Below are 118,594 nucleotides of genomic sequence, written 5' to 3'. Positions count from 1 at the left end.
ATTACAAATTTAATGATCCAAACTCGACTTAACCCACACCCTATCCAAATTACTTAAACACTATTTTTAACCAAATCTCAAAATACTTGTTTCTTATAATTTGATTAAAAAAAAAGGAATGGTATTGCGAAAACACTTTCATGCAATACAAATTTAGTTAAGATATTTTTTTTATTGTTATTTTTTTTTTCCTTAGGCGACTAGCAGCGAATGGCGGACGGCGACAACATTCCCCCTCTTGAATATTTTTTACATTTTTATTTTTTTTGTTTCCTTTTTTTACTTTTAAAAAATAAAAAATAAAAATATAAACTAATATACTCGAGGCCCATTGACCAAAGCCAAGTCCAACCCACTTAATTTTTTTAATTTTTAAGATGGATAAAAAATGGATCCAACCGTGTAACTCTTTTCTGAACAATCTGGTATTTTTATTTTTTTGGTCAGACAAAGGTTTACCGTTTATTTCGTTAACTAGCCAGGACATAAAAGTCCCCAATAAGGGAGCGTCCAAACAAAAGCAAAGCAGAGCCTAAAGGGCTTGGGGGTAGGAACAAAGCCAATTATGTGTAACACAATTAAGCCTCTGAGATTTTGCAACTCAGTCGAGGCCCTGAGACAACGGGCCAGACTGATTTTCGTATGGGTTAATAAGAGCTTCAGGCAACCCATGACAAGCAGTCTATCTTCCCAATTGAATTTATCTATCTTTCCACTTATCAAGCTTGCACCAAATCACTTCTATCAGACTGATAAACGAGTTAAACTGGAAAGTACATTTGGCGCCAAAGAGAATGGCTCCATGCCCTGCAAGGGCTTCCATCTGTGCTGAGGACGAGGCCATCGCCTATCTAGTTCAATTATAACTTTTTAGACCCATTTTCACTCGATCTTTTAAAAACTTACAACCCATGTACAACCTAATTGGCCTATTTGTACAAAATAGGAGTTAAAAAATGAATCATGAACCCATATTGATAGCTCTAATTAAAGGTCATTTGCCAAAATATGGATCATTGCTGTAAAATTAGGCATAAATAACCACACCAATTGAAGACTACACAACATCAACATTTCCATTATACAGCGAAGAAGAATGCTTTCTTTCTAAACCAGACACTGCTCAGAAGCCAACATCAATGTCCTCCAAGAAAGCCAACATCATATGATATTTCTTCAAACTCAAAAGGACGTGGTAAGATGACCTAATGACCAAAGAAACACCACAGATCTGACCCAGTTCTAGTTTTCCCTATAATACCATTTTCATTTCTTGTCGTTGGCATTACCACCACCGCCTGCATTAATTCCACCAGCGGACGCCTGTGCTGCTTTCCTTGCCGCCTTCTCTTTTAAAGCCTTCGCATCTCTGAACACGTCCAATTAGCAACCAAAAAGAAAAGGAAAGTAATATTGTCAGTAGCTCAAAACCAAAGCACTGAATCCAAAGAATCAGCCCAAAATTGAATTGTCATGGATCTGCTCCTTTTTCCTATTGTGGAATTAGAAAGCCAGAAACATGCATTCAACCAACTGAGCAATTCCACTCTAGGCATGCCATTTCTAGGCGCAAGCCATGGAACCATCTTCAACCAATTGAAAGTAAAAAAATCAGTACGATAGTTGAAATAGCCACAAACTCACAATTTGATCCTAGTCAGTCCAAGGGCATTTACTGTGATCTGAGATGATTGGAATGCTTTCCTCCTCATCTGGAATTACTGAGTAGCAAATAGCAACCACATTACAGATTAACAAACATTGGGGTTCCGAATGCATCCTTTCCATTGTCCCCCTCGAATAATTACCACAATAAACATTTTGCAATGGCATTCTCCATCCTTGCCAACTCAAGCACAAGACATAATCACTTCAGCTCCTCACACCTCTGTCAGAACAGCACGAATGTAGCTTTCACCCATAACACATTTCATATATTTATGAAAATGCAGCAGCATCAAGATTTCAAGTCAAACATTCCACAATTCAACACCATTTGCAGATAACCAAAGAGTTGATCCTTTTCGCCCCCCACCCGCTATAGAAAACACAACAGAAAAAGATCATCCTATTCGACTCATAGGCGCAACGTGCAAGAAGAACTGTGAAAAAGAAAATTTTGGTCACTTCAAAGCCGGTGGTCCAGCAACACGAGTAATCAAGCAGATAAATATGCAACCACCCCTAAATTCTTCACAACAGTAGAGCAAACGGATACGAAACAACTTAGTGAGGAGGAGTCGACCCAAAAAAAAAAAAAATTAGGTAAGGAGGACGAGAGCGATACCTCTCGCGCCGTTGCTCGGGAGTCAAACCGTCGCCTTTGGGCTGCTTGCCCTTGTTGCCGCTCCTGGCTTGAGCCCTCTCGCGATCTCGCTCTCTCTGGTTACCGCGTTCGCTTCAAGTTAAGTCAAACGTACGCACTCGAGAAAAGAAACAGAATTATCGAATCCAAAACCATCGATCTTCCTAGTTGCATTCCGACAACGCCATTCGGCGGAAATTAGGAAGCTCGTAACGATCTTCCGACAGATTAAACCGGCAACCAGTCCCAAAAAAAAGAAAAATCCAGAGAAAGAATTCACAATAAGAAACGGAAAGAAGAAGATGAAAAAGATCCTCATTGGTCAAGCGGAAAGAAGATTCCCATCGAAGGATATGAGTCATCCTCAGCCGATCTCGGTAAGACAAATCGTCCCGAACAAAAATTTCCCTGAGGGCCACAAAATCCACGGATCAATTCACATGATCGAAAACGATGGCGTCGAGCGGGGGATTGGAAGGAGAATCAGAGAGAGAGAGAGAGAGAGCGCTGACCTGATCGAAGGCTCGAAGCTCCACCGAGAGAAGGAGAGAGAGATCGTTGCTTGAGTCTACTCTGCGACGAGACGTCCAATGAATGAACGAAGCAGAAGCAGAAGCAGCGAGCGCGGATGAACAAGGAGGAATGGAAGACTCGAGAAGCCGCGCGAGAATCTTCTCTCCCCCCGCGATTAAAGAACTAATTTTTACTGACTTCGTGGCCGTATCTCAGCCCTCCGATGAATGGCGATCAGCGGCTGAGAAAATCGTCGTGGCTACGCTGGGCCGAATCGGTGGCATCTATCTGAACTTTGGACATGACGATGTTTTCGTGACGTCTTGTCCAATGATGAGCCCATCAAATCCAGAACGTTAATTTTGGAGACTCCACTTGATCCGACGGTGTAGTTAGATAAAATGTAATTTGAGACTCTGTGTCTCAAAAATTAATAATTTGAAATACAATTTACAGAAATTGATTAATTATATAACTTACAAAATTAACGATAAAAAATTATGTTCATTGTCTATGCAAATGTTCAAAAAAAAAAAAAAAGTCTACACAAATGTTGTTGTCGATAATAAATATTTTTATAGATTAGTCGGTTCAAGCGACTTATGCGGTCATTTTTAAGAAAATATTTTTCAAATTACTTTTTTTTTGCGAAACAAACAAAGCCTTATGACAATATGATTTTTCTTAAGACCTTCGAGCTTCGCGTGAACTTTTTGTGCATAATTATTTGCCCGGTGCATATCGAGAGAATCAAGTTATTTTCCAATCACAGTAGACTTACATCAAGATTCTACTTTGAGTCCTTATTTTTTTGCTCTAGTTATGGATGAGCTAACAAAAGATATCCAAGATGAGGTGCAGTGGTGTATGTTATTTGCAAATGATATTGTGCTTATTGATGAGATCGGGACTAGAATTGGCGCTAAATTAAAATTATGGAGAAACACGTTGGAGTCTAAAGGATTTACGTTAAGTCAAAATAAGACCGAATACGTGAAATGTGAGTTTGATATGACAAGAGGAGGAGATCAAGAATCCGTGAATATGCTCGGACAGGAGTTACTCAAAAAAGATACTTTTAGATATCCGGGGTCAATATTGCAAAAGGGATGAGAGATTAATGAGGATGTAAGTTATAGAATCAAAGCATGTTGGATGAAAGGGCGCAATGCATCAGGATTTTTATGTGATCGCAAAATCCCTCTTAGGTTGAAAATTTTATAAAACAGCAATAAGGCCTGGAATGCTATACAGAGCTGAATGTTGGCCAACAGACAGGCAACACGAACATAAAACGGGAGTAACGAAAATGAGGATGTTAAGGTGGGTGTATTATCATGCAATGATGGATAAGATAAGAAATGAAAATATTTGATGAAAAGTTGGAGTAGCATCGGTAGCAGAAAAAATGAAAGAACATAGATTGAGATGGTTTGAGCATAATCTTCGAAGATCTCTAGATGCTCCGGTAAGAACATAAGTTTGTTACCGAGAGCATGACATGAAGAAAGGAAGAGATCGGCCGAAACTTACTTGGGAAAAAGGAGTCAAATAAAATTTAATGAAGTTGGAAATAAATTGGTGTACGGCATGTCTTAGGACGGAGTGGAGGAAAGCTATTAGCATTGTACAAGAGCAGAATTCCTATGTTCTAGACTGAAATTTGTTACCAAGAGCATGACATGAAGAAACGAAGAAGTCGGCCGAAATTTACCCGAGGTAAAATAGTAAAATAAAATTTAATGAAATGAGAAATAAATTGGCATACAATATGTCTTAGGACGGAGTGGATGAAAGTTATTAGCATTGTGGAAATGCAGAATTCTTATGTTCTAGACCGTCATTTTTAGTCATTTTTCCATATATATATATATATATATATATTTTTATGTATTTATATTTATATAATTATTTCTTCTCCCCCAATCGGTCTTACTTTTATTTTATTTCTTTTTAGATTCATCGACCGCTCGACTCCAACTAATTTGGAATAAAGTTGATATTGATGTTGATATCGAGAAAATCCAAGAATATCTTATTTTTTTCCCATTACATTTTCTCGAAAAAAAAATTGGAAAATTGCATTTCTACGTTATTGAACAACTCGGAATGGATAAAAATTCTTCAAGGGCACTTGGGTTTTCCCTCCTTCGTCTTCCAATTGTTGTAGCACGGGCACTCCTCCTTGTGTCCGTACTTGCCGGAGGGGACGCACAGGCACTTGGCGCAACACTTGTTGCAGAAGAACAGGCACGGCTTCTTGTGAGACGTCTCCGAGCACCGGTAGTCGCACGCGGCGGCGCATTCTGCAATATGCAAAAACACGATTGTTCATACCATACCTTCTCGAAAAGAATCGAACGGACACATGCAATTTCACGTATGTTATCTCTTCGAATTCTCTCGGACTTTTGACAGAAGAAAACAAGCAATTAACGGAACGGAACGGAAGGGCGTGAGTACGTACGCTCCGGACGAAGCGATCCTTCTCCACCAGCCTGAAAATTGTCCAAAAACACACGGTCAGCAAAACATGTGAAATTACATTATTCTCTTAGCCTCGTTTCGAAAAACGAAGTAAAAAAAAAAAGGGGCCCAGATGGCGCGATCCCTGCCATCACCGGGCGAGACGGAAGGGCGATCTCGCAGTTCTTGGTCGGCGACGCAACTCACCAGCGAAACTTCAACGAAGCACATCGAAGCGACGAGAAAGAAGAGCAGACAAGACCGGAGCAACGAGAAACGAGCCATAGCGACGACCAGACCACCCTCGCCGACGGCTATCTTAATCTTACTAGAAGTATGGAGAGGCTTGAAATTACGGATGTTGGCCACCACCGGACGACGGGCTCCTCCTTATATAGGAGAGTACGCTCGGCCCTTACCATCTCCGGCCCCCATTGAATCTGCACTCCCCGTTTGTGGAGATTGCCGAGTATCCTGACGGGGACCAACCGGAAAATTGCTGGTTTCTTTCCATGAGTACAGCCAGAGGACCCGGACTGATTGATCCTGTCAATTTGGGAGAGTGCGAAATTGGTAAATTTGATTAACGTCACTGAAAATCCCAATTTCGCACGTAATGAAAAAGGAAAAAAATCATAAATGCAGCTAAGATGCTTTCTTTGTCACTCGAAATTTCAAAACATTAACTTCCCCGTTTATTACATGTCGTACTCCAAACTACACACCATTGTGACTCGCAATTAATTCCTAAACTTTTTAATTGAACTAATTTAATCCAATATTTTTTTTTTTACATCGGTACCAATTGAGTCATTTCTATTAGCGGTCTGCCCTAGGAACTAATCAAGGTTGATACTCTAACATTAGTTGCGGATTAGGTTGTGTCGAAAAATGACTTTCACTATACTAGGTAGTCATAATGTGTTGCTAGAGACCACTTATGACTTGTGGATCAAAAAAGGTTTTGAGCACACTGCTAATATTTAGTGAACCTACAAGGTCGCACACAATAGCGAACTAAGTTTATATTTTTTCTACGCCTTGATCTACTTAAGAAGTAGATTTTAATTTATTCTCATATTCTAAATATTTACGTGATCGTGCATGTTATAAGATAACAATTAAACGCACGATTAGAGATAGACGGTTTGGCACGCCCAAATCACCCGGGCCTCACTTCTTTTGTTACGCGTAAATATTGAGACTATATATAGACATGGAAAAACCCTAGAGACGTTTGATAGAGAAAAAAGAAAGTCTTGTTCCGAAGGAGAAAACAAAAGAGAGAACAAAGAATCGTTCTCTGTCCTTGGATTTTTGAGAAAGTCTCAAAGAGCAAAGGCAATCAAGCAAGGGGAACTCCAATATCCGTAAGCTAGCACTTGGATTGTTGGAGACTTCGGTTCATGTGTGTGGATATCGGTAGAGGTGCAACAATTGGGGTACTAATCCCGACACAACCGATTATCAATTTATCTTCGATTTGGAAAAGGTATGTCTTGAACACCTATTAATTTTAATATACGCATGGATCCTGTTTAGGGTTTTGATTTATAAATATATTCCGTTGCATTTACCAATCCCGAAACCCCATCAATTCCGACTAATTTTGACAAAAAATTGATGACGTGGATAAATTTTTTTTGTACTTTTTTTCGACATATATCGATCCTATATTTGTGTGACACACAGTATCATCGATCCCAATTTCATCCAAAATCGCCGTTAGAAATTCTATGCGGATAGCGGAAGACAAATGGAGATAACGTGATGGCCACATGGTTTAATTGAAAATAAAAAGGCTGCGTTTGGTCGTCCGGATTTCTAGTCGAGACAAGACCGGATAAGATAGAATAAGAAATTCAAGGATTTTCTCATATCCTATTTATTGTTTGGTAAACTACTGATTTAAAGTCGTATAAGCAGAGGTAAGGCATGGTTGAGATAGACTCTATTTTGCTGAAATATCAAGATGTTTTAGAAATTATTCAATGATAAAGTTCTAATAAGTGAGTTATTCTAGAGCAAAGATTGTGTCACCCGAATTCGGGCACAACATCGACCGAGCGGACCCCGTAGAATTGAGGGTCTCGATTTGGAGTCAAATCCTTTGAGGATGATCCATTGACCTTATTTGTTGTCTTGTCGAATGAGTGAATAAATTTTGAACAATCTAATTATTAGGTCTCTTTTCGCAAGTTGAATATGCACTATGCAAGTAGAGAGCCGTTTTGAATGTTGAGACCCCTTTCGATTGTTGGAAAGGTTCGAGCAGTTAAAGAATGAGGAACGTGACGATCGATTAAATAACAAGTTTGTGGAAATATCCAGCTTTGCGGCCAAAGACCCCAGCCTAGCGTCTCCTAAGAGGCGACCCACTTGACGATCGTCGCCGCAGGCGAGGCGGCCCCCCAGCTAGAGAGGCAACTCGACATGGCGAAGAGGCAACCCAAAGAGAAGGAGAGGTAGTGGTTGTGAGAAAAATATGGTTCTCCTTGTGCCTGCCCTTTTGAGAAATCATATTTTGATCTATCCCACCTCCTCTTCTAAGATTATTTTATCATGACTATATCCTCTTTGTCATATCCTAAACAACTGCCAAATACAGGATAAGATAAAACATATCATGTTCTGACTTATATCCTGACGATCAAAGGACAGCCAAAATGGATAGCCAAAATAAGGTCATTTTGAAGCTTGAAGTACAGGTTGAAGAGGAGGTTGACTTTTGTCGGTGCTTTAAACCTCGAACAAGTCGTTTGTCTCCATCTTGTTGAAGGTTGATTTGCCCCAATTTTTGGCCCAAATCGATCTCGTCACAATGGCTCTCATCGTCGAAGGTCATGGTACTAGTGCCGATTGGGGAAAATTACAAAATTTTTTTTTTGAGCTTATTGTAATTATACCAATTCATTCTTAATTTTTTTTTTTGCCAATTGAGTTTTAACCGAAATTGCCGACATGAATATGGTCATTCTATGTAGCATGATCAGTATCGACATGAACAATTTTTTAAATATTTTTACGATTTTTTTTTAATCCTTCTTTTCCTTCATTCTTTTCTTTTTTTGTTACCCATTATGGTCGGTGAGGGTCGCCGGAGCTCGCCAACCACCGGACGAGGCTACCGGCGAAGGTGACTATGCGATTCGAAATTTTTTCGAGAAACAAATGGAGCCCGAAACTTAAAGCGCAGACTGCCATTAGGATGTAAAGGACTCGAGTAGAAGTCCAAAGACAAGAAGTTCGGGACACGCGTAGCAGCACTTTTGTCTTAAAAATCAATTTCTTTTCAAAAGTAAATTCACTTTTTTTTTTTTTTACTCTTTCAAGTTGCTCCAAAACAACTTCTGGAGAAAAAAAAAAACTCCGAAAGTAAAAAGGTGGAGTGTAATTAAACGAATTTTTACTCTAGCAAGTATTGTCATGCGCTCCGTCCTTAGGGATGCCGTCCTCTGATTTTGTTATCGAATATTTTCAGATCACACGTGTATTAAGATCGTATATTCGCTTCTTTCGAAAAATACTAATACCCATTATCTCTCTGATTAATTACCGACATCATTATTCACCAATCGGGGTTTTGCTAAAAGCAGCAATTAGGTAAAAAAAAAAAACCAAAAAATACGGCGCAAAACAAGGAATAGCCCAAGTCCCGCCCATAAGACTCGCTCTTCTCCCTCCCAACCATTTCCCTCTCCTTCCTTTCTCTCTCTCTCTTTCTTTCTCTCTGCAACTGCTCACGCGCCAACGCCGAAAGCCCGATCCAGAGGAAAGAGAGGAGCGAGCGCCGGTGAACGGAAAGGAGCTCGAACCCAACCGAGCAAGTCGAGAGCGGAGAAGTCAGGAGGCGGCTCCCCGACGGTACGTCCCTCCACCGCATCTTAGCGCGTGTTGAAACTTTTGTCCGTTCGTCGTTTCTCGTGTTGATCTCTCGCGGATGGTGGCGACGGGCAAGGTCGTTTCGTCTCTGCTCGCTGATTCAAGCGTATCCCGTCGTCGTCGTTGGCGCAGGGCTGACATGAGGTGCTTCGCGCGCTTGAATGAATGATTTCTTTCGACGTTGGGATGCTTGCTTGACTTCCGATTGCTATCTCGATCGTCTGAGGTGCTCGTAAAAGGATAAAATCCCGTCGTTTTGTTGTTTTCTTCCCCTTCATTTGGTGATTTTTCCTGAAATCTATCTGTTCCCGACTTGATGGATAGAAGATTTTCGCGGGAAAAAAAGGGAATGCGAGGCTTGGTAGAGGAAACCCAAGGATTTCTGAACATTTGAAGCGCGATTTCGTTGAAGTGGATAAGTTGCAAGGCATTTCTGGTTATCTCTGCTTCAATTTCGCGTTCGCGATCGCATTTTCCCGAGAAAAATCCTCCGTTCTTCTCCTCCGGAGAGTTTTCTGAACAAATAGGGTTATCACTGGTTAAGAATCTTTTGCGTCATATTATTCAGTCTTGCTTTGAAGTTGCGATTGTGAAATGCATGCGCCATCATGTGTGGTTTGCCCTTTCAGGTGATCGCCAAATGTCATTGATCGACGGCTCATTGAACCGTCGAAATTCTATCAGAGGAAAGGAAGAAGGTGGCGGCAGCTTCCTTGGAAGCGGACGGCGAGACCTAGCTGGATTGACTCTAGACGACGTTCTAGGCACGGACAGGAAATTGGGTCCTACGGCCTCGGTGGCTCAGATCACCCGCACTCTCCTTGAGGTAATCCGCGACGACCCTGAGGGAGGCTCCTTCCCGGACCTCATTAGCCAAAAGGACAAGAAGAGCTGGAGATCTTTCAAGGAAAGGCTACGACGCAGGCGTGAAAGCCAGGCTTGGACCTCAACCGTCCACACTCCTACATCAGACATACCGATTAAGAGTTCAAGGTCACAGATGTCAAAGCAAAGTTTAACTAGGTTCCACTCTACGAAGATTGTGGCAAACTCGGATGACGAGCCACTTCACTGTGAATCCCCAACAGCAGAGGAGATGCACCGCAGTGATCAAGAAGTGGTTTGTGATTCCTCGAGCCAGAGTAGCTCTCGGTCGATGATGATGCGCCGGACCTCTAGTCGATTCGGCTCATTGGGCCCGGACTCGAATGAGCCAGAGGATCTGGCAGGTAAGGCTCTCCGGCCACAGATCTCACGCCACAATTCCACAAGGCTCGGGTCATCACCATGGTCAAGGTCCGACTCGACTCGATTGCTGACTCGGTCCGAGAGCTCAATGGTCAGGAGAGAGGACACCAACGGTGAAGACAGCTCAGCAATTTATGGGGACGAACTGGCTTGCCGATCGCGGCGAGTCTCCGTGATGTCACCGCAGGAGGTTCGGCAGCTATCCGCGAGAGAGGCCGCGGCCTCCCAGGAGGCGGCGGAGGCTGCCGCTGCCGCCGTGGCGGACAGAGAGGAGGAAGGCAGTGACGGGGAGGAGACAGAGAGTTTCGAGGCTGCACAGCCGAAGATGATGTCACTGATGGACCTGCTGGAGGAGACAGACAGGGAGATGGGGTTGGAGGGATCAAGGTATGTGGTGGGTGATGAGGAAGATGAAGAAGAGGAGGAGGAGTTGGAAGAAGAGGATGATGGAGAGGAAGGTGGAGAGTTCAGTTGCTGCGTGTGCATGGTGAGGCACAAGGGGTCTGCATTCATACCCTGTGGGCACACATTTTGCAGGATGTGCTCAAGAGAGCTGATGGTCTCCCGGGGGAACTGCCCTCTCTGCAACAAGTTCATCTTGGAGATTCTCGACATCTTCTAAGCATAAGTGAAGAGTGAAGAGCTTTTTGGCTATTTTGGTCATTTTGTTCAATCGCCATACCTTAAAGATTGAGAAGGATATAGTCATTTTTGCGTTACTTGAGAATAAGCTGTCATTTTCTGCCTCTTGTCCTATAGTTTTCTATCTTCTCCTTTTGGATTTACAGGATCCGAACAGGTTAATGCGATGTAAGTTTGTGAGCCTATCAAAGTTTTGATTGTGTTGGAAACTAGCGGACTAGGATCGAATCCGATTCCAGTGAGCAGGGATTCATTTTGCATGCTATTGGCTTACAAAATTAGTATATATAGTGACGTAATGGTCTTTATCTCGAACATGACCCACATGTTTAACATTTTAGATGCGCGCTCATACTTTGCCACGTCGATTAGTTTATCAATTTCATAGATAACTTTTTCTTATAATGTGTATTACTCGGGTTTTAGTGCTTGATTGCTCTACCTTTGCCTGGTTCACTTTAGTGTTATAAACGAGTCGACGCCATTCGGTACTCGAACTCGACTCACCCTACAATATTGGAGACTTGAATAATTGACTCAAACCTCTAATCGGATAGTATTGAACGGCTTGACCATCAACTCCATTAAGTCTGCAAAGCTTGAGCTCAACTCCATGGTCTATAAGTTTTCATGCAAAAGCATGAATTGAACTGGAACTCAACTGCGTGCTCGAGCTCTGAATATTGAAAATATAGTTTAGTTAAAAGTTAATAATTTCATGTATTTGTAGATTTATATATAACTGAAAGACATAGATATAATCACACAATTAGGCTCAAAAGCTGCTCAACATTTCCAAGCTCAAGGCGAAATTTGATTGGGTACTCAAGCTCCTCAGACTTGACCCTAACTTGTATTAAAACGAGGAAATGCCTTTTGTCCCAGAAGAAGCACGAAGTGAAAGGAAGATCCTTTGCTTGGGCAACGAACAGACGTCAACTACCCTACAAAGAATCCATGAGACCATAACACATTGCAAAAAGGGTAGAGAATCGATCTTTGAATATAAGTCTAGCATTCCCAAGGATTAGACTAGAATTCGTAAACGAATCTTGGAATGACGCTCCTTCCAACTGCTGAATAGCTTCACCATTGGGGCATTCTCTCGAGCTTCTCCGGGCAACGCCTTATAAATACTTGGTTTTGCAGGTTCGGGGAGTCCCTACACATATCAACTCTTCAACTTGCTGTTGCAGTATTCAAAGAGTCAACGACAAGCGTAAATTTCTTATTTCTTGTTCTTTTATTTGTGTCGCGATTCAGGAATGCTTCTTGTTAATTTGTTGACCCGCAAGGATGATGCCCCGAGTGGTCCTGCAGTCTGTCTGTCTACTAAGGTGCCAAAAGATGAACAAAATTCCACTTTTAGAAACAGGGGTTAAAGTTGATGTCAGTTTCATTCTTTTGTTGTTGTTCAATTAGTATTTAAGAAGGAATTCTGTTAAGATTTCGATGGTTTGGTAATTTGAATTAGAAACTTTGCGCCTCTCATGAGACGTGAGGCTCCAGTATCGTTTTGATCTCAGTGTAACTCTTTTGGGTCAGGTGGAGATAAAGTACATCCTTTCAAGTCCCCTAGGCATGGCATGCACGGTATGCCTTTAATTGGACTATGGAGGTGGAATTAGTAGGATACCCGAAAACCGATCTGAAAGAACAAGTCGGTGAAAAACTCAGAAAACGGAAGAAAGCCCATTTTCTTTATAGTTGATTGGAGTATACAGATTGTTCTAGCTTATGTACTAGAGAATCAAGTAGCTGCATCAGGGTATGCATCGTTTAGTTTGTTTCCTTTTTGGTTGATGTACGTATTGTTCAAGATCATGGCGAAGTTGAGAGATGATTACTAGACAGACTAGATGGAAGCCAATCTCTAGGTACTGGGTTTTGTGGATCTGTTCTTTACATCACAAGTTGCTTTTTTTTTTTTTTTTTTGAAGTGTGGCAATGGCTGTTCCAGTAGTAAACCGGAAACTGCTCGAGGAACTTGAAGCTATGGGATTCTCTCCGGAGCAAGCAACTAGGGCACTTCATTTTTCAGGTGGTTCTGCGCATACCGTGCATGCAAATGTGAAGTCTTGTGAACTTTTAGTTGAATGTTTTATGAAATGTACATATTAAGATTGAAGGAAAGTAATTCCCTGGATTGGCGCCATCGGTTTGAGGCGTTAGGATATTTCCAGCTCAGGAACTGGAGATCACCGGTTCAAGTCCCATAAACTGTGTGTAAATTGTTCTTAGGGCCACTTACACCGACCAAAGGTCTAAATTTGACCGGTTCATCGGGCTGCAGGGTATTCCATGGCCTACCATCAGACGAGCATCTGTACTCATGCCCCTGGAATTTGAGAGATAACAGTCCTATAGAAAGTATTAAGCCAATTGAAGGAAGGAGATTACATATATATAAGGCCATTATAAACCATCCTTACATTTTTTTAATATAATTTTCAGGTAATTCCAGCACCGAGGCTGCTATAGATTGGATTGTCGACCATCAAAACGACCCAGATCTCGATCAGATGCCGAGGGTACTGTTCTCTGTTGAAGCATAGCAACATATATGGAGCTATATTATCTCATTTTCGGTGCTCCACATGCTGGGAAGCAACATGAGAATTTTGAACAGAGAGCCATGGTGTTGCTTCTTCGTTTTCTCTTTGAGAGTATACAACACGAGGTTTCCTTGGAAGAGAACTTCTTTACCTGCTTCATCATCGTTAACCACAAGATAAGGCAAATATGTGCGAGACTATATGAATTGCAGTCAACATGTTTTATCGTTGTGTGCATAGTGGATTTTGATCATTTTTACCTTGCTTCTGTAGCGGGTTTCTGATGTCAAAGCGGTGTCAACTTTGGTTGATGTTCAATGTACTATGGAGTTCTCAACTGTTTTTCGGCTTTAAAGTAGCCGTGTCAGATATCGTAGAGCGCTGCTTATGGACAGGCCCTTGAGTGCCAAAATATAAAAATAACTGTGAACTTTATTAAGGCCGTCTTGCGTTTTCATTCATCTGATGTTTATGCAACATTTGGTGTCTTCAAATGTAGGTATCAATTGACATTGACATTGAAGCTCCCGAACCAACTTTTGTGACTGAAGAAATGATAATGGGAGCACAAGAATTACGGTACGACTTAAGGCCTCCACCATTTTACTTTCTACAGTTCAAAGTATAGAATTTTCCTCTCTTTTCTGTCCTCTGGCCCACTGATGAAGTAATTCTTGCTTAAAACTCCAATTTTTTCCCTCTTTCCCTGATGATGGGGTTTTGCTTGCTGTCAGGGATCGAGCAGAGGAGAAGAAGAAGGAAAAGAAGAACTCTCAGCGAGAAACAGAAAAGGTACTGCAACACAAGCGTGGCTTGTTTGTACTTACAAATGGTGACAATTTGATGACATTGAAGATACACATATATGCAAGAGTTGTCTTTTAGGAGATATGATTGACTGTGTTTAGTTGTCTTCTGATTCTATCCTGATCAAGTAGAGATTATTTTCATGCCCATATAAGAGATACTGAAATTTCCATCACCTTCTTTGCTCATTCACATTATGAAATGATGAGTTTGACATCCCTTGTTGGTTTAATGATAGCTCAACTGAAGTTCTTTAAAGAGCTTTAAGGCTATGTTTGGGAAAGCAAGGAAAATGGGAGGAATGAAAATTTGGGTGGAAAGTTGAGAAGAATTCAAAATTGTGGTGAGAAGATTGTGGAAGGAAAATTTGTGGCATTTTCAACCCATTTTCTCTTTCCCTAGAGTTCCCAAACATAGCCTAAAAGGTCAGCAACAAATCTGCTCACTGGTAACGTTCATGGCCAGGGTGCATAATAATGTCTGCATCTCTTAGAATCGGTAGGTACGTTATGCTTTTCTGCAAGATGATTTAGAGGAAATGACACATCTTTTTTTTTTTGGAGCAGATCGCTGGCAAGTCTGCTTTGATGTTTGGGGCGAATTACATTAGTTGCATCAGATTGATTTTACTATGACAGTTCAATCTACATTTTTTTATCCAGTTGTAACTTTGTTGCAGGAGAGGATTCGAGCAGGTAAGGAACTTCTTGAAGCAAAAACAATAGCAGAAGAAAATGAAAGAAAGCGGTTTGATCCACTCGTCATCACAAGTTGTAATCCTTTTGGCCTAAGTCAATGTCATTTTCAAACAATGTGTTCGACATTGTTGTTTCAGTTATGTGGCGGTGAAAAAAGCAGAAAAAGAAGAAGCGCGAAGAGCTAAGGAGAGAATTCTTCGGAAACTGCAGAATGATATGGTACTTGTCTCTCATTGCCTTTAAGAATTACAACTTGTTTGCTCTTGGAATGTCAATGAACGATTTGATTGAAATGCTTCCCAGATATGTTCTAGATAAAAATGCATACTTCCGAAAGGTTTTGTCAATGTCGAATCATAGAGGAACAGCTGATTTTCTCTATCATTACTTGCATTCTGAACCATTTTCCTTAATCACATTGAAAACATGGAGATTTTGTCAGGTAAAGTACATTTCAATCAGGGGTTGAGTTAAAACTGATGACCTTTCCGTACATAGACAACACAAGCCTGTGTTGAGGAACTGGAAGACTTGTAGGCAGCATCTAATGTGGAATTTGATTCTGCACTTCTACAGAGATTGCCCTTATCACTCCCTCTGTTTAGTGACTCTATGCATGTGTGGATTTGATCCAGTGATGACTGAGACCTGTCGACTTTGTCTTTTACATTGGAGGGATTAATTTTTACATCTTACCAGATATGAAGGCTTTATTTTGAATTTCTTCATAGGTAGAAAGAAGGCGGAAGCTGGGATTGCCACCAGAAACCCCCGCTGCTGTAAAACCTTCGCTGCCTTTTGAAGACAATAGAAGGGCATGTACTCTTTCTTGAAGAACTTTAACACTGCCAATCACATTTCCAGCTGCACGGGGCCATATCCCAAAAAAAAAAAAAAAAAAAAACAAAACAAAAACATGTCGGAGCATATCTTGTGTACTGTGATTGGTCTTGTCGACCGCATTGGATGTGGAATGAGTCTGTTCAACAATTTCCCAAGAATACATAAGTTGAGCTGATGCCTGTTTCTCTATTGTTAATATGCAGACCTCAGGTGTTTCTTATGTTACCAAGGCTGATCAGATGAGAGAGTGTTTGAGGTCTTTGAAGCGCAATCACAAGGTAGATTCTTCGGTCAATCATCGACACTGGTGATAAAAAGATCCAATACTAGTTGAGCGTTCACCATTTAACACAGCTTGCAGGCAAAATCAAATTAGATTACGTTGAGGATGCTTTCCAAATCATCTTTCTGTCCTGCTGATTAGTGACGACATTTGTTCAATCTGAAATTTATAGATTTTACCTCTTCGCTAAGAAGCACGTGGTTAGATCAGATAATCGAGAGCCCATCTTTTTTTTTATCAGTAATGAAAGTACTCATATAATCGAACAGAATACATTAGATTGTTTTCCCGATGCTCATATCAAAGAATTGGTGTTAAGCACTTCATAGGTCATTGGCTTGTAGTATTTTCAAATCAAGGAAAATTTGATGGAGAGCGAGCTCGATTCTGCTTCTTTAGGTACATATATTGTCCAAGTAACTTAATTGCTGCTTTTGTTGGTTCGAGTTCATCCTCTCTTTGCTTTTGTACTTCATGCATCCCAACTCCCTTAAAGGATTGTCAAGTGATTGATTACATTCATGTAAATGCTATTCCCAGTAGTTTATAGCCTGAGACAACTCCAAGATTTCATCTATTGATCCTGGAAAAGATAGCCCCTACTCTTTCATTTTCCCAACTTTCTTAGTTATGTTTCTGGGGGGTTGTCTAGGATGAAGATGCCAGAGTGAAAAGGGCCTTTCAAACACTCCTGATATATGTGGGCAATGTTGTGAAGAACCCTGACAATGAAAAGTTCAGGAGGATCCGCCTAAGTAATCCCGTGTTCCAGGTAACATCTTTATAGACTTGGTTAACATATTCTTGATTTATAGATGGAATGTGGATGCAACGGATTCATCATCTCGTGTCCTGGATATTGAACAGAGTAGAGTTGGGAGCCTTGAAGGAGGCGTTGAGTTTCTCGAGCTTTGCGGATTCGAGAAAATCGAGGGCGCCAGGTTCTTGTTTCTTCTGCGCGACAAGGTCGACTTGGCGGTGCTTAATCTAGCTGGGACTCAGTTGAAGTCAGCATTAACCAATCCCTTCTTTGGACTTCTCGAGAAGTGAATGAACTCAATAGTATTAGATCTGTTGGCTGGAGAAGCTGTCTTGTGTATGTGAAGATTGTGTGAATAGATTGAGAATGTTAGGCCTTTGTCCAAGTACTTCTTCCCTGGTGATAAAAACAGTTATTTATGCAGAATCCTGTTGAGTTCATAAGTCGGCAATCTCAACGAGCAATATAATTCAGTGTATATTCTTCTCTCTGTCTCCTCTGAATGTGAAACAATCAAACAAAGATGGAAAGAACAGGAGTCCCAATGCATGGCCCAGCATTGAGAGCTCAGCCAACAGAAGCAAATTTGATATTTTTTTCTGGTGATGGGAACCGAAATACCGGTTTTTGAATCCGTTCTCGCAGTTAGATTGTCATCATTTCCGTTCATGTTCGCGTGTTGAGGATTATGAGAGGCAGCTAAGTAAGCGCGATTCGATAGACCTCGACCGGGACCGGGCGTTGCCGAGTTCTCGAGCCACCTAGCAGAATTCTGGCAACTTTGTCGTCACAGAGTAGGACTCTGAAGGCACTGTTGAGACAACAATACTCACTTAAAAGAACACACTTGTTTGACCAAAAAATGGAACACACTCGGGGAGAACCTCACACGTACACTGCCAATACTCGCTTAATAAGAGCTTGACTATTCGAAGGCAGGCTTAGCGAGGAGGTGTTCTACCTCCTAGATATTTAGAGAATATCTTCTTTCTAAGATGAGTACTCTAGATATCTCTAGAGAAGCATCTTCCGCGGGGTTTTCTCGCATCGGTACGACGTCATCGAGCCTAGATTCGGGAGGTCGCCCAGCCTAGGTCCGGCTTTGCCGACGACGAGACGCAATCTGCGGCGGTTGCGAGCCTGGAGGAGAGAGACAAGGAGACAAATCGCGTGGCTGGCCGATGGGCGATGCCCGGTCAGTAGCGACGGGGAGAGGGACACAAGTTGACAGAGATGGCACCGGTGACTGAAGACGGAGGAGACAGAGAGGAAAAAATGGATTTAAAGAATTTACGCTCGGTACGTTAACATAGAACAAACAACCTCGTTCTGGTGTTCATTGCCGTCCTCACCTTTAGCGGAACCCCAGCCACCTGTTCTTCTTTAAACGTGATCCTATGCAAACTGAAAAATAAAAATAAATGATGTCTTAAGCCCAATGTGGAATTTAAGTAAGTCAGGTCCCGCTGTTTATTTTGAAAGGTTAATATCACGTAAAATCTCAAATTAATACATTAGTGATAAATTTATCCCAACCTAAATTTTTAATCACAAAAAATCCCAAATTTGTAGCACACCCATCCATCAACTGACACCTATTAACCAACTCTTCAATTTAACGGTTAAATTTAATGAAAAGTAACGGATGGTAAATTTGTCACAAGTATACCGATTTGATATTTTTGGTGGTCAAAAAATTAGTATGTGACAAATTTATCACGGGTGTATCAAGTTGAGTTTTTTCGACGTATTAATCCTTTTTTAATATATTCTCACATCATATTTTTCAGCCACTCAAATCGGCATTTAAAATGTGTTTTAACTAAAAATGGCACTAAAGTGATTACTATAAAAGATTTGGCTTTGAAACAATGTCGTATGAAAATTATGGTATTACTAGTGTCATTTTTTCAAGTTAAAATAAATGATGACATGGACGTGTACATTATTATATTTCATACTTCTTTTTCTTATATTGAAAGTGTCGGTATTTTCTTATCCGATTATGAAATTTAAGAAAACTAAAATTACCTAAATTAATAGCACAAGTAAATTTTAAGGTAGGGCAAATATTCAATCCATCATATTAGGAATGAGCAAAAAGAATCGTTTGGACCGGAAACCACGCAGACCGGACTAATCCAACTTGTTTGGTCCGAATTCCCAGAGACATTGGTTTAGTTTATAATTCCATAAAATTAGAACCGATAATCATCATCCCGATTCTCGAGTATTGGGATGGAACCGCCCACTTGAACCGTGCGAACTAAATCATTATTTTTTTAATTTTTATTTTTATTTTTTACAAATATTTAAAGAAGTTGATTAAGCTCTTAATTATTATGTGTATATCTAAACATTTAAAATGTAAATACGTACTTCAAGCACATGCAATCGGTTCTATTGGATCTCCCGAGAACCAAACAGAACAAGTCCCCGATTCCAAAAATTGAGAACCGGTCTCTCCCGTCCGATTTTCAATTTTGGGGTGAGACGGGACCGGGTTGGGAACCGATCACCCTTGAATCCTACGACTTACGCATAAGGTATTAGGAAAAAGAAGGAAAATGGCATAAATAGTCCTTGAACTTTGACTAAATGTGTAATGTGATTTCCGAATTTTTAATTTGATCAATATGGTTGTTGAGCTTTAGCCCAATGTGCAATGTGGTCCTTGAACTTTCAATTTATTAAATGTGATCATCAAACTTTTGAAATATGTTTAACTTAGTCCCCGAATTATAAGAAAAAATTCAAAATTATCCCCGAACTTGAATTAATGGAAGAACTACATTGAATATCTTCATATATTTCACGAACTAAGTTGAACATGTTCTAAAAGTTTGAAGGCCATAGTTTAGAGATCACATTGCATATTGGGCTAAAGCGTAAGAATCACTATATTGGTCAAATTAAAAGTTCATGGACTACATTATATATTAAATTAAAGTTTCACGCTCATATCACGTCAAGGTACTGCAGGAGAAAAACCTGCAAAATCTAATCCAATTTATCGTAATCGATTAGTTAACATGTTGGTTAATCGAATTCCGAAATACGGAAAAAAAGAATGAAAGCCTTAAATAGCGTTCTTTAGTGGCGTGCAAAGCTAAGTAGTGGTAATTCGAAAAATTTCTCGAGGGGAATTCATACTATTGGGATCTCTAATTCTAAGTATTTTAGGGACTATTTGCGTGGTTATCTCAAAAAAGAAGTTTCATATTAATTCTATCGTTTTAATTTCCTTTTTTTTTTCTGCTAATCGGAAAAGCCTCATAATAATGAAATCATTATCTATCACCTATTACTCAAAACCAAAACCCCAAGTCTCTCTTACTTCGTCGGAATCGAAAAAGCAAATCAAAAGACCAAAACCATGTCAACTACAACGTAATAAAAGCTCGCGAGCATTTTCCATCTTCCTCGCACTCCCTCTGTTCGAGTTCCGGTCGAAGCGAATTGCCTTCCGGTCTAGGGTTAGGGTTAGGGTTAGGGTTGGTGTTGGTGCCGTAGCATCGAGTCCAGAGTAGCTTGCTCGGCAGAGGATAATGTACGCCGATCGGGTGGAGGTCGAGGGCAAAAGGTCCGTCAAGGAGCGGCTCAACGCCAACTCCTACGCCGACTCCTCCAGGGGGCGTCAGATCACCGGCAAAAGGTTCTCCATCTCGTACATCCTACTGCGTATTGTGCTGGGCGGACGGTTTGTCTTCTGCGTTTGTCCTGTTTGTCTGGCGAATCCTTGAGAAAATAGCGTCTCTGCCTGCGATCTCCTAATTTACAAAGGCGATGCCCGTGATTACTGTTGCAGTTGATAGATGTTGGGCAGCGTCGATACTGTCTTTTGCTCATTAGATGACTGTAATTGTGCCGGATTCGTGCGTGGGTGCCATTTCGGCTCTGTAAATTTTTGCTCATTAGTTTATGTGCTATTAAAATCCAGTTGATAATCGAATGCTTCCAAAGAAAAAAAAAATTGCATATGGAGAAAAATATGTCATTTGTATATAGTTCATAATACAAAAGATAGGAACTTTACATGATTAAGCTGGAGAAATAATGGGAATTCGTTGAGCTTAGGAATCGAATCTACTAACCATGTTTTCTAGCTGTTCCTTAGTTTGGAGTGGCAGAGCCTCAGCTTCAAAGTGATATCGAGAGTGGCTGTGCTCATCAGAGAAAGAAAAGGGCCTTTTCAGCTTCGAGCTTTGAGTGCTAGAGTAGCCCGGATTGCACTTCTATATAGGCTGAGATAAATTTTCATTTGTGCAGAGTTCATGAATGGACAGTTAAAATAACATGACCACGAGGTCTTTTTTTCTTGCTGCACGTGGTTAAAGCTATTTTTGCTACTACGTGTGTTTTCTTATCATACGGCTATAGTTCTGGGAACAATGTACGCGTATCACTTGATAAGGTGCAAATGCTATTACATGGTAGTGGCCCCTTGGTGCCCTTTTGCAATAAAAGCTCCTGTACCTACTGAAGAAGAAAAGACACAAATTGGGTCGGAAGTTTCCATATTGTGGAACTGCTAAAGGAGCATATTGCCCATTTATCAATGCTATTGGCGTCTTTCTCTAGTTATAGGCCTTTGTAAGTTGATTTTGAGAGTAGTAATTTTTTTGGTATTGACTTCTGAGCACAATTATAGTTGCTTAGGGTACTCTTTTGACTGTTCGTTTTTTGCCTTGTTCAAATGTCGTAATATGTTGGAACATCTCCAGATTGAATTGCTGCCTTGTTTCTGCAGGCAGAGGCAAGACGATAAGTGGGAACATGATCTTTACGTGAATGATGAACCTCAGATTTCAAGTATGGTAGAAGATTTTATATGTCTTTCTATTATTATTCTATCAAAAAAGGCTTCTCCTGTGATTTTGAGTTTGTGGTACTTGTGTCTGAAGATCGCAGGGTCGAGGGCCGTGATCTGCGTTTGAAGCTCCAAAGGAAGGGTCTGCAGCCAGCATCTCAAGGTGCAAAGGGGACTTTCCCTGGTGTGCGAGATCTTCGCGAAAAGCTTTCCGGTGTAATAAGTTCCCAACCGTCTATTAATAACACCACCAAACCAAAGTCGGCATCAGAGGCACCTAAACCTACCAGGAGAAGTGTTGCAGTTGAAGCTTCTATGCCAGAGACCAAAAAAGTTGTTAACCCAGCTCCGACCAAAAAACAGAGGGTATCTTTTATTGTTTCTTTTAGTATCTCATGGTCAATATCAAATGGGCTGTAAGGAGCAACCCCATTGCCTTATGTGTCGGAGCAAATAAATCTGATTATCACACTGCATGATCATGAGTTGTTTTTTTTTGGTTTTGTTTTGGGGGGGGGGTGGTTGACTGTGCCTATTCTTAAACTCTTAGAATGTGAAATTGCAGAGATGTTGCTACATATAGCATCCTTGTTACTTTTCTGCTCTATCTTTTTGGTCTGTTTTAATTTGGACTGAGTTAGACACGATCATCATTTGTATTGTTATTGAATGGAATACTTATCTTTCCTTATTGTTGTCATCATTGGAAAATGGACATTCATTTTTCTTGACATGTAATTGATTGTCATGGTGATGAAGAAATTATGGAAGCATTGTTGTATGCTCTCTTGTTTTAGTTGCAGTTACATAGAGATTTTTCTTTCTTCTGATTGCAGGCTGGCGTGGATGGTTTTTTGCGGTCTTTGGGTCTTGAAAAATATTCAATTACATTTCAAGCTGAAGAAGTATGTTAATACTGTATCTATTGTGTTTGTTACAGTTGATCTTAAATTTGACATTCTGCTATATGAGAGTTCTATCTGCGTCTTCAGGTGGATATGACAGCTCTTTTACACATGAGTGATGAGGATCTAAAAGCTTTGGGAATTCCGATGGTGCGTAACTATTGGATTCTTAGTTAACTAGTGATAATTGTGTGGCATCATTGTCTCAGTTGTATTTGCATCTCTTGAGTTGACTTTCAAATTTCTCTGCAATTAGCTTCAGTACATCCTGAATAGAGGACTGAATGGCAAATTCGAGTCTCTTTTTAGGCAGAGTGGAAAAGTTTGTTTACTCGAGGAACTTAAAACGTTTTTTCCTTTCAGTTTTAGCAGGACCAAAATCACAACAGTTAGTAATATCTAGCCAATAACGTATCTAAGGGATTCGAAGTCCTCGAGTAAGACAATTTTCCGTACCTTGAACTTGATGAGTATAGATGTCACTCCTCTTCTAAACTCTTTCAGAGAGCCTCTCTCATGTCCGCCAGCAGCATCAAGTTTATCTTTTCTGACTAGAGACTAAATTTGATATATGTTTTTCTGAATCCTTTACACTTGGCCCTGATGCAGTAGAACGATCTGTCAAGAGCGGTTCTGATTTGCACTCGGGAATTATGGCATAGAAGTATTAGGCTAGTTTTTTGAAAGAAGCAAGCCATTTCTCTAATAAATTTGACAGCAAATGTTTCTTCCCTCTTAGATGCATTCTGAAATAATGACCAGTATTTCTTACCTGGAAAAGTCTATGTTCTGGTTACTCTGCTTTATAAATTCTTGGTTAAAGGTTCTAAATTATTTCTACCTTCGTTTTTGTATCTCGCTGTAGTGATCCTAACCGGGACCTACTTGTGTTAGGGTATCATGTAACTCACCCTATGTATTATTGTCGGATGGTTATTTGGTCGCAGCATCTCTACATAAGCAGTTTCCTGTCTGCTGCAATTTTGAGTCTATGGCTATATATTCCAGTTTGGCATGGGAATTGCAATATTCAGCTTTTATGGATGTAGTTCCTGTCGCTACCTTTCAGTGCTGTCCAAATAAATAACATAAAAAGCGATGAGAATGGCATCAGAAAAGCTATTCTTCAAGAGAACATTCCCATATAGATGGATATGGTGGATTTTTTGGATTATGGTCTTTGTTTGTAGTCTTTTGATCTTGGTTAGACTCAATAATTACTTTGATTTTTTTTCTGCTTCTCTTTATAATTCAGTTGGTTTTTGGACCTTTTGATTTTTCAGGGTCCAAGGAAAAAGATACTTTTGGCATTGGAGTCTAAAGATTAATTCTCATGGATGAGAAGGTGAGAGTATTGTTTGCAGGATCCCATTGGCAACTTCATCTTTGTGATGGTTGGTTTGTCCTCCTGCTGTTGTGGGGTAATCTATAAGGTTTTCAATAAGTTATCTATTTTTCATTTCTCTCTTTGGTGGGCTCCATTTGGTTAGGGATCCTTCCCTCATTCAAGAGAGGATAAAGGGCAGAGATGCATACTTATGTTCCTAATTTCTTATTAGTTGCAAAGAGCTGGATAGCACTGTTAAGTTTTCTGATTTAATGTAATGATGATTTGTCATTGCAGGTGTAAACGTTATTGTGCTCGTTAATTAAGGAAAGGTGGTTGCAGTCATCGGGAGTTTGAAATGTTGCTCCACAATTGGAGATGGGCAAGGATTTTGTTCAAGGAAAGGTGGAAAACTGGGAAACTATCCGACTTGGGGAGGCATTGGATGTATATTTCGAGTGCCGTGGTGTTTCAGATTTATCAACTATGGGGTGATTTTTTTTTTTTTCCTGCTTAGGAGCTAACTGCAGCCATGATCTGTTTTGTTTCTATCTTGTTTTATTCTTGGACAGGAGATGTAAATCCTTTGTAGCAACTTTGGTCCGTCGATGTTTTATTGCTAAAAGCTGTCTGTTGAACATGATTTTTCCGACTGTCCAGCGGGATTTTACAGTGCATCTGTCACAAGAAGAGATTTTATTGGGGATATTTGCATGTGGGAGAGTGCGCGGCGCGGTCATCTTTGGCGATCCAGATCAGTTGTAACTTAGAATAGGATGAGCCCACTTTTAAGCGATTCTTCCGTGATTGCTAGAATCTCGAAGTCAGTGATTCGAGTTGATTACCCTGAGTATGCAATTTCTGAATCTGAATACTCGACCGTTTGTGCTTCTTTTGACATTTACACTCCACCAGTACATACTCGTCTTCTGAGAAAGTTTGATACTCGGTCAGTAGCGGTTTCACTCTCTGCGCCACCATCGACAATCCTACCAGGCAATCGACGTATTGTCACAGTAGACTCCTCTTTTGACTTGAAAGATACCGCTGGGTTTACACACTAACTTACTGAACTTGAAAAGTTACTTCGATGGCCTTCGAATCACTATCGTCCCATAAGCCTCACTTAAGATTTCCGGTCCGAAATAAAATTCCTAAAACCATTACAAGACAAAAGTATGATAACATAAACGACAATATCTATATGGTTTTGAAGACTTAGTATAAAGTCTATATCGTGAAAGCTACGAATGGAAGGGGTCAAACGAGCACAATTGCAACCACTATCAACTAAATCACGTCACACGAGACAGCTTGATTTCCTCTAAATTTCATGCATATCAAAGATGCATTTGAAAGGGTTAAATTAAGGGTACAGAACAAGCTTACAATCTAACATTCAAAAACACCTCATGTGTCCGGCCAAAAGAAGAAAACACCTCATGTGAAGAAGTAAACGTAAGCTCCAATGACCAGTAAGATTAGTTGCCGCAGGCCAAGCCGTAGACCAAAGCCTTCTGTGCCGTGCTCCTAAAAGTCCTATAAAACTTGGTTTCACCACAATGTTCTCACCTCTGAACTGCCGATTGTTGAGGAATTTCGAGCGTAAGGCTCGCAGAAGCTATTTCTTTGAACAACAACCCAGAATCCCGATGCTAAACCTTCAGGATGTGCACTGGGTGCTCCATCAAAGGTGATTTTCCTTGGTCTGAGAAACTGCCACTAAGAAGATGCATCCACTCGGGCTTTCCATGTCAAGTACTTCTTCTTTTCTTGTCGGTATCTCTTCCATTCTCTCAAAGCCGCAAGGACCACGTGCAGGGACACTGGTAGGAAGAAAGGCTGCATCGCAAGTATAAATGAAAGAAATTAACTTCAAAGACATTAATTACAGCAATGTAATATGGTGATGGATTATTTTGAAGGTGGCTTCAAAAAAGACTCCTCTCAAGCCCTGCTCAGACCCCGTAATAGTTCAACACATAGTTTGTTGATGTTCAGAAATGCGTCCTATGAAATTTGATCCTAAGGGAAAATATGTAGGGCTCTGTTCCAAGAATCTCAGCTTGATGCATTCTCTACTTTAAAACCGCTAGACAATAACACTATGGTGAGGCTATAAAATGTCAAGAAACAGATTTCTGAGATGAAGATGACCAACCGAGTAGACAGCAAAGCAGTGCTCGAACGAGTAATAGCTGACAGACATGATAGATGGATGAAAAAAGGCATCCTCAGCTAGGGCTCTCGATTGCCTCGCAGAAACTGCAAGCAGGGAGAGCAAGCAGTAGCATGAGGAATGCAAACAGAAACAACCTATGAGCTACGCATCCTATCTTAAATAATAAAGAGTACCAGCAGCAGCAGCATAAATCCCATGGGAGGCATCACTCTCAGCCTGTTTTGCAGCTTCCATAGAAAGCTTAACCTGCTCAGAGTCATAGGTATGGATTGGGAATTGAAACAGAAGATAAACGGAAACCATTCAAGCATGGAGAAGAGAGAGAGAGAGAGAGAGAACCAACAAAGGAAGCAAGCACGAAATTGAAAGAGGGGAAAAAGAAAAGAAGAAAGGACGCAAAAACTCTCTTATGTTAAAAATTACTTCTCAAGTAAAATCCTTTCACCATTTTTCTGCGGACACACGAATACTATAACAGAAATCTACCAGCAATGGAATACCGAATAATAGCTATTGTAAGAGTTAACCATTTAGGAAAATAATAGCCCACAGATGAATAAAGCCCATCACGCAAGCCTCTTTTTGACAACTGACCTGCTTCCCTATCTCATCCATTATGATCATTCGAGGAAGGGATTGAACCTGCATTAACCCTTTTGTCAAGCTTGAAGCAATTATACTGAACATTGAAATCCCAAATCAAAGGTTCTAATCAAACTGAGGACAAACCAGTCTGGAGAGAGAGCTAAGGGTTGTAGCACATGACCATAGATTAAAACAGGTATGCTGCCTAGTCAAAGCATCCAGTTCCCTGCAGAAAAACAATAAATGAGTCAATAAGTATTGCACGGACTAACATTGGAACCATTTTATCATTTGTTCTGACCTCAAGGATATCCCAGTACTACCCTTAGAATTTAAAGTAACTTATCAGATAACTGTGTATTTTTCCAAGTCGAGGCATTGTGTGTTACGTCTCAGGTTAGCTTTTTATATAGTACAAGCTTCTTAGTTGGTACAAGAATCTTATTTGACTTTCCCTAAACTCGTGACCTGAAGATACATTCATCAGTCTCAATAATCAAGAGTGAGTCATGTGCTTACCATTCTGTGAATCCTTTCTCACTAGCTAACATGATAGACCTGACTGATGTTCCAATAAAGAGGTTATCAGATTTTAGACCAACAAGTTGACGTATCTGAGCCACAAAAACTTCAAAAATCTTCTGAAGATCCTGTAAAAAGGCAAAGTTCATCAAGAATGAGAAAACCTAAGAGAAGCAAATGTATATAAAACAATCTATTTAACAATATAAAACTAGAAATTTACGAGAGCTTCGCTGCGGTGTTTCCAATTACGAGACTCCATTGCAATTAAATTATGGGTTACCATATCACAATAACGAATAAGAAAAACTAGAGCACTCACAGCCAGCACAATTAGTAATTACTAAACAAATAATTCCTCAACATCAACATGGCAATTTTTTTATAGTTGCATTTAAAAAAATTTGCAAGTCAATTTAGACGGAAACTTCTTTAATATGACTAAAATAATTTTCCTAAAAATTGCAAACATGATATTTGCTATTAAATTTTTTTTAGAAAACAAAACAGAAAATGATAAAGGTAAAGAAAATAAATAAATATCCTATTGAGACCCCTTTTCCTTGAAAAGAACCCATTATATCATGTGCTCAAAGACCTTTTGTCAAAGTAAGAGTTTAATCTATTTTATAGCAAAACTTTTTTCAAAAAGAAAGTACTCAATCTGTCTTATTGTAAAGTAGTTTACCAAAATGAGAATGGTAGTAATTTTATAATCAATGTTATCAATATGCATGATATTAAGTTGAAATCATCCACTTTATAAACAGAATCTAGGTAATAAGACTCTGTTTGAAATCTTTATAGATTTAAACATTCCCATACTCTTAACATGAATGTTTAAAAAAAAGGACAATGAACACCTAAAAGCAATTTCAATTGAACTTCCCGAACCCTCTTGTGTCAGAACCAGATTTCATATCTTTTTGAATACCAACAAAAAAGGAAGGAATTATACCTTCAAGATAAAACTCTATACCTGAGGAGAAATTTTGTGCCATGCAGGGTACTTTTCTGGATCCTGAAAACAATTCATAGGATTCCAAACAACTACACCTCCCCACATCTGCAAGATTAATGTATGCAAGACATCGGACAAAGCCATTAAGAAAAAGACACAAGGACAGAAAGTACAAAAAGTTCAAAGGCTTCACAACTGACAGGCGATATGTATCCATTGGCCTTGGAGATCTCCCCATTCGGAAGCTGTAAGTTTAGAGGGCACTCCTTTGCAGATGGTATGTATCTACAAGCAAGGAGAGAAGGCTTGACTACTGTAACATTTAAAAGGTGCTTCACTAGCCGCAATATCTTCAATAGAGATAGAGAAACTTACAGCACAAGCTGCAATACCTTTGACCGTCCGCCAGCTGCAGTTGAAGTGTCCAGATGCCACTCATTTGAATTCACCTGTCGATTCGTTAAGTCAATGAGACTAGAAAAGAATACTCAGAAATAATGCTATCAAGAGAGAAGTAAAACTTTCAAATGAAAGATATACATCTATCATGACAGTCAATGTAGTTTTTGTTCTGTTATATCCTCTACTTTCCTTTTCCTTAATAGCTTTAAAGCATCAATTTAGGCGTTTGCAGTGCAGTGACGCTAGTCTGCAATAAAACCAATTCAGATATGGTACATTCTACATAGCACAACATGCATAGAAATGAACTATTGTAATTATTTTCGAGGCATCTTTGATAATGAAGAAAATATGAAATGGAAGCTCATTCTTGTTTAGGCAACAGAGCTCTTAAAAGGGAATGTGGAATCTGGGGTTTCTCTACAAGTTGATATGATATCATCGGAGGATAATGAAGAAAATTGCATGAACTTACAAAGAATGGAAGATCACCGGTGTTTAAGATGAAGCTTTTCAACTCTTCATCCCAATAAGCATAACTGGATTTTGGAGTATAATATAGAACCTGGAAATCAGAGGCAAAATGTTAGTCACTGCAATTCTTATGATGCAAAAATTGGCAAAGCACAAGATTTCAGTGGCACACAACACTCGTTCAGACCCACAGGCTGCCTCCATTTTGTTAGAGAATGGCACTCTGTATATACACATATACAAAAGAGCTAGATCTAGCACCTGACTTTCCACAGTTATGTTTGCAACAGGTCCCAAAGTATCAACTACTGGGGACAACATATGCTCCTCTATCATATTAAAATCCCTGCATGTAATCAGGATGAATAATAGTCATAACAGTGAACAGTGAGTCCTACAATGTACAAGTTCCGTTGTTCAGATGCACCAATACGAAGGAAGAGCTTGGGATCAAAATGATTCAGTTTCTGAAGAGGATTCCAAGAATTTGAGAAAAAGGAAGTGATGATCCAAAAGCACTGCTGGGTACCGTATGAATATCCATTTTTGCTTCAATCATTTGTTTAGACACACAAAAAAAAAAAAAAAAATTTGTATCAGTGAAAATGTTGAAATATTTAGGACCAATGTCCAAGCACTGGATCCCTGGAATTCACTGATGAGGCCTCATGAAAAATAAGGAGCCATCTGCAAAACTTGTCTCCTATTTATAAGGTAACTTTAACAACAGAGGGTAGACAGCTCTGAGAACTGCTGATTCACAACATAGATACATGGCACAGAGATATCATAAGAATGTCCTTGCAAACCAGGACAATCATGGTCTTCTCTTCCGAATCATAATTCACTGATTTCAGGATGAAATATGACACAAAGGAGACCCAACACAAAAATGACACGCATCAATAATAGCATGACAAAATATGTGGGTAATACAGAGATGGGAGTTAAATCCCTGTACCAATCATAAATCCAATCCTGTGGATCGGAATTGAGCAAATTGAAAGAAAGCACGATCCTTCCATCCGCTCCAACAGGCATAAATTCCCCATGAATCAATCCTTCCTCTTTGCCACCGTTTGAGAACACTTTAACAAAAATCTCTGCAATTTTTTCCACAGCTTCCTCTTCCTGCACCCTACCAACAATCCAAGCATGTCTGTACTTTCCTATTATGGCTTTATCCTCCGCGTCCTTATTCACTATCACTACGGTGTATACCTTCCCAGCTAACCCTGAACACTCTCCTCCCAATACACGCTCCAATGAATCGTCAACACTCTCATCATCACCACGAAAATCTATTGAACTAATTGCACCACACTGATACGAACACGAATGTCTCCCACTTTGGCTCTGGATGCAACGAGAGTTTGATTCCATTGTCACCGAGACAGAATAATTGCTACTGCAGGTTCCACATGGCGAAGTTCCCGACACAAATTTGTCCATCCGATTGGAAATTGACGATTGCAGATCATCGGCACGGTCGAAATCAGCTGATCCAAAATCAAACCCTACGAACACCGCGCGAAAATTACACGGAAACCGTAGAGGCTCCGATTCCATCCGCTTGGACAGTAAATCGATATCGTCGAACAGAAGCGGGGCGCGGTAGATTTCGACCGATTTCCACAAGAAAGGAAAACCTACGGACGAGAGAAACTGTTTCAACAGAACTGCGAAACTGCGTGATGCAACGAGATGGCAGCCGAGACTGAAATTGAAGAAAAGACGCATAGGAGGAAGAACAGAGGTAGCTTGGAGCGAGCGAGATATACCGATTACGAAAGAAATGAGGACGGAGAAGGTGAGGACGAGGCGCTTCACTCCGGGTTTGGTTCTTCGCATGGTTTCGGGATCGAACTCCTCCCGTTGTTCGGATTTTGTCTCGGGTGGGTCCGGCGAGCTTTCTGGCGATTCGGTGATCTCCGCCATTGTTGGCGCAGGAGAGAGAAAGACGAAGAAGCTGAAGCTGCGTCTTCAGCTCTTCTTCAAGCTCAGTGTAGAGCTGCTGTTTTCCGTTTAATGGCACGATTGGTGCTGAACTATAACATGATTTTTAAATTTTAAGGCTCGAACTTTAATCCAATTTAGAATATAATTTGTAAAATTTTTAATTTATGTACATATTTAATTTAGTCTTTAGAATATAAAAAATGAACAATATTATCCCTTAATATGAATTAATGGAACGATAATATTAAGCATGTTCATACAATCTAACGTAGAGGTGGAAAAATGAGTATAGAACACATATTTGCCCATTTTTTATGGTGGTGGATTATAAATAGGTTCCTTAAGTTTTAAGAGTGGATCATAAATAAGTTACTTAAAAATTTAATGGGTCATAAGTGGATTTTAAATAGGTCATAAATAGATTAGCTAAGAAAATTATAAAAAAAATTAGCAAAATATATATTTAAAATATATGGGAAATAATTTTCTCTAACCTAGATTTTAATATTAAAGTGTTTTACCAATACAAGTCGAGTCGATGTGGGTCACTAGATTTATATAAAATGAAAATATATCAAAATGGGTTAAATGGGTCAATATATGTCGGATTATATTCGGCCCGACTCAATCCACCCATTTTACACATCTATTTACAAGTTTAGGGATCATATAAAACAAATTAAAAGTTCAAGCACGTTTAGTGATCGATTTAGGAATATATATTCGGGCGAAACACGTGGTGATGCCTTTTCCGCCACATTACCCACAATTAATAATAAATTTTAACTAATCGATTTGACGTTTACCAATTTTGATCTCACGCGTCCAACTTTCAAAAATTTAAACACAAATATCTTGAAATAGATTTTTAAGAAACACATGTTAGTTTGAAATAAAAAAAAAACTCATTATCATGAGATTACGATTAATAATCCTTCTATTTGTTATTGAAATTAATTTTCAGAAAAAAAAGAGGATAAAAACAGAGTATATCCAGATTTTATCTATTGATTAGAGAAAGCTTTTTCCAAGTGTATTCTTGGCTGGTGTGACTTATACAAAAAAAATCAAATTTAGAATAAAGAAAACAATCAATAAAAATAAATAGAAGTTTCATTCTATCCAAGAAATTGTATTTAGTGCATAAAAGATTACTGTAAATGGAGAAATCCATTCAATTTCATATTCCAAACTCCAAAGATATGATTATGACATAAAGAGCTCTAACTTTTGTAATAGAACTTTTGTACTCTTTGTTGCTGACTTATCTAAACCATAGGGCACTGGTTTACTGAATTATGTTTCTCATAAGTGCATGAAAGTCTCGAAATTTATCACGAAATAATAATTGAATCTTAAAATTTTTAAAAAAATGCAATTAAGTCACAAATCTGTCAAATTGATGCAATTAAGTCATCCCGTTAATGACTTTACTAATAGAGAATAGTAAGGATGCGAATCGAGCTTTAATGAGTTCGAATATGCAACGCTAAGCGGCTCTAGGCTCATGGGTTATCGCTATAGCTAAACACGAGGGAAAGATCATTTATACCAATATTGTCAAGATCATTTAATTGGGCAATGAAGAGTACATTAAGCATCCCATTAATTATGTATCAACGTTCCAACAAATATACTTGTATGCAACAAAAACCCTAGATTTTGCGGCGTAAATGCATTGAAGAGAACCGACGAAAGGCGAAAGTCTGATTACCTCTTATCCAAGCAGCAAGGCTTAGTCTTCTGCGAGTGAAAAAAACCAGGCAAAATCTCCTTAGCAAGGGATGAGTTGCCCTCTTCAGATTGAAATTATCTATGGGAACCATATCCCTGAGCTCATGCAAAAACGCATTCGTATTCGTTGATAATAAGATTTTGAATCAAATAAGTCGTAGGTGTTTTTTTTTTTATTTTTCTCTTTTTACATGATATGAGTGTGTAAAAGAACCGGGAACCGTCCAAATTGGGCCAAACTGGTTAGTCCTTGGCGATGCCCTGTTCCAGGTTGGAACGGTCCGCTCGGACCACCTGGACCATGTATATAAAATTAATTCCAGCCCTCTCTCAAGCCTAGTCCTCCACCTCCTCACGCACGCTCTCCCTCGAAAAAGAAAGAAACCTTGAACTTGTGACTTCCATTGACCCACCCGAAGATCGGACATGATCTGTGGTCCAATTTCTAGATGGGTCCAAGAATTAGTGGAAAGTTCTCGATTCTCATTTCGTAGAACTGGCTGTTAGTGGGCAGTTCCCCGTCCTTGGATAGGAATCACCTATCTTGGAACTGATCACCCCTACTACGTGCATTGACATGACCAAAACATGAAGTACAATGCTAACATGACGAGTCTTTGTCCAAGTCTGATTTTTTTTTCAATCCCAATTTTATGGCTGGTTTTGTCCTCTTCTTCTTTTTTTTTTTTTTTTGTATTTGTTAAATTAGCTTGTTTTTATCTACTGAAATTTGGATTGAAAAAAGGTCGATATGGACAAGAACGCGTGTCGTTGTAGCTTTATGTTTCATATTTTAGTCATGTTAGTGCCATGTAAAAGGGAAAAAATAAATATAAAAAAGTCAAGTCACGTTAGCATTTTCGATTAGCCAAGCCGGATGAAGTCGACGAAAATACTTTACTACACCAATTTGACTAGTTTTAAGATTGATTGCACTTTCTAAAAGTTCCGAAAGTCAATTGCACTTTCATGATAAGTTTTAAACTTTCGATGGACGTTTTTCATTTTGGTTTTACGTGCTTCGATAAGAAGGAAAAAAAAAACATCATAGTGTATTCTCTACCTCACATAAATCCAAGGCATCCTTAAATTATGATGTTCTTCTAGAAAATCATGCACGTCGCCGTTCAATAAGGCTCATAGCTTTTCTTATGATTGGCGTTACCAGCGATTAAACAATTAATGATGTAATTGCCTTAGTGGGGGTACTGACAACCAAATTCGGACGAGGGTCGCCTGCTCGCTGATGATTGAGGTGGGGCCCAATGACCCACTACATTCACTAAGTTGTCCAATTGAACAGCACAATTAGCATGTATAATAAATTAATAATGACACTTTCATCAATCAATTATTCGGTTGCTGCCAAGTCACTTTCTAGCCAGGAGCAACTGAAATGCGACCAAAAAAATAGAAAATTGAATGCCTCCAGTAATTCTTTTAGTGCCGGGTTAGAGAGTATTTTGAGATACTTATTAATCGTACTTAATATTGAAAATACTTGTATTTATTTCATGGTGACGCATATTAAGGTTGATCGGTTCTAATATGGGCGGTTCCATAGTGGGAATCCCCCCACTAAGGATCGGTTTTGAAAATTTAAAATCGGGAAACACCCATTCGTCATTCAGTTCCATAGAACCACCAAGTTTTATGTGATTAGTGGCTTGTTTTCCAGCAAGCCGTAAACTAGTCCATCAAGGTTCTTTTCTTTTCGGCAAAAAAGAATGTCATGTTTTTTAATTGCCCTATTGTTTGTAAAAATACTTCAAACATATGCAAATAATGTTCACTTTCCTCTTAGTGCTTCGAACGGTGGTAGATTGAAGAAACTAAAAAGGAGCAAATAGCAACAACTGGGGTTTCCAATTTATAGCAAGTGGAGGTGACCGAGAGTGGGAGGTGAGGTCGTGAGTCTTGTCTACAAGGAACGGTTGGAGGTGTAGCAATGAGTTGATGGGAGTTGAGAGTTGAGAGATGGAGAGATGAAGGAGTTGCTCGAGAGAATTGAGATGAAAGAGACATAGATGAGAGAGAAGACTAACAAGCAAGATTAGGGTGTTTATTTTTTTAAAATATTTAAAGATATATACTATACTTATATTTTGCCGGTTTGGTCCAGGCGGGCGGGCGGGCGGGTGGTTCCACACCTAAAATTGGGAACCAGACTAGTACTCACTGGTTCCCATTTATTTGAATTGGGAATAAAATCGATTCCCTTGGGACCCATCGGTTCTAGGCTAGTTTGATATGGGTCTGGGTGATTCCTACTTCCTTTGTGCATACATAGTGATGACGAGAAAAATCAATTTTTGGGAACGGTAATGACTTTGTTATGTCTTGGTAAGGGAGGATGCTAAAGTCGAATTATATTTGGTATTCGACATGGCATATTGTAGTTAAATCAGCCGGACAACCCTTTTTTTCTAGGAAATATTCTACTTTTACACTTTTTCTAATTAAGTCCCTGCATTCTTAATTTGTCTAATCAAATCCTCAAACTAATGCTTCTTTTTCTATTCAAGTTGCTCTAATAGTATATGCCAAATCCAACAAACAAGCACACGTAATGATGACATTGTAGTCGACGTGGGTAAAATTTTCCAAAATGGACGCTCAAAGCTAAACTTTCGTTCATATCGTACTCCATCTTTGCCTATATTGTCTAAATTGACGCTCCACGTGTTCGAAGATCAAGTCAACTGCATTTGAGCGGGTTTGGTGTTGAAGGGACGCGACACGACAAGTAGAAAGTAAAAGATTCGATTAGACAAATAAAAAATAGGAAAAAAGGCCAACATTTTCAAAAAAAAATTTTGGTTAAATTAAAAAAGGGCTAGGTTGGGTCTTTACATTTCGATTTATCTCCTTTGTTCTTCCCTTTTTTTTACTTTTTCCTTCTTTTTTTTGGCCTCCACCACCGCTCTCTCTCCTCTCTCTCTCCCCACCGCGCCCTTCCCTCACCCAATCCAAAGCCCATCCAAATCTCGCCACTCCGTGTTCCTTCCTTTTTTACTTTTCCTTTTTTTTTGGCCTCCACCACCGCGCCCTTCCTCGCCCGCATCCAGCAAGCCCATGCTCAAATCGCCGCCATCTCCCCACCCCGCAAGAATAAGAAGCACCTCCGGCCACCCCTCCACCTCTTCCTCTACAGATCGAGCCCCCATCTCCCAATAACATGATTTGATACCTGCCGAGCTATCTCCTTTGGATTGGCTTGTTTAAGAGTTGATGCCAAGGGCAGAGTCGCCCAACCCAAAGGCGACCACACCCTCATTCGACGCGCCCAAGGGAGGCCGCTCTCTTCGTAGGCGAGAAAGGGACGTTCGGAGAGAATAGACAGAATATTGAGTGGGGAAGCAGAGGAACTGGTCGTGCCGTCCAATTCCAATAAAAATCTACGCACAAGTGGAGATCGAATCGAGTGTCATCGAGCAAGGATCGTGCGGTTTTGGTGGCAAAGAAAGCAAAACGCTCAAAAATGAACCTCGACGAACAGGTAGGCCGTCTCCGACGCGAACATCCGCAAACGCACCACCACCGCCTCGGCTCGGGGCAAGGGTCGCCCTCTCTTGGGTGGGAGAACCTTGCCCACGCCCGACCACAACCCGGTGGACCAGATTGCGTGGGATTCAATGGGGCGGATTTGCCCAACGGCAAGGGCTCCCCTCGCCGGCACCACTAGGCCGCCCGCCTAGGAGAGGGCGGCCTCGCACCGCCGGCGAGGCCGCGCCCCACGGCCGATGAGGAAGAAAAAAAAGAAAAGTAAAAAAAAAGGAAAAACAAAGAAATAAACGAAAAACAAAAACCCAAAACCCCAGCCAGCCCCTTTTCAAACACGAAGGCACTAGGCCCTTATTCGACACAAAGCCACTTGACCCTTTTGAGAAAGTAGGGCATTTGAGGCCCTTTTTTGAAATTTTCCCTAAAAATATATCGACTTAGTTAGAGAAACCGTGTGAAATTAAAGGGGCGAAAAGTAGAGTTTTTCCTTCTTCTTCTTTCTTTTGCCTTTTGAATATGGCAAGTGACTTCCTCCAAAATCAAAATATAATAAATTGATAATATCACGACAAAATCACCTTAACGTGTGCTTGCCATACACCGGGGCAAAGGTACTACGTGACGTATAAAAACGAGATAATTTACACGCATCGTCGAGAATCGAGTTGGAATTTCAAATTTACCACAGTATCGAGTCTTTTCTTCCCTTTTGAATTGTTCCACGAGCTTTGTTTGGTTATGAAAGTGCGGTTAGCTTCCGATATAGACTTAAAAGTACAACATTTTATCTTTCCACGTTACCGAAATTCAAAAGAAATTCGTTTATTTTCTCGACTTTTCATGATTGAAAATGCTGGTCGGAATGATGGATGGGTGTTTGCATTGTCGGTTAACCACTAAGCTAAGCATTAGGACCTATCTTCGCCGAACGAAATTCGACGCGACTTTCTCGCGATTATTAAAACTGTAGTGAGCATTGACACATTGGGGTGGTATTCGAAAACAGTATTCCCATGCGGGGGAAAAAATAAAAATACGAGAAGCGCGGGGGTTGAAAATAGAAAGTGTCGGTAAGGAAGGCGACAAATCCAGTAACCGTGGAAGTCGGTTAAAAAAGCCCTCGGAGCAAGACGACAGGAGCGGCTTCCCACATTCAATCAACCAAGCCAGCCGCCATTAACTGTGACGGCGTCATTTCGGGAGCTGGCCAATCAACTTCTAACGCCGTTCCCCGCTTCCGAGCAACCGTGCATGGACGCCGTGTATAAGCAGCAAAAGTTCTTCGTGGCCATAGCGTTTCTCGAAGGGAGCGTATGCCGCGAAATCTGTATGCGACGGGATGCATACAGTAGACGTGTACTGGGGATTGAGTGCGACGTTTGAAACTACGAAGAAACGGAGTCAGGGAGAGAGAGGGGGGGAGTTTATCCCCCATTGACGGTCGCCACCTGTAATATTTGACCATTCTCTCTCCATCTTCTCTCTCTCTGTGTGGGGGTGAAGGATTCCGAAGAGAGCTCGGTCTTTTGCGGTTTCGTTTGGTGGAAAATCAGACAAGAAGTAGAAATTTCGGATTGTGGGAGAATTATTTCGGAGCTGGGTAGGGAACTGGAATGGCTGTGAGTGGCTCTGGTTGAGAATTTTGTTTTGAAGGTTATTAATTTGTCGCGTCTTGCTCTTCGCTCCTGTTTTGATTATGAACATCTATATGCTTCAAAGGCTTCAATTGCTCGTTTTCATTCCTTTTTATCTTCCGAAAATATTTGGTGCTGTCCTGAGACGCGATTGTGTTGTTTTCCCATGTCTCTTGCTACCGAACTTCGGGATCAGAGCAAGCATGAAGAGAAGGGAACGAATTTGTCTGTCATGGTGGATTTAAGTTTCTGTGCGGTTGATATGTTCTCTCATGCTCTTCATTTGGGAACCGCGATTCTGGGTTTTCTCATATGCTTGCGCAACTCGGGCTGTTGACTTGAGGGAATTGTCTTAGCCATGTGGATTCGGTGTTGGGTCTACATAGCTCGTTAAGGTTAGCCACACAGGGCCATCGGTTTGGCTTAAAGGAAAGCCTGTCATTTACTGCATCACGATTTGACTGTTGCTCTTCGTCGCCCCACTGTTCGTCTAGCTTGCCATTGAGCGAGGGCTTTACATGAATCAGAAACTCGACGATGCGGACCTTTTTGCGAAGAAAATTCGATTGACGTGTAAGCTATTTGGGGAAAAGGAACATGGTGGTAGTTTTTCAGCGTCCTGTTACAGTTCGCAGCGCTGATACTGATGATATGGAAGCTGGATTAATGAGCAGCAAAACCTTTTGCATTCTAGAAGTGGAGAGTGTAATCTGTTTCTTTCTTAGACATTTGATTTTGGTTGCATTTGAAGATGTCGTTTCCTTTGTTTTCTGTGGTGACTTCAAATTTTTATGTGCAAGAAAGACAATTATAGTTTAAGTGTGGCTGAGCACAGTTGTTCATGATTTTATTCCAGCTGAAGTAACCCTTTAGGATTGTTTGATTTCTTTCTCTGAAACGCTGGCTTCGAAGTTAACAATGTTCCGCAACATTGTCAGCCCACTGTTCCTAGGGGAATTGTCTCCTCTGGATCTGAAACTGTTACTTCGGCACCAGTCTCACCGAGATAACTTTGTTCATTATGGAGGACATGACTCTATGCTTTCCCTTTTTGAGGTTGCATTATTTTGCTAGAATTTTCTCCCATACTTCATTGAGGATTTTTTAGTGCCTCAAATCAGTTTGTATTTTTCCTTTCTCCCCTCAACAAAACGTTAAGAGAAAAGTATATTTCGATTCATATTACAGCCGTTGTTCTGGTTCTTTGATTATTTGTTCAGTAGCTATTAACCATCAAAGTATCCATATTGAGGATCTTTGCCACACTTTGTTCGGCTTTGTGCTTGGTCCCTTTTTTTATCTGCTGGAAACATCATGCTCAGTCATGCTTTTTCTGGGTTGAATATAGCAATTAGTATGACGCAAAGAACTAGGTGAAACAGTGCACATCAGCTATCGTGACTCCAAATGCCTTCTGGCACTGAAGTGACAAAAAATATAGCTGATACGTTTGTGACTTAATCGTGATGAATAGTTGGGATTTACATGTCATCCTTGGTTTTCTCTGGCTCTGCATAAAACGATTCAATCTAATAATAGTTACAGTTTTGCATGCGCTTGTTTTGTTCTTGGATGAAATACGAGCTGCTTTAGGTCTGATAAGTTGAGCAAATAATTGGAATTACCAAGATGTATTCAGCTGACAGGTCATATTCTTATGTCCCTACTGCAGGAACATCCACGCGTACCTGAATTTGGCAACTGGGAAGGTGGAAATCATATTCCATACACAGTTTGCTTCGATAAAGCCAGGAAGGGTCGGAGCGGAACTAAAATGATCAATCCGAACGATCCTGAGGAAAACCCAGATTTACTGTCAGATGCAGGAGCTCCACCTGAAGCCCCTGCTTCTAGAGCTGAAGCTGAATCTGAGGAACCTAAACGGCAGGGAGTCGTCAGGACGGTGCATGAGCGCAAAATGAGCAATGATGATGGGAGTCTTACACGGGTTTCGAACCAATCTATCCACAAAAATAACTTGGGCAGCTTGCATTCAAACGAGTCGAAGCATCAAGCACATGGAGGGCGTGGAGCAAGTTACAGTGAACCTCAGAGGAGGCCGGCTAGACCAAGCACTGGAGGGGATCATAGCTTTGAGAAGTCGCCGATGCACCCCCAGGCAAGGATCTCAGGAAGGGGGAGCGGTTCACCCTCCTGGGAAGGAAGGGGTTCCCGTGAAAGCGGCCATGCCATGGGCACTCCGGGGAGATCCCGCCTGGGTTCTGCTCCTAAAGGAGATGACTTCGTAAATCCTTTCCCTCATTTTTGCTTTACTATTGTCATTGATGGCAGTAATCATGCTAAGTTTCCATAAAAATTGAATTAATTTTCAGAACATTTTCCCTTTCTGATGACGTAAAATCTTGTTCTCGACCGAAAAGCTTCTCTGACCAGAAGTGATTCCCTTTGCAATTGTCGGGATTCATACAAGCTTGCATTTTACTGGTTCATTTCGTTGGACGAAAATAATTCGGTTGAGGTCCTGAAGGCTAATATATCTGATAGTATAATTTGGCTCTTGCATTACCCCCTCAAGTTTCAACTGTGGTTTCTGATCAACCAGGTGGACAAAGGTGCCGCTGTTCCAAAATTTGGCGAGTGGGACGAGAACAACCCGGCTTCAGCCGACGGCTATACTCACATCTTTAACCAAGTTCGGGAGGAGAGGCAGGGGGGAGTTCGAATGGGACCGGACATGCACACTCAGTCACCTTATGCGGGTGCAGCTAGTGGAACTGCTGGCAATAACTCAAAGGTATTGTGTCACAGTTGTCTGAAAGTCGACACTTACTGGCTATCATGACACTTCTAGTGTCCTCAATGTTCTTCCATTTTTTTCACTTCTTGCTGCAGTGTTCCTGCTTTCCATGGCTTAGAAAGTGAGGTCGTCTGAATCATAGCGACTGATAAGCAAGTATGTTTGGGAAGTGTGTTTGATGAATCCTGCGAATCAACTCCTTTGAAGCCAATTCATTACCAATCCACCTGTTGTGCTTCTTCTTTCCGAACCAGTGGAGTCGTCCGTGAGGCTGGAAGAACATGAAATTCCTTTTCCTTTAGATCTTCAACTGTTATCATGAAATTCTTTTTCCTTTAGATCTTCAACTGTTATCGTTGTGATTCCTTACCGCACCTAATTAAGTTCCAATTTTGTGATAAAAGGGGGCATGGTTGTCCAACTCTGTCGGAATTTCTTCCCCTCTATATTGACTAGATCTATCATTCGTTCCGAAATTTGTCCTATGGCCATTCTGCCAAATCGCCGGATCTGTAATTTCCATAGAATCCTTGCAAGATAAGCTGCAGCCAGAGATCAAGAGACAGGAGTTCTTATTTTGTCACAACTAGAACTAGTGATCAAAGAGACAGGAGTTACAATATTTTGTCACAACTTGAATTGATACACTACAGAATGAAGCTTCATATAGTCCTTATACCATTATTTGTGACCCCAAACATCATTTTCGCATCTGAACACCAAGGAAGACGATGGACATCGGCCGAAGCCGAAGCCATCGTTGTTTTTAGCCAGAAAGTCATCAAGAGAAGGTTAGTCTTGAGATTTGTTCATCATGTACAGAACCTGGCCTCTAGTTGCTGTCTTGAACAAGAAGAAAAGCAGACAGCGCCCGCCCTAAGTGGCCCAAGATCGGTGATCGTCTATGATAAACTATATTCTTGCCGAGAGTCATAAATTAACATTCTAATATGGTATCTTTACCTTTCGCAGATGTGCGTCCACTCTCGTAATCCACCTTTCTGACCCAAAAAAAAAACAATTGTATACATTAAAAAAAAATAAACTATTTCTCCTTTTTTTTTTTTTTTAACTTTGAAAATTTTAAAAGTTGGAATTTTGGCGATGGTTTGCATTTCAAGTCCAAATGAGATAATAAGGATCTATTTCGAGTGACCTCATTTTTGGGTATTTTTTTTTTTTTTTTTGCTTAGGCGAAATTGATAAAACTTTTTAAAATATAGAAATCGATGCATTCAATTGTATTTATTTTACTAAAATTTGGGGAAAAAAGTAAATGGTTGATTTTGCTTAAAAAATTAAAAAACAACCGATCTTCAATTATAAAGAACTTTGCAGCATGTATGTATATATCAGATGAGTTTGTGACCATCGCAAAAATTCTTGGTCGCACGGAAAGAAAAAGGTAAAATCAGATAAATAAAATTTAAAGAAAAGTTATTGGTCTACATGTCTTTCATTTTAAAAAAAAAAAAGAATAGAGAAAATTTCAAATAAGTGCTGCAAGTGCTTTCGTTTTCTCAAACAATTGCCTGAAGTGCCCTCATTGTTTCAAAAAGGGATCCGACCAATGGCATTTTCGTCATTTACTCTTTTATTATTTTTCTACTTTTCATTTTTTCCATTTCCTTTGTTTTCTTTATTACGATCGATAAGAGCGGTCCTTGCCAAATCGGGCGGGTTGACGCTTGCCCTGCCCAAGTGAGGCCGACCCTTCCCTATGGTTGTCGAGGGTGGCCTTGCTCAGCCTAAGACCAACCACCGACGGAAAAAAAAGGGGAAAAAAGAAAAAAAATTAGAAAATACTAATGACGAAAATACCCTTGATCAAATCATTTTTTGAAATAATAAAAAGCATTTTAAGCCATTTTTTGAAACAAGATCTATTTCAAATCAATTATTTGCAAAAAACATTGGCACTTCGATTCCTTATTTGAAATTTTTTCCAAAAAAAATATTATTATTCATGTATTAAAATTAAAAATAAAAGAAAAAAAATAAATTACGTGTCTAAACTTATTTTTACTTTTCTCTAGAAAAAAAAAAATTACGGTTTTCACATGCGATTTTCATACAAGGTGAAATACGTCAAACTTTTCAATGTTCATATCTCAAACTTCATGTGCTAACATAAGGATCATTATTAACACAAAACACGTGAAATCTTTCTAAGTTCATACCATATAGGGAATTATATGTAATTTTTTCATTGGTAATTGAAAGTTAGGATATATTCTTTTTCCAATTATTTGAAGAGAATCAAAATGTTAGTTTTTTTTTTTCGGCCTATAATGAGGCCCTCAATAACATCAAAAAAATGGAAAAACAGGCAAAAACACACTTTTTAACGTCTTTATTCTTTTTCGAAAGAAAAAAAAAAGCAAATGTCTTTCTTCTTTCGAAAAAAAAAAATCTTCCATCTCATCTACGGACGACGCGGACGATACGTGGCAGCGGTCCGTCGAATCAACGGTCGTGTGTTACATATGTGCAGACGTCAACTTGCTGTAATGACGAAAACCCCCCTCTCCTTCCTTCCTTCTACTCTCTTTCCGAGACCTTATAATTATGTTGACCCTGTCGGGCCTCTCCTTCCCCCTCTCTCTTCTTCACGCTCTTTTTATCTGTCTCTTCAGCGACGACGCCCCCACATAAATTCGTCTCTCTCTCTCTCTCTCTCTCGCTCTCTCGATCACTCTCTATCTTCTCAAATTGTCGATCCGGTCTTCTCCGTCCTGATTTCTGAAAGTCTCATTCTTTTCCTGAATCAGGTTCTCAAGGTACGATCTCCGAGCTCTTGTCTATTATAATGGCTTTTGAGGGCTTTTTTTTAAAAAAAAATTTTTTTTGTTTTATCGTTTCTTAACTTTTTCCAGGGAATAGGCGGTGGCTTAGGGTTTATCGGTGTTTGATTTTGCCTGATTAATTTGATGCCCATTTGTTTTTTGATTTTATTTTTCCCCCCCTCGGTTTGTGATCCGACTGTTGATGGAAGATTTCGACGAGATTTTGTTTTGCCTTTTGCCGATTGTTGACGCGAGGGTTGAGAAACGGAGTGATGGTCGGTAAAGGAGACACCTTTATGTTCATTTCCGTGAAACAATCGTATTTCATTTCCTTTTAGACCGGGACGTGGAACCAATTGTGTGGGTCATATTTCGAGGTGAAGAAACTTGCATGGAATCCCTATTTTTGTCGCTCATTCGTCTCTGTTGCCTTGTGCTTAGTGTTAATAATGGGGCTTCTTTTACGTCCGTGGAAGTGGACTATGGGTCTCTTATTTACCCTGACGTTTTAGTGTTAACAGAGGTTATGGAGCCGCAGTTAGTCTTGCGTTGTCATTTTCTTATTTTTAGTGTTTTTATGATTTAATCTGTGTGCCCTTTGCGCAATACCGTTTTTGGTATAAAGCAAATTGGAAATGATTTGTAAAAACCAATAGGACGAAGTATATGAGGCAAAGATTTAGTGATTGTCTCATCTGAATGCTGCTTGCTTGTAACATTGCATAAATTGCTTGTCATTAAGAGATGAATGACATTAAGAAGCGAGAAATTTGAGATTTTTTATTAATGAATTATTATTTTTTTTTAGGGGGTGGCGGTGGGTGTTGAGATTACGATTTATCAAATTGTTATTTTTCCTTTTTCTTGAACAGCTATTTTTTCTTGGGTTTTGAGAGCTCGAATTGGGAGATTAGCATGAGCACTCAGATGACCAAAAATCCTCCTCTAAGAGGATATCGGCGTCGAAAAGCAGGACTGAATTTAGACCTTAACAATGAGCCACCTGTTGAAAACCGGGATCATGAAGGTACTTCAACTCAAGTTGTGGCTCAGCAAGTGGAGGATAGCAATCAGGGGCAACAACCCCTGCAGCATGCTACAATTGATGTTGAGGCCATTGATGATGATGTTGCCTTTTGTTCACCCAGGGCATTTGCTGAAGTATAACTCTGGTTACATGCTTTTGTCTGTTGCTATGTTTAGCATTCATTTAGGAGGAGCTGCTATATATGACTTGTGTTTTCATTGTATAGGCGAAAAACAAATCCCGGAGGAATCAGTCAAGGACTGTCGTGGTTGATGTAGAGTCAGGTACTTGAACTTTTTCACATTGCTGTGGCAGTTGTCTGCATCCCAGTGTGCAGGTGTACATATGTATTTTTCTCATCTGTGATCCCCCAAGACTTCTTGTCTGTGAACTTGTCGGTTGGTTGACAGTGAATTTCCAGCATCTTTCTTCGCCTTGAATCCGATCTCTCTCTCTCTCTCTTTTTTTCTTGCAATATGTGCATGCACTTCTACATGCTTCAGAGTTGCTTCTTTGAAAGGGATGTTGCTTGGTAATGTTGGAGGGCTGGCAATGGAAGGGTGGATGGTCAAAGAATTTACTTTGAACCGAAATAAGCTGAGTAAAAGTACCTCTATTTCCTTTGGCATCTGTTTTTCACTTTTCAATAGGATGAGGGTCTTTGGAGGTTCGTGGAAAGGCTGTAAAAGCAATTGCAGCTGGATAATTCCACCGGGTAAAGAAAACTGGAAAGGAACTCCTATTGAGACTATAACATATAATCTGCTTTCGATATGATTTTGATGCATTCAAGGGTTATCAAAAGAACATTTGATATTTTTGCTGGCTTGAATGCTTTAAGTAGTCTAGGCACGTTCTCCTCTTTCTTCTATTAGTAATGGTGGGCTTATGCTGCCTCAGACACTGATTTTTGCTGTAATGTTGCTAAATTTTATTCCTTTGCTGTCTAAAGTATGTCAACCTTCTAATTACCAGTCAAAAGAGGTTTATGGGAGTTATGCACTTTAGACTCTAGTGGTTTGGTCATCTGTCTTTGTAGTATTTGCTTGGGGTGTTGGGAAAGGGAGTATGTTGGAGTATTTGACTTGGGATGATTATACTTTGTCTCTTGTTGTTTGAATATGAAACCAGCGGTTATGTTTTAGTCTCAGAGTGCCCTATAATTCCTCAACGACGACTCATCAATTTAAATGATGTTGGAGCGTTGTACGGTTTGATCCATGACATGAGTCATTGTATAAAAGTTGACTATGGTAGTGTTGGAAATTCGTATCTAATTTTTCAAATTGACATCACATTTCTCTGTTTGCGGTTTGTTTCGTTTCACCCTGGTAAACTTGTTATTACCATCTCTGGCCTCTTGATCTAGTGTGATGCTTCCTCTGTTCTCTGTTGCATCAATCATGCATCTTCTCTATTTAGTCAGACTCATGGGTCTGTCTTCTTCTCTTCTTGATTGTTGCAGGTGAACATAACACAAGGTTTGCCCACAATAACCCTAAGCGCCGAAGATCTTCTGCAAATCAAGATAGTGTAAACTGCGGTCTCTACATAAATTTGGAAAGCAGTAATAATTATGTGGTACTGATTTTGACTCTTCCTTTCACCATTTTCTGTACTATGCTCTGTCACATGTTGATACTAGTAGGTTTTTGATTTTCTTCAGCACCCGTGTATTGCTGTGATTAGTGCATTTGCCTTATTAGTGATTAATAGGTCAATAGTCCTTAGGGATTTCTTTCATTGATCTTTCTTGAGAAAATCCGGTATATATACAGCCACTGGTAGGTCCACTTTCAGCCTTGAAATCAGGTAGGGAGACATCAAAATTGAAGTACCCAGAGTATTTATCTATATCGGATGCACTGAACCAGAATTTCCGCAGCACAGCTTTGTTTTATTATATTGTAAGAATGTTTATTGTCTGTGCTAGAGGAGTTCTGTTGCAAGTTGCTCCAGGCAATTGTGCTACTCATGAGTTCTATTGGAAATACAGCTATCGATTGTAAATACTGGTCATGGGAATGTGTTTCTGTTGGGACATTCACTTAAATGAGTCTTGCAATACCAGATTCTGCAGTTCAACTCACAATTCCTTCATGAACTGCTCGTGCTTGTGCTTGTGCTATTGTGCCTCGATGCTTCAATCATACTTTTGTCTCAATTGCTTTGTGTTCTATAGAAGTCATTCATCTTTGGTGTGATGTATAAGATCAAATTGTGTGTTTTTATTAATTGGCAAGGATATTATGATTGGATGGTCGCAGTGACTAGCATTTTTTTCACATTGCTCTCCTTCATAGTTGACATGTGCATAGCTGCTCGTGTTAATGCCTGCAGACGTATGTCTTGCAACTTGTTCTTAATGTAATTATTTTGCAGTAGAAGTTGTGTGCATATATTTCGTGTTACAGAGGTGAATATAGAAGTTATTGTGACCTGTGGAAGTTGAATGGCAGAGAGAAAATGTGGTGAATCCATCGCCGCCGCCCCCAAAGGAGCCAACATTCAGTTGTCCAATCTGCATGGGCCCATTAGTTGAGGAGACATCTACAAAATGTGGTCATATTTTTTGTAAAGCCTGCATTAGGGCTGCGATAACTGCGCAGGCTAAGTGCCCTACATGTAGGAAAAGAGTCGTCATGAAAGATCTCATCAGGGTCTTTTTACCTGCCACCACAAGTTAAAGTGAGATTTCTCTCTGTTGATGGCTTACTCTTTGCTTTGATCGTGTACTCCATACTGCAGAGAAATACTTTATTGGTTAGGAATGATCTGTAAAGTGTATCTCCTCCGCAAAAAAAAGGCGTCTGTGAAAGCATAGAATTATATGGCAGTTGTCGAACTTGATTTCGTGGCTGTATATTTTTGAAGTCTCAATGCTGCCTCCATTAGTCCATACCTGACTTTCATCCTTAACATCTATAGCACCCGTCCATGTCATGGCATGTGTTTCGGGATTGTTGTTTTGCGACACCAGGGCATAAAAGCTATATACCATGCCATGACATCTGAATCCATTATGTTTCAGCTCTCTTGATGCTGTTGTTGCTTATTACTTTCATTCTTCTCATTAATCTTATAGGGCGTGCTGATGCTTTGAGATGCAAGGAATGACGAGTTATTTTTGACATCAGTTGAATTAGATTCTTCTCAGTAGGGAAATTGTTGTACAGGCTGATCTGATATACCAAGTGATGGTAGTTATGATTTGAGACATCATTGTTAAAGTGAATAATGAGATTCAAAGTCTGGAATAGTTTTAGTTGTCAAGGAACTCTTTAGTGTCTAGTTTTTAGTTCAAGAGTAAGGCATGAACATCAACTCATGTATGGTTTTAGATAGAATGCGGATTTCTGGCTTGGCAAAAGAGCCAACCACAATCCATTTGCATATGAATGTTATTGTTTGTGAAGTTCCTGAGAGATTCAGGCTATGGATTCAGAACGGCTATCACAACAGTTAAATCTACGGCTTAGTACTTCTGCTCAGGCGTGGGGATTCCCCATTGGCATGAATCAATGGTTCTATTAAGATATACTAGCCTGTATCAATGCAAAATTCGAGAAAGGGAGAGGGCGGGACGGAGGGAAGCGCTCGTATTTGATTAGCTGCATTAAACATAGGACAGTACAGCTTGCTTAGACGAGACCTAGGACCCCTCTTAACTTGGACAATATATGAGGGTGAAGACACCACAACTTAGGACGTGCACACATCAACTAGCTTAGACAATATTCAAGGCACACCGCAACTTGGACATTGCACACCAGTAGACACTAGCCTTGCTAAGTAGGCTACATCCATCACTAGGAGAGATTATTTATTGTGGTTCTTTTACCAGCATAGCTACATTGATCTACAACAAGCCGTGCGTCCTTATGGTGAACTGCTGCTCGCTTTTAGGGCGGGAGCAACTCCACGTTTACCCTCTGTTTTCTGTGCATCTTCTTTGCCTGCATCAGCCTTGTGAATGATGGGGAATCCTGGGAGCCCGAACCATAGGAAATGAAAAGGCCAGAAACCAAAGTAGTTCTGGGGAACATAGACGTTGTCGTTCCCTGGTGTCTTGCGTCCACCTTCGGACGTCCCAGCGAGCAGTGCCGTGAGAAGGAGAATGAGCAGAAGAGATGGTTTGGTAGTCCTCGCCATGTTAGCTTCCTGTGTCTTTCGCTCGGTTAACTTTTGCACGAAGAAGCCAAGGGAAACATTCCCATTTTATAGTCGTAGTCATGTGACATTTAGCCCATTTCAGGTGCTCATATTTACTGCCTGATGGACAGTTTGCAGACCATCCTTCAGCAAAAGAGAAGTTAGTTGGTCCGTGGCAATTTAATCCGCCTGCTCATGTTACTATACTTGGTTCGCTGCTTGAATTCTTCCTGCAGACTGAGGATTAGAAATTCTAAGCAAAACTTCAGCTGTTGGATCCATGTGAGCTCCTGGTCAAAAATGGGAAGAAGCTGAACAGAGTTGAGTAACTTTGTGGCCTCAAAGAGGGAAAAAGGCTGTTGGGCCATTAAAGATGGTGAGCTGGTGTGAAGTTCGAGAGCGAAGGTCTAGAATTGCTTGATGGATTCTTCAAGAAGGCAAAGCTTAGAATGAATCGGCTGTGATGCTAGGAGGAAGGGGCTTCTTTTGAATTTTGGTGCTGTGTATTGCGATGGTATGTAAAATGGGCGTGGTGGAGAGCGTTACGCACGTATCGAAACAGATTGATCGGGGGGGTTCAATGCAGCCGGGTCATTAATGTTTAGCAGATCGAGTTGCAGACACTACCGATTTCGATTAGTGAATTCTTAAGGTAAATTTTTACCTGTTGAAAATAGCCACGTGATTATGCTATAGTTAGCCGTGTGGGATTTTTTGGTCTCAAAAATGTCACGGCGAATGACTTTCCGACTTCATCCATCGATATGGAATTCATTGAGGATTTAATTAACCGAAATATAAAACTAGGGACTCAGTATGCCAAGCGACCAAACGATTTGGATTTTTGTTGCCCTAATATTAGAAGAGGGGGGGGGTTTTTTCAGTAGATGGTTCTTGTGTGTGAAGTTCAAGAACTTGGATTCGGTCTTCTCTTTACTTGCATTCTAACCCAGGAATTCGATGAAGCGCTGATTTTTGGCTTATAATAAACCCATCTGATTTAAAGAGCAAATCAGGTTTTCAAGTTACGTTCTCAAGTCCGAATCGGACCCTAGTTCCATTAATTACAAGAGCTTGTTCATTTTGTTTTGGTCGAAACGAGCATCTTCATTTCATGTAGAGAAAGTAGTACATAACTTCAAGATAGATGCAAATCCTATAAAACAAGTAAAACAAATCCGAAACATGAATCAACTTGCTACTGCTTGCAAAGACTACTAGCCCATTCCTCAAAGACCGATCTGTTGTGGCATCAAAGCCCATACAGCGGCCGATCACCGAATCTCGCATCATCAATGATAAGCACACACCGATAAATTCCTCTTTAGTAAGAACGGTTTTGCCAAAAGGCAGTGCACGCCAAAGTTCCGCGTCCCTAGCATCATTACCGTGTAAAGAACACAATCCCACCAATGGGTTATAGGAATACAGAGAGCATCTTGAAAATCTCAGATCTATCTCTAAAACGAGATAAAAGAGCACCCAAATCTAGATCTAGATCTAGATCAGGAGAGAAAAGCTACAAACTAAGTAGCAGTTGATCACGAAATCAGATAAGCTGTCCACGAAATCGACAGAGAACCAAAATACAAAGGAAACAACAGAAGCAAAGAAAAGAAAGAGCAGCGTTTAAACCAGGATTGAAAAGAGCAGCTGCAGGCAGCACCGGTGGAAAAACAGGGACCGTCGAGGCTGGCGTCAGGTCTGCAACAAGCTGCACCGGGAGGAAAACCACGAACAAGAGCTTGTTCATTTGAATGAAACCATTTCTGATATACTTCCACAAACTATTTTAGAACTTTTTGCAATCGGCTGATGACCAATGTGAGAGGTCCGCGGTGATGAGTGTTGCTGACAACTGATAAGTATGATGGTTATTTGGTCCGAGATAGATAGATGATGGTTTGACCGAGATAAATAATTCAAATAAGATGATAAAGTGAGTTTCAAAAAACCGCGCACACTTGTAAAAAAAAAAGACCAATTATGTTATATTTAAGCAGTTCCTAGTGTCAATATTTTTATGTTTTCAAATCATTTGAAGTGTTTTGCGTTTAATCAAAGTCAAATTACGTGAATAAACATTTGAGAAAGGAAAAACACAACGTACTTAGAAAGTTAGACGTGTTATATACATGTATGTATGTATGGGGCCACATGTAAGGTAGCTTTAAGGTGCATCAATGGGTTCGTAGATGGACTTCTCGTCGCGATTGATGGAAAGGGTTGGAAAAATTGAAAGCAAATCTTTGCGACGATTCATAAGGACTGCAAGAAGTGCAGACAGTCAACGAGTGTTGTTTTAGTTACTGGGCTAATGCTAGTCCAACTTGAAAATTAGGCACACGATCGCATCGTATCTGAAATTGCTTAGCCAGTCAATGGCCAAGTTAAGGACAGAGACACTCGCAGATGCTACAAGAAAAGGTTCTGAGGTTCCCTCTATCTACTATGAATCGATTACATCCACACACAGGAAAATTGCGAGCACGAGTTTCCAGTTTTTCGCAAACGAAGCCAACCTTGGATGATTATAGCCGCCTTGTTGAAGACCCACGTGCCATGCCTTTCAAAGTTCGTAGCCAATTCAGCAGAATCGAGTGGTTCACATCCATTACAGAAAACAAGAACTGCTTATGACATTGTGGTCGGAGAAACAGACAGAAATCATGAGAACAGTAATCTGGTTTGCAACCCTGCATCTTGTGATGAAAGGACGGGTCCCTGAGATATTGCAACTTTTCTCTTGATCATCTTGAAATGATTAATAAACCAGTGTAAATCCAGAGTACTAATACATATGATGAGCAACCCTAGTCTAATTCTCTCTTATTCATCCTATGCACGTTCTACAGAGGAATACAATAATTACAGTGTATGTTCTGGATAAAAATGCCCACAAAACTCCAAAAATTGTGCGATAGCAACAGTGGGAAAGAATTTACTTTGGATTCTGATAATTCGGGCGACGCATCACCAAGGAATGATCAAAATGCCCATCTTGGTGATGAATTTACAGCACTTGGTCGTGGCCGACTAGGTTGCTCTGGGTTGTTCCGCTTCTTCATGATTGAAGAGACTGTAGGGCTGAAGTAGTCATTGCTCCTTTGGGAAGTTGCCCCGTGTGAATGCACCTTTCTCCCGTGGATGAAGCTCCTCTCTTTTTCTAGCAACTCTCTGCGAGCTGTTGAGCTTCTCTGTGCAGGCCCCCATCTGCTGTAGCTCACACAACTCTGACTCCTCCCAACTTGATGAAACTTCCCCTCTCTAGGGCTAGTGTAATTCCTGCTCTCGGCAGTTTCTGCGGAGTACATAGTCTCTTCCTCACTGCTGTACCCGTAATGCATTTCTGAAGCTTCCAATGGAGATGAGCAAGACTGGACCTCACTCTGGGCCCCGTTCACCGAACCTGTAGAAGCCATCTTGGCAACCGAATGCGGACTGGTCAGTCCCACATCTTGCACTTCTTCTGTTCTCAGTGGGTTCTGCAGGCGCAATTTCTCGACGTAGTCCTTGTTGGAACTCCGATGCAGAAGTTTAGCTGGCAGCAAAGCCACCGCAGGTTTTGCAATTCTTGGTGGGAAATTAATATCCAAAAGCTGCATCTGACCAGCTTCTTTCTTGCGAACAGGCATGGAAGTCAATTTCCTCGATTCATATATTTCTGGAGTTGGGATTCCCTGAAAATGTGTAGAATCTGGATCAATGGCCTTCTGTTCCTGATCGATCATATTTACAGCAATGGAGCAACTCGGTCCAGGCGGATCTCTGGATTTGGATATTAGGTTTGAAGAAGATGGAGTTCCATCACCATCAGCTTCTGTTGACTTGAAAACCCGGCGCATTGTGAAGGATGCACACGAATGCTCACTTTTCTGGCCGGTAGACATCAATCGCATGATTGGCAATTTTGGTTTATTAAGTTCGTCAAGGCTGCCTTCCCAGTGCTGGTTCAACCAATCACAAATAATAGGTATAGGGATCCCAAATTGCATCGTAAGGTCTTTCTTTGATGATGATGAGGATGATGATGACGTGGAAGAGGATTTGGTGTTTGGAGACGTGGCTAGTTTCATAGGATCGCATATCATAAATGCAAGATTTCCCTGAGCATCAAAACCAGCCGACCCAGGACTCCATACCACCCCCTCAGTTGATAACTTGATAAGATTATCAGTTGCTATAACGACTTTTCCCTCTCCAATTGTTAATTCCTTTTTCTCCGTAAACCCTAAAACGTATACGATGCTGCCCAAGTCAAGGTTTGGCTTGGCATTAGTTTTCAAGTAGTGAGGCTGCTGACCCTGGGCATTGGAATCTCCATCAATGGTATCTAAACCCACTATTGAAAGATCCAAAACTGAACTTGTGATAAAAAACCTGCAAACATATAATTAACACATGAACCTCACAGGGTACTCTTAAAGCAAGCACAACTTTGATTCTCAGGAAAGGCAATAGCAGCTCCTATAGTTCAATCAAGGGACGACTAGTGCATGGCCATGATTAAAGTTAATGATATCATAGACACTATTCTTTTCTCCTCTAGCATGTGGAGGACTGCTGATATAGGGCCATACACAGATCCAAAATCAGCAAGAAGCTCCTCTCCTTCCCACCCCAATTTACAGGGGCACTTTTTCCATGCCTAAGAATATACGTTTCGGTTGATCCCCATTCCCAATGACAGGAATGGGAGACTATTAAAGAAATTTAAAGAAGGTCAATTCCCAATTGCAGCATCCATTAGATCATATGTTCAACAATGAAAATTTAAGCATAGAGAGAACTCATGGATTTTGAGGCAGAAAAAGGAAAAAAAAATGTATATCCAATCTCAAGCACACGTTTCGAGATTTGGTTTAACAAAATTCTTAGCCAATTACTTCAGGACTAATTTAAATTAAATATTCAGTCCAAGAACAGATACATCTTCATGATTTATGTTAAAGTTGTAAAGATCGCGTGTCCTCTGAGTCTACAATTCAATCCCAGAAGCTATAGGTGGCAAAGGCGCACTCAGACAGATTATGAAGCCATGATGTCTCCATCAACTATTATCGAGGACCCGCTATCACAAACATCTGTCATGAGAAAGAAAGGATTGCTTCGAGACCTGATTCAAGCTTCACAGATTTCTCTAGCTAACTAACTCCACTTAGTTTATTTTTTTTCTCAGAAAAAGGACCCACCAAAATCAGATCTACCATGGCATCGAGGATCCTACAGGAAAAAGGGGCATGGAAATAGAAATTTCTAAGAGCTGCAATTTTGACTGGGGACTATCAGGAAACTCCAATGTATCTCCCCTGTTTTTCTAACTAAGCGTTCATATAGTTGACTGCGCGGCCCTGATGCTGCAAAACAACAGTCTCGCACAACTATACCGCACTGACGATTTTAATGCAAAACGCCACAGCGGGTTCCAATTGAGGTCTAGTCCCACAGAAGAACGCACAGATCAAACAGCCGAACTCAGCGAGGAAGCCAAGTTACCTATGGGGAAACAAGGTGGCGGCGACCCCGCTCTGGAGCTGGATCTCGGCGGTCTCGGCGGCCGCCACGGAGGGTAGGCTGGCGTGGGTGGTGAGGAGGAGGTTCCGGTGAATGAGGAAGCCGGTGCCGGAGCCGGAGACGGCGGCCATTGCCGGGGACTTGCCGGAGAAGATGGCGGCCTTGGTCCTCTCGGACTTGCCGACGCCTTTGCAGAAGCAGAGCGACTCGCTGAGGACCCCCATCGCCGGTCCCTTCTCCTCCTAGGGTTTCCGAATGTCCCGCGTCAGAGCATAGAGGCTCAGATCCGAGGGGAATGTCGGTGCGCTGCTGATGAACCCGTCTTCTTCGCCAGCAACACCATTCACCTCCTCCTCGACAGTCTAGAGAGAGAAAGAGAGAGAGAGAGAGAGAGAGAGAGAGAGAGCAAAGGGAGCAAAGGAAGGTGGAGACTGGAGAGCGTTGAGCTGGAGCACAGAAAGTGTTCGTCTGTGAACTCTGAAGGTATCTGCGAGGGAGAGAGAGATCAACAGGTGCTTCCTGAGCTTTTTGAAAATTAAGGAAAATTATAATGTTTATTTCTAGTAAATAATATTACATAGATTTAATCCATTTCATTTTTTTTATAATAATATTTTTAGGTAACCAATTTTTACATTTAACACATTTAATAGCGGAGAATTTCATTAAAACGAGAAGAAAAATATTTAAAACAGAAAAGAAGAGAAACAAAGAAAAATGACGCACCAAGAGAGAAGGGAACTTACCAAAGATAACAGTGATGGTCACGTTGTTTTCCAATTGAACACCCTCCCCCCGTGCATCGTCTATTTCTCGATAAACACATAGCCGGGACCCATGTCATTCGATCGCGACATCCTGATCATCGCGATTCAAGGCCGAGAGATAGAGGGAGAGATGGCCCGTGATGTAAAATCGATCGATCGACAATACTTACCGATCGCGGCCATCGATTAGCATTTCTTGAGATGCAATCTTTATGGGATCGAAGCTTGTACTACTACTCGATTTGGTTGGAATTTAAAAATTTACGAGCTAGAGTTAAAAGTTTGGGATTCGAGAGAGGATGGGGGGACCGCCATAATTGACCCGACGTGGGTGGGGAGGAGAACCACGTGCGATGCGTCTTCGCGCTGGGGCATATGGACCCAAATAATTACGTCCCAATGTACAAGTTAAGAGACAGATGATGAGAGAGACGGGAGGGGCAGAAGTGCCTTGCTTGAACATGTGATGGTTGCATCGTTCGCGTTGCACGTTTCTTTCGATATATATGCGTGTGTCGCAAATGTGAATGAGCCCAGAAAAAAAAAAAAAAGGAAAAATTTCAAAAAATGGTCGGAAGTGCCCTTATTTTCGCAAATAAAGATATGAAGTGAACCTTATTTTAAATAAGACCTAAAGTGCCCTCTTTGTTGCGAAAAAGAGCCTAACCAATGGCTTTTTCCTCATTTATTTTTTTTTCTTTACTTATTTTCCTTCTTTTTTTCTTTGTTTTTCCCCATCATTTTTGCCAATAGCTGGTCCTTGGGAAGGGCGAGGCCGCCCTCACGGCCGTCGAGGGTGGCCTTGCCTCGACGGTCCCAAGCGAGGCGACCTTCGCTCGGGCATGGCAAGGCCGGCCACCGACAAAAATGAAGGAAAAAAAAAAAAGAGAGAAGATGACGAAAATGCACTTGATCATGCCTTTTTTCTTGAAATAAATAGGACACTTCAAACCTTTATTTGAAATAATATTTACTTTACGTCCTTATTTGAGAAAAAAATGGCATTTCATACCTTTATTTGTAATTTTTTATAAAAAAATAATTTATCAGATCCTCTCGAAAAGAATAACTTTTGATTTCAACTCTCGTTTTGGTGGTTGTTAAAAGAAAAGAGAAATTAAAAGCTAACAATCAGAAATATTCTTCATTTATTGGGTTAAAACAGTAATAAAATAAAGAGGAAAATGTTTGTTTAGGAATTAAAAGGAAAATGACAAAACAAAAACAAAAAACATTAGAGGCGCCACAGTTGGGACTCAAAAGACTCGATCGAGCACCAAATATTTTTAATAATATATATACAGCTTTTATGTTTTTCATAATAATTTTTGGGAATTAGTGATGTTGGACAGCACATCCCCGATATTTGCTTTGGCTTTGAGACTTCTTTCTTGATCCGTATCCGACCCGACCCATATCGCTAAAACAATTCTGTATTTAATCCAATCTAAGAGAACTTATTTCTTATAATTTTTTAAAAAAATTGAAAAAGGAGGGGCATACATATATAGAGAAGAATATACATGATCCTTGCCGAGAACGGTGTACAAAACTTCATATGACACGGCATTGAGGTCGCATGACCCAAAACTGGATCTTGCCGGGATAGTACAATCCCAAGTGACCCGATGTTGAGGCCACCCGGCCCAAGCGAGATCTAGCTCGCCCCTTGCATTCAGCGTCACCAAGCAAGCACCACGCCGCGCAACTAGCGGATACCATCAATAATTATCCGCCTTTTTTTGAGAAATTCTTCATCGGTATAGTACTACCACGTCATATACTGACGTGGCACACATTTGCCTAGCCAGGATCTACGGCAAATCGACACGTGGCGATCAATTCTATATTAAGTATAAAAAAAATAACAATTAAAGTCTGTTAAGAGCAGGCTGCAAAAGGAAGCAAATTAATTAAAGTAGGGGTTTCAATGAATGCCATCAAAATTGAAATGCAACCAGCTCGTCCCTTTCTCTGTCTTTACTTTTGTACTCTTTTACTTTTGGATGCTTTGTCCTTCCATTAATTGACTACTCCCGACGCATTTTTTCCAACGAGAAAGGGAAACCGGACGAAAACTTCTACCTCATTGGCTTTACGAGGATCAGCTAATGAAGGTTCTCACAACAGGGAGATGGGAAGGTTGATCATGTTAAGGTCGACACAAGAGAAGTTATTACATAAGTTTTGAAAGAAGTGAAGAGTTTAGTACTCTTTCTCCGTGGGACAGAATGTAAAGAAGAAAAGTTCATATGTTCTAACACGAGGAAGGGTAAAACCTAATCTTAATATATACAATATATCTAGCAGATCACTGCATTGTAGTTCGTGTGGCGAAAAAGTGCGAAGCTCTAGTTCGCAACAAAGATGCGCTTTCCATTTGCAAAATAAAAAGCAAAAGGAGTAGCCTTTTTCAAAATCAATCGGAAAATCTCGTTTCATAATAAACATGCTCATATAGCGCAAAAATCAGCCTCGAGCGCGGTAAAAAAGCTCGTTCAGTCATACGCACAGCCGCAAATCGTAAGTTGTGACATGATCTTATATGGACTCTTACCGAACATATTAATCGTTGATTGTAAATTACGGCACGTCGTCTTAACACCACCAATAGTGATCGGTTGCGATCTCTTTCTCGCTTGTTTTTTTTTTTAATCAATGTTGCGAGATTTGCGTTACAGCAATTTATATAATTCAACGATTTACGTGGTGGTGTTATTATTTACATGCAACCAATCAAGATTGGTGGTGCTAAAACGGTGTGCCGTGATTTACATACAATAACTTATATGATCAGTAAGAGTCTATGTAAGATTATGCCATGACTTGCGTAATTTGCACCAATCTGTATAATTGGATAAGTTTTTTTACAACACTTTGAGGCTGATTTATGAGCTATGTGGGCATGTCTATTATGAAACCAAACTTTCGTCAATTACCATCAAATAGACATCGCCACGAGCCGTGAACCGGTGGTTCTGGTTCGTGGGCATGCTTGAACCGGACTTGTCCTTGAAGGGGGGGTCCCGATTCCGGTTTGGAACCGCCGCTTCCGAGCCGTTTCAATTCGGCCCAATTTTGGGCCGTTTGGGTTGGGGGGGAAGAGCCCGTTGGCTCTTTTCCCCCTTTTTTTTTTTGGCATTTCGGAACAAGAACCAGCCCGCGAGGAGCCGGGCCGGTTCCTGTTCGAAACCGGCGGTCTTGATCAACAGGCCGGTTTTGGTAATTTCACCGGCAGGCTCCGGGCCCAAACCGGCCCGTGGCCATGTTTATCATCAAATGTTGCTTTACCTTGAAAATGTTACTCCTTTCCCTTTTTAATTCTGTGAATGCAAAACAAGAGGTGGAGCATCTTCAAGATTTCTGAAAGTAAAAGAACAAAAAAAGAGTGAGTTGCTGCCATTTCAATTTTGAACGCGTTTATTAAAGTCGCCGGTATAATTAAGTTGTTTTTTTTCCTTTTATAGCTTGCCCTAACAAACTTGAAGTTTGTTTTAATTTAATTTCAAATTGCTTTTCACATGTCACTTTGTGATAGGACCCGATTAGGCATATGCGTGCCACGTCAACACATGATGTGGTAATATCGTAGCATTGACTTTTTTCTCCTCTCTATCTCTTAATTGAGAGGTAAAGCTCGAGTTCTAATAACTTACACGGGGTAAAATTGAAAGATGAAATCTTTTATTAAATCCTCAAGTTGCTCGTAAAAAATATTTCATGCTAAAGTAATGGGCAATTTCGCCTTTATCTTTGGACTTCTCAGATAGCTTGGGGTCCAAAGTACGGAAAATTTATCTAGCACAAAATGTTTGGCTCTAAGGATATTTTGAAATCCTAAAGTTGCTTGACAAAGTATTCTCAAACGTAGTATGACTATGATCTTAAATGTGAACATGGTAATATTAAACCTGTCTCCGGTCGAACTGCCCCTAACGCGGAATTACCGGTCCCGTTGGTTTGGTTTCGACCGGTTCGATTTTCGAACCGGTGCAGCTCGCACTTTCCCTTTGTGCACATCCTCTCTTCGGAAAATACCTACATTGCCCTCACCATTCTTCTTCTGGATCCCCCCTCTCTCTGTCTCAGCGACTCCGAGAAGGAGAAGAACAAGAAGCGATCGATCGTCAGGTTCAGCAGCGTCGAAGATCGAGCCATGAGCGCGTCGGGCGGCGACGTGGAGGCGGGGTTCGCGAAGTTGCAGGGAGAGGACTTCGAGTACTACATGCAGACCTACTCCATCATCCTCGGCCGCAACTCCAAGAAATCGACGGTCGACGTCGACCTCTCCAGCCTCGGCGGCGGCATGAACATCTCCCGCCACCACGCCCGCATTTTCTACGACTTCTCCCGCCGCCGCTTCGCCCTCGAGGTCCTCGGTAAGAATGGCTGCCTCGTCGAGGGCGTCCTCCACCTCCCTGGGAACCCTCCCGTCAAGCTCGATTCCCAGGACTTGCTCCAGATTGGCGACAAGGAGTTCTATTTCTTGTTGCCCGTGAGGAGCATTTTAGGGGGGCCGGTCGGGCCCCGGCACCACGTGGCTGCGCCGGCAGGGGCGTATGGGTATCCGCCGCAGCCGGTGGTTGGGGGGAGGAAGGGGAGGGGGAGGGAGGTTTATGAGGAGGAGGAGTATGGGGAGGAGGAGGAGGAAGGTGGTGGTGGTGGGAAGAGGGTCAGGAAGGATGGGTATGAGGGGGCTTATGGTGGCTATGCTGGTAGTGGTTCTGGTGGCAAGCAGGCACTGGGTGAGTACTGTGTGTCTGTGTGTGTGCTGTCCTCTTTCTTGATTACCCTTGATTAGATTTGTTAGGGAAAGGGGATGACGAATTGGAAGTCTGTGAACTCGGATTGGGGGTAGATGGGGGAGAACTGGTTTGAGTCGTCTCTTAAAGTCTGTTGCTTTGTCGATTTTTTTTTTAGATTGATGTGTTTCCATTCTACTGCCTTGGTGGTTGGATCAATGTTAGGATTTGTTGTGCCTGTGCTACTTCCATGCGCAGGAAACGGAAGTTTTAGTATTCTAATATCTGTGTCATTCCAATCTCTAATCCCTTCTCACTGGAATGGAAACTTTGAGAATCTGTCGAGAAGTTTGATAGCATCTGTTATGTGTGTCATGCCTGGTCTGCTGATGCATTTAGTTCCCCGCATTGGCCCATTCTATAACGTAACCCTTTTCATGTTTGTAGCAAAAAAGGCCATCCTGAATTTTGATGTTGATGACTTGGCATGATAAATGAGTTGTGGGTAACAAACTGCCATCTGCCCATCTGCCCACATGTAGCTAATATTGTTTCTCACAAATTAGTCATTGGAAGAGATGGCTCTATGCCTATCATAACCTGATATTTAGAAACAGAACAAAATTTTTTAAAATAGCTCAACGTCGCTTGCTATAAAACCTTTTATGGTGAAAGGTGATTCTCTGCCTAGTTGCCATACCCTACGCTATGCACACACTTGCTACCTCTCCACATTCTAGGCATGGTTATAAGTGTGTACGTTTTGCAGAAAACATCTTTTTTCAGAGCTACTGCTCATGGCTATCATTAGTGGAACACCAAAACTAAAAACAATCTACATTCCAGAGTGTGTATTCAGTATGGTAGTGGCTATAGTCCTTGCTTCTGAGATTGACTCTTTGTTAGTGCTCTTCCCATGTGCTTCCTGCTTTTTGTCAAGGAATTTTGCGAGCAATGTCAAGTCTCTATGATTTCAATTTGCAGTTCTTTTCAGGTGCTATGTTGCATGGCCTGTACATATTGTTTGGAATATCCTATTATTTGTTCACATGCACACACATAGATGGCGAGGAAGCTCAGTAAAACTTGGGCATTTGAAGTACTCAATTGACCTTGTTTAGCCTAGCATACTACTTTTACATGTAATTGTAGTTTACCTCAAATGAGAATTCTAAGATCCTACCGTGGCTAGCAAACTTGTGGCGAATGTTTAGTCCAGTGATTCCATTCCTATTTTTTAGTCAAAGCTGTAGTTTTTTTAACTTTTGTTGATCCCCTATTAGTACTTCTTTTAATCATCTTCCTTGTACACATTCACCAAAATCCTTACATGCCTGTACAGTTTGTCGTAAATAGCCTATTGGTATTTGTATATGCAATGGTAAGTGGAACCTGAAAGGAAATATCTTAGGGTCTTTAATCCTGCTGATGCTTGGCACTTGCAAGCTTTTATTCATAGTTGGATAAGAATAATTCCTAATCTCTGTCTATTCCTCCTTGTGGGAAAGTTATAGTTCTTTGAATGTTGTTGACCCTCTTGATAGTGACTTTATTCTTCATCTTCCTCTTGCCTGTTGATCAAAATCTTTAACTGAGCCGTCTCTTTATGGAAGTCCTCGTTAGTAGCATTCAAGATCCATCACCTTTTTCATTTTGATGATTAACCAGATTCTTCAACATAGTCTGAGCAAGCTGCTCCTCACCCCCTCCCCCCCACCTCCCCCTTTTTCTCTTCTTGGTAACTGCAACCTTGACAGTGTCTACCTAGTGATCTGAGGTTTCAACAATCATAATGTATTGCAATCAAGCTTTCGAAATGTCCTTTTCTCGATATATTCAAGCTGATAGTATCTTTTGGTTTCTATGTCATTCCAATTTATATTTTTTGTGGTTTCTATTATGAGCTATTGTGGAGATTTGAATTTGGTTTTAAATTGTGTCATGAAATTGGTGGATTGGTCTTTTTATTATAGATGCCCATTGTTGTTTTTCCTTTGCGCATTGAAGTGATGATTTTTTCCTTTGGCATGACACTATCTCTAGTTCCTGCTGAGAAGAAGGGAGACAGCAGATCAAGAATTGACAGAGATGCTGATAACCAGCAGCTTATGCAGTTGGAAGAGAAGGATGTGGTATCATCTGTAGCTACAGTATTGTCCGATCTTTGTGGTCCAGGGGAATGGATGCCCATGGAGAAACTGCATACTGAGGTGAGTATTTGAAGAGCAAATTGTTCTCTATTTTCTTTAAATAGATTGGCTAGCCTGGTTTAGTTGCCTGTTCACAATGTTCAGAAACTGCCTTAAAGTCACTGAAACAAACTGGTTGCTGTATCTGGAACGTCTATTTTCCGGAGTCCAGGCTTCTGATTTTGGCCCAAAGAAACTTTGGAATGGGTTTATTGATCCTGTACTAAAGCAAGTACTCGATATGAAGTCTACAGTTCAAACAATTATTTTCCACTTGAGTGGGCTGATAAATTTCGCCATATGATAATATGTCATCATTTATCCATTGGGAGGATCAGACAAATTCCTGTCTTCAGATTCCAAAAAAATTGCTTGAAATATGAGATTTGTCACTTCTCAACCTTTATGCCCTACCTGGCAACAAATGCATTTTCTTAGTGTGCATCTGACTTAGCAAGAGATTATCGTGATAACGTGGGTTGAAAGGATATTCAAAGTACCAACCATGCTTCATTTGGTCGTCATGGTTATTTGTAATTTTTGTCTTCTTTCTCTTGTTACTTGCCTATTTTGTTTCCCCTTAGTGATACCCTCATATGATATCTGTTTAAGAATTAATGCTGTCTAATATAGTTTCTAGGGATTTCATCTTCCAACTTTTTAGTTTTTAGTGAAAATTGTTACTTCGTGTGATGTACTCTAAATTATTAGAGACCTATGGGTGTGCTAACTTATCTAATTTGGTTCCTTTAGCTGGTGGAGCAGTATAGAAGTGTTTGGCATCACAGTCGAGTCAGGAGATACCTCACGTCTGAGGACTGGCCTGGCCCGGAAGCTAAGGGAAAACCTTGGTATGGTTTGCTTATGTTGCTGAGAAAATATCCGGAGCACTTTGTCATCAACACGAGATCAAAGGGTCGGGTGACGCTAGAGTTTGTGTCATTGGTCTCTCTGCTCTCGTGACATAATAACTGGAGCTGTTACCACTTGTGGAACCTTCTAGATTTTCTTGTGTCAATCTGATCTGGTGTACCCTTTAGCCAGTGATTTTAGTACTTATGGACCGTGTTGAGCTTGTCGCAATTAACTTGGGTTACATGTTAGGATTACTTTTAGCCTTCCCTTTTGTTAGCTTTTTCCTGTAAATGATGTTATTTCTTCGTAATTTGATATCATCTATTCTTTTGATGGCAAGCCCCTATTTTGGAGGAGTAATTTAAGCTGAGGAGGGATCTTCGTCCTCCCGAAATGAGAGTATGATTTCTCTTGGGATTTCCTGAAATGACCACCATACCCAAAGGTTGTGACTGAATCATTCAATGGTAACGAACTGACGAAGGTCGAGTTGGTGGCGTAGACAAAAAAAAGGCCCCAGCCACCAAACCAAAGAAAAAGAAGTTGCTACCATTATCCAAAACTCAAACCAGGAACGGTTTTTTATTCTGTTTTTATGAGTTAAAAAAACCAGCAACGTTGCTCAATAATTGAACTGCTGGGGTTTTGCCAGCTACCCAGAAAGAAAAATCGTGGAAAAACCTTCAGCACAAGCCATGTGGAGGATTCATGATCATCCTCCCTCGAATCACTTCATCACGTTAGTCAATCTTCCCTTCAAAGTTTAACTTGAGCTACACTAGTTTCTCTGATTTGGACATAGCTCTTTATGGTGTTACAAGTTGCAACACACCCAATTTAAGAGCTGCTGCCGACTGCAGATAGAACCTAATCAAATCAAATGAGCTCATCCAAATCTCAACCCCTCATCAAGAAAGTGCACTTCTGCGATAACATCAAATGGGAGATTGCCTTTCAGTGAGCCAAGAATAACAATTAGCAAAGCAGGTACAACAAAGTTCCCAACTGGGTCAAAATTTGGGTAACATGATAAAAGAGTCTCCCCCCAAGGCACTCTATTTTCCTTATATGCTATCTCTAACCCTCAATTTCCTCAAGAATCTTCTTTGTTCAGTTTACCAAGCGTTGTTTGGGAATAGAGCTGCTGTTCCCTAGCTTTCTTTGCGGCAAGCTGTTCCTCATCGAGTACTTGGAATAGGGGACCACTCTGGCAGTTTCAACGACTCGCTGCTCTTCAAGAATGGTCTCAATTTCAAAATAGCAAAGTCCATAGCCGTCCCCACAATGGCAAACAAAACTGAATACTTCATGGCTCCACCTTGCCCACCTGGTATTGCAAAGCAATTGGATACAGATCCATTTTCGAAGGCAACATAACCAAATTACTGTGTAGAGTTGCTAAGAACGATATAACAGAAGTGGCTTGTCGAACAACCATCAAGTAGATGCAATGTCTACGCATTGGCACTTGTTAAAATACTAGGATGACTGTGCAATTCCACTGAAAAAGTTCTAGAGTCTAAAGAGCTTGTAGCGTTAGAACTTCTCAGCAGAGGATAATGAAATAATACATACTTCCTCATTTAGCTGTCTTCTAAAGCTGTTTTATAGAGAAGATAAACCCAAATCTCCATGCATAACCTTAGTAAAGCCCACAAGAAATAGGGATGCAGTATCCAAAAGACAAGCAAGTAAGGAGCTGAGGAGAAAATACAAAGTGACCACGACATCGGTGTCATCAGACAATATACTGGTAATCCTAAAGCCAACTATTCGAGATCAACTTGAACTTCAAAGCTGAAATTTTACGTTGCGATGATCCTGGAAATGAAGACCCCATATGATGAACAATAGTAATCATCGGAAACAATAGTAAGCTCAGTCCTCCTCCATTCTGCTCACCCACTCACAAGAGAGAGAGAGTTCTGACCTTGGAGCCGCCCAAGGATAGCACCGCTAGCAAAGCCACCAATGGCAGAGTTTAACAGATCATCCGGTTCAGATTTGCGAGTCACTCTTACAAACTCGCGGGTCCCTGTCCATATTGAATGCATATAGTTGGAAGATTTTGGCATTAAAATACACCATGACTCCATAGAATTATCGAGATTGTGCTGAAAACAGACTGTTGTTGGCTAAATACTTTCCTTGCAAAATTTCGTACAAGAATTTTGATCATGGGAAATCAATTTTGGTTCTAACATATGACGCTTATTAAAAATTAAGTATTCTGTCCCCTGTTGATGTATACGTACTCTCCTTGATCTTTTCCTTTCCAGCAAAACTATCTAACTCAGGTTGCAGTTGTGCATGTCAAATGGTGATGTACTTAAGATACAGAGAAATGACCCCCAGCTTTGTGAAAATGATTAACTATTTTGTTCACATATATGCAAAGGACAATTCTGCCTCAATTTTATATATATATATATAAGTGGATCATAGGAAATAGCAACATATAATTCACGGGTGAAACAAAAGGCAAACTAGCTACCACTGTCCCAGGCATGACTATGCATCCTAACTAGCTGCACCGCTTATTCCAGAAGCATAGCACCTAGCAGTATGACTGGATAAACCGAGAAGGACCGTGAATAATAAATGAAAATCTGCGATTCAGCTCCCATGAGTAAAGAAGCCCAACTTCTCTTATTAGGTTGATCAATTCTGAAAGAGTTAAAGAATTCTAGAAGCTCGCTTGCTCACTGACTTTGAAACCTCTTGCTATGGTAACCACTCCTCTGATTCCTGCATTGTTTGGCCTCTTATCCTATCCTAAAGTAATGCAAGTGACAATGAGACATTGAAAGTAAATAAAAAGAGGCGAACGCCACCCTAGCAACTTATTCTTTTACTAGTATGCAATCATCAGCTACTTGTTGGAGAATCTGTAGTTTAAAGCAGCATAAACAGTCATCAGTTTCTTCTGAAAAATTGCCGCCCGATTGAGAGCGCTCACGCCATTCACTTAAGACTAACATCTAGGAATACCAACGTCTCGAGCAGTTTCTGACAAAACTAAAGCCCCAACTCCGAACGTAAGCTGACTTGGATTAGTGAAATGCGACAGAGGAACTTACCGCAATAGCAACCCATGACAATGGCGCAATTAGCAGCATAAGTAGTGGAGATATTCGCGAGGCCGTGAACTTTCCGGTGCTTCGACACCAACCCGTATCCGCCGCCAGCAATTCCTGCCCCCAACCCAAGGCCAAAACCCAACGCCGAATCAATCAGCAATCCAGCGACCTCCTAGACTATCATATCAAGCAACGGCAGAGAGGAAGAAGAAACGGGAACTGCAACTACAGGAGGGGACAACGAGCAACAGACCTGCGAGGAGAGCAGGGAGCAATACACGACCCTTCCAATCGTCAGAAGAAGACGACGACGACGACGATGGAAGTTCCGCTTGGGAGGGTTTCGGATCGCGATTTGAAGCCATTTTCCTTCCGATCGTGCGAGCTCTCTCTCTATCTTTGTGCTCGGGAGGGAGTGAAAGCAAGCGTCGATGGCGTTCGGCGTGACGCTGGCTTACAACCGACTGGCGAAAAGCCTCGTCTTGTGCATTGTTTTGTTTTTTGGGAGAAAATTCCAATGCGGGTGCGAAGTGAATAAGGCCTGAAGTAGCCCGTTATTTTAAAGAATGGTCCGAAGTAGTAGAGCGAGAGCCGTCAAATTGTTCAGTCGGGTTGGGTTTAAATCGGGTTCAATAGGATCCTATTTATATTGATCTATTTAATCCATTTTAATCCATATTTATTTAATAAAAATTTAATAATTCATGCCTTATCCAACCCATAATGACACCTCAAGCCATTCTCCGCCGCCATCCTCTTCTGCCCGCCACTGCTCCCTGCCTGCTCGCCCGCCTCCAGCCGCTGCCCTCCCGTCACTCACCCGTCGCCCTCCTGCTCGTCCGCCGCCCCCCTGCGCCCGCCACCACCCCAAGAGAAGAAAGAAGAGGTCCGTCTCTTTCTTTTTCTGGGCAGGAAATGTTGTTCAGCTGCCGCAGGTGATCACGGTGGAGCTCAGCGTTCTTATGCATTGCGAGGCTTGTGCTCAGGCAATCAAGAAACGCATCCTGCGTTTGCAGTTTCTTTGCTCTGTGTTTCTCTAGGAAATGGTCATCCTCAAGCGGATGTGCCATGATCACGATGCCGGCGCGATGTAATGACTTCTGAAAACATGGGTTGGCCGAAAAAGGACAGATTAATTTCGGTACTGAAGAAGCAGAGGGACGTACCTTTCTCTAGCTACAAATGCAAGGAAAGAAAAATGCAAGCGATGCCGATCGCAGAAAAGTTCACTTCTGGACATCACCGAATTGAAAATGCAACCCCTACAGAATTTGCACTAATCGTTATATACCCGTCGATTGCATTTGAATCGTCTTTTTCGACCAATATTGGTTGCCGTCTACTTCTCGAGAATGATCGTTTTTGGCTCAACTTTGAGCAAACTCTAGGATCGTCCTTTCGCCCCGTGCGACAGATTACGACGAACACGATCTCCCACTCAGCCCTAGAACGAGCCCCGTTCGATTGCTGTTCCTCCTCCTCACCACACTTTGGAATTTAAAACCAGGATGAAGAAGATCTTCATGGCCAGTATTTTTTTTTTTTTATACGAGCGTGCATCACCAATTTTTCAGAGTCATTGTTTGACCGTTCCTATATGTCGTATAACGAATGCCCCTCGCTCGCTTCTCTTTCTCTAAGGTTTTAGGAATGGAAAAAATTACGGAAAATCGAACGGTTATACAATATCTACCTCATGTAACACGTTGGGTTATTTAGCTACTATGTACACAGAAGCAATAACCGTAAATAGATCGAAACAGTTGGAAAATATTCAAGTGCCTAAAAGAGCCAGTTATATCGTAGTAATTATGTTAAAGTTGAGTCGTGCTCGTCGACAAGCCATTATTTGAAACAATAAAAACATTTTAAGCTTTTCTTTGAAATAAGATTCATTTTAAATCCTTATCTAAAATTTTCGTTTTCTTTCTGTCAAACTTGTGTGTAGTGCTTGTCCCGGCCGTGCTATGCCTCAGCTCTAGAGTAGCGTGGATTCTAGGATTAGAAAATGTCCTTATCACCCAAGTTAATAAGGCCTTAAAGAGGGAAAAAACTCGACGCTCGTTGCTTCCCACTCGAATAATCAAGCTCGACCCGATAAAGATTTTCAATTTCCACGAGCTCTCGACTCATATTGGTCGCTAATGTGTCGTTTCATCTCTTTTCTTCCTCGGATAAGTGTGCTGAAAGCCCTAAATCTTATCACGAAAATACAAGTAAGTCCTCAAACTTTCAAAAAGTGCAATCAAATCATAAAACTTTCAAAAGTACAATCAAGTCCTAAAATTTATCAAATTAGTCAAATCAAGCCCATCCGTTAATTGAAATTTTTGAAAGTTTGAGTACTCGATTATATTTTCATAATAAATTTTAAAACTCAATTGCACTTTTTGAAAATTTTAGAATTCGATTACATCTTTTAAAAATTTTAAGACTCAATTGCACTTCCCTAACGAATTTTAAAACTTTCTACGCACTTATTCCTTTCTTCTTTGATAAGCAAAAGTGCAAGAAGGAGGGATCAGTGTTGATATCCTAAAGATCCTACCGTACTGATAGTTGCTTATTTCTCCTATTTACCTGAAAAGTCGACGGAGTCGAGGGATCTCGTACATGTCGAATCGACAGTAATAAGATTCTCATAAAATCCCCTTCTTGAGGAACTTTATCGTAAACTCCAACATACTTAGATATCATCTTAAGCTATCGACACTGTCATGCGACGTTGTTGTCCCCAAAATCCCAGGCAAACTCGCACAGCAGCCATTGCCGAAAGCAAATGCCCTGCTATATAAATCATAACCTTCTTGCCCTGGATGCACACAGATTTCACAGAAACTCTAACAACGCGAAGAAATTAAACTGCAAAATACCAAACTTACTTCAGGAAAGGCGAGATTGACATTTTTCGAGTCCTCGCTGCAATTATATATTTATAAGTTGATCGGCAGCGGCAACATGTCCGACAATTACAACTTATTTCTATTCAAGCTATGAGAATTTGCTTGCTAAGAGTAATCAGAATCTAAGATATTAATGCCCTAATAGGGGCCTTTAATGACCAATTAAAAAAAAGGAAAAGAAAAAAGTCCAATGCAGCCAGACCCATTAAAACTGATCGTCAGCCTCGTTTCGGATCAAACTTTCAAGAGACTGAAGTGTCTAGCTCCAACTCCTCTGAACCCGACAAGCTATTGGCTTCTTCTTCGCCATCCCAGTCGCCATCCTCGGGGTCGGGCTCAGATTTTTTCTCCGACCCTGCCCCGGCCCTTCTCTTGTGTTCTGAAAAAACCTCAGAGATGTTAGAGCAAAGAATTCAGCGGAATAGAGTGGCCATGAATCTTCAGATTACATGCATGGAAAATATATTACTCTTATTGGTAATTGCATGGCGCGTCATTGCCAGGAACTCGTCCCAGTTAAGTTTCCTGAGCTCTTCTTTCTCCACCTCTGGCAGCTCAAAGTTCGGCTCTCTGCCACACATGAAAGCAGCCCTGCAGCATGTAGCTTAGCAAGGTTAAGAGTTTCCAATTACTCTATTGCATTCTTTTTTGAAGTAAAAATACAATCCTGGGTAACCACAAGTTCGATATGTCAAATGAGCTATGCCGAAAAGCATGAACAGAAGAATATCATGAAAACACATGATGCAACATGGTCAACGGGTAAAGACAAGTGCTTTTGACAACAATATCCATTCATACCTGTCATACAGATGAGCGGCCTCTACTTGAGAACCAACAGTGCCCAAGTGAATCTGTTTCTTGTCAACTTTTATTGCAGCCTGCCATTTCATATTCTTAAAGTACACACCTCTCATGAGACAAGGTTCTTGGTTGTGATGATGTTTTCTCCTGTGCCGCTTTCTCCTTTTGATTGATTGTCCTGAAAATGAGCAACTGATGCTTCAGACTTCTGAATTAGGTTCATGGACCAGAAAGCTCCAACAGAAACCTCTGCCACCATTGCATGCACTATTCGTGTGCTGATATTTCACGTAATAATAAAATGCATACACGATTCAAATTGCGGTGCTCCAACTAACAACCAATCTTCAATCAAGAAGTTACTCTTACCAGGAGATCTGTTCCTTAAAAATAGAACCAAATAAATCAAGAGTCTTCATGATATGAATTCGTAGCATGTCCACGGGATCAGGCTAGGTTCATGAAGTGTTAAAGACAGATCGACAGCTTTCTATACAAGCATACACCTCACAATTCAGAGACACATACTCCAAGAGACGCCATTTACCGTCACTAGCAATTAGCTTTCATAGGTAATGAGTTACTTTAGCTACTGAAGATGGTTATGTGGTCAGCAGAGGACGTTACACTGGACATTAAATGGGGCAATGGTTATGACACTGTGTATAGGGATACAACAAAGGCGCTGGAGAAGAATATAAGGAAATAATGATGGATCTATGAGTTAATCAATGGATCCCGAAAATGCTCCGTTCATGAGATTAATTAGGTTAATGAGACTCTTCTAAATACTTCATATAAATGGCAAGCCAGCTCAATGCTTGGAACCACTTTTAGGAGTTGCAGAAAATTACAAACAGGAAGCAAAAACACTTTGCCAAAATGAAGTGACTTTGGTAAAACCTAGTAGAAAATTATTTTCTTCTCTTCCAATCATTTGGTCACAATAATTCAGCCACACCACTGTCACACAAGAGAGAGAATGCAACACCTCCTTTTCCGCTTATCACCATTTTTTATACTAAAGAAAGACAAATAACAATCTGGTTACAGGATGGTATCATCTCTAAACCAAGCAGAGTGTTGAATCTTGTACTCAACTCACAGTGATTTCTGTCTTCCAATTACTGTCACTTTTTCCTAGTGTGGCTTGTTGCGCATGTAATAGTACATGTAGTTCCAACACAGATAAGCGTAGAATTTAAATAACATTTGGCTCCTATTGTAAGATCTCTATCAGATATTGATGGTGATGGTGTTCGAAACACGAAGAATTTCTCTATTGCCATCACTTTTATGGTCTCCTGTTTATTTTAACAGGGAGAATTTCTAACATATGGATCCTCATTTTAGCAGAAGCGGATTAAGATCGTCACTGTAGCAACTACAACCATCAAACCAGAATCAATGGATCCCAATTGGAACCATGGACAGGTACTCAATGCATGAAAGTTCCTATTTAGGTAAACCCATTTGATAAAATCTTTTCGTTGCATGCTATGTACTTTTACAGGATGTCACCAATACAAAAGGTAAATCATTGAAATGTATGTGCACTATCATTTGAGGAATCAAAAAGATTCCCTCACAATAATACAGGATAATAATCTTCATCAAAGCACAAACCCTTTTGAGGTCAAGTAGCTAGACACAAAACCTGAGAATTGAATTTTTTTTTTTTTTCATAAGGAGGGACAAAGGGAAAATGGCTGTATACTGAAAACCAGCAAACCATCTGAATAATCTACGGTATGACAATTTGAATGCATTGTATGGGAAAAATCTGGCGGAGCAACAAACCTGGAAAGTCTTGATTATGTGGCTCTTTTGATGAACTAGAACAAGAAATATTGGAAGATCCGGATCCTAATTTTGCGAGTATCTTCTGGACAATGACATAAAGAAGGTGTAAGCACCAGGTTGCTTAGGCAAAAAAAATCCTTCAAAGATCACAAGGATTCTACTAATCTGACAGCAGCATTAGCAAAATGCACATGCTTTGCATGTGAATCAATTAGAGATATAGCTTGGATGTCACGTGTGAAGGTTGTTTTTGGAACTTGAGGAATATAAACATTCAGATGACATCAGACTTCTATCTGAAAAACAGGATAAGTCAAACCTTTTACAAAACAAAGAGATGGGAGTTATTTATTACAAACGAAGACCCCATATCCATCTTCCAGATTTGCATGAAACTGAAAAGATGTTTACAATAGCAATCAATGTTCCCATTTAGCGCACCACCCTCTCAGACTCACAAGTCACAAGTACTCCGTCAATTTGGGGAATCACAACATAAAACCTTCTCCGAGACTACAATGCATCAAGAAAACTCATGAATCCAAATGCTTATGCTAATAAGGAAGACCTGGTCAGATTTTATGAGACATGAGAAGTAAGATCCTGAGTCCTTCCCAGTTGCAATATGATTGAGCATCCCAACATGAACATCCAGCAATGCAAGGAAAAGCCTAAATTGACAGTTTTCTAAACTGATAATGCAGTAAACGTTGAGATAATCCTTCTAATGCAGATCTCTTCATAAACATCCTAAAGACAGCTCCTCCATAGAACCACAATTTCTCTCTAGAAAATAAACCTTTTCTTTGCTAGTTTTTTGCTATATAATCCTGCGATAGCGATGATAGTCCGGAGCTATGATTGTCGAAAACTTTATTGGAGAATATAAGGTCATAGTAAGTCTCCAGTGAGTTTCCTTTTCTGGTAATGGCCAAATTTGAAACAGAAATCCAGCGCACTAATAGCTGTCAGAGAGATGCTGATCTCAGGAAAGGACAAATAAAGACTGCCTTCTTACTTCTTCTGGCGGTTTGACATCATCCAGAGGTAAGGGATGCACTGTCACATGTCTTGTTTGGTTAGGAGTAACATTTGCATGTCCATCGGATGACTTGGGAAGTGGAGCCAAGAAAAAACTTTTGCCTAAAAAAATCAATCATATTCAACAATATCAAATTATAGAACGAAAGGAAATTCATAAAACCAAGAAGCTAAGTAACATTTTAAACTGTGGTAAAAAAGAAAAAGAAAAAACCATACAACCAAAAAGCATGGCCCAGAGTACGGGATAACGGAACTGTCACAGTAAAGTGGTTTACATATATGAAAACTAATTTACAACAAGGTCTTAGCCCACACTATGGTACTACTGCAGTAAAAGACACAGTGAGGTCGAGTAAAGTTTACCTGAGCAGAGTCCTAAAAGCTTGCGCCTTCTTAAGCTCACCATGGTTGTTCCGAATCTCCTCTCTGTGCCCAATGGTCTGGTTCTTCAATCTGAATATGCATCACCGTGCTACATAAAACAAATGGAGGAAGATATCCTGTGAGAAAGAATTAAAAGAATGAAAAGATTTTCAACTCTGCAGGTTTCTAGCAATTACCATCATCGAGAGACACAAAAGTCAAGTGCCACGTGAACAAGTACTGAACCGACAAATCGCAGATTCAAGAACACCGTATGCCACATCAAAAGCATAGGAGTACACAGAACGTGCCCTCTGCCAAACACGTTTAACAAGAACAGGACAATCAAGACAGATGATCTGCAGAAGTTCTTGGTTTGGAAATTTATCACCGGTAAAGACTGAATAAGTTGCAACCTGGAGTAATGTGGCGCAACTCAAGCCATCTTCCAAGCACAAATGACCTAAATCAATTGTAGAAGGAAGCATCTGAAGAAGAGAACGTACTGAGCTGTTTCTCGAAAGTCAAATTTTTATGCTAGGGCATCTTCATTATCTAGAGTAGTCACAAGTAATGCAATTGAGAAAAGAGTCCAGCAAAAATTAAATTTTGAGGAGAATTAGGACAATCCCATCAATCCCACCAACTATTATACGATACCAGTTTTGGCGCCCACCAGCTACAATTATCTTAATGGGCTAAGATAATCAAAGCTGGATAAGATTATCAATACCATGCCATGGCTATCACCGTGGCTACACCAAATTAAGCAGCTGAGAAGATCACAGTTCTCTACGCTCTCTCGCTCTCACAAATCCGTCCAAAAAAACAAAACCAACTGCAGTTTCCTATGTAATTTCTGGCAAGACCCATATTCATACGAGAATTAGCAAGCATATCATTTGGGCAAATGATGATAATAGCATCAATGCAATGCCAGATTCCAGACCACACAAACGGGGGCCTCCCCCACAATTGAGATGAACAGAGAACGTGTAAGACCCAAAACAATCCTTGATTCGATGCAATCAACTCAGACGAGCATAGAACTCTCTGAAGAAAAAGAAAGACACGCGGAGCATTGTGGATAAGGTGACAGAGTCAGCCGCCAGCTGAACATGTAATTCCTATTTCTGAATCCGTCAGAAAACAGAACAATCTTACATACTCATGCGGAAGCATGGGAACCAAAAATCGCAAACTAAGAGACGACAGCGAGCATCGCAGAGACCACCACCTGTCTTGAAGGAGAATCCATATTCACTCTCTCTTCCCCTCCGTCCACAAAAGTTAAGTCAACCCACCAACCTACCACCTTTCATGGACTAGTCAACCGAACCCCCGTGTACGAAAATACAGTCCCAAATACAAAGCTCATCCGAACCCACCAGGAAGACCCAACAAAAATCAAGAGCCACCCAACGAGACCAACCAACCGACTCGACTTGACCCGACCCGACCGATTCTCAGCCTTCCCCGGAAACTTCCATGACGGCGAGCGAGAGCGAGAGAGAGAGAGAAAGACCAAGTCAATGCGTACGTACCCGAGAAGAAGTTAAAGGTGGCGACTTGACTCCAGGACCCGAAGAGAGACGGCAAGCAATCGAAAGGGGTTGGACGGGGAATCTGGGACGAGTTGGCGAAGGAAAAGATTGAAGGAGGTGGGGACGGCTAGTGAGAGAAAGAGGTAGAGACAGAGAGAGAGGAAGAGAGATGTCGTTCCTCATGCATCTACCACCTTTTTGTTGTTATTCACCCTCCTCTCTGTCTCTCTCTCCACCTTTCCCATTATAGCTGGTATCATTCGACAGGAGGGAGTGTGTTCTTCTTTGGGAAGAGGAAGGTGGTGGTGGTGGTGGTGGTATAATGGTTGAAGCGAGAGAGAGAGAGAGAGATAGAGAGAGAGAGAAAGAAGGGGGTTTTGAATAAGGGAGGAGAAAGGGGACGTATTGCTAATTTGCTGCTTTGTGTGGAGTCTAGCGCGAGAGGGTGGAGTTCTCTCTTTATTTTTTTACTGTTTTGCCCTTTTGATGGGGTTCGCCAAGTGACTCCCCAATTGGGGAGTGTGGGGGATCTTTCATAATCTACCGAATTACGAAAATGCCCCTCGAGCTTATAATTTTTCCCACTCTTGCTTTCATTTTTGATGTTTTCTTTCTGTATTTTCGTTTTTTTAAGCCAACGTGTCAATCTCGAGAAACGAGGCATTACTTGCATGGATCGAAATTCGCTCAATTTGCCTAAAAAATATTAGGTGGGTTTGTTTTTCCATATAGGCAATAAGACACTTCACTCATTAATCACCATGTGTCCGAATAGGATCGACGTTTTGGATTTCATCTTTTTATCTCTCTCTTCCTCCTCTCTCTCCCTCTCCCTCTCCCTCTTCCTCTCGCCTCCTCTTCTTCTTATTCACACATGCACCGTCTCCTTTCACCTCGATTGCGGCTTCGCCACCAAATCCACCGACGCCTTCAATGCCACCTCACTATATGATCACTTCTTCACCGGCTCGTCCTCCTCCATTGTTACTCCACTCATTGAAAAAAGACAAAGTCTCAAACGTTGACTTCCACTCGACTCGTGACGATCAAGGAGTGGAGTGTCCCGCCGCCCGCACCGAGAGCCGTTCGACCTTCTTTTAAGAGTTCCGTGGATCCTACATACTTACATAATCACCACACTTTGGATATATTTACGATACGCGTTTCGATAAAAAGAAAAATCGATGAAGAATTTTTAAATATTCAATGAAAATTACTCACTCTTTCGGGTCCATCGATTCGATCTCGCAAGCGGCATGTTGTGCTTTCTTGAGAGATCATTAAAGCATAAGATATTAGGAATAGGCATTTCGAAGACAGCATTTATGTAAATTGGAAACGCCTTTATTGGAAAAAAGAACTTTGATACACGTGGTTGTAATATGAGAATCATTAATCTGTTGTAGTTGCTAAAAGTAAAGTTTCCTAAATTAGTATATCTTTAATTGTGTTTACACTACATGCATGCATTTTCTTCGTTCTTATTTTGTTTCAGTCATTCATTTACTTCATTTCCGTTGCCGGGCAGAACATGCTGACGACTCCCCAGAACTCTTATCGATAGAGTCGTTTGGCACCTCAATGTATTCCGAAAGCGAAAAGATTTCTAAAGATTCGGGTGTTTGGGATTAAAAAAAAAAAAATGAAAGAAGCCAATAATGCATACTTCTCCCTCCCGAGGTCAAGCAATTGAACTGTGGATTTGATTTGTATAATGGTGCTGCTGCACCAACCCCACGAGTGTGGCATTCTCTATAATCTTTTCTTGCAAGAAAAGAACAAAATAGAATTGACCTTGACATCTTATGGCAAGCTTAAAGTATAATCTAATAGGATACACGTTCCTTCGTCAAAAGCAAAAGTATGCAAGAAGCATACAAAACTTTGACAATGATGGGGGAGACAAGCAGCTAATCAAACAATGTGTAGCTAAAAAGATATCGAGATGCGAGGCTCATGCCAACAAAGATAGCAAAGCACGAATCAAATTTCGAGACGTTCTTTTTTATATGTACATTAATGACGCCGATATTCCTCAAACATGCGTTCTAAATTCGTGCTCTATCACGATAATTCGTACACCACCCTTATGTTAAGGTAGAGTGAGAGAGTGTGTAATCATGGTGCTTATTTAAATGAATTTCTAATAGAAGATATAAACAAATCAGCAAAACAAGTATCGCCCTTCATAATTAGATTGGGTTACTTAACTAAACCTTTTATATTTTAATTATTTTTTTGTGTTTGTCCTATCTCTAATTCTCCTCTCTCTAACTTTTGCTCTGCCTCTTTATAGAGCACCGGAGTCGAACCCCGCAATTATAATACTAGCGTCCCTACCCTCCAATCCCTTTACCAAGAGGGCCGTATGCTTATTAGCTTTTGTATTTTAATTATAGAAGTAAGATCATGCTGGTAAATACTTGACGAGATCAAGAATTCAGATTTGGAGGCATCTCTACATCTTAAAATTCAAACCCTTCCCACACCATCTGTGCTTTTTAGGACCCATTAAGTCATTTGCCTTTTCCCTTTGTTAGAAGAAATTCTGCTTGAGTGCCTTTTGGTTTAAACCCCGTCATTGGCTTCTAGATGAGATTGGACAGACTGAAGTCAAAGAACATCAGCTTCTCCTGATAAGGCCAGAATAATTTCCTTTGGTGGTATTGACTAATTACAACGAATCTGAGAATTATTGCTTGTTTTTTCAGATAACCTTTGGGAATCGGAATCCCGCCATGATCCATTCCAAAAAGCGAAATTTGTTATATGTAGTTGGAGCTTTAACGACCCTCGAGAGAACTTGGCCGAACAACTATATGTTGGGTTCGAACGGGACAGTTTTTTTTTTTTTTTTTGTAATTTAAGTCACAATGGGACCAGAATCCTATGATGTTATCCCATGCTAATGTATATAGAGCGTAGGCTTACTTTGAACACTCTAATTTCTTCAAAGTAACAGCACCGGAGGCACGACTAGGCCGATTAAGACCGGGAGCGTATCGCCGGTAGAAAGGACGAGCCAATCGGTGCGGCAACCCGTACTCGGAGTAATCTAGCGGGTCCCGCCCATCACCAGGTGGATCGACTCTGATCCGATGCCTTGTTGTATCGAGCGATATCTTCAAGTATTTCGTGTCATGTAAAAAATAATAATCAAACATTGGTTAATTATGTTTGGGATAAGTTCTTCACCGAAAGTACTAAAACTTGTTGTATAACTTGGTCAATTTAGCGAAGGAAAAATATTGATGTAACTTTTTTTTTTTATTATTTTCTCTAACCTACGTGGTATTTTCTTGTGTTATTCTTAATGTAGTCCCCGTGCAAACCCCGATAATGTCGTGAGAACAAACGAAAGTGTAGGCCTGACCTGACCATTTAATAGATTCATATAGTTATAGATGAGTTGAGGTCGCTTCAATGACATAATGGCCACTTCTGTGCCTACCCTAGGGTGGTGAGTTTGCTATTCTCATTATTGCCGTCCCGATATAGCAGTAAAAGCAAGACGTGGAGGCGGATTGAGAGAACTCGAACTGGGTTAGTTAATTTAATTAATCTAGAAATCTATTAATCTCATAAATACTCTGAAAACATTAAAAAAAAAAAAAGAGAGAAAAAAGTTCATTTCAAAGTAGGCGCCACTTACGACCAAAAAAAAAAAAAAAAGGCGTCTCTTTCGACCAAAAAAAAAAAAAGAGTAGGCGTCACTATTTATGTAATTTCGTCGCCCCATATCACGTCACAATTCACTTCGGACAAGTATGAGAAGGGCCGTACAGATGTGGGGACGAGCGAGGGCACGAGAGGAATTCGGGGGCTGGAGGAGGGGCAAAGTTGGAAGAGGGGAATTATTAAATAAAGCGTGAGTTAGTTGGTGGCAAGCGAAGGGCACCGACGAGCGGTGATTGGACGGGCGGCCTGCCATACAAGCGCACCCCTTGAAGATAATGTTGCAATGTTCTGTCCCGCCAACCCCAAAACCCTAATAACTCCATTCATTTATTTGCATACACATTCATACATACATACATACCCATTCATTTCCCAATCCTCCTAATCAAACTTAATGATGATAATAATAGCAATAGTTAATTCCTAATTCCTCTCCAAAATTAACGACGAAAACGGTTTTTCTCCCGATGCTGACCCGAGGGCCAATGTTCAAGTTCGACTAGAGGAATGGCTCGTTCGATCAAAATAGCTCGAAATCGGGTGATGGGCCTTGCGGCGGGAATATATTGTCGAGACGATTTGTGTCGCGCCCGTTTTTTTAAACTCGATAGTTTACCCAGATCGTGAAAAGGAACGGAGTAATCTAAAAATACTCAATGGAATCCGCTCAGCTCTGTCCATGTCGCGATGAACAACGGTGAAATGTACAAGCGGGGAGAGCGACGTACTTGAGCTATTGAGTGATGGAAAATTCAAAAGTACGAGATGTTTCCTGGGCTTTCGGGCAACCGAACCTCTACTTTCGTTCCTTAGGCTATTTCAGAAGAGAGAGAGAAAAAAAAATGACCTGCTTACGAGGACCATACCTATAAACAGAACATTAACTGGTGAAGTCGTTTTCAATGCTCATAAGTTAGAGAAAATATGGATAATTTCCCCGGTTCTCTCTTGGCTTAATCAGGGTTAAGTAACGCAGCCTGATTTCTGTTTCTAGGTATATCCAGGTTTTGTTTAATATATATAAATATATATATATATATGGCCAACTAGAGAAACCCAAGAAAATGGTTTAAAAAAAAAAAAAACTCGGCCGGCACGTGCCAATAAACGAACTGGCGTTCACACGAAGTGAATTGGGCGGGCCTCCCCTCGTGTCGTCAAGCTCACAAGCAGAGCCGAAAGGTAGCGCGTGATTGTTGACTTCGCGGCGCCTCCCAGATTTCTCACTCAAGGAATAGAGATCGGCCACGTCGTAGGTCCACGTGTCCTGGCTTGCAGGTTTTTGGTAATAAGAGAACAGGTTTTCGAATTGACAGTGGGCCCTTTCGGGCACGGGGCCCATTAATCTTCTTCGGCCCACTAGAGCCCATCTAATCTAACACCGCGGTGCATGGGTCAACAGGAATACAAGTGCAGTTCTTTTTTCCTCGTATTGATTTGTCGAATTTTCGAGTCTTCCCGCTTTCCTCTCGATTCTTTTGTTCATTGCAATTCATCGAGTCAATAATCAACTCGCATACCATACCAGTCTGGCTTAGTATTCCGTTCCTTGAATTCGATTTCGAGCGGTCAATCAAGTGGAGCTCGGACACAAAATATGCTCGCCTCGAATAGCTCGTGAGCCTAATCGAGGGTCGCATTTTTTCTCGTGCTTTTAACAAAATAAGAGCGTTTGCCGGTATAACAAAGGAGACACGTAAGATTCTTCGCTTTCAATTCACTTTGGAAATTTGATTTTGAGTAATTTTCCACTTCATCGAGTTGCTTTATTTTAGCTATAAAAAAAAAAATTCATCAACTTGCTTAGAATGCCCTTTGCTCAAACACTCTCTATGGGACTAGAAAGTGCATTTGGCTACACTTCCCTGTAAGGCAGATGTAACGAATGGTTATTTGTTGAGTATTCTTTTGAAAAACGACGTGGCACGAGACTTTTGTTTTCTTTTTTCTTTTTCCAATCAATGATCAGGTGGCGGCTGGCTCAGTAATGTTCGGTCCACGGTCCATCATCCCTAGATAAGGCTACATTCGCCCACTTTTCCGAAAATTAACATACGATTTCTATGGAATAGAAAAACAAATTATTCCAACTTCAAGCCAAAGGGAAGTAAATTACCTTGTTGGGTTCGAGTGAATTTTTTGATTCCTCGAAAGCGATCGATCCGGAGATTGTCATTTTGTGCGATCTGAGGAATCCGAGAGCTATTGCCGCTCGGCATGTAAGGCTGGCCCGTCACTGTCGTGGCAGAATTAGCCCTCCGATTTATACCATTTTGCAGATTTTTGGCAAAATTACACTATGGTCCCTGAACTCTTGTCAAAATGACCATCTTAATGGGCCTACTAGAAAGCCCAGCATCGTCGTGCCCTTTCGGGCTTCGATTTCAGAAACGCCGACATAAGAGAAGAGGTCTCAAATGTCTTCACTCTTCAGCCCCGTCCACATATAAAGCCCTGTTTCGCTGGCGGAGAGAAATTGCGCTGAGAAATCGCGAGCGAGAAAAAATTAGGGTTTGCTTCGAAGCTCGAGGACGCCCACGTCGTTGCTGTTGCTGTTGCTGTTGCAGATTTTCCAGCGTATCGGAGACGATGATCTACGACGTCAACTCCCCTCTCTTCCGATCTTTCCTCAGTCAGAAGGGTGGCGCCTCCGACAAGAGGTCTCTTTCTTACTACGTGTGTGGTTACTTGCATTTTTGGGATTTTGTGATTGTCGTTCGGCTTTCTTTGATTATGAGTCTATCATCGAGTGGAGGCGATTTGAACCGGGCTGATATTATGAATTGCACTAAGACGCAGCTTTACCAGAATAATAGGTAGGTGATGTATCCGTGGAGAAGGTCGTGGAATTTCTGCCAATTTTGCGTGATTGCTGCCTTGCCTCTACCTGTTAGATACTATTGGCCAATAATATTTGCGTATCGTCGAAGTACTTAGACAGTGGTGGCGTGTATGAGCCATTCCTGGTCGTCTCCACAGCCGAGGGTTTATGTTTCTTTTGTTTTAATCACGTGGGCGGCATGTATATATCGCATAATTCAAGTGTGAGGTTTGGTAGTCCAACTTGGTCGTGGAGCTTGAAGACTTCAGAATCATGTGAATATGAATTTGGCAATGATTCTACTGGCTCGTTTTTTTGCTGAACATGAATGACTTGAAAAATATATATATTTTTAAAAATAATCGTTTATATCGCTTCAAATAATTAGTCTACACACTAATTTATGTCTAAAGAAATATTTTTCGTTCATTCGTTTTTGTTAGTGATACGAGCGATCATTCTTAGAAAAATATTTTTAAAATCATTCATTTTTCGAGAAACAAACGCACCCTACAGATATGATTTTTTGTATGGGTTTTAAGGTGAAGATGGGCGTTTGACAGTTTTGTTTCCATGATCGCTCGTGCTTCATTTGATAAAATGGCTCTGTTTGCTTTATTGCATGCCCTAATTTTTTTATCTTGCCCTATTTTTGTCAATCTCTTTTTCCAAATCAAGTTGTAACTATTCATTCCATTATCAATGTTTTTATCTGGTTTTTCTAGTTTCAAGCGGTTTGTCTTTTACTTAGTTCTTACCAGGCAGAACTCTGGAGTTTGTGTAATTCCAATACATGGCTTCTGTTCTTTCAGTCTCCCTGGCCTTCTTATTGCCTTTTCAAGGGCTGGCATGTTAGTATCTTTAAGGCCTCGCCATCAGTGTCATTGTCATCGCCCTTTAATATTAGTGAGATTATTTGATACCATTCTTTGCATATGTAGTTCAGCCCTTTGTCAAGTTATCTTACTAGGAACATTTTATTCTGTGCCACTTCTGTTCAAAGGCAGAGTTAAACACATCTTTCGTAGTCAAGGATCTTCGCCTGCGCCCCCTATATTAGATTTTAAACAGTGGTCTCCGTGCTTATTCTTGTTTTCTGCTTGTTGAGCTGTAGTGTCCTCAAAGTTACATTGAAAATTAGATGGTTGACTGAAGCAATATTTATGGATGTAATGGCAAAAAGTGAAAGTTACTCATGGACACACGTGATGGCTGTTTAGGCTTGACAAATTAAGGGAAGCTAGCTTTTCCATTTGCTTTTAGGAGCTTTAAGCCGTGTCTGGCTTCTTCCCATTCGGCTATTTATTTTCATCCTTCCTTTGTGAGGTGTTCTGGCTGTCGAAGGTGTACAGCGATTGGGATGCATAGGATCTATTGGCTAGTGTCAGCTTTGTTGCTTTGCATTTCTGAAATTTCCGTGTTGTTTCCTGGGTTTGAATTACAGGAAGATGGAAGAGCAGAGGCCCAAGGAGCAGAGACCCAAGGCCAACGAAAATAAACCTGTCATGACGGAGTAGAATTCACTTATTGGCATGGCCCTTCGGAGTCGAGGCAGACATGAGTGACAGAATGTTTCATTTTGGAAGTGTATGTGTCTACTGCGATGTTTGAGCGGTTTACTTTTTGGATTGAGGACTTATTTCAATATCAAGTTTCTGCTGATCCTTGTGATTTTGGTCTTTAGGGCAGGTTAATTGAAGCAGATTGTTTTTGCTTTGATATCAGTAGCCAAATGATCTGGGCTTTGTTTTTCTTGCCGAGAAATCTCGGAATGCCTTTACGATTGATGAGTCGCCGTGTGTATTTCCGATGGCGGGTGACCATTTAATAATTTGCGGAAAGCTAAGGATTTGTGTAGTACTTGCCAGGAGTTTTGATAGGGGAGTCATCCACGGTATAGTTACTGTTCCGATTCAGCTTCTTAATGATCCTCTTATTGTCATTAGGTGCTCTTGTTGCCTCACAACAAGGGGAAGCATTTTGGTAGAAGGCCGGCTTGCAAATGTATGGTTTGTGATGTGTTCCTCAGCGAAAATGATAATATCTCGGGTTTCTGTCCTGTTGACGTATTCTTAGTTCTGAATCCTCTGATAAAGCGGAATGCGTGCGACGAGCGTAGGTCGGATGGGTATCATGGAAAGGGGAGACAGGCCAACCTCCCATCAGTGACGATGATCAGATTTAAGAAAAGGTGGGAAGGTCAAAGAGAGAGAACGCGTCCCCGACAGAGAAAACTTTGGAGAGGTCAAAAAGATGGGTCCAAAGGGTTGGATGCATCAACGGTACTCGAGTGGCCATGAGTGCTTTCCCATGTGGGGATTGATAAATTTCATTACTCCATTTCGCTGCCTAGAATCCTTCACACTTGGCTCCAGTCTCCTGCTTCTTTGTATTTAGTTTACTAATAATTACTCCAAATTGTTATTTGGCAAGGACAAGATGAGAAGAATTTATAATATGCCCGAGTTGGTCATTGGGCCATTCTAACAGTTCAATCAACTACAAAGACAATGATTCAGATTGACTGTAAGGACCGACTGAGGTGGTGAAGCAATTAGGATCTCTCGCGCTTTCGTCCCGAAGGAGTCGTTACGAAATGCGCATGATGGTTTCGTGGGAGTGTGATGAGTTGGATGAGATTGTGTGCTCGAAACAGGCTGGCGGGTTAGATTGGCTTCTCTAAGTTGATGGAAGTTTCGGCTTCTTTACTTGGTTTGATGGTGAATTAGATGGCAGCGATCCTGCATATGCAAGATCCTTCTTTGGATCACAACCTCAAGAGAGCACACATTTCCCATGATGCAGAGAGAATCACCTCGAAAGAATGTTATCGGTTATCTTAGTATTGCAGCGGTCGAGAGATCATTGGGTTGTAACCTTGAACGTCGAGGATTGTCCGTACAGTTCCCTGAATTTACAGGGGCCGATGGCGAACTCGCATGGAGAGGCTGATAAAAAATGTTGAGCAGACAATGCGATCGCCATAACTTCACTTTGGATTCCAGTTTAGCGAAGTCCATAGGCTTGGACTGGAGGAAAAAGGTGACTGGATGTTCTGTAGATTCGAGGAGAATACTGAGAAAGGACCCAAACTGAGATTTTAGCAACACAAAGGTAAGGATATTTGCCTTGTTGTAATAATCGGGAGGGCATTGCAATGATTAGGGGAGAGTTCGGTAGCCACTGTCGCGACCTTGTTAGTTATATGTCTTTCAATTATCCAAGTCCAATAGGTTTTGGCATTGAAACCAACCACATGTGCGAAGCAATTAAGTACTCATCAATGCTGCAGCTGTTATACCTGCGAAATTGGCTGCAGAAGTTTTGCTCTGGAACATTGGCTTTGATAAAACAGAGAATCAATCTTTCCATTCGGCTAATCTCTATGAATACATGCAAATCGCCCCATTCACGTGTATCGGGAAAGACTCTATCCACAAGATCCCGAGCATGGCTTCTAAGCTTATCTCTGGTGAGATGTTGGGATTTGTGCATGAAATACGCGTATGCCGCATTTAAATCAAGTGCTTAACCACTCGGCCAGAGTCTTGAAACTGTTCTCGGGGAATCCATAATTACAAAGGAAACATATGTAGGCCATTCGTCAAAATTACTTTGTCTAATTTATGTGGGGGTGGGGGCACAGTTGGTGGTTATAGACAGACGGACATGGAAAAGGCTTCAAAAGATGCCTTTTTCCTCCAATGTTCATCACTCCTCCATTCACTCTCGCTTCACTCGCTCCCTCACTCCCAACGTCCCTGTCTCTTCCTTCTATCACGCCACACTCTGTCTTCCAAAGCTTTGCACTTTTACCCCTCAATTCTTCTGTAAAGCAATCCAATTTCCTTCTTCTTCACTCCATCACCAGCTCCATTTCAGCTTTATTTTCTCTTCCACTTTCCCTCGTTGGAGCAGAAAATTTGACTGAGCTTTCCATGTCGAGCACGGCGAAAAATGCTCCCTTGTCTAGGGTCCTCTTGTCCTGTTTCGTTCTCTTCTCCTCTTTCTTTCTATCTCACCCTGTGCTGTTCTCTTACTTCGTTTTCTTGTCACCTTACCTTCTCAAGCTTGTCACTTTCCTCTCTCCTCTTCTCATCACCACCTTCCTTATCCTGCTTGCCCTCCTCACTCTCTCGCCAGGCCTTGAGGGGTCTCCTGACGAGACGTCGGAATCCAAAGTGGGATTTGTTTCAAAGGTATGTGCCAGGGTTTTAGAGAAGTTGAGATCAAATTCAGCTGATGAAGACGGAGGGACTGAGCTTTCAAAGGACCTTGAAGTGTACAAGATTTTCTTTGAAGAAGCTTCCCTGTGGGACTCCGGGAAAAGCCAAGATGAAGCCTCTGATCAGTTGGAGACACCGGGGGATTGTGGGTCTGAAGAATCCGAAGCACCAGTTGACAAGTTCTTGATCTATGGAGATAATGTCGTCAAGGGGCATTCTGAGGCGTCGGCAACCAAATTCGAGCAAGACCCAGTTGATATTTCTGAGCCAGGGTTCAAAGTTGAGGACAAGCTTGAAGGACTGTTGCTCCAGGAGAAGGTACGATGTGAAAGCGAAGGTGCGGTTTTCAAAGCGGAAGAGAAAGAAGTCAAACTTCCAGACTCATCGCCCAAGAAAGTTGGTGAAGAAGAAGATCCAAAAGAAGACGATCCACTGTTCAAAGGCGGATCCAAGGCAGGGAGCAATACAATAAGCGACCCAAAAGCAAGGGATAATCATGGAGGGGGGTGCTTTCCAAGAACGAGGCAGAATTCTAGACGACTCGGGGAGAGTCTCAGGCTCTTCGACGAAAACGGCGGGGGAGAGCAATCATACTATTCACCAGATCACGTCTCCGAGAGCCATTATGAGAAGACGGGCCTTCAGCACCTGGGGAGCTTCGGGTCGATGAGGAGAGAGAAAGAGTGGAAGAGGACCCTGGCGTGCAAGCTCTTCGAAGAGAGGCACAATGCGGAGGAGGGCAGCGAGGGGATGGATCTGCTGTGGGAGGCCTACGAGGACGACTCCTCCTCCAAGCAAGCGAAGAACGGCGCGAAGCAGAAGAAGAAGGGCAAGAGAGGAGGGAGGCTCGAGAAAGATGAAGCCGAAGCCGCAGCAGCAGCAGCAGCAGCAGAAGAGGAGGAGGAAGAAGAAGAAGAAGAAGACGTGGACGAGCAGTTCTGCTGCCTGCAGGCGCTCAAGTTCTCCGCGGGGAAGATGAACCTGGGCATGGGAAGGCCCAACCTGGTCAGGATCTCCAAGGCTTTCCGGGGCATCGGGTGGCTGCACCATGTGGGCAGGCACAGCAAGAGAGGCCACAACCACAACTGAAATCCCCTCAAAGCTCTCTTCTTTTCCTTCTGGGGGTTCTTGAAAGACTCGGGCTTTAAACGGCAAATGCAAAAGACAAGACAAGAAAAGAAGAAATCTGTATTTATTCGAGTTATATCTGCATCAAAAGTTCGTCTTTGTCGTCTAATTTTAACATCAATATTTAGCTACTTTTCTTCTTCGCCCCAGTCTCACGTTTTGTTCCTGACGTTGCACGATTTGGAGGGATCTGATAATGGTTGGCCAATCGTGAATTTTATGCAGCAGGTTTTGTTTTCTGTTGCTTTGATTCGCTCTCTATAGATAGAACATCTAAGCAAAAAAAAGGTCCACTGTTTCTGAAAAAAACTGAGATTAGAAGCAGAGACTGACTATCTACATTTGGTCCTATCAGAAGACAACTTTTAGAATCTGGGCCAGCCTGAACGTGCTGGCTAAGCTAATGGGGAAATTTCAAATGTGGATACATGCTCTTATTTTCTTAAATAAAAGCATGAAGTGGACATTATTCTAAAGAAGGGCATAACTGATGATATTTTCGTTGTTTTACATTTTTTGAATTTTATTCCCTTTCCTTTCACCGGTGGCTAGCTATCGTGAGGCCGCTTGAGGTCATTGCGAGCCTCGCCTCGCCGAGCCATCACAACCCTTGCCCAGGCGAGCCTTTGCCGGCTACAACATAAAAAAAAAAAAAGAATAGGAAAAATGAAAAGATAAAAGAAAAACAATTAAATCAAAAACAAATAAATGACGATAATATATTTGATCGAGTCATTCTTTAAATTCGATCAGAAAAAAGTCATTCGTTGAACAATAATAGCATTTCAAGCCCTTCTTTGAATAATAAGAGCACTTTAAAGCCCTTCTTTGAAACAAGATCCGTCCACTTTATATCTTTATTTGAGAAAATAAGAGTATTTCACCCGTATTTGGGATTTTCCCTAAAAATAATGCTATAACTTAATCTTTTCTTTTTTCGCCAAAATAAAAGAGTAAAGAATTGAAAAGCCTTAACTTGCTAGATAAAAGCGTAATTTAATATTTTAACATTATAACATTATCTCATTCGTAGAAAAACGAAGTTATAGCAAAGTGAAGCTTATTCTTGATTTGGTCGATCGGGAAGCTCATTCTTGTTTTCAAAGTGAAGCTTGAATACCTCTTTAGAAGTTTATTATCTGCCTACACCTGTTTATTTTGAAATTTTACTGGAAAAAATTCCCTTCGAAATGAACAAGTATTATCCGAATAAATAGCTACCCGAGTTTATCTAAATTGAAAAAATCGAACGCTTCGTTGGAATAAGATTTCGTTGGTTCATTGTAAGGTGGGCGATATTATATGCACGTACTTGAGCGTAGACAAACAAAACAAAAGAAAAACCCTCCGCTTGTTTTGAAAAAAAATATCGCATTTCTGAAAAATATTTTTCAGCCAGTCATTTTTCGAAAAAAACGACAATATTTTTTTGGAAAAAATGATGATATTTTTATGTATTTGGCTAAAATCCGAAAATGAACTAGAAAAGATTTTTCGCGGTTCGGTATGAAAATTTCGATTTGATTTTTCTTCTTGCACTCATCTTAATAATTTTCTATTTTCTATTTTATATTTTTTCAAGAAATAAAAAAAATTAAATATTATTTTATTATGTTCATATTTTCATTTTCCTCCTTCTACGGCCGACCCCAGGCAAGGTGGAGCCTCGAGCGTCACAGTTCTCCGGGCGAGGCTTGAGTTGGCCTCGCCAGATTCGCTCGATGCCGACGCGACCTCGACCTCGCCGGATCCGGTGACATGATTCGATAATTATCGCCGACTTCATCGATCATATAAAAGCATTTTCATGTGGGGGAAATAAGAGATACGGTAAACGTTGCCAATTGGAGATTGAGAGTGGGATACAGCCCAAAACTATAATAATAAAAAAAAATTAGCAAAACATTAAAAAAAAGATTACATGGTTAAATTAAAAAAAAAAAGAAAGAAAAAAGGAACGTGCTTATTAGATTGTGGAGGCCAGTTAGTTATATTTTGGGTGCGCAGTGCGAGACGTCCTTCCACGATCCCACTGCTCTCTCTCCAACTCGCTTGATCCCGCGTTTCACGGCTGGCTTCCTGCGTCCTCGTCTGTAATTTTCCCTCAAATCTCTCTCTCTCTCTCTCTCTCTCTCTCTCTACACTGAGTGAGCGACTGAGTGGTGTTCGCGAATGGCGAACCACCGGAGATCCTGCGGCTTCTCTCCCTTCAAGCTCCTCGCCTCCGCCGTCGCCGCCGCCGTCTTCCTCCTCCTCGCCTCCTCTCTCTCCGTCACCTCCCGCGCCGACGCCTCCCGTCTCCGGCGCCTGGTACGTCCTCTCTCTCTCTGTCTCCCTCCCTCCTGCATTGTCGCCGTTCCTTTGTTCACGGAACTAGGTTTTTCCGTTTCGCAATCTCTCGATCCTCGATTCGCGTTCTCGCGTCGCGGTCGCGCTAGATCCGATTCGCTCCGGTACCGTTTCGGTGGATTTGGATAGTCGATTTGTCGGTCGTTTGTGGTTCGGTAGATAGGACTTTGAGTTAGGCGGAGTTTGGTCGAAGCTTTACTGTGGCGTGTCTTTTTAAGGTGCAGGGGATTAGTTCGGATTCTCATGGATACGGATCCGTCAGAAGATCCATTCTCGCAATGAAATCGGATCCTCTCAAGCCTCGACTCGACCAGCTGCAGAAGCAAGCTGATGATCACCGCTCTCTGGCGCTGGCCTACGCCTCCTACGCGCGCAAGCTTAAGCTCGAGTACTCCAAGCTGGTTCGGATTTTCGCTGACCTCTCCAAGAACTACAGCGATCTCATCAAGAAGCCTGCGTATCATACTCTCTTTGCGTCGGATTCGCTCAGTATCGACGAAACGATGCTTCGCCAATTCGAGAAGGAAGTGAAAGAGCGCATCAAGGTCACTCGCCAAGCGGTGTCTGAATCGAAGGAGTCCTTCGACAATCAATTGAAGATTCAGAAGTTGAAGGATACGATTTTCGCAGTGAACGAGCAATTGACAAAGGCAAAGAAGCAGGGTGCCTTTTCGAGCTTGATTGCTGCTAAATCGATACCTAAGAGCCTGCACTGCCTTTCCATGCGGTTGATGGAAGAGCGAATCGCACATCCTGAGAAGTATACAGATGATGGAAAACCTCCCAAGCCAGAACTGGAGGATCCGAATCTTTACCATTATGCAATTTTCTCGGATAATGTGCTTGCAGCATCAGTGGTGGTAAATTCTGCCGTGAAGAATGCAAAGGAGCCATGGAAACATGTTTTCCATGTGGTGACTGATAAGATGAATCTTGGGGCCATGCAAGTCATGTTCAAGTTGAAGGAATACAATGGGGCTCATATCGAGGTTAAGGCTGTCGAGGATTACAAGTTCTTGAACTCTTCTTACGTGCCAGTGCTTAGACAACTGGAGTCTGCAAACTTGCAGAAGTTTTACTTTGAGAATAAGCTCGAAAATGCTACTAAAGATACCACGAATATGAAGTTTAGGAACCCTAAGTACCTTTCAATACTGAACCATCTGAGGTTTTATTTACCAGAAATGTACCCAAAGTTACACAGGATTCTGTTTTTGGATGATGATATTGTCGTGCAGAAGGACTTGACTGGTTTATGGAAGATAGACATGGATGGTAAAGTGAATGGGGCAGTTGAGACATGCTTCGGCTCTTTCCATCGGTATGCGCAGTATATGAATTTCTCACACCCTCTGATAAAGGAGAAATTCAACCCCAAGGCTTGTGCATGGGCTTATGGAATGAACTTTTTTGATTTGGATGCTTGGAGAAGGGAGAAATGCACTGAAGAGTATCATTACTGGCAGAATCTGGTAACAGCTTTAAACCTTTTCTGGTAAAATTTTGTCAATTAATCCCGTTCCCCCTCTTTTGGGACTCCTGCTTGATTGATTGTTAAGAGATATTCATAAGCTGATAAATTCTACATAAAAAGTATAAGGGCAATCTTTCCCAATCTATGCTGCATTTCACCGATTGTCCTTTCAGTGAGGGCAAATGGACTCATTTCAGTTTTCATAGTAATACAGAACTTTATCTGTTCCCGTAAATAATTCTTTTAGTTCACTGGGACAAAGAACTGAAAAAGAAAGTAATGATGAACCTGAGGAGAGTAACAGTTATACACAAAGGTTTTCCAGTTTGTCATGTGATTGTTTTTGGCTATACTCGTCATATATGAAAATTAATTTTACTTGAGGTTGACTATTTTTGCTCATTTAATTTTACTTGAGGTTGACTATTTTCTTTCATTCTCTGAGTATGAAGCTGTTTTCTCTCTCAAATACAGAACGAGAACCGAACCTTGTGGAAATTGGGAACTCTGCCCCCGGGTTTGATAACATTTTACTCGACAACGAAGCCACTGGACAAGTCATGGCATGTTTTAGGACTTGGCTACAATCCCAGCATAAGCATGGAGGAGATTCGTAATGCTGCTGTTGTCCACTTCAATGGGAATATGAAGCCATGGCTTGACATTGCCATGAGCCTGTTTAAACCATTATGGACAAAGTATGTTGACTACGAGTTGGATTTCGTACAGGCCTGCAACTTTGGTGTCTGAAGAAACGGTCAGAGCTGACTCATCTTCCTGTGGCCTTTCTGCTGGAAAGGCTCCAATCATGAGATATTTGGGTAGTCGTTCAACATTTACCACGCATCCTTACTAGTTGCATCAGAAGGTTCGTTGCTATCTGAGTTTAGATAGTTTTGTGCCATATTTACTACACTACCTGCTCTCTTTGTCCATACAAGTGCTGCAATCTTAATTATTTGGCAAATGTTTATTATCCAGGATGCAATTACTTTCCTAATGAAATCCCTTTACATCTTTCGTCCACTCAAAGCCCAACAGGTTTTAGTGATCTATTTGAGAAGACTTCTCGGTTTTGTATACGCTCATATATCAGGAATTTAATTATTGATCGGTATGAGATGTTTGGTGTTCTTTATCCTGTCAGAATGCATGTTAGTACAAGAAATGCATGACGCAGTTCTGGATGTCTGGTTAACCTGACTAAATGCTTCATTGCGGATGTTACGATTGCAACTTTTGTAATGCCTAGTTCGTAAGTTAGGGCATCATTGGTGTATTTGAAAGATCTCCATTATTTGACTTAAAAGATTATTCATCAAATCTTTCATGCTTTAAATCCGTTCAAGCTACTTCTGAGTGTGGTCTGTCCCGTGACTAACTTTTTGGAAAAATAAGTACTTTTTAATTCCACCGCGTGGCATCATACCAGATGCATTCTATCGTCCTTCCTATACGCAATGTCATGACATGCAAACTGATCCAAAGGCTATTAATTCCTTGAGGTTTTGCAAAATCTTAACGGAGGTAAAGATGCCTACACCTCGGTGAGTTTATTGTATCAGCCCCGTCCGAGGGCTTTGGCTTGCCGTTCTTTTTGGATAACCAATAATATTCGTTTCAATTGGAAATGCCTTTTGCAAAAGTTCCAAACCGTAGTTCCATCTTGTTTGGTGTTCAGCAGTCCTCACTTTAAAATTTTACCTTCCATTGCAAATGTCTCTTTTTGTTCCTCTTTCATATTTCTCAACAGCTCCCGGGGCAATGTCCAGCCACAATGCGTTTAGAATGCTTCAGTGCAAATGCACGGTGCTGCTTTTTATTCAAGTGTTGAAGCTTACTCAGCAATTTAAATTGAAAGAAAAAAGAAAGACAATGAACACAAGTGCAGACCGGTCTTGATCCGAATATGGTTCTAATTCATTTTTTACACTGCATTGAGCAATTTGATTCGATTTGAACACCATACGCTACCCCAAAGCAACCGCGCAGAAAGCCAGTCAGCCCATTCAGTTTTGCAGGAAGACTGTAAAAGAATTTCTGTAGATACAAAGATGCTGAGAACCATAAGAAAGCTTCTTAAAAAGTTAGCACCAGGAAAGCATTTACTTCAAGATGACAAAGCCTGTGCTCAGCCAGGCCACAAGCTCCTGATAAACATCGGTATATGTCCGCATGTCTGCAAGGAGCTAAGCTGCTCGGTAGAATCCAGGAGCAAAAAGCATTTGCTCCTAATAACCCTCTAATCTAGTAACTGAAAAGGAACACGAATCAACAGTTGCACAGCTCTCCCCTTTCAGATTGGCCTTGAGTATTACGACGTAAAACACACAATACCCTCCTCCCATTTTACAGTTGGAACTTTACCTAAATGGCCCTGAGAAGCACGTCAATGTATCCAGGATCTCCATACAACAACAATGCTGGTCTCTTCAGAATTTTTATAAAATGAAACGGCTCCAAAATTGGTAGGATTATCCCACCAAAGATAGACAGATCTAGTTTGGTAGCAGAAATTAAGTACATCTATTTCCCACCAGTGAGACCGAACAAGGTCAACAGCCAAAATGCTGAAGAATAATATTTTTGATTTAGCTCCAAAAATTATCATGTGCAAAAGAATCTAAAATACGCATTCTTGATGCCTATCCAACAACTAAGAAAAGTAACTACCAGGTGGTTCCTCAAGCAGTTGCAGATACTCGCGGTGCCATGCTTTTGGATGCATCGACAGCAAAACCACCAGCTCGATTCACACGGCCGCCATTGCCTCCTGAATTATCAGCCCTTTGATATCCATCACCACGGTTAGCGTATCCTCCCCTGCCACCATTTCTGTTTCCATAATCCATCCTGTTATTAAGTTCGCCCCTGTTATAGCCTCTACCGCCAACATAGCTTCCACGCCCTCGCACACCCTCATTCCTGTACCCAGCCCCCCTTCCAGATGGAAAACGATCCCTACTATTCCCTGCAGAAAACACCATGCAAAATAGAAATCACCCATATGATAGGACGATCCAATATACGTGTATCAAAGTTCTGCGAATAAATTTATGCTATCAAGTTTGGACCCAATTTCCCCCATGTAATCAAAAGGATGCATATGCAGCACACGATGGACAAGAAGGCCATAGGGACTTGTTTTCGTAAAATGTGGCACTTTTGTAAATTTAAGATAATAATTATGCCCCCTATGAAGCATAACAAAAGCAGAGTTCTGGAAGTTGAACAAGTAACTCACCTCGTGAAGTAGACTTCTTTGGTTCAATAACCACTTGTCGTCCACCAATAGGGATTGGAGAGGCCTGGACATTAACCTTGAAACTTAAGAAATGCTCGTAACCCAACTCATTTAGGGCACAATATAACTTAAGCAATGCATACAAATAGAGTGAGGATAAGCATGTCCAGATAATTACACGGGTGCCATGAGCTTAACTTTATTATATCACAAATAAAAACAAGCAACCAGATGGCAGCAATCTAGCAGCAGATACACTTGCACATAATTCTTGTAACTGCGATACTACACCCAGCTTAAATTGAAATGATAAAACTAGCGGAGATTTCTGAACAGTTGGAAAAGAAATGGGGTTTTCAAGTCTAGATTACCAAGTAAGAGCTAGACTTAGAGGTAGACGGCAATTATGTAATAGATTATAACACAACTGTTAGAGATGACAAGACAATCCAGTAGCCACGACCAGGAATGAAAATGTTTGCATGCCCCTCTCCAACTGCTCTATCAGCTATAATGAGAAAAGAGCTAAGTAAATGGACTTACCTCTATCGCGCTTTGGGCAGAGCTTGACTCTTCAAATTCCACAAACCCAAAACAAAATCCCTGTTGTTTGAGAAAGATTGATGAGCCATGAAGTTCCAATGTAGCTAAAATTGCTAAAATCAAACCAACCTTTTGGCTCCTAATCTGAATACCACCAGCTTTAATTGCTCCAAATCTCTTAAACTCATTGTCAATTTGAGGATAGGTCGCATTCATAGGCAGCCCTTTCAAGTAGATGGAGTGCCCATCAGCTGCTCATCACATAAATCAGACTTTTTAGACACTCCTCAATATCTGTAACTGAGAACTACTATCAATTTAATTTAACAAAAGAAGAATAAGTGGACACGCACATTCACCCTCTTGAACATTCCCATTTTCAGTCGCTTTTAAACTGGAAACTTGAGTCTCAGGTATGGCGGCTGGAGGCGGTGGTGCAGTCATTTGTGGTTCTTGGCATTTTGGAACAGGCTTTGGAGAAGGTGAAGAAGATGGTACATTGACAGCACCCTCCTTCATGACTCCCAACTGTAAGTAAAAGTGACAGCAAATCAAGTTACTAATGACAAATGCTATTGGTCAAGAATCCTTCTACTGATCCAATTACAGAACAACAAGGCAGTCACTCAGATATTACCTCCACTATGACAAGTGTGGGAACATTTAGCTAACATGCATCGAATAGAAAATTCTATATAGAATCAGCCCAACTTACAATGTAGGCGTACGATTTCTTCGGAACATCTTCATTTTTAGCATTAGATTCAGCCACTATGTGTGAATCTGCTGGAGTTTCATCAACTACTTCAGGCACTGGGGCTTCCTCCTCCACAATTGAACCATCTCCATTCTCAGAGGGTTTGTAGACTTCCTCCTGACTAACTTCTTCAGAATCTGCAGCTACCTGATGAGGAATGTGGTTCTCCTGCGGAGGTGTTGACTCTGCAAACCGACTTGTTTCAATGATTGCCCCATTTAAACATATATGAATTTAATCACTTCCCATTACCTTGCTCAATAGTTTGAGGAACTTCCACATCATTAGCTGAATCATGGTTTGGCTGTTGACGACTGGGTTCCTCAACATATCTGAAAATATCATTGAGAACAAAGTAACCCTTATCTTGAGGTGCCAAGAAGAAACTCTGGGTGAATTTCCGCTTCATATTGTCTCTTCCAGTAAGATATCCAGTAACAAGTACAGTGACTCCGCCGTTGTAAGAGTCTTGTGCATCCACTGTAATGATCTCTGCGCTAAATCCGCCATAATCAAGTGACTGGATCTTCTCATCGATAGCCTGCATCAGGAGCAAGCAGCTTAAGTTATATCAAAGAAATAACACAGTATGCTACCAGTAATTAGTCATAACATCCACAAATAGCATTCATTGAGTGGTTAGTGGAGAGAAACACTAACAATGGCTCAACCAACATGTCAGAGAGAACTGTAATGTCTCTCCGAATAATATACATATAGCCTAATAAAACACAACATTTAATACACATAACAAAAAGGAGCATTGCATGATCAGAGAGAGAGAGGGAGGGAGATATCAGACAGCTCACTTTCATGGTTGAGGTGATACCCATGACTCCACTCTTTTCAGGACGGCCAAGCTTGCTAATATCTTGATAAAATCGATGAACATGCTCAGGGGATTGGTGAAGGATGAGGTAATATTGATGAACAAATGCATTGCCAACCTATACAATATGAATGATAATTAGGGAAGAAAAAGCGGGGTAAAATCACCAAGGAAATGATACACAAGTGTAATTCCCATTTTACACTCAACATGATACATACAACACCAGCTGACGGAGGGGCTGCTCCAGCAGGGGCTTGTTGCACCGCCATTACCACTTGATCACCAGGAAAGCAATCAAAACCCTAAAACAGAAAACCAAATGTTACATGACAAAAAAAAAAGAATTTAGGAGGTACTTTAGTGCCATACAACTATCCGACAACACTAGAGAAATTCTAGAAGTACTCCCTGTCTTTTATTTCTCTTCAATTCCTTCCACTTCCCTCAATCCGACCTCAGTGTAAAACGAAAAGTCTTACAGTTTAATACAGAGAAATTCAACAAACACACTGTTCCAAGATAACATTAGCGGAGCTACGTGTAATGGTAAACGACTAACAGAGCGACCGACCACCTTGAACCCACGAAGTCATGGCCAGGATCAAATCAGATTTAACCACAAACACCATTTCGCACACAGTCGCCTTCCGTTAAAGCTATAATACAAGAAAAAACAGAGACTCCCAGTTTCTCGGGAACATCATCCACGCGAGAAATGACCTAAGGAAAAAAAAAAAAAAGCACTGATTTGACCAAACTGCAAAAGTCGGTCCGCGCAGTGGATTCGACGAACAATGCTCGCACCGAAAACGAACACCAGGCAGCGAATCGCTAAGCCGATTTGGGAAACGAAAGCAGAAGTTTTACCCGGAAGCTCCGAAGGGATCTGCCGAGCGCGAAGGCGAGGGAGAGAGAGAAGGATTCCTCAGCGCGCTCTCTCGCTCTCTCTTCCTTCTCGCCTCGCCGCGGGACGGTGGTCTGGCAGGTTTCTAGGGTTTTGGTTGCGATCACTGAGAACGTTGGAAAGGCGCGACAGTGAAGAGTGAGGTTAGAAGAGAGAGAGACGACCGGGAGGGTTTAGCTGTATATATACGCCTCGCGGTGTGAGGAATCTCAATTGTCCGTACGAGTCCCCAGATTAAATTGATAATATTTTATAGAGAGAAAAAATGGTTGCATCCTTCCCTCTTTTTTTTTTTTATATCATTTATGGAGATTAAAATTCCAGCTGTATTTTGTTTTTAGTGACAACAAAATGATAAATTGGCTTTCCTCCCAATCAAATGGACCGATCTATCTCCTTTTTTGAAATGTGTATAGATTGATATTGGGAAAATTTTTAAATAAATGCCTGAAGTGGTTTCATTTTCTAATATAATATATATATATATAACGAATTTTGTTTCAAATAAGGACATGAAGTGGCCATGGAGTTTCAAAAAAGGGTATGATTTCAAGGGGATTTTCGTCATTTCCCTTTATTTGATGTTTTCCTTTTTTCTTTGTTTTTTCCTTAATATTTTTTGTTCAAAACTAAAAAAAAACACACACACACACGAGCCTGTGGCCGATGACAAAATGATAAATTGTCTTTCCTATCAATCAAATGGACGGTTCTATCTCTTTTTTGAAATGTGTATAGTTGATATTAGGAAAAATTCCAAATAAGGGCCTGAAGTACCTTCATTTTCTTAAAAAAAATGCATAAAATAAAACTTGTTTCAAATAAAGATATGAAGTGGCCACGGAGTTTCAAAAAAGGGCATGATTTCAAGGGGATTTACGTCATTTCCCTTTATTTGATATTTTTCTTTTTGCTTTGTTTTTTCCTTAATCTATTTTTTTTTCAATGCTAAAAAAACACACACACAAGCCTGTGGCCGATGTCCACCGACGATGGGGCAATCTCTCCTCATGCTTGTGCGGATGCCTTTTTTACAATTTTTTTAAATTTTAAAAGAATAGAAAAAAGGAAAAAAATTAAAAAGGAGAAATGATGAAAATGCCCTTTAGATCAAACCATTTTTTGAGATTCCACAACCACTTCAAGCCTTTATTTGAAATCGCTATACCACTTCATGTCCTTATTTGAAACAAGATTTATTTCAAGTCCTTATTTGAGAAAATAAACGTATTTTGAACTTTTATTTGAAATTTTTCCTTAATATAGGAGAGGGACAAAAAGGAAAAATTCTAAATAAGGGCTCGAAGTCCTCTTAATTTCTCAAATAAGGGTCTCATGTGAATCTTTTTTCAAATAAGGGTTTGAAGTAACATAGTATATTTCAAATAAGGGCTTGAAGTAGTCATAGAGTTTCAAAAAAGGGCTTGGCCTAAAGGGAATTTTCATCTTTTCCTATTTTGATTTTCTAGTTTATTTTTTCCTTTTTCTATTTTTTGTTTAAAAAATAGCCACACAAGCAAGAGGGCTACCCCTCTTGCCCGTGGCCGCCGGCCCACCATTGGTGGGGAGTTACAGGGGCGGTGAAGGCTAGCAACCCCGTCATCAAGAGGCAAGGGTTGGTGACATCTACCCGGATTTGAGAGAGGACCCGAGGCCCTCGCCTCTAGTCAATGGGATCGTCGGCACCTCGGGCCAGCCTTCGTCACCCTCTTGCCTCTATGTGTTGCTTTTTTTTTTTTGGTTAATTTTTAAGGAAACAGAAAAAGGAAAAGTCTAATAAAAAAAAAAAAAATCAAATAAGGAAAAAGACAAAAATGCTCTAAAAATAAGGCCCTTTCTTTAGAATTCATTACCACTTTAGGCTATTATTTAACACAACATTCACTTTAGACCCTTGTTTGAGAAAATAAGAGCACTTTAGGCCCTTATTTGAAATAAGGTTCGTTTGGAATCCTTATTTGAGAAAATAAGAGGATTCGAGCCCTTATTTAAAACTTTCCCGGAAGAAAAAAATTAAAGAGGAGCTGGTGAATTTTGACTCGAAAGCATGTACCGAAGCATGCTAAAGTGTTAACCGTGTTATGTACCAACATGACACGACTATATTCGTCCATGGAAGTTGAGATTGGCCGGCTCAACATGTTTGATATGATTAGTAACGCCGACTTGATCACTAAAATAGCTTATAGTGACCTATTAAGTATTTAATCAGCTTGCGTAACTTATATTAGTGCGATCTTTATTGCTAATGACTATAAAAAATAAATATCTTCATCATACCTCGATATTTATCTACGATACGATTCAATTAGACTCTCCCAAGTCCATACCAAATCGCAACTTAACATGCAAAGATATTTGAATTGGAGTCGCCACTAATCGTTTTTGGTAGGTCGATTAGAAACCTAAATAAATTAGCGGGAGAATTAAATTACTTCTATGAACCGGAGATTCTAAGTTCGGGGATTTGATTATGCTAGATTACTCTAACGCCCTTTCGGTACCATTTTATTTCATGAAAAATTTTTGTCGGGCAACATTAATTGATTTTAACTCAAGTCACTAACAAAGGTCATCATGCGATTGCACGATCAATTAATTGAACATCTAGAAGTCAAGGTAATTGCAGGAACCATACGCCAAGACAAATTGTTCTCACTTTTGAATTTTCGCTTTTTAATGGGATAAAGACTAACCTATATGCCCTTACCAAAAAACCAAGAAAAAAGACTAACCTATATGCAATGCATGAATTTGATCTAAGATGCAAATGAATTAAATTAAATGCAAGGAAATCATAAGCATGCATATGAAATTAATTTAATTAACTATATGACTAACCTAGATGACATGCAATTAAATGAAACTAATGTACAAATGATGTTACGGTCTAATTAAATTTACTACAAGACTTATGAATTAATTGAAGACCTAAACATGCAAGTTCTACATGATCTAGACCTAGCATGCAAATGACATATAAAGCATATTTTATTTTTTGTATTTTCGGATTAATGAATGACCCTAAATAAAACTATTTCTAAGGATAATTATCTTACATATTTTAGGGTTTAAGTTTTCCTAATCCCCAACATATTAAAGATAAATTATTTTAGACATGAAAATCTGTTCAAATATGCTGATTCTATCCTAGAATGCAAATCTAAATTAACTCATTCTAAAATTAATAAAACGTGTGAATATCTACATGATTTAAGGATGCAACTTTGTCTAAAATGCAATGCAATATCTTTTAGAATTTTAAATATCATGCAAGAGAATATTTATTCTAAAGATATTATGCCAATCAAATCAATCAAGTGGAAATTTCAACCAATTTTTGAAAATATTTCGCGAATATTTGGGTCAATCTTTAATTTGTAATCCTACGATTAACGATTGAACTCAAATCCTTGCTCGTATGGCAAGTTGCGGATTAAGAAAAGAAAATTTTCCTAATCAACCTGTATTTTTAAAAGAAATCCACTTTTATGCAATATGGGTAAGATATGCAAACATATTCCAAGATAAGCAATAAAATATTCAAAAGTCCAAGGTAGGAAATTTAGCCGAAACAAATTGCTTTTCCAAGAAATCGAATTCGTGCCAAATTTGGAGACAAAGTTGGACGACCGAATTTTAACTTTGAGTTGGCAGCTAAGGGTACGTTTGACTCAAGATTCCTCGGGACTTCTCACGGTTGTCACCGGCCTTCGGGGACCTCAACTTCTCGAGTAGTTGACCACGTCGAGTTGTGCCAAAAATTGATGGCAACAAATTTTCCCTCTCTTGTGAATGCACCGAGAGACTTTTATGGCAAGAGCTTTTAAGAAAAAGCTGCACCGAGGAGGAAAGCCAGTGATGATGCGTATATTTGACTTATATTTTGATTATATTTGATGATATTTTGGACAAATATTTGAATAAATAGAGTGGAATTTATTTGTTTTTATGCATTGTGGTTAGGTGATGGTGAATGATACAATCGTGAAGATTTTGGACGCTTTTGATGTGTTTTTGTGCTGTTGGTTGGGATTATGCATGTAAAAGATCTATTTTCTAGATTTTGTGGAAAGAGTCGTGCCCACAACTTAAGGTCGCACGGATGCAAAGTTGGTGCCGAATTTGGGGACGTGATTTGGCCATTTATTTCCATATTTTTCAGATCTGATTGTGGAGGATTTTTGTACTTAAATAGAACTCTTAATTAGGGATATTAGGGAGAAGTTGTTGCCTATTTTTTTCTCTCTTTCCCATGTTGGATAGAATTTCTTTTTCTAGGCTTTCTTCTTTATTATTTAAGAGGTTGAACGCAAGAGGGGAAGACAGACTTTACTCTAGAAAATCCAGAAGCTTATTACTTTTCTCTTTTGCCATGCGTGGCTAATTCCTCTTTATTCTAGCAAAGGTTTATCAAGGTTCAAGTTCATTCAAGTTGTGAGATTTAAACTTAATTCCCCTTCTTAATTTCTGCAGTATTTATGTATTCTTTGTTTTATTGTTTACCATTGCTTTGTTGGTTGTTACAATAAGAGCTTGTTGTACAATTGACAGGGTGGTAGTTTGCCAATTGAAATACCCAAACTTGTAATTGTTTAGGTGTTTTAATGATAGTGGCAGATAATATAACTTGATTAAAACCAGATTTTCAGGTTGTATTGTGAGAATATATGGTCTAGCTTGAATAAGTTACGCGTGTGATTTATTGGCTAGGGTTGGGTTTTTGTTGTTTTTCATGCTATTAGCGAATTGAATCCTTGGCGGCGTGTCGGGGTTATTCGTTAATAAGGGATTAATCATAGGCGTTTGTCCGGTTAATCTAATATTAAGGAAAGATTAGGTTGTTAGAAGCGTTTCAACAAAAGCATTAACCACATTTTTAAATTTATTGAAAACAATTAAAATTAATTAAAAAAATTAAACGGCAATTAATCACTATAATTCATTTTCAACGCCCCACTACCCTATATAATTCTATTCAAAAGCTTTTCTAAAATTTTATGTTTAATTTATTGTTTAGTATCTTTTTTTAAGTGCTAGCCGGCCTCGGTATTTATTTATCAATCCATTCCCTTTCTTTTATTTGTTCCACCGCTATAGTCTTAAGTTTGTGCGATCTTTCCTCAATTTGTTTATGTACAATTATTCTCGTCAATTTGTGCAACAAATATTAATTGCTACAATCTTAAAACAGTTACTGAAATTCAAATCACAAAGTTTGTGCATCACAACATCAACCAAAGCACTTCGCTTTACGAACTTTAAAAGGTGGCGACGTTTATTAACAACCTAATCTGCGAGATTCTTGCGAGGAAGCCGAGCATCCGAGGACAACGATAAGCAAGCCTCAAGGTAGAAACTGACTCCAATAGGAACTATGTCAGAACGGTTTACAACTCGAGTCTATTGTCAAAAAAAAAGGAGTTACTAAATAAAAACAAATTTATTTTATGTGATTTTGATCTATTAAGTGCAAGAAATTCAAGTGATCTGCATGCATACTAAAAACTTCCATTATTGATACCTTGGGTGGAAGGATTTCAAAACTACCTCACACAAGCAGAAATGAACCAGAGGACTAATTAAACAATAAAAAAAATGGGACCCCAAAACAAAAGATTGCAACAAGCAAAAGGTTTAAAAAGTAAAACTATTCAAACATAAACCCTCCGCAATGGTTTCAGTGAACTTAGTTGGGTTCAATGGGATGACCCGGTGCCACTAGCCATCAAGATTACAACCCTCGAACCAATTATTGAGGAGAAGTTTCATGGGAAACTCTCTTCGTTGTCGAAAGCCAAGGGAAGGTTCTAACATGAAAAAACAATGTCCAAAAATTTGGGGGGAATTTTTTTTTTTTATTAATATTGGGGAGGGATGCCGGGGCTTTTGAAATATCAATAAAGATAAAAGTGTTCCATTTATTTGCTGAGTCTTCCAATTATGGCAAGCAAAGGACACGTTAATTATGATATATGCGTAAATTAATTAACTGGAACAAGATCCCACAAATTGATTCAAAACATAAAGGAAATTGGCGACAAAAACACTTCAAACAATGAAAGAAACACCAACCCCGAATTAATTCATGTACGATTTGAAATTCATGCAAAAAAAAAACAAATTTATTACTAAAGCTATTATTGTTTAAAAGCAAATAGAAGCCTTAAAATTTGTTCTCTATAAGAATGAAGTTGAAAATCAACTTAGAAATAAAAGATTGAGAAGGATAGAGGTGGTGAGTAGAAGTACCAATGGTGAATTTGCACAACACGAAATTATACATCAAACTTTTCCCCCCCTCAATAAATTTTTTAACTAAAAACACACATAAAAATATGAATTTATATTTCTCTTTTTTTTTTAAATAAGGCACCTTGAAAGAAAGAGGATAACCCTTATGAGTTATGAAAAGGTAGGAAACCATCCTACAAATACTTACGAGTGTGGGGTGTCTTGCAAAAGACAACACCAAATAAACAAAAAAAAAAAAAAAAATTTTTTTTTAAAAATATTTAAAAAAAAAATAATGCATTCATTTCTTGTACATGAATCGAAAATTCCAGATATACACAAGAATCGATCAACTACTATGCATCATTCTTTGAAGATGTATTTCCTTGCAAATCCAATGATGGATCAAGTTCTACAATGAATGAAACTATGAATGTAAAAAGTCATGATTCGGATAATGAAAATCAGACTAGAACCCAGGCGTAGCAAAAGAGTAAGAGTGGAAAATCATTGGAAATGATTTTCTAACTTTTAAAAAAACCATAAACCATAATTAATTTTTTTTTAAAAAAAATTTTTTTTTTTTTTTAATTATTCTTTGGGGTTTGGGGTTTTCCCCCCAAGTGTAAACCTAGGGTAAATGATCTTAAAAAAAAAAAATAATGGATGTAAAAATTTCCTAAATGGGATTGGATGAAGAAATCTACATGGAACAACGACGGTTTACGGACAAGAAAGGAAAGTCGTAAATGGTGAAATCATTGTAGTCTAAAACAAGCGCCAAAGGGGGCATGAAAAGTTTGATTATGCAATGATTACCAATGGTTTAAGATCAATGAATAATTTCTACATTAAAAAAAAAATAGCAGTCATTTAAAATACTTATTTTGTAGTACAAAAAACTATAGATATAGAGCAGTGAAAAATATAGAGTCTAGACTTACGGTATACAATCATGGCCTATACTAACCATTTTCTAGAAGGATATAGTGATGCGAATTAATTATATAAATCAAAACTACTAGTGGATATGTATTTACATTAGCGAATAACCGAAACTTAAACAAGCTGTAGCTAGATTCACAATGGAATGTGAAGAAGGCGAATGGCTACGCCATTTCTAGAGATATTCCAAAATGGCAAAACTGCCACAATGTATACATCGTGACGGTCAATCGCGATTGGAAGGCACGAGTACATGTTAAAATTTACTATACCGAGACATAATACCATTAGACAACTACTCCAACCGAAATTATCTCTATTGACTACGTAAGCAAGGATAATATTCGGATCCGCAACAAAGGTAACAGAGTTAGTGATTTAGACCAAGTTTTGTAAAAAGAGAAAACCTTTTTATATAAACTTAGTGATGTCCGGGTTAAAAAATTCTAAAAAATATATAAAAAAAAACAATCTAATTAATAAAAATTATAATTTTTTTTTTTTTTTTTTTTTTTTTTTTATTTTTTTTTTTTTTTTTTTAAAAAAAAAAAAAAAAATTTTTTTTTTTTTTTTTTTTTTTTTTTTTTTTTAAAAAATTTTTTTTTAAAAAAAAAACAAGAACCCCACTATACAAAACAAAAATTTCATATGTGGATTGTTGGAAATTATAAAAAAAAAAGGGGGGTAAAAAAAAAAAAATTTTTTCCCAAAAAACCCCCTGAGTTGGAAGTGGGAAGTGAAAACTAATTGAAAAAAGATCAACTTCCGAAGCTTTATAGATAATGAGCATTAGCATCAACCTGGGCCCCGCAAGCCCATTTTCCCTTCGGTCTATCTTTCCCAACCAAAATTTTTTGTATCTGATAATTTGTTACGTAATTAATATTATAACGGCGAGTTAATCATTATAATTCATCACAAATTAATGTTTGTAACCTCGAATTAATTATGTTGTTACAAAATTAATATTATAATGCAAATTTTAATTTTTATTTATTTTTTTTCTCCCCCCCCCTTTTTTTTATTATTTTTTTTTTTTTTAATTTTTTTTTTTACAAGAAAAAATTTTTTTTTTTTTTTTAATTAAAAAATTTTTTTTTTTTTTTTTCGAAAGCTTGTTTGGTTCAAGTGAAACTTGAAGGTGGCATTTTCACGGACCCACACGTACGAGGGCGAAGTTTAGGACGCAACTTTTTTTTTTCAAACCCCTTTCATTTTATTTTTGATATTGCATCATTTCCTCAATTTTCTAAACTTAAACGAGATTACCTTTGCTAGATGTTGCATAATCTGATTTTTATTTTTTTATTTATGTTTGCTTATTTTATTTAAGTATGTTCTGCATAAACCCCCTTTTTAATTTCACTTTTATTGTCTACTTAGTCTTCAAAGAATCAACAATTTGTCAGCCTCTATGGATTTGACTCTACTCACCCTAAGTACAATTTATTTGCGATTTAGAGAGTAGGAATTGTATTTGGTGGATTCGACAAGCACCAGCTAGCTTGACTAAAGGTTAGCCCACGGTTAACTGAGGACCATGAGGAAAATGAACGCCGATGGATTGATGGCTTCACGAGGACGTTCAAGAAAATCAGCGTTGCGAGGTCCGAAAAGGTGGTAGCTGGGACCGCCGTCGGGTTTCGGATTGGAGCGAGTCAAGACAGCGAATGGCGTGGCTCGTGATGCTGGACGGTGGTTCAACGAGCCATCACAATAGTGGTTCGTCGAGGAACGAGATCGTGGATTTCATTCTCGCTAGCAAACAGTGGTCTTCTCGTAGGTTCTCTTTCGTGATATTCCTTCAAGAGCATGAATGAAGACCACCATTTCATGAACTCTCGTTGACTTTTCTTCTCTCTCTCTCTCTTTTATATGAAACAACTCCCTCGATCTCTTTCTCTCTGTGTGGTGTGCGATTGTCAAGCTCTCATTTTTTTTCATCAAGCTCTCACTTTTCTTTATGGACCTCACTGGACGACTCTCCTCTTTTTTTTTCAACAAAGCTCTCCCCCCTGCAAATCGTGAATCAGGGTCTCTTTTATAGCCAAGTAGGCCTCTATTAGTTAGAGAGAAATCGGATTGCGATTTTTTTTTGTCACAATGCTCTTTCTTTTCTATTTCCCTAGTAGATATGCACCGGCGAAGATCTTAACCGTATGTGCTCATTTCCTCTTTTCTTTTATTCTCACAACCAAGAAAATCAGCTTTTGTTGATTCACCGCCCCAAGAACCATGCCTATGTAACAAAAAATCTCAACAATGAATTGTTTCGAATTCCATTAATTTAGGCCGTTAAGAAAATAACATACTTCTCCAAATCGTCTTTTCTCCCCGCACTTAGCCCAATTCATTTTATCCCGTCCACCGTTGGTCCAATGCTAAAAAAAATTAAAAATTAAAATGAACTAAGTGCAAACTATATGCAAGATGATTTAATTATTATTTTTTGTAGGGAGTAAATTAATCCCTAATTTTTTATGCAACAAAATAAGAAATCAAAATTTAGGTATCAATAATTAGTAACGCCGACTTGATCACTAAAATAGCTTATAGTGACCTATTAAGTATTTAATCAACTTGTGTAAGTTATATTAGTGCAATCTTTATTGCTAATGACTATAAAAAATAAATATCTTCATCATACCTCGATATTTATCTACGCAACAATTCAACAGAAGACGAATTCAATTAATGTGCCAGTTGAATTAATGACAGCTTCTACATTGTCCATAGAATGAATAATAGTTGCATGAAATCGAGATGTTATCATAACAGAAGATAGATTTGTAAATTTTTTTCTGTAGTCGAGATGCAATGAGATTTGAAATTTTGACTCTTTGTTGATTTACAATTGTAGAAGGTGATTTTGGGGGAATCATATTTGTTAAACAGCCCCTGTAACTTTATGGGGCCGTGCATACGCCCATAAGTTTTTGTCATGACTTCTACACAGTATACTGTTACCGAAAGAAATTAACATGGAACATGGCCTTGTGCAAAAGGGCCCATTGTGGAGGTGGTAACTCGAATTTACCAACCAAAATGGCCAAGATCTTTTGTTAAGATAGTATGATTTAAGCACTTTAACTACTGCACCTGCTAATAATTAGTCACATCACAAGCCTTTTTTTTTCCGACAAAAAAAAATAAAAATAAAAGGATGTAGGCTAGGGTGCACAATTTGTTTGGTAATGTAACTTCTGAAACAGAAATCCGTTTAGTTAAAATTTTTATTTTTGAAAGAAATTTCTTTTTCTAAGGTTGTTTTTTCCCCAATTTAAGAAGTTAAAAAAATTTTGATTCTCAACTCAAGAAATACTTCCCGATTTAAAAAAAAAATCAATAAATACTTCTTGCCTCACCCTTTTTTCATTATGCCCTCACTTTCTTTTCGATCACGCCCGCCTCCTCCGAGCTCCGCCATCGCCCATTGCTAACCGCTCACTGCCACCTGCAACCACCGCCCATCATTGCTAACCATTGACCACCGCTGGCTATTGCCAAAGTAAAGAATAAATAATATTTTTTTAAGATGTAAATAATATTTTTAATAACAAAAAATATTTTTAAAAAAATTTAAAAAGTTTAAAAATGAAGTATAAATTTTTCAGCTATTGACAATAATTTTTCATAGAAGATTTTGTGTTAATAATATTTCACAAGTAGAAATTTTCAACCTTTGCTAAATGATTTTGTCTAATTAAAAATCAACTTCTGGAGTAGAAGTAGAACAATCAACTTGTGCTTTTGAGTAAAAGTAGATAAATCAATTTCTGATCAGAAGTTAATTTACGAAGCAAAAGTATTGCCATGCGCACCCCTAGCAATCCTTCCTAAGCATTGTCATACACAAACCCTCTGCGGAGTGTTCGGTTCGAGTCGTGGCTATTCTGCATTACTTGCGACAAGTTAAATGAGTCTTTTACCATAGTCCCACTCGGGTGTTGGCAATTAGGAAGTCCCTTTTCAGCAGAATTGCTCTCTTGACCAAGAGTTTGGATACACTAAGACGGTTTGATAATTTAATCTATCCGGAAGACGATCTAACTTTTTTTAATTGTAAACCCATTTTAGGTGCACTAATTACAAAATACCGTCAATACTTCTTATCAAGTGCGGTACGGTGCTTTTAAACAATTTAGTCCATTATTCATTACACACTTCCAAGGTAAAAAGAAGAAGAAAGAGGGAAAAGAACCATCTTTCTTCAATTACATAGAAATAGTAAACGATAATCAATATATAGTGAATAACGATGCATTTGTTCCCCTCCACTTAGAGGCTCTCGTAGAGATGCAGCGGAAGGCGTGGCTCGAGCACGACCCGGAGCGGCTTCACCTTGGGCAGGGCGATGCCCGGCCCTTCCTCCATGTCCACCCTCGACCCCTCTTCCAGTGTCACCTCGAATCCTTGAAGGATCCGAGCCAGCGTGAATTGAACCACCTGCGATTCGTAATATAGTGTCAAACTCGAGTTCATATATTCACTTGAATGTGAGTCTCACGACTCATCGAGCCTCGTCGGACGTATACTCGAGCCCATGAGGCTCGAAGCACGATATAAAGTAACCTATTTAAGTATTTTCTTTCTTGGTTTGGGACCGCTGGTATAGTTGCCGAGGCTCGGTTCATAGATGGGCCGATCGAGGACATTCAAGTAATGTACCCGACCCGACCCGTCCCAACCCAACCATTGATCCAAGTCCAATTCTAGTCAATCCCTTGATTACCAACACGTTGTAAATTTTTTGTCTGTCGCTCCAGTCCTGAGTTCGTCCTCTCGTAAAAGCGTGAGAACCTTGCAGAAGCGACACTTACCTGCAAGCCGAGTGTGGCCCCCGGGCAAGACCTCCTTCCCGAACTGAACGGAATATACTCGAAGTTCTGAGCTCTCAGGTCTACTTCCTTGCGCTCCTCCAAGAACCGCTCAGGCCGGAACGCGTCGGGCTCTGGCCACACCCGAGGGTCTCTCTGTAACTTCCAGATGTTGACAAGCACTCTGGTGCCCTTAGGAACATGACAGCCGCTGATGCGACAATCCTCCATGGCCTCTCTGATCCCCGTCAAAGGAGCTGGTGGGTACAAGCGGAGGGTCTCTTTGACGACGGCTTGGAGGTATTTGAGACTGCTGATGTCGGACTCTTGGACAAATTCGTGTCGTCCGACGACGGCATCGAGCTCCTGCTGGGCGGATTTGAGCGCGGCCGGGTGGTTGAGGAGGAGGGAGAGTGCCCATGTTACTGTGATGGATGTGCTCTCTGTCCCAGTTAGTATCAGGATCTGCACATCGAGAAAGAGAGATTGAAAGGAGTCACCGTAGAATCGAGCAAATATTTAAGGAATAAATAATAATGGATGGAACACATAAATTTATACCCAAGCTGTGGCTTTGATGATGTCCTTACGCTCGTGGCCAAACATCACATCGTCCTCGGGCAGGCTTTCCAGTAGAAGGTCCATGAAATCGGCGTCGCCGCCGTCAACTCGGATCCCTTTGTTTGATCTCTTCTCGAGGTGTTGTCTCAGCCACTTCTCGAGCAGGGAGTCGAGCTCTCGGCCCGTCTCTTTCATGGACCTCACGTGCCCCTGAAAATCAAGCCACCCCAGCCACGGAATCGCGTCCGAGAGAACGAACACCCCGAAAAGATACAACGCCTTGTTCAGCGCTCTCTTGAACCTCCACGCGTCCGACCCGACCTCCTCGAATGCCTCGTCCTCGTACCTGTTCCCGGTTACCATCCTCAGGTTCATGTTGAACGTCATGTGCTCCAACTTCTCGCCCATCGCCACTCCGCCGCCAGCGGGTTGATGCCACAGCTCCTTGGTGAGGGCATCAACCTCGGAGCTCCTGATGGGGCGCGCTGCCTCGAGGTGCTTGCCCGAGAAGAACTCGAGGGTGGTGATCTTGCGGACAAGGCGGAAGTAGGGGCCATAGGGGGCGAGCCCTAGCAAAGCGCTGTTGTAGCCCATGTGCCGGCCAGCCGCGATGTCCGGCCTGGAGGCGAGCACACGGTCGTTGGCGGCAAGGCACTCCCTGGCGGCCTCCCGGCTGCTCAGCACGACCACGTGGTGGATGCCAAGCCGGAGCGAGAACACCGGCCCGAGCACGTCAGCCATTGCCCCGAGTTTCCGGAAGGCCGGCCCTGGCCCCGAGAGGAGGTGGAGGTGGCCTACCAGAGGCCACGCCCCAGGCAGTTCCGGGATTCGGCTACCGGCGGTCTTATTTTTGTAGGATTTGACAAGTTGGCGAACGATGCGGAGCACTAGAAGGGAAGAAACTATAGCCAGAACGACGCGGATTTCATGAGGGACGTCCATGGGATTGCGAGGATCGATGGTGGGATGGTGCGATTTGCTGGCAACAATCTGAGTTTGGTGCACTTGCATGCATCCCTATTTATCTACTCCTGAAGATGAGTTATGTTTGTGTCCATTTTAGACCAATGGAACGTGGACGGAAAAATTATCCAAAAAAAGTTAAAAGTTTATTGTAATTATGTTAATTTAGTTTTAAATATATTTTTTTCATCAATTGAGTTCTAAATTTTTTACATTTATGTTAATTCATTCCACTCTGCTAATTTTGATCGAAAATCGCCGACATGGATGCCAATCATCCTACACGGCTCGATCGATCTTGACGTGAATAATTTTTAATAATATTTTAATATATTATATTTCTTATTTTATTATTCCTTTTATTTTTTTTTTCCTTCCTTCTTTTATTTGTTTGTTACCCATTGTGGCTTGCGAGAGTTCCCAGACCTCATCGGCCACTGGGCGAGGGTATGACGAGGTTGCTTTCACCTAGATTTGGGCGAGGCTGGGTGAGGGACGTGACCCTTGCCGGCGATCGATGAGGGTGTCGCGGCTCTCATCGGCCACGGTGGCTAGCGAGGTCCGGTGACCTCCACAGTAGGTAACAAAAAAAATAAAAGAATGAAAGAAAAAAGGAAATAAAAAATTATAAAAATTTGAAAAATATTAAAAAATAAAAAGAATTATTCACGTTAGCATTGGTCGTGTCACGTAGAACGATCGACGTTTATGTCGGTGATTTTTCGATCAAAATTGGCCGGACGGACTAAATTGATACAAATTCAAAAGGTTTATAATTTAATTGGCAAAAGAAGAAGAAGAAGAAGAAGATATTTAGAATTGAATGGACACAATAACAATAAGTTTAACATTTTTTCGTAATTTTTTCATAACGTGCGTCACATGTTATCGAGCTAGATCTGGACATTTGACATCGCAAGAAAAACATGGGTGAGCAAACTTCCATTGAGTTTGCTTCTTGGGTCGTACGTTTCCTTGGATTAGTACGGATCCTATGACATGTCGACCATCACGACAAGAGCAAATTTGTCACATAGTACCTCAAATTATGACCGCTACCACACGAAAGGACCTGGTCGTGTGACTCGATCGAAGGATGAGATTGAAGGTGACATATGTATTGGTGGGATATAGGAAAAAAGGTCGATAGGCACATTTTTTTTGCGATCGAGAAGAGTCCGTAGAGGCGGCCGTCAATCGGCTCATCTATCAATTATATGTCGTTTAAGTTAGAACCGAAAGAATGCTCGCTCCTTTGTGTGTAATATAACTTTAACTTTAGAATTGCCACACGTGGCATGTCATCCCAAACGTCTATCACTAATTGAATGATCCAAGAATGAAAAATTAGAAAATATTTTCAAATGATTCTTAAATGTATTTAATCAATAAAATAGATAAAATGATATATCTTGAAATATATTTGTATTGTCTTGCTATTTATCTTGTTGATTTTAAATTGAAAAGAACAAAGGTAGATAAAGTAGTTCAAATATATGAGTTAATGCATTTAATTTGAAATTAAATCAGAAAGGGAAATCTATTGTACTGGAGGGATAATACTCATATTTTAAAGAATTACACGGATCATTACAAAAAAAATAGATTAAAATAATTTTAAAAATAACTTATTTTATTACTCAAATAAACTTCACTCGATGTTCACTAAATTTCAATCACAATAAATTAAAAACGCAGTTATTATAGATTTCACTTATTTTATATGCAGCTTATGCATGAATCCATAATTCCGAATCGATATAAGTTGACATGAACTTAAAATGTTATCGTCTTTTTAGCATATCTGATAAAGAATATCAATTTTTACGATAATGCGAGTTGAAACGAATCAATAGCCCCAACGTGTGACACGAGCCATGCCCGTCCAATATTCACTCAATCAATCCTTTGAAGTGGAGCGGTTGGAGAGGACTGAAGCAGCAAATCGAAGAACCTCACGGCATGAAGTCAACACAAGTGAAAGAAAATGTCGGAGCACAGCGGGGACAAAAAAAAAGAACCCGGGCCCACCCTGAAGTACAAAGTAACACAGATAAAACCTCCACCACAAGCTCCACAACAATAATATCGGAAAACGTATAAATAAAGTCTTAAATTCAGTCTTAAATTTATTAATTGGACTAATTTAGTCCTTAATTTTTTCATATTGATATCAATTCAGTCAATCCGATCAATTTAGGCTGGATATCATTGACGTAGACGCCGGCTGTTCTACGTGACAAGGCCGCCGTTGACGTAGATAATTTTTAATTAATTTTTTGAAATTTCTCTTTTTTCCTTTTCCTTTACTTCCGGTGGCCGACATAAAGAAAAGAGAGAAAAAAAAAGGAATAAAACAGAAAAAAAATTATTAAAAAATATTCACTTCAGCATTGGTCTAGGACGATTGATGTCCATGTAAGCGATTTCTAACCTAAATTGGTCGGATGGTATGTGAAAGTTTGTGACTAAATTGGTCAAACTAAAAAGTTTAGAACCGAATTGGTACAAACGTAATAGGTTTAGGATTTTTTTTTTTTGGGTGCTTTTTCCCATCAACATCCGAGCCGAGATGCATTGGAGATGGATCAACCCAGGTTGGGGTGAAACTCGGGAGGTTTCCTTGCTTGTGGCATGCAGGATGGGCTCTTCTTGTGAGCCTCGGGATCAGCCCAATCACTTCAGCCCAGTAGACGTGATTGTCACAAGAGGAATTTCCCCAATGTCGTCCCAATATGTAGGGGTGTGCATGGTCCGGGCCGGTCCGGCCCGGTATGGAACCGGAGACCGAACCAGTAGTCTCGATCCCCAAATTTTCGGGACCAAGGAGCGGACGGGGATCGGACCGGATTGAGACGGGCGGGCGGATGCCGTCCCGGTCCCAGCCTAATGGGACCTCTAATACTAGCTGCTTATAGAAATCTAACCCTTGAAATACAATTTGATTTGATTGCATGTTAATTTACAATCTATACCCCCGGTTGAATAAAAAAATATGATGGTCCAGTTTACTCACCTTCATAATGAAGGCGTGTCTTTACAGAATGGTAGGCTTAACAATGACATTGGACTAATCGCTGACACCATAGAGATATATAAATGACACAATCGAAAAAACCTGACTGGCGAAGACATATTAATAGTGATGTTGTTCATCCCTACCAATATGATCCCCCTGATCGTTACAAGTGAAAAAAGAAAGAAAGAAATAGAGAAAGAAAGAAGGGGATCATATGATATGAATAAGCTGTGGCCTGTGTGTTATATATTGGATTGACACACTAATGAACATGCAAATCCACACATCCAACGGCCTATGTTTTATGGATCCTAAAACGGCATCAGTTGAAAAGATTGAATTCCTAGCCAAAAAATAAAATAAAAAAATCTATCGATTGGAATAGAAGCTTTTAAACTTCTCTGAATCGGGGTGAGCGCGACAAAAATACTTCGATGCAAAGTGTACATTAGGTCTCTTTCCATCACGATATAGATTGTCGTAATATAGTAAGAAAGAACTCGTGATCTGGGATTGTGTTCTTAATGGACCGTCTTTCTGTAACACGCGGGCCTGTAAACTAACCAATCGACTTTGGATTCCTGAAATGGAAACCTCCCGATGCCCTAACTAGCCAATTGACTTTGGGTTCAGTTTGAGCTTAGATGAACTTTGAAATGTGAACCTGCATAGGTTCGAGGGAAGCTATTGATCTCCCCTTCAAACATGGAATAAGTGGAATTACCCTCGACTTGCCTTCCATGATCAAATGCTTCATTAGCAAGATAAAGGCGAGACCCCAAATCTAGTTGGAGAAGATGCGAATTAAGTACGTAACAGCCTCGGTGTCTATCTAGTTTTAGTCATTTTTATAGTATTGTCTTGCATGCTTGTGTACCAAAGACTAAGAGAATGATCTAGACCCCTTCTTGATGTGTGTCTTGCTTTTAAGACGGGAGTGTATGGCATGGCAAGTTGGGCAACTAGGCCTCCTACGGACCACCGACCAAGGAAGTATGAGCCAGGGGCGTTCGATTCTTAGTCCGATCCAATTCTGGGGCTGTTTAGTGAAATCGATGAATTATTAGCATAGGCGAGCGACATGGAGTTTAGATTTGCATTTAGAAGATAAAAAAATAATCGGTGAATTATTATGGTTACATTTAATAAATAAAAATAAATATATAAAAAATAATCGGTCGGGTTTGGGTGATCCGGTTCCCTCCCGCAATGGGGAACTGGAACGAAAGTCACCGGTTTCAATTTTATTTGATCGATAACTGAACCAACTAATTCTCAATGTTGAAAAAAACCGCTAATTGATTTTGAAGTTGATAAAATAATCCATATTCGCTAATATCCGAGTTAATGCAATGAAAGTACTTATTTTGCATATTGTCCCTCATGTATATTCGAGTGTTAAAGAATGGCTACACGGGATTGAATCTGACAAGAAAGGTTCGGACGATGTCCGAGGGTCTTAGATGATGTTTGAAGAGCTCGGACATTGAGTGGGGAACTCGGGCGTTATTACGAAGCTCAAGCTCTGAGCAAGTATTTCATGTGCAATGACCATAAAATTTTGAGATATCTTCGAGAAGATTTAATTGAGATTATATATCATCACAATGGTTAGCAAATCAAGCTGGATTCATTCTTGAAGATTATTATTCATGAAGATCAATTAAGGACGTGGATTGAGGGAGATGAGAATGATTTATCTTATGAAGACTTCTATCTATGGAAATCTAATATCATAATTGTACGGGTGGTTTGATCTAATGGGAGATTCTTTCCTTTGTTAACCTCAACAACTACGAGATTCTTTATGCACAGTCTGTCCAAACGAGAAGTTTTGAGAGCGATTCTCTGGAGATCTTGTAATAGGCAGTTGGAGATGAAGAAGTATAAAAAGAGACCTCAAGGCTGAAGAGTGAATAGAGGAGAAAGTAGAATCTAAAATTTCAATATCAAGAGAGCTTCGCATCCTTTATATACTTTTGATCCAAACAACGTAATACTTAGAGTAGTGTGTTCGAGTGCGTGAATGTTAGGTGGAAAGTTTTTCGACTCAAGAGTCATCACTGTATTGTAACCTTTGAGCTATTAACTAGTAGAATTAAGTCGATTGGTTGCCAGCGTGAAAAAGTGGACGTGAACTTAAAACAAAGCCGAATGACAATAAACTCTCCGTAAAAATCCTCTATCCCTTAAACTCTTTATTTTTATATTGTGATAGTTGAATTGCACACGCCGTTGAATTTGAGGAGATCTTAGATCTTGTTAGCAATCATCATCCGAACTAAGCTCCGAGCTTATCCATTTAAATTCCGCATTAATTTCTAAAGCTTTTTGAAATCACCCATTCACCCTTCTTTAGGTGATAAGGCTAGCCCCAGCAATTGGTATCAAAGCTGGGTATTCTTATTTTTTGAAGTGTTATTACTTTTGAGCTAACTATCTCTATGGCTAGCAATTTTGTTCCGACGTAGATTGCGGGAGGAAGCAATAACATGCCACCTTGCTTCGATGGAAAGGAGTATAGAAACCGGTAGAGCAAATTTAAGGAATTCCTCAGATAGCAAGATTCGTAGATATGAGATGTTGTACCAAGAGGCATTGATCCCACTGCATATACGACAAGCGATGCAAACTTAAATACAGGGGACAACAACACCAACAACAACACTACTCCCGCTACAACACTATTTGCAACTGAATTGGAGAAAAGAGATGCACTAGATGCTAAAGTAATTTATTCATTTTATAGTGCTTTATCTTCCACATAATATAAATGTATTGCAAATTGTCCTTCTCCAAAAGCAATTTGGGACAAACTACATGTGACCTACAAGGGAACAAACAAGGTCAAGCAGATCAAAATCAATATTCTATTCGGCCGGTATGAGACATTCAAAATGAAGCCCAATGAAACGGTGAAAGAGATGTCTGAAAGATTTATTGAAATAGTGAATGGCTTCACCTATCATAGGCAACAATTGTATGGCCCGATGAGAGTTAACAAGCTTATGAGAGAACTCACAACGGAATAGGACAACATCAAAACATCCATTGGAGAGACTCAAAGGATCATGCCATTATCCCTAGACGAACTCATTGGAACTTTTCAATCATATGAGAATGAAAGAAACAATGAAGAAGCACATTCAAAAGGTAAGAACTCACAACGGAATAGGACAACATCAAAACATCCATTGGAGAGACTCAAAGGATCATGCCATTATCCCTAGACGAACTCATTGGAACTTTTCAATCATATGAGAATGAAAGAAACAATGAAGAAGCACATTCAAAAGGTAAGAAATCCATTACTTTGAAATCTAAAACTGATTTTGATGTTTCAGATTCCGAGGACAAAGATGAAGAGGAACTAGCACTTATGGTCAAGAGGTTTAGAAGAATGGCAAAGAAAGGCAGAAATTTCAAAGGCAAAAGAGATTTCAAGCGGCATGATCAGCGAAAATCTTCCAATGGCAAGAAAGAAGAAAGCAAAGGCATAAGCTGTTTTGAGTGCAAAAAAAAGGGACACCAGACCCAACTGTCCTCTTCTGAAGAAGGAAAGAAGGGATGAAAAGCTCAAAAAAGCTCTAAAAGCAGAAACCTGGAGTGACAAAGAAAGTGAAAGCGATGAGAAATATGCCAATATCTGTTTTATGGCTAATTCGGGCTCCGATGAAGAATATGAGGTAACTCACTTTGGTATTCCTTCCGAGGTATCTGGATATATTAATGAACTGTGCTCGGATTATAAATCAACCCTTAAAATAATTTTAGTATTGAAAAAGGAAATCACATATTTAAAGCAAAGTAATGTTTCTAAAAAAGATAAAATAGTTTTCTTCAAGCGAGTTTTCTCAAATCAAAGACAAATTTGATTTGCTTTTAAAGGAAAATGAATCTTTACAAATAGATAATGATTCTTTGAAAAAAGAAAAACTATCTTTGAAAAAGTAATTTTCAAATATTAATAATAAGTTTTTCTCTGCCTTAAAAACCTTAGAGCATATTCTTTCTATGGAAGTTTCATACTACAATAAGTCTGGATCTGGTCTTCAAATGTAATGTGATTTGAAAAATGATTTTTCAAAGGTGAAAGAAAGAATCAGAAGAAGACCCTCAAAACGTGTATATAGAAATCATTTTTCTGAGATTTGCAAAAGGTTCTAACTTGAAAGGACTCAAATAGATTTGGGTACCAAAGAAAGTTTGAATGTTTTTTTTATGTCTCTAGGTACCACTAAAAAGAAGAAACAAATGGTACCTTGATAGTGACTGTTCGAGGTATATGACTAGGGATTCAAAGAGATTTATCTTACAAAATTTGATGGTGGTAGTGTTTCCTTTGGTGGGAACAATAAAAGAAAAATCGTTGGCAAAGGAATTGCGAAGATAGGCAATCTCTTCATCAATGACACGTCCTTGGTTAAGGGTTTACATATAATCTTATTAGCATAACCCAACCGTGTGATATTGGATATAAAATCTCTTTTGAAGACCAATGTTCCGGAACTAGTCAAGACAACAAGCAATCTTTTACAAGGTGTAGTCATGGAAACATGTACCTTGTGGACACATCATCTGAGGATCTCCATTATCTAGTATCCATCAAAGATGAGTCAGAACTTTGACACAAAAATCTGGGACATACAAGTTACAAGCAAATTTCAAAGCTCTCCTCTAAAAGGCTTGTGACAGGACTTTTAGATGATAAATTCAAGAAAACAGACTTGTGTTGTGCTTGCACTTTTGGAAAATAAGTACGAAATTCTTTCAAATCTATAAATCAAGTTTCCACTAACCGTACTTTGAAGCTTCTATTTATCGATGTCTTTGGACCAACTCGAAGCTAAAGCATTGTAGGTAAAAGCTATTGCTTGGTGGTAGCAGATGATTATAGTAGATTCACCTGGGCATTCTTTCTTGCTTATAAGAATGATGCATTCTCATATTTTGAAAGTTTTACAAAGAAAGTTTAGAATGAAAAATGTTATTCTATTTCAAGCATAAAAACAAATCATGGGGGAGAATTCGAAAATCAAATCTTTACAGATTTACGTGATCAAAATGGTTTTCAACATAATTTATCTTCTCCTTATACTTTTGAACAAAATAGAATAGTTGAAAGGAAAAATCGATCTTTACAAGAAATGGCTCGAACTCTTTTGATTGAAAACAAAATCTCTTCTCATTTCTGGGCAAAGGTTGTTTCAACTGCATGCTATATTATAAATCGAGTTTTCTTAAGACCATTGATTGAGAAAACTCCCTATGAGTTTTACAAAGGCAGAAACAACATTTCATACTTTCATATGTTTGGTTGTAAATGTTTCGTTCTCAAGAATTGAAATGATTGTCCGGTTAAGTTCAACGAACGATCGGATAAAGGAATATTTTCGGGTATTCCATTTCAAGAAAGTATACAGAGTCTTCAACAAAGTATACAGAGTATTCAACAAAAACTTAAGAACTGTTAAAGAATTGATTAACGTAAAGTTTGAAGATGGAAATGATACTCAGAAGGTAGGCGTTGAAGTCACTATATCATTTGTGTTAAATTATGTCTCGAGTTTGAGCCCGTATACGAAAATCCGACCCGTCGTTTATCGCGTGGGAATGCGGCGCATAAGAAGACCAAAAGAAATTGCACCATTTCTTTGGCTGCGCATGAGCCTTTTACACGTGGATTTAGGACATGTCTCCATGCCCATTCCTGTTCATCAGCCTACCGAGAAGACTTCACACATGTGTTCTACGCTAAATGAAGTTG

General features: G+C 40.2%; 17 protein-coding genes and 2 long non-coding RNA genes across 36 annotated transcripts; 11 read left to right on the top strand and 8 right to left on the bottom strand.

The window, feature by feature from the left end:
• Positions 1–980: 980 nt before the first annotated feature.
• On the bottom strand, positions 981–2,974 carry LOC115742459 (putative SERF-like protein). 2 transcript variants are annotated; one of them, XM_048282962.1, is made up of 5 exons: positions 2,830–2,974; positions 2,661–2,717; positions 2,288–2,393; positions 1,225–1,369; positions 981–1,182 (listed from the first exon to the last, which is right to left on the bottom strand). In XM_048282962.1, exons 2-4 carry the CDS (start codon positions 2,665–2,667, stop codon positions 1,267–1,269), a joined length of 216 nt encoding a protein of 71 aa, XP_048138919.1. In that variant the 5' UTR covers positions 2,668–2,717; positions 2,830–2,974; the 3' UTR covers positions 981–1,182; positions 1,225–1,266. The 2 variants fall into 2 exon arrangements, with proteins under 2 accessions (XP_048138919.1, XP_048138918.1); XM_048282961.1 differs by having other exon boundaries at positions 981–1,369.
• Positions 1,728–2,702, top strand: LOC125316049. Its single transcript, XR_007199354.1, has 2 exons — positions 1,728–2,229; positions 2,266–2,702. It is a non-coding gene; the product is annotated as an uncharacterized LOC125316049 (long non-coding RNA).
• Positions 2,975–4,897: 1,923 nt separating the features above from the next.
• On the bottom strand, positions 4,898–5,679 carry LOC115742458 (gibberellin-regulated protein 12-like). The gene is made up of 3 exons (XM_048282960.1): positions 5,492–5,679; positions 5,286–5,316; positions 4,898–5,124 (listed from the first exon to the last, which is right to left on the bottom strand). Exons 1-3 carry the CDS (start codon positions 5,567–5,569, stop codon positions 4,943–4,945), a joined length of 291 nt encoding a protein of 96 aa, XP_048138917.1. The 5' UTR covers positions 5,570–5,679; the 3' UTR covers positions 4,898–4,942.
• Positions 5,680–8,959: 3,280 nt separating this feature from the next.
• LOC115742455 (E3 ubiquitin-protein ligase RNF8-like) lies at positions 8,960–11,306 on the top strand. The gene is made up of 2 exons (XM_030676746.2): positions 8,960–9,148; positions 9,796–11,306. Exon 2 carries the CDS (start codon positions 9,807–9,809, stop codon positions 11,034–11,036), a length of 1,230 nt encoding a protein of 409 aa, XP_030532606.2. The 5' UTR covers positions 8,960–9,148; positions 9,796–9,806; the 3' UTR covers positions 11,037–11,306.
• A 656-nt stretch (positions 11,307–11,962) lies between these two features.
• LOC115742456 (UBX domain-containing protein 1-like) lies at positions 11,963–17,442 on the top strand. Its single transcript, XM_048282392.1, has 11 exons — positions 11,963–12,273; positions 12,999–13,097; positions 13,511–13,587; positions 14,111–14,190; positions 14,346–14,403; positions 15,098–15,165; positions 15,254–15,335; positions 15,848–15,931; positions 16,163–16,237; positions 16,895–17,014; positions 17,110–17,442. Coding segments are annotated over exons 1-11 (927 nt in total). The 5' UTR covers positions 11,963–12,272; the 3' UTR covers positions 17,293–17,442.
• A 2,925-nt stretch (positions 17,443–20,367) lies between these two features.
• LOC115742563 (SEC23-interacting protein) lies at positions 20,368–24,687 on the top strand. Its single transcript, XM_048282816.1, has 7 exons — positions 20,368–20,657; positions 21,753–21,814; positions 21,907–22,178; positions 22,649–22,717; positions 22,805–22,867; positions 24,001–24,062; positions 24,342–24,687. Exons 1-6 carry the CDS (start codon positions 20,551–20,553, stop codon positions 24,043–24,045), a joined length of 618 nt encoding a protein of 205 aa, XP_048138773.1. The 5' UTR covers positions 20,368–20,550; the 3' UTR covers positions 24,046–24,062; positions 24,342–24,687.
• Positions 24,688–25,307: 620 nt separating this feature from the next.
• LOC115742453 (GPI transamidase component PIG-S) lies at positions 25,308–31,189 on the bottom strand. The gene is made up of 14 exons (XM_030676742.2): positions 30,952–31,189; positions 30,132–30,819; positions 29,432–29,516; positions 29,172–29,261; positions 28,670–28,743; positions 28,495–28,579; positions 28,313–28,399; positions 27,331–27,461; positions 26,956–27,037; positions 26,821–26,868; positions 26,400–26,472; positions 26,206–26,309; positions 25,484–25,886; positions 25,308–25,453 (listed from the first exon to the last, which is right to left on the bottom strand). Exons 1-13 carry the CDS (start codon positions 31,106–31,108, stop codon positions 25,767–25,769), a joined length of 1,824 nt encoding a protein of 607 aa, XP_030532602.2. The 5' UTR covers positions 31,109–31,189; the 3' UTR covers positions 25,308–25,453; positions 25,484–25,766.
• Positions 31,190–37,639: 6,450 nt separating this feature from the next.
• Positions 37,640–41,180, top strand: LOC115742519 (RPM1-interacting protein 4). 2 transcript variants are annotated; one of them, XM_048282857.1, is made up of 4 exons: positions 37,640–37,986; positions 39,674–40,246; positions 40,565–40,763; positions 40,855–41,180. In XM_048282857.1, the coding sequence occupies exons 1-4, from the start codon at positions 37,981–37,983 to the stop codon at positions 40,875–40,877; spliced, it is 801 nt and encodes a 266-aa protein (XP_048138814.1). In that variant the 5' UTR covers positions 37,640–37,980; the 3' UTR covers positions 40,878–41,180. The 2 variants fall into 2 exon arrangements, with proteins under 2 accessions (XP_048138814.1, XP_030532713.1); XM_030676853.2 differs by having other exon boundaries at positions 37,645–37,986; positions 40,565–40,756.
• Positions 41,181–43,352: 2,172 nt separating this feature from the next.
• Positions 43,353–49,072, top strand: LOC115742524 (E3 ubiquitin-protein ligase RNF4). 6 transcript variants are annotated; one of them, XM_048282492.1, is made up of 6 exons: positions 43,353–43,539; positions 44,418–44,706; positions 44,799–44,856; positions 46,035–46,153; positions 47,032–47,260; positions 48,538–49,072. In XM_048282492.1, the coding sequence occupies exons 2-5, from the start codon at positions 44,461–44,463 to the stop codon at positions 47,257–47,259; spliced, it is 651 nt and encodes a 216-aa protein (XP_048138449.1). In that variant the 5' UTR covers positions 43,353–43,539; positions 44,418–44,460; the 3' UTR covers position 47,260; positions 48,538–49,072. The 6 variants fall into 6 exon arrangements, with proteins under 6 accessions (XP_048138449.1, XP_048138450.1, XP_030532722.2 ...); XM_048282493.1 differs by having other exon boundaries at positions 48,479–49,072; XM_030676862.2 differs by lacking the exon at positions 48,538–49,072 and adding an exon at positions 47,658–47,863.
• A 2,384-nt stretch (positions 49,073–51,456) lies between these two features.
• On the bottom strand, positions 51,457–54,644 carry LOC115742422. The gene is made up of 2 exons (XM_030676699.2): positions 54,221–54,644; positions 51,457–53,104 (listed from the first exon to the last, which is right to left on the bottom strand). Exons 1-2 carry the CDS (start codon positions 54,460–54,462, stop codon positions 51,712–51,714), a joined length of 1,635 nt encoding a protein of 544 aa, XP_030532559.1. The 5' UTR covers positions 54,463–54,644; the 3' UTR covers positions 51,457–51,711.
• Positions 54,645–59,044: 4,400 nt separating this feature from the next.
• Positions 59,045–63,123, top strand: LOC115742423 (FHA domain-containing protein FHA2). Its single transcript, XM_030676700.2, has 3 exons — positions 59,045–59,750; positions 61,791–61,957; positions 62,690–63,123. The coding sequence occupies exons 1-3, from the start codon at positions 59,162–59,164 to the stop codon at positions 62,897–62,899; spliced, it is 966 nt and encodes a 321-aa protein (XP_030532560.1). The 5' UTR covers positions 59,045–59,161; the 3' UTR covers positions 62,900–63,123.
• A 593-nt stretch (positions 63,124–63,716) lies between these two features.
• On the bottom strand, positions 63,717–66,360 carry LOC115742425. Its single transcript, XM_030676702.2, is given in 5 exon segments — positions 63,717–63,983; positions 63,985–64,118; positions 64,722–64,826; positions 65,872–65,985; positions 66,125–66,360. Coding segments are annotated over 5 exon segments (564 nt in total). The 5' UTR covers positions 66,237–66,360; the 3' UTR covers positions 63,717–63,884.
• A 2,368-nt stretch (positions 66,361–68,728) lies between these two features.
• On the bottom strand, positions 68,729–74,739 carry LOC115742539 (ethylene-responsive transcription factor-like protein At4g13040). 7 transcript variants are annotated; one of them, XM_030676911.2, is made up of 8 exons: positions 74,333–74,736; positions 72,986–73,251; positions 72,789–72,897; positions 72,400–72,524; positions 71,379–71,463; positions 69,576–69,756; positions 69,244–69,365; positions 68,729–69,153 (listed from the first exon to the last, which is right to left on the bottom strand). In XM_030676911.2, exons 3-8 carry the CDS (start codon positions 72,829–72,831, stop codon positions 69,017–69,019), a joined length of 693 nt encoding a protein of 230 aa, XP_030532771.1. In that variant the 5' UTR covers positions 72,832–72,897; positions 72,986–73,251; positions 74,333–74,736; the 3' UTR covers positions 68,729–69,016. The 7 variants fall into 7 exon arrangements, with proteins under 7 accessions (XP_030532771.1, XP_048138233.1, XP_048138234.1 ...); XM_048282276.1 differs by having other exon boundaries at positions 72,986–73,147; XM_048282277.1 differs by lacking the exon at positions 74,333–74,736 and adding an exon at positions 73,957–74,254 and having other exon boundaries at positions 72,986–73,147.
• A 1,105-nt stretch (positions 74,740–75,844) lies between these two features.
• On the top strand, positions 75,845–95,169 carry LOC125315918. Its single transcript, XR_007199205.1, has 3 exons — positions 75,845–75,915; positions 79,267–79,272; positions 95,159–95,169. It is a non-coding gene; the product is annotated as an uncharacterized LOC125315918 (long non-coding RNA).
• On the top strand, positions 80,462–82,550 carry LOC115742401 (wound-induced basic protein). The gene is made up of 2 exons (XM_030676667.2): positions 80,462–80,670; positions 82,276–82,550. The coding sequence occupies exons 1-2, from the start codon at positions 80,600–80,602 to the stop codon at positions 82,346–82,348; spliced, it is 144 nt and encodes a 47-aa protein (XP_030532527.1). The 5' UTR covers positions 80,462–80,599; the 3' UTR covers positions 82,349–82,550.
• LOC115742400 lies at positions 84,503–86,542 on the top strand. 3 transcript variants are annotated; one of them, XM_030676666.2, is made up of 2 exons: positions 84,503–85,927; positions 85,961–86,542. In XM_030676666.2, exons 1-2 carry the CDS (start codon positions 84,536–84,538, stop codon positions 86,144–86,146), a joined length of 1,578 nt encoding a protein of 525 aa, XP_030532526.1. In that variant the 5' UTR covers positions 84,503–84,535; the 3' UTR covers positions 86,147–86,542. The 3 variants fall into 3 exon arrangements, with proteins under 3 accessions (XP_030532526.1, XP_030532522.1, XP_030532525.1); XM_030676665.2 differs by having other exon boundaries at positions 84,506–85,927; positions 85,958–86,413; XM_030676662.2 differs by having other exon boundaries at positions 84,505–86,414.
• LOC115742399 (galacturonosyltransferase 8) lies at positions 88,202–91,128 on the top strand. The gene is made up of 3 exons (XM_030676661.2): positions 88,202–88,495; positions 88,759–90,006; positions 90,483–91,128. The coding sequence occupies exons 1-3, from the start codon at positions 88,358–88,360 to the stop codon at positions 90,756–90,758; spliced, it is 1,662 nt and encodes a 553-aa protein (XP_030532521.1). The 5' UTR covers positions 88,202–88,357; the 3' UTR covers positions 90,759–91,128.
• On the bottom strand, positions 92,415–96,453 carry LOC115742511 (nuclear transport factor 2-like). 3 transcript variants are annotated; one of them, XM_030676836.2, is made up of 10 exons: positions 96,252–96,453; positions 95,603–95,686; positions 95,362–95,499; positions 94,805–95,093; positions 94,658–94,737; positions 94,511–94,627; positions 94,149–94,323; positions 93,796–94,046; positions 93,253–93,316; positions 92,415–92,979 (listed from the first exon to the last, which is right to left on the bottom strand). In XM_030676836.2, exons 2-10 carry the CDS (start codon positions 95,651–95,653, stop codon positions 92,693–92,695), a joined length of 1,452 nt encoding a protein of 483 aa, XP_030532696.1. In that variant the 5' UTR covers positions 95,654–95,686; positions 96,252–96,453; the 3' UTR covers positions 92,415–92,692. The 3 variants fall into 3 exon arrangements, with proteins under 3 accessions (XP_030532696.1, XP_030532697.1, XP_030532695.1); XM_030676837.2 differs by having other exon boundaries at positions 93,796–93,855; positions 93,925–94,046; positions 94,511–94,737; positions 96,252–96,452; XM_030676835.2 differs by having other exon boundaries at positions 94,511–94,737.
• An 11,149-nt stretch (positions 96,454–107,602) lies between these two features.
• Positions 107,603–109,844, bottom strand: LOC125312510 (dimethylnonatriene synthase-like). The gene is made up of 3 exons (XM_048282986.1): positions 108,846–109,844; positions 108,288–108,749; positions 107,603–107,913 (listed from the first exon to the last, which is right to left on the bottom strand). Exons 1-3 carry the CDS (start codon positions 109,785–109,787, stop codon positions 107,746–107,748), a joined length of 1,572 nt encoding a protein of 523 aa, XP_048138943.1. The 5' UTR covers positions 109,788–109,844; the 3' UTR covers positions 107,603–107,745.
• Positions 109,845–118,594: the final 8,750 nt, after the last annotated feature.

The sequence above is a fragment of the Rhodamnia argentea genome, chromosome 7 (genome assembly GCF_020921035.1).
Source record: "Rhodamnia argentea isolate NSW1041297 chromosome 7, ASM2092103v1, whole genome shotgun sequence".
NCBI lineage: Eukaryota > Viridiplantae > Streptophyta > Magnoliopsida > Myrtales > Myrtaceae > Rhodamnia > Rhodamnia argentea.
The sequence above is the reverse complement of the archived record's forward strand: the minus strand, read 5'-3'. Positions and strand labels throughout refer to the sequence as shown.

Bases quoted from the DNA above. Each gene is read 5' to 3' on its own strand.
- LOC115742459 (XM_048282961.1), bottom strand. The intron at 1,370-2,287 runs GTATCGCTCTCG...GGACGTGTTCAG, and splicing joins CCCGAGCAACGGCGCGAGAG to AGATGCGAAGGCTTTAAAAG.
- LOC115742458 (XM_048282960.1), bottom strand. From the start codon at position 5,569: ATGGCTCGTTTCTCGTTGCTCCGGTCTTGTCTGCTCTTCTTTCTCGTC. The intron at 5,317-5,491 runs GTGAGTTGCGTC...GACAATTTTCAG, and splicing joins GCTTCGTTGAAGTTTCGCTG to GCTGGTGGAGAAGGATCGCT. The intron at 5,125-5,285 runs GTACGTACTCAC...TGCATATTGCAG, and splicing joins AGGATCGCTTCGTCCGGAGC to AATGCGCCGCCGCGTGCGAC.
- LOC115742455 (XM_030676746.2), top strand. From the start codon at position 9,807: ATGTCATTGATCGACGGCTCATTGAACCGTCGAAATTCTATCAGAGGA.
- LOC115742456 (XM_048282392.1), top strand. The intron at 13,098-13,510 runs GTGGTTCTGCGC...TATAATTTTCAG, and splicing joins TAGGGCACTTCATTTTTCAG to GTAATTCCAGCACCGAGGCT. The intron at 17,015-17,109 runs GTAACATCTTTA...GATATTGAACAG, and splicing joins TAAGTAATCCCGTGTTCCAG to AGTAGAGTTGGGAGCCTTGA.
- LOC115742563 (XM_048282816.1), top strand. From the start codon at position 20,551: ATGTACGCCGATCGGGTGGAGGTCGAGGGCAAAAGGTCCGTCAAGGAG. The intron at 21,815-21,906 runs GTATGGTAGAAG...TTGTGTCTGAAG, and splicing joins TGATGAACCTCAGATTTCAA to ATCGCAGGGTCGAGGGCCGT. The intron at 22,868-24,000 runs GTGCGTAACTAT...TTGATTTTTCAG, and splicing joins AAGCTTTGGGAATTCCGATG to GGTCCAAGGAAAAAGATACT.
- LOC115742453 (XM_030676742.2), bottom strand. From the start codon at position 31,108: ATGGCGGAGATCACCGAATCGCCAGAAAGCTCGCCGGACCCACCCGAG. The intron at 27,462-28,312 runs GTATAGAGTTTT...GCCTTTTTACAG, and splicing joins GGCACAAAATTTCTCCTCAG to GATCTTCAGAAGATTTTTGA. The intron at 26,310-26,399 runs GTACTCTTTATT...CCCTGCTTGCAG, and splicing joins GATTTATGCTGCTGCTGCTG to TTTCTGCGAGGCAATCGAGA.
- LOC115742519 (XM_048282857.1), top strand. The intron at 40,247-40,564 runs GTAAATCCTTTC...CTGATCAACCAG, and splicing joins CTCCTAAAGGAGATGACTTC to GTGGACAAAGGTGCCGCTGT. The intron at 40,764-40,854 runs GTCACAGTTGTC...TTCTTGCTGCAG, and splicing joins CAATAACTCAAAGGTATTGT to TGTTCCTGCTTTCCATGGCT.
- LOC115742524 (XM_048282492.1), top strand. From the start codon at position 44,461: ATGAGCACTCAGATGACCAAAAATCCTCCTCTAAGAGGATATCGGCGT. The intron at 44,857-46,034 runs GTACTTGAACTT...TCTTGATTGTTG, and splicing joins CGTGGTTGATGTAGAGTCAG to CAGGTGAACATAACACAAGG. The intron at 46,154-47,031 runs GTACTGATTTTG...GTTGAATGGCAG, and splicing joins AAAGCAGTAATAATTATGTG to AGAGAAAATGTGGTGAATCC.
- LOC115742422 (XM_030676699.2), bottom strand. From the start codon at position 54,462: ATGGGGGTCCTCAGCGAGTCGCTCTGCTTCTGCAAAGGCGTCGGCAAG. The intron at 53,105-54,220 runs GTAACTTGGCTT...ATATGTTTGCAG, and splicing joins GCCACCTTGTTTCCCCATAG to GTTTTTTATCACAAGTTCAG.
- LOC115742423 (XM_030676700.2), top strand. From the start codon at position 59,162: ATGAGCGCGTCGGGCGGCGACGTGGAGGCGGGGTTCGCGAAGTTGCAG. The intron at 59,751-61,790 runs GTGAGTACTGTG...CACTATCTCTAG, and splicing joins TGGTGGCAAGCAGGCACTGG to TTCCTGCTGAGAAGAAGGGA. The intron at 61,958-62,689 runs GTGAGTATTTGA...TGGTTCCTTTAG, and splicing joins TGGAGAAACTGCATACTGAG to CTGGTGGAGCAGTATAGAAG.
- LOC115742539 (XM_030676911.2), bottom strand. From the start codon at position 72,831: ATGGTGAGCTTAAGAAGGCGCAAGCTTTTAGGACTCTGCTCAG. The intron at 69,757-71,378 runs GTTTGTTGCTCC...GCTCATTTTCAG, and splicing joins ACATAATCAAGACTTTCCAG to GACAATCAATCAAAAGGAGA. The intron at 69,154-69,243 runs GTAATATATTTT...AGGTTTTTTCAG, and splicing joins CCATGCAATTACCAATAAGA to AACACAAGAGAAGGGCCGGG.
- LOC115742401 (XM_030676667.2), top strand. From the start codon at position 80,600: ATGATCTACGACGTCAACTCCCCTCTCTTCCGATCTTTCCTCAGTCAG. The intron at 80,671-82,275 runs GTCTCTTTCTTA...TTTGAATTACAG, and splicing joins GGTGGCGCCTCCGACAAGAG to GAAGATGGAAGAGCAGAGGC.
- LOC115742400 (XM_030676662.2), top strand. From the start codon at position 84,536: ATGTTCATCACTCCTCCATTCACTCTCGCTTCACTCGCTCCCTCACTC.
- LOC115742399 (XM_030676661.2), top strand. From the start codon at position 88,358: ATGGCGAACCACCGGAGATCCTGCGGCTTCTCTCCCTTCAAGCTCCTC. The intron at 88,496-88,758 runs GTACGTCCTCTC...TTTAAGGTGCAG, and splicing joins CCTCCCGTCTCCGGCGCCTG to GGGATTAGTTCGGATTCTCA. The intron at 90,007-90,482 runs GTAACAGCTTTA...TCTCAAATACAG, and splicing joins ATCATTACTGGCAGAATCTG to AACGAGAACCGAACCTTGTG.
- LOC115742511 (XM_030676835.2), bottom strand. From the start codon at position 95,653: ATGGCGGTGCAACAAGCCCCTGCTGGAGCAGCCCCTCCGTCAGCTGGT. The intron at 93,317-93,795 runs GTAAGTCCATTT...GTTAATGTCCAG, and splicing joins CTGCCCAAAGCGCGATAGAG to GCCTCTCCAATCCCTATTGG. The intron at 92,980-93,252 runs GTGAGTTACTTG...TGTTTTCTGCAG, and splicing joins AAAGAAGTCTACTTCACGAG to GGAATAGTAGGGATCGTTTT.
- LOC125312510 (XM_048282986.1), bottom strand. From the start codon at position 109,787: ATGGACGTCCCTCATGAAATCCGCGTCGTTCTGGCTATAGTTTCTTCC. The intron at 108,750-108,845 runs GTATAAATTTAT...CTCGATGTGCAG, and splicing joins TCATCAAAGCCACAGCTTGG to ATCCTGATACTAACTGGGAC. The intron at 107,914-108,287 runs GTAAGTGTCGCT...TACGAATCGCAG, and splicing joins GGGCCACACTCGGCTTGCAG to GTGGTTCAATTCACGCTGGC.